This window comes from Teleopsis dalmanni, chromosome X (genome assembly GCF_002237135.1).
Source record: "Teleopsis dalmanni isolate 2A chromosome X, ASM223713v2, whole genome shotgun sequence".
NCBI classification, from domain to species: Eukaryota; Metazoa; Arthropoda; class Insecta; order Diptera; family Diopsidae; genus Teleopsis; species Teleopsis dalmanni.
The window spans coordinates 66,032,288-66,176,466 of record NC_051848.1 but is presented as its reverse complement, the minus strand read 5'-3'; the positions used below and the strand labels follow the sequence as shown (position 1 = coordinate 66,176,466).

The 144,179-nt window shown below is 31.5% G+C and overlaps 6 protein-coding genes across 9 annotated transcripts in view; 2 read left to right on the top strand and 4 right to left on the bottom strand.

Moving 5' to 3' along the window:
* LOC119688517 (myb-like protein A) overlaps nucleotides 1-752 on the top strand; it is a 7,548-nt gene extending 6,796 nt beyond the window's left edge. Inside the window, exon 3 of the mRNA XM_038103192.1 lies at nucleotides 1-752. This exon is cut by the window's left edge and continues 666 nt beyond it. Coding sequence (XP_037959120.1) covers nucleotides 1-752 — 752 coding nt within the window.
* Nucleotides 753-20,732: 19,980 nt separating this feature from the next.
* LOC119687870 (vacuolar protein sorting-associated protein 52 homolog) lies at nucleotides 20,733-24,164 on the top strand. Its single transcript, XM_038102397.1, has 7 exons — nucleotides 20,733-20,820; nucleotides 20,891-21,639; nucleotides 21,703-21,918; nucleotides 21,977-22,132; nucleotides 22,200-22,318; nucleotides 23,352-23,472; nucleotides 23,530-24,164. The coding sequence occupies exons 1-7, from the start codon at nucleotides 20,814-20,816 to the stop codon at nucleotides 24,157-24,159; spliced, it is 1,998 nt and encodes a 665-aa protein (XP_037958325.1). The 5' UTR covers nucleotides 20,733-20,813; the 3' UTR covers nucleotides 24,160-24,164.
* On the bottom strand, nucleotides 24,165-30,521 carry LOC119687871 (thioredoxin domain-containing protein 17). Its single transcript, XM_038102398.1, has 3 exons — nucleotides 30,283-30,521; nucleotides 30,139-30,220; nucleotides 24,165-24,395 (listed from the first exon to the last, which is right to left on the bottom strand). Exons 1-3 carry the CDS (start codon nucleotides 30,425-30,427, stop codon nucleotides 24,242-24,244), a joined length of 381 nt encoding a protein of 126 aa, XP_037958326.1. The 5' UTR covers nucleotides 30,428-30,521; the 3' UTR covers nucleotides 24,165-24,241.
* An 8,089-nt stretch (nucleotides 30,522-38,610) lies between these two features.
* Nucleotides 38,611-41,885, bottom strand: LOC119688076 (elongation factor G, mitochondrial). The gene is made up of 4 exons (XM_038102713.1): nucleotides 41,686-41,885; nucleotides 40,148-41,546; nucleotides 39,472-40,093; nucleotides 38,611-39,410 (listed from the first exon to the last, which is right to left on the bottom strand). The coding sequence occupies exons 1-4, from the start codon at nucleotides 41,749-41,751 to the stop codon at nucleotides 39,269-39,271; spliced, it is 2,229 nt and encodes a 742-aa protein (XP_037958641.1). The 5' UTR covers nucleotides 41,752-41,885; the 3' UTR covers nucleotides 38,611-39,268.
* A 10,324-nt stretch (nucleotides 41,886-52,209) lies between these two features.
* LOC119688075 (sodium-driven chloride bicarbonate exchanger) lies at nucleotides 52,210-137,555 on the bottom strand. 3 transcript variants are annotated; one of them, XM_038102710.1, is made up of 14 exons: nucleotides 137,288-137,555; nucleotides 127,749-127,852; nucleotides 126,804-126,929; nucleotides 124,892-125,365; nucleotides 115,311-115,439; nucleotides 112,028-112,215; nucleotides 111,924-111,967; nucleotides 100,990-101,800; nucleotides 100,787-100,921; nucleotides 100,229-100,731; nucleotides 99,850-100,162; nucleotides 86,517-86,759; nucleotides 58,155-58,357; nucleotides 52,210-52,588 (listed from the first exon to the last, which is right to left on the bottom strand). In XM_038102710.1, the coding sequence occupies exons 1-14, from the start codon at nucleotides 137,329-137,331 to the stop codon at nucleotides 52,486-52,488; spliced, it is 3,420 nt and encodes a 1,139-aa protein (XP_037958638.1). In that variant the 5' UTR covers nucleotides 137,332-137,555; the 3' UTR covers nucleotides 52,210-52,485. The 3 variants fall into 3 exon arrangements, with proteins under 3 accessions (XP_037958638.1, XP_037958639.1, XP_037958640.1); XM_038102711.1 differs by lacking the exon at nucleotides 115,311-115,439; XM_038102712.1 differs by lacking the exons at nucleotides 52,210-52,588; nucleotides 58,155-58,357; nucleotides 115,311-115,439 and having other exon boundaries at nucleotides 86,364-86,759.
* A 5,238-nt stretch (nucleotides 137,556-142,793) lies between these two features.
* Nucleotides 142,794-143,977, bottom strand: LOC119688074 (ribosomal RNA-processing protein 8-like). 2 transcript variants are annotated; one of them, XM_038102708.1, is made up of 2 exons: nucleotides 143,875-143,977; nucleotides 142,794-143,815 (listed from the first exon to the last, which is right to left on the bottom strand). In XM_038102708.1, the coding sequence occupies exon 2, from the start codon at nucleotides 143,796-143,798 to the stop codon at nucleotides 143,046-143,048; it is 753 nt and encodes a 250-aa protein (XP_037958636.1). In that variant the 5' UTR covers nucleotides 143,799-143,815; nucleotides 143,875-143,977; the 3' UTR covers nucleotides 142,794-143,045. The 2 variants fall into 2 exon arrangements, with proteins under 2 accessions (XP_037958636.1, XP_037958637.1); XM_038102709.1 differs by having other exon boundaries at nucleotides 142,794-143,798; nucleotides 143,875-143,972.
* Between the last annotated feature and the right edge of the window lie 202 nt (nucleotides 143,978-144,179).

Below are 144,179 nucleotides of genomic sequence, written 5' to 3'. Positions count from 1 at the left end.
ATAATGAAAATAATCAGCTCGTGAATATTGGTGGAAATTTTATGAGTTATAAACTTTTTCGTAATTCCATATTACCACTATTTGGTAATATACCTCCTGAGAACGATCTTGACAATATCGAAGTTATAACATGTGCTGCTGGTGTTCGCCAACCTAACGCAACTGACTGCACACGGTACTATGTTTGCAGCAAAAAAGATGGTAAGATTCTTTCATACTCCTGTCCCCCATATACTGCATTCAATTCACAGACCCGCATATGTGATGCCTACACATATTCTGTATGTAATCCAACTGCATTGGTTAGTGCATACACAGTAAATGAAAATAAGCGAATACAATTGGAAGCGATGAAAGCACTTCAAGAAGCAAAAAAAAAGCGAGATCAAACACTAAAAGCCCAAAATATGGGAAATCTTCTATTACAATATGACAATCAACTGGACCATATTAAAAACCCAGAAAATGGTTATATTAAAAGTAATGTGCCTAATGCATATAGTCATCAATTAGTGCCGGTAGCACCCACTGTCACAACCACTGCTAAACCGATAGTATTGACGGGCGTGAAAAAACGTAAATACTATTGCAAAGAGGGCGATAAAATTGCTGATCAGACTTCCGTCTACAGCTATTTTGTGTGCTACAAAAACTCGTCAGGTGTAATGAAGGGACATAAAATGACTTGTTCGAAAGGATTACTATTTTGCTCACAAACGACACTGTGTACATTACCTTCGAAGTGCGTGTAAAACATGGCACTATTACGAACATTAGAAAATAATATGATATGTGTATTTTAATGATAAAGAAGTATGTTTAGTGTTTCAGTACAAATAAACAACATTACACTGCCATACTAAAAAAATATGATAGTAGTATTCACGATCTGGAGTAACGAGCTCGGTAACCGAGTAACATAATAACAGTGTAAAGCGGTAACAATAATTCGAGTTAATGCATTTTGTTGTTGTTGCTTTACACTGTTACTCCAGATCGTGTATATCACTAATGTGAATATGCTAGGTTCCGACGTACTGAGGCAATAATAAAAAAGTGAACTGATACATTTTTGAAGATTAAAATAAATTATGTTTTACAAAAACTACCGAATGTTAAAAAAATTATATTATTTATTATTTTTATATTTTTTTTATTGATTTAATTACTTGTTTTTACACACACACTAAACTATAAGTATTTCTTAAAATTTTCAAACTTGTATATTAAAAACTGTTTAGAAAATTTAATTTTTTTTTTTGAAAAAAGCAAAAAGTAAAAAGTAATAAATTAATATTATTTTAATATAGTGAAGTATATATGTATGTAATTTGCCAATATTTTAAGTGAAATTTTTAGGTTTTAAGATGCATATATCACTTATAGAAACTATTTTACGCTACAACTTAAGTATAAAAACTAATAAATTTTTTTTAAAAACAAAAATGTGTTCATTCATATCTTATTCGAGCATTGTTATTTAAGCATTAAAAGTTACCTGGTTCGTGGGTTATAGCGTTTTTAATGCTTTAACCCCGTATGTAGTTTAGTAGTTCATTTGCACTTGCGTCCGACAATAAAATGGCACAGAAGAGAGAGATGACACTTTTGCTTGCCTGGTCGTCCGTTCATCCGCTGTAGCTTTCATTAATTTCAAGTTTAATAAGTTGTTTAATGTCGTTCAAGTGTCAACAGCGTTATAGCTTCTTTAGTACGTTTTTAATATTTGGTTACTTTCCAAACCTTAACACTTTTATAAACTACTTCTAGGTAGTAGTATCGTGCATCTGGTTTCTTAAACAAATTACTGTACTATTAAACGAAACTATTTTGCGCTGTTTAACGGGTTTGTACGCATTCGGATGTTTCATTAGCATTTTACCAGTGTACATCATTAATTTCACTTTCTTGTTACCTTAACAACAATTAAACTGGATTTACATTTAAAAAATTTTTCCTTTCTTTATTGTTTTGAAAAATTAAATTAAATAAAAGTATTTGTGGCAATTTTGCCAAAAGATTCATACATACTACATACATACATATAATATACTATCGATTTATAATAACTAATATATGATATTAATAGACCATAAAGTTATCAGGTCTTTATATTTACATTAACTAAACACGCCCTCATTCTCTTTATAAACGAAAACAAAAGTTATTAACTAGAAACCTATTGAAAATTCATATAAAGATCTATGGTCTGCTATGCATTGACCACGAGTATCGAATTAGATGGAACGACATTGACATAGTTAAGCGCATAAAAATTAAGCGACTTCGCTGGTTTGGTCATGTCGTGCGAATGAAAGAAAGCGCTCCGGCTAAAAAGGTGTTCGATACGTTACCCGCAGGTGTAAAACGCGTTAGAGTACGTATGCATCTTCGGTGGAAGCACCAGGTGACCAACGATTTGGGGGCACTCCGTACTAGTAAGCAACTAATCGGACTCACTGGCGTCCGACGCGGTCAAGGACGACTCACGTCTGTATTGGCCAACTACCATAAGTAAATGTTATAAATGACCACATGTCTATTGGACGACATGTTAACCACCTATTGGAGTAAGTAGAACATACTGAATCTTAAATCGAACAGGTTCAGAACTGTTTTCTAACTTTACTTCGTTTAACGCTTTGCATATAGCTCACATTAGGTCTAGTTTTGTTTATGTATAAATTACAGGTAGGAAGATAGTGTGTTTAAAAATATTTTTAATGTACAATGTTTATCAGATTTTAAATTCAAGCAAATTCCAAAATCTACAAATTCAAAAATTAAATATATTATTAAAGAATAGAGATGAAAGAAAAAAAATTATCAAAAGATGTCGGATCTTTAATTATATAAATTAAAAATTAATTTCCAAAAAAAGACCTCTTTCTTTATAAACGAAAACAAAAGTTATTAACCAGAATCCTTATGAAAATTCAGAGAAATCATTTCTATACACAAACGAGTATTATCGATAAATAACAACTCCACTTAAATTATATAAATGGACCACATGTCTATAAGACCACATGTTGTAGGTAGACAACGATTTGGGATGCACTTGAAGACAATGGAGTACAAAGGAGAGTAAAGCAGGGGTGCTTTTTATCACCATTCTTGTTTGCAGTAATAGACGCAGTGCTGCAAATCACGAAATCTCATGGCGAATTAACCAACACCTAAAAGATTTAGACTATGCCGACAACATAGTGCTCTTAACATTCAAAAAACCAATTGCAAACCAAAATGGATACCATAACAAATGTAGCAGCAAATATCGGACCACGCATTAACATATACAAAACAGAAACTTTGGACAATAAAAATCAAAAGTTTGCCAAGTTTTTACATTGATGTCAACCAAATTCAGAACGTAAGTGAATTCTGCTATCTTGGGCACATAATCTCAGAGTAAGGTGGTACACTCAAAGATGTATCACAGCGTGCCCACCAAGCCAGAGTTGTGTTTTCTTCACTATGTAACGTATAGCGATCGACTTCTGTGTTTCCCAAAACAAAAATACACGTTTTTAATGTATGTCTAAAATCGATTCTTTTATATGGATGCGAGACACGGCTTTTAAACTCTAACATCAAGCAAAAGCTAATAGGTCTTTACTATCAGGTGTCTGCGAATTATCCTGATAATCTGGTGGCCAAAGGGAATAAGAAATGAAGATTTATTGCAAATTACTGAACAAGAAAATAAAAATAATGAAATATAAAGACGAAAGCATAGCTGGCTTGGACACACGATGAAATATGAAATCCACGCAATACTTGAATGGAATCCGCAGGGAAGTAGAAGATGAGGGAAACTGAAGATAAAACATGGTGGCGTAATACTTTCAATGAAACTGTAAAAACAATTATTCATCCTCAGACAACAAAGTTATAGTTGCGACAATGTCTTCTGAGTGGAACATTCTAATCTTACCAAGTTTTTTTTACCAATTAAATTGATTTGCTGCGACATTTCAGTCGGCATCGATTTGAATGGCTTATAAGGTAGTTCTTGGCAACTAGATATATATGGATCAGATGTAATTAGGAAACTAAAATTATATCATACATTGTTTCGATTCGCGAACTTTTAGGCGAATAATCTTCGCAAAATTGTTTAAAGTCTTATTGCATAATTCTTGACCGTCTTCAAGACCTATCGGTAATAGTAATTAAAATATTATTTATGGTCCATGAATTAATAGTTTATGAATGGTAGTAGGCATATAATACCAGCTGTACAGTTCTCCAAATTTTCCAGCTGTTTCTAGAATATAATGATGAAATATTTTAGTATTTATATTATAAACAGATGATATAGCTTCTAATGTAGTATGTAATCGGTGAATTAGACATTCGTTCAGTCCAGGTATAGTAGCAGAAATGCTTTCATTTTCAAAAAATCGTTGGGTAGTATTACCACCATTTGTATTTCCATATCTTTGCTTAGACCTATCAATAACCAATCCTAATACTTTTCTGAAACTTTCAGTTCCTTACCAACTCGTTTTTGAGCCATACCGAAATACAGAGATATAACAATTGTTTTTACCTTCTGATTTAAAAACTACTTTATTTATACCAATATGTTGTATTTGAGAGATAGCATTCTGCATACATTTAACAGTAAGCTACCAATTTTTTTTAATTTAAAAGAAAATTTCAAATAAGGATCAAGAATCTATAACCAACATAAATTTTTTTAGAACTAGGTATACAAATATTGTATACAACTTTTTAAAGGAGAAAATGAGAGTGGGTTTTTTAGAATGAGTTATTTAGCGTAATCAATAAAGTTAAAATAAAGGTACATATATTATATTGGTTACACTGAAGCACTACAAATAATATCCATATATGTATGAACATATATTGCATGCCTGATTTCAATAAAATCAATGCACCTTTTCAAATGTGAAAGAAAAATAGCTTTGGTTGTTAAATTTATATGCCTATAATCATATGGAATATATACATCTGACTTCAGTCATTCCATATATGTTTAAGTCAGTATACTAAATACATCAACGTACACCATTTTTTTTATCAATTTTAAATCCTGGGTGATTACTGCACAAACCAGCTTTAAAATAGAGGGACAGACAGACGGGCATCACTAAAATTTTTGGCAACGTCAAGCTTAATAAAAGTATACAGTCAAACCTCTCCATAGCGAATCTCCCTATACCCTATTTCTCTCTATAACGAAATTTTGTTAAAGACACAGAGATTTTTATATTTTTTCATATATATGAACCTTTCTATAGCGAATTCTCTCTATTAAGAAGTTTTTTTGCAGGCACTAATGATTTCATTATGGAGAGGTTTGAATGTATTTATATTACAGAAGTGTCGCTGTCAGTTAAATAATTAAAAAAAATTCGTTCCAATTTATTATTGAGTGAAAAGATTAAATAGATTTTGGAATTCAAATTCAATTTATTTAAAAATTAAGAACAGCATAACGATCCACCATATTATTAATAGTAACCTCACAACAGAAAATAGGAGAACACTTAGCAGGAGAAGTTATGAACAACCAAATCTGGACGCCTCACTCATATTTTTTTTTTTTAATAATTTTTGTTTTAAAAACTTTTTTTTAATGGCTACCAACCTTTTTTTGGCTCAGTCCACACTTGCGGCAAAAAAACACGCATAAACGCTAAACCGTTATAAAATATTGTGCATTAGATAATGTTTTGCGCAGTGCATACTTGGGCATCGGGTCTAAGAGTATCTATAGCATTCGACGTAAAAGTTAATGCATATGAAGGAAGCTCTAATCCGCTCTTAAAAGCGTGTTAAAATATGTTGTAACCTCTGTCAAATAACAGGTATATACAGTGACTCCATCGCATAATCGGACAAGCATTTGTTCGATATAAATGTGCTCTAAACTTTAAAAAAAATCCTAAAAATATGATTTTTTTTTGCTTTAATTAATACTTAACATACATACTTATCTATCTGAATTATAAAAAAAATTAAAACATTTCTCATAATAACTATTAATTTAAAATAAAAAACAGAACCAACACAATTTTTTGGGCTCAACGTATAATCGGACAAAATTAAGCAACCATGTTAAAAATGCAGAAATGTGGCATTTAATATTTTGTTGAATATCCTTTGTTATCCAGAATGGCCTGAAGACGATTTGGAACTGATTTTACCAATTTTTGGCACACTTCTGGCTCAATTGAGTACCATGGTTCGAGTAAAGCCTGCTTTAGCTGTACTATTGTGTTAATTTTTTTTTGGTACACTCTCTTAGCTAATTCCTCCCAAAGATGCTCAATTATATTAAGGTCTGGGCTCTGTACAGGTGTGTCTATGAGTTTGGGGCAGTTATGGATCAACCAATGCTTTGCTACGCCTGACGTATGCGTGGGATCGTTGTCCTGATAAAAATTAAAATTTTTTGCGATACTCAACTTCTCTGTACTTTGCTTTACATTCTGTTTCAGAATGTCGAGGTATCCAGATTTGTCCATTTTACTATCTATAAAATGCAAATTACCTACTCCCGCACTCAACATACAACCCCAAACCATAACAGAGCCTCCTCCATGTTTTATAGTTATTTTTGTATTGTGATGATTGAATTCTGCATTTGGTTTACGCCATACAAACATCTTACCATCAGATCTATTCAGATGAAATTTACTTTCATCAGTGAACAAAACCTTAAAAATATGAAAATTATCAATGAAAATGTATTCAAGATGATTTACCATCAATTTACTTGATTCCAAAAGCTTTCTCTTTTTAGTAAATATTCCTTAACAAATTTTATTCTTTTGTTTTTATTTTTAATACTTATAAACGGCTTCTTTTTGGCAATTCTTCCGTGATAATCGAATTTATTAATGTATTGCGAATAGTATTTAAGCATATATCTTTCCCAGGGCGGGGTTTTAATGATAATTTAAGGTCTTTTGCGGTTTTGAAAGGATTTTTCTTTATTTCTTTTAATATCGAACGCTCGTCTCGATCATTTAATATAGTGTCTTAAGCTGCTCTGATCTTATTGGCCAGCCTAAACTCATCATGGGACCTCTTAATAATGTCTTGAATAGTAGATTGACTTATTCCAACTAAATTGACAATTTCTCTAACGGTTTTACCTTCGAAATTCAATTTAATTATTAATTGCCTAATTTCGACAGTAGATTGCTTTCCATTTGGTACTATTTTAATACTAATTTATGTTACAATTATATAATTTATAATTTATATTTATCTTAATGTAAAAAACATTGTTCTGACAATTATTATTGTAGTTTTGAAGTGCATATTTGTAAAATAACAGTATTTTTAGCATGAATGCTTAATTTTGTCCGATTATACGTTGAGCCCAAAAAATTGTGTTGGTTCTGTTTTTTATTTTAAATTAATAGTTATTATGAGAAATGTTTTAATTTTTTTTATAATTCAGATAGATAAGTATGTTAAGTATTAATTAAAGCAAAAAAAAATCATATTTTTAGGAATTTTTTTAAAGTTTAGAGCACATTTATATCGAACAAATGCTTGTCCGATTATGCGATGGAGTCACTGTATGTATATGAAGCAGCGATCAGGTCAACACTAATTTCCTGTGCAGGTTTTGAGAATAAATAAATGCGAGTATGTAGAACAACTGTTGTGGTAGTTTTCGTATATTGCTGAATGCTGAAAATGCATTTTAATTATATTAACCGCACTATAAAAAGGACCAAAGAAATGATTACGTTATGACCTTGTGAAGCACTTAATACATGATGGTCTAATATGATATGAAATATGTCACAAATATGGCAGATGAGAATATTGCAAGAAATCAATGAAGATGGATAAGCTATTATAAAACAAACCTTTCGAGAAATACGGGTTAACAAAGATTTATACGAAAAGTATAATTTTTGGGATCCCGCGTGCCCCTAGGAGCGAGTACACAAGGCAACGTGTCTGATTGCATTTAACATGGAAAATGCCAGCGCAATCCTTGTTGTCCTCAATCCAAGTTGTCGGATTGACGTCATACAGCGACAATACGCTTTTTACAACCTACAAGTTAAAGATAATATCATGTACTTAGTGAGTGAATATCCTATACTCCTAACACTGAAATTTATCTATTTGAAGTGGACGGAATTGCATCAGTAAAATTTATTAAAGAAGTCATAATGTATAAAAAAATGCGGTAGTATATAATTATAGTAAAAATAAACAGTTTTCTATGAAGTTTTATTATTAAGAAAAAAAATCGATAAAAAGAATATAAAAAAGAATATATATATTCATATTCATAATTTCATAAATACTGATATTAACTATTAATTACAGAGAATTATTTAATTAAATCGAATTTCCGGCAGATAACTAAATTATCGCTATTGCTGTAAGTTCTAAAAATATATGTATGTTTGGAAGGTGCATTCGAAATTGTGCGTATATACAGTGAGGTCATATATTGGTTGGTATATTCATCCGTTAAGCGGGTATTATACATCAGGTTTTGTCGTACAACTTGTCCGACGTCGCTTGGCATTACACATCAGACACAGTCGACATTATCTTGAACACGCCCCAGCAATAAAAAAACAACAAATATACTACAAAATAAAATCATTCATACATTTAAACAATGTTTTGGCTATCATCCCTTAAAATATAATTAATTAATCCGATTGTATACGATAAAACATGAGCAATATTTTGATTTACATCCAACCGGCTTTATGACCTCCCCCCAAACGTCTTCATTTCCATAACCCTTCAGTACCTATTCCATTACTTTGATGATTGGGACTGCAATCACGCCCGATTTTAGTCGTAACTTCACTCCCTTTAATATCACCCATTCCCTAATTCCCTAATTCATGCCCATGCTTTTTGGCTTAGATGAACCGAGTCCACTATGTATTAAGCCTATCTGCTTTCAGCTCACTCCGCTGATTGCTGGAATGAAGTTTCCACATTGCTATAGAAATCTTCTCCATTCATTTTTAAGAAGTGGTTTTAGTGGGTTCAAATCTCATACTGTGGCTTTCATGCTTTCCACCTACTGCAAAAAAAAAAGATTTCCATCCAACTTGTTGTCAAACTTATAAATATTGTATTTACGCATCAGATTTAACACAAATTTCGAATTTCAACGCTCAAGTTGTACGATCAAATCTGATGTGTAATACGCGATAAATAGATAAATTTTCCACAAGACCTTTAGGTGATATTTGGTTAGATTAATGCATTTGTCTAAAAAGATAAAAGTCATACGGTGCTAAATCTGGGAAGTACTGGAAATAATTGATATTCAAACAATATTTTTAAGTTAATAATCTGTCACAAGTGTTGATCTATAAAAGCTACGTTTTAATTCATTTATTTGAGAACCCATAAAAATGAAATAATGTAACAATAACAAAATATAACAAAAGAAAAAAATTTGCCTAATTGTGGTAGATTACAAACATGTTGCGGGCTGTACAAATATTAACCGTGGGCCGTGCTTTGGACAACCCTCATTTAAATCATGAAATTATAACTATGTATATGTTAGCGAAGGATCTTATTTTGCATACGCATATCGTCAGAGTATAAGTATGAAATTCCTTTGGGCGTGTTGAACGGCACTTGGTCGTCAAAATTTATGAGTGGTTCCAGAACGTAGATCTTGGAACCTCGAAGCATTATTAGATTGCCTTACTGCAAAAACCTACATTTAAAAAGTTCTGCTTACTCCAAACTTTAGTTTATATATTTCAATAATAACATAAGCTATTTCCATTAGAACTACTATTACTACAATTTCATAATTTAATAATTAGACAGGCACGAGTTCTAAGCCTGGCACTTGCAGTCCAAACAAATTATATACGGACTATAAACTAATTAAATAAAATTCGATTATTTCCAAAGACCACTGATGAAGAGTACTTGGCAATACTCGAAACAGCGTTGTATGGTCAGCCAAACTTCAATAAAATTAAAATAAATTTTTGTGTTTGTCCCTTATTTCTTTCTTTGCTATTCAAAACCCCTCTAAATTTTAATAAAGCTTCTTTGTCACCATACAAAGAAAGTCTAGCTTTACAGCAACACAAATACTTTATTCAATAATTAAAAATTTAATTAATAAATCGATTCTGCGATTGATTTCCTTAAGAAAACACTATAGAAAAATGATCGACATCTTAACAACTAGAACGAAAAACTGAGAGACTTTCCAATAGGAATAGGAACATGCGTTTGGTATTCTTACGAAAAGGCTATCGTAAAAAATAATACAATAAAATTCCCTTAACTTGAATCGTCAAGGGGACGGCGAAAAAGTGTGAGTTAGGGAAAATTGGAGGCATAGAGAAAATAATTTTTTTTTTTGGTTTTTCTACCAAATATTTTTTTTTAGTTTTTACCACTCTCCTTTAAATTTCCACAGTATTTAATGATTTGAATATACATATATTATTTTTTTTAAATATTCGATTATATGTTTTGGTTTTCTGTTTACTTATTGTACTTTTCTATATAATTTTCTAAATTGTGGTAATTGTGTCTGTAAACTGCTTTACCTTTTCTCTAATAATACTACCCGACTGATGTAGATTTTTTGCTTTTGCAGTACTTATTCACTGTAACATAGCTTCGTCCACGTCATTATATTTACATATTACAAACCGTTTCCGTTTATTAATAGAGAACTCTCTATTAATAGAGAACAGATGAGGTGCTAGAAGGAATTTCATATTTTTCTGCTATATCTTTTTTCTCTCTATCACCTTTACCTACTTCAATAATTAATCCATTTTTTCCGTGATTGTCAAAAGGTGATTTATGTTTGTGATTGAAAGGCAATTGCCTTATAGACATCGTATTGAGAAAATTTACAATAATAATAGCAGTTGCTAGCCATCAAAGTGTCGCCGAAAGTTAAAAAAGTAACTGACAAGAGTATTTGAAAATATAAGGGCAAAACCAAAATTTTGAGTTGTGGAGATAAATTTAAAAGGAATTGATTAAAGGCTATGTAAATTTTTACTTTGAGTTCCGGAATTACCAGAGTTAGGGAAATTCGATATACGGAGAAAAAACTATAAGGAAAAGCTATTGAAAACTCAAAGTTCGTACATAAGAGTTCGAGTTATGGAATAATTCGAGGTAGGAGACTTCGAGTTAGGGGAATTTTACTCCAGTTATACTTGAATATTTAAAAGCATCACAAATGCGATGTGAATTGGAGAGCTATCGTTGTGTTATCATTTTTGCAAGAGTTTCTCTCACTGATAAATATTATCAACTTCGTTACAAAAACTATGGCAAAGAAGATTGTTGGCGGGCTGTGCTAATTTGGTTTGTACGTCATTTTATTTAATTTTATTTAAATTTTTTCATTATTAATTTTGTTGTGTACTTGAAGAAGTAAATAATAAATTATATTGCATATTAAATTACGCACAGAAGAGAAAATAAATTAAATAAACATTACGCTCGAACCAACGTGCTTCAACCCAATGCAGACGTGATGCAAAACATGAACGCAATCACTTATTATCGGATCCGCCGGCACTTAGTGACATAATTTGTTCAAAAATGTGTCTGAAGGGTGTCTTACGTTTGGATGCATCACTTTTTGAACATAGTATTGGATCTTTAAATTGTCTTCGATAAAAGATTGATTTGTTGTGCAGTGCGAGTAGATTTTATTTTTCTGTGCAACGCGAATAGATGCAATTGCCTATAATTTTTCCTATAATCCAGTATAGCAGCAGCATATGAATCCTGCTATATGAATATTACCATACATATTAAGCGTCATAAGTGTGTTTTATTTTGAACACAAAGTTTTGGATTGGTTAAGCGGCATGGGCTCTTCAAAAATAGTAGTTCTTGGAATAACCTTTAACAGATAGAGCATAGAGTATAAAGCATTTGGCCATTCTCGATTACTGTGCATGATGAGTTATCAAGTAAGTGAATTTCAGATACAAACATTCATATATTAAGAATTTATTATATATGTGTAGTTTTCTTTTTTAATTGCAAATTCATTTTTTTTCTGTTATTAATGAAAAAAAGGTTTTTTCTACCAGCATGGAGAAAAATGCAAACAATTTAACTGGCCATTATGAGTGAGAGTTATTGACGTGAGTTGCAAATTAGTGATGAAATGGGAACAGCAGCATTTCTTTCAACATTTACAGAATTGTGTGAAGACAATTTCTTGAATTGGAGTTTGTTTATTTTCATGGCTCGGAAGCTGTTTAGATGCTAATCATAGCAATTGATTTGTATCGAAATCGTGTATACATAGAACTGAATTAATACTCCTAATTGAGTTGTCACTAGCCGAGATATAATACGAATATAAACAACAAAATCTAAGAAAGTAATACGTTTTTCTTAAAAACGAAAGGGAAAGTTTTCTGTAGATGCTAAAAGCCTTGCTATTTTCTTGTCATGTTCGTTTCTGTAAACTTAAGCATTTTTTCCATATTTAACAGGCATAAGATATGCCTATCCAAGAGACCTGCATATGACAACAAAGATCTGATATTGCTATGTTAAAATCCAACACAAGCATAAATGGATTTTGTATTATTTTTTAACTTCAATTTTATTTTGTTAATTTGACTTTTATTTGATATTTTCAGTACAGAAGTTTGGTATTGCGTTTGTATTTGATTTATTATTATATATGTGTATGGATTGTAGAACAGAGAAATAAAGTTAAGCATATTTTTTGCATAAAAATTCAAATGTTTGCTTCCAATAATATATCAAACAGCCACAAATAAAGGTTTAACACATAATACATGAAACTAATGTATGAAGTACCAATGTACAATGCATTATATATCATAAAATTTTTATATCCAAAGCTTGATTTTAATAAAAACATATATATAAACTTATCTTTGATTTTATCGTAGCTCAAAAAATCTTCGCATATATAATACTTAGTTATAATGTTATTAATCTAAATCTTTCTGTGGTGTAAGCAAAGGAACTCTATCCCTTTTAATGAACAACGCACACGAATAAGAAACAGAACTAACTATATTGGGAAGAACTACCAAGACTATTGCAAACTAAAATACTTTAAGTGACTTACAACTTAAAACGCTTCAAGGTTTGCATAGAACTAACAAAAAAGAACTTAAGAATTATTAGATTCAATAATTACCTAACAAAGTTAGAAATCCAATCCAACTCAGACTGCGGATACGTGGATCCTTCAGAGAACAGAAAGAAACCGCATACTATGGTATGCTAGGGTAATGTCTGACACTAATGCACAAGCGGAAGAAACAACTAGGAGGATTTTTATGGAATATAGAGATTGAAGGCTAAGAAATATAAGCTTCTTACTGTCTCACATTAAGGAAATGGGACTTGGAGAAACACTCTAATCCGGTTAAGGGGCACAACAGATCTTTTAGTGTTACATCCCATTTACTAATAATAATCTAAAGTTACTAATACGACCAGAGTAGGGCTAAAAGTTAATTTAAAATAAACAAAACTTATCCGTGTCTGCATCGTGAATACTGACTCTTTGACCCTTAGTGCAGGAGTCTAGTGTCGAAAAACGGCGGGGCAAAATCCGACAACACATTAAGAACAAATAAAGAGCGCAAAGCATGTCACAGACTTTGTCTGGTTCGGCAGTCTCGGTGTTAAATTCGTACTGTTATATCGAACTGACTCTTGGAGAGTAACTAAAGTTGCCAACAACAAGCTAAAAAGTGTCAACGACAAATCTTTAGATGCTTCTGGCCAAATGTGATTTCTAACAAAATTTATGGAACAAGAAACAAAACAAATAAACTGGACCTGGAGAGGATATAACCAAGCTCCTGATAAACACTTTGATAAAACCTAGCAACAACATAGTGAAAATGGCAATAGAATGGAACCCACAAGTTTTATGAAAAAATTCCAATTATAACCTGAATACGATAGGTAAGTGTAGAATACCGTAACAGAAGTTCTTGGCAGAAAATAACAGAATAGCCCAGAATCAGTAAAGATGAGGGGAGTTTGTTGCTGCCCTATGTTTCGCAAGGAATATATATAATATTGTATATACTTGTGTTTGGCCATATAATATATCTGTTTATGTCATATATCTACATACTTATGAATGTAAATTAAATATCAAGAAAAATAAAAAAAAAAGTCCTTAACTATTTTTTACAGGTTTTTATTGGTTGATTCAACTCCTCCAGGCTTTTTAGATTATATGAAATATAATTATAAATATACAAATAAACTTTTAATTATGTGCTATTTTATGAGACTTATATGTCCTTGTTGACCAGAGAGTGTAGAGGCAGTGTTAAATCAATCTGTTGTATTTGGAAAAACAAGTTGGAAACGTTAATAATCATAAGTATGAATAAACATAAGTATAAATATGAATTAAGACTTGCCTTACCGAGCGATCACCCTGATTACATGGTACGTGGATACTAAACTACAGCAAACAGAATCTGGGTTTAAATTTCACTGAGATCTAATCTGTCATTTTAGAACATGCTTGTTGACTCTGTCTCAGAAATAGTAAGTCAAGCGTTACAAAATTCAGATAGAGTTTCAACTCTAATCGGTATCGTTAGGGACTAATAAATATTTACGTGGTTTATGGCCAGCTAGATTAACATGACCGAGTCTTATTCTACATTGCTTCTCAACGTTAAGCAAGCTTTAAATGGAGTATGGTATTACGGGTTTATAAATCGGGTTTATGACGGAAAAATGAAAATTTTATTAAAATAGTAGTGTGTAAAATAGTAGTACAGTACAGTTTAAAGACAAAATTTGATAACAATTTATTTTTCCAAAATTTTTAAAATTTTTTAAATTTTATAATTCTAGTTTTTTATTTTAATAATAGCTTAGATGCAGTACGTTTAATAAAAATTCGACGCTAAATAAAAATTAGATGCTAACTAGATTTTGAAATTAAATTTCCCAAATTTATCATTAATGCAATTTCAACTGTTTTGCATCCACAAGTTAGCGCATAATTAAATTAATTTTATTTCATTTGTTAATCGAACAATATATATAATATTATACATTAATCGTCTTAGAAAAAATTCTGTTTTTTAATTTTAATAATATCTTAGATGCAGTAATCTTAATAAAAATTCGACGCTCACTATATTTTGTTATTTAATATCCCACATTTATCATCAATGAAATTTCAATTGTTGTGCATGCACAAGTTAGTGCATATTTAATTTAATTATGTATAATTTGTTAATCAAACAAGATACATAATATTGTACATCAATTGTTTTAGAAAAAATTCTAGTTTCTTATTTTGATATCTTTGATACAGCAAGCTTAATACAAAGTCGACGTTAGCTTTTCTTTTGCTATTCTATGGACTTACCAATAACTGTTCAACTGTACGTTGTGTTTTTTCAGTGCCATTTTAAATTTTCAACAAATTTAATTCAAGATGGTATGCCATCTATTAACCAATTTTGTACAAAATTTTTGAATAATTAATATAACTAAACTAACTTTTTTTAAATAATTGTGATTATTAGAGTATTGTATTCAAAGTTCTTTGTATATTAACTGTTTTCTGATTTCTGGTATATGTTTTTTATAAGAAAAACGTCTTTTTTAAAAGAAAATCAATTTCTGAACTTTGACACTCAATAACTTTTAAATTAATCGACCAAATAATGAATATGAACACATCATATGAAAGCTTGAAGCAAAGAAGATAAAGAAAAGAAACTGAGAGGAAATTTTGAATAATGGTGCCTCTTTGTGTAATATCGCAAAGAAAATCTCTTTTACTTATTTACCATACCAGAATTGTCAAATATTAAAAACGGTGTGGCTTATAACTTAAATATTTACTACATTTGTGGTTGCATATTAGCATGTAGCCATTTCTTCTAATTAGAAGAAATAGTATAAATTATTGTTCTTGGAAAATCCATTGTATATATTAATACGATTATAATGAGTAAATATAGGCATGATTTTTTATATCAGTTTTACTTCAATTTACATAAAAGTTTTAAATGCGCTATATAAATCAAATATAAATGAAGAATTGGTAAACTAAAATCAATAGTAAATATAAAGTAGCTATTATTGATATATGTAAATATGTATATATAATTAGTCATGAAATTGTTTTAATAAAGTTAAAAAAATTGTATCGCATTTATTAAAATAAAAGTTCTTTTAATCATGTTGCACATATACGTACTATATTTATATATATGCTGAGCATCTAATAGAAAAGTTAGTATGTGTTCATACATTTCGAATATTAGGTTGCATTGTTTTAATAGTTTGTTTTAAAAAGATTAATATTAATATAATTTTTTAAAATTCAAATAAGTTTGGTGTATTGTAATACAATTTTTGCTTGTGCATCAAATTTTTTCAATATAGAAAATCGTAAAAATGTATATACTGTTTACTACTACATATTTTTTGTAGTTTTAAGCAATCCTTTCAGTAAGGTGAAATGTTTTTGTATATGAAATTCAAGAAATTCTTAACTAGTTAATAACAACATTGTAAACAATAAGGATCAATTTCATCGCATAGTGTTAGAAGAAATATTAAATATATAAGCATTTTCCGCACCACCTAAGAGGTATGCTTGCTGGCGTGTTACCGAGTTTTAGGTGTTCGGTTCCCCAATAGGCCTATCCACCAAAATATTTTATTTAACAAATATACAATTTTATGTAAATACAATTTAGAATAACTTAATATATACAAAATAATATTACTATTTTAAAAATATTTAATATGAAACCAAAAATAATAAGGAACTATTAAATTAAAGATAAATTATAAATAAATTTAATAAATTATAAAATTAAAACTAAAATATTTTTTGTTTAAGCAAAAAATCACTTAAAGAGTATGAACACTTTTGTGCTGTTTATAAGTGTTGAAAGCATAATTGTTTATATTTAAAATTCGACACTTTATTATCTCGATTGAAATATTTTAAAATGAAGTAAATTCTTACTTTAATGAAAAAAGATAGAAGAGTTTCAATTTTGCAATTAGAGCAACATATATGGGGATGAACGTTTTCTAATTTATTAAATAAATGTTGCGCTAAACCTAATTTATAGCAATTGCTATCAAACTGATCCGAAAATTGTGATTCTAATTTTTCAATATATGTATATATAATAACAACACTCAATCAAAGTATAATTAATAATATTAATTTCTCTTCAGAATTTTTCCTTTTTTATAATTATTAGTATATCATGGAAAAAATAAAAAATAAAAGCACAACTTAATTCGTAGTTTATTATATACACTAATTAGGCACACATCTAAGTTTCTAATGTGTTAATACATTTATATATTTACTTTATTCTACAACAATAAATTGCGTTATTTTTAATTAATAATATACCTTCGATAATCGTTTGGAAAAATATAGAGATGTTTGAAATTTAAACATCCAAGTACGCACTTCCGTTTCAATTGTAAATAAATTTTAATTAACTAATAATTCATATATTTTTCTGGAATAATTACCTTTTTTTAATGCTTTTATAATTGAAAACAAATTCCGCCTTATTTTTCTTTTAGTAATGTGGTATTTGTGCACTTAATTGCAACTTTGGCGCATTTTCTCGTAACGGATTTTTAATGTCAAAAAAACCAAAACAAACAACGAAATTTCTCAGAAACCTCTCTTACTTTAGCAAATATCGTGGTGAGTAGGGACCGGGTGGGCAAAGTATCAGGGTCCGGGTGGGGAAAATATTCACGCGCCATTATGTAGCATTAGGCTTTTTGTTATTGTACTGCGTAATATTTTCACCTCATTACACAAAATTTTTGAATATTTTTTGAATAATCCAGAAAAATTTATACACAATTTTTCGAGTAACTCTCAGTTTCTTTTCTTTATCTTCTTTGGCTTGAAGTGTCCTCTTTTAATTAAACTAATTTGCAAAAAAATTTTTTCTATATTAAGTACAAACCGATTATATTTAGAAAAACAAACATATTTTTTATTATTTTATTATATGCTTTTTATTTCATAATTTTTTGTTAAGTAATAAAGTTTTATTTAAATAATATTTGAAAATGACATTTCTACCTTCATCGCAACACTGCTTCTAAGTTAATCAAACAACTTATATGAAATTTTGCATTATATGAAAGGTGATTTTATCCTTTCAAATGAGCTATGAAAGAAAAAAATGGTATCTCTAGTTAAAAAGTTATTAATAAATTAGTGACATTATCTTTTGGGGATGATTTTTATTTTTCATTGTTCATACAAATAACATCATTTATATATAAAAGTTCGATGGAAATAGTAAATTAATTTAATTGTCTACTTAATAATGCTTTTTGCCGCAATAATTAAATTTAAATAATATAATAAATTTTTCCTTAATTAAAGTATACTGCATTTTTCATGCGGCGAAAACTGTTCCAGTTCCATTTTGGACTTATCGTCGACGCTATCTTCGCGCACATGATTATACTTGTATCTGATCCCTTCTGTACACAATTTTTTTTAAATAAGATATTTTGAAATATAGGTTATTTCGTCTAATGCTTTTATGTTGTTTTCCAGATATTTTTTCATACATATCTGTAATATATTAGAATTAAGTACATATATTAAATAATTATATAGTTGACACCCTGTCATCTTGTTCGGAAGTTTCGTACAATAAAAACGTAAAAACGTCCTTTTTGGCACAAAAAAGAAGACAAAGAAAATAAACTTAAACGAAATTTTGAATCATTATGCCTCTTTGTGTAATAACCGCGCACCATTGTGTACCATTAGTCTTTTTGTTTTTGTACTGCATGATATTTATACCTCATTACTCAAAATTTTGAATATTATTTGAATTATCCAGAAGATTGTGTATAAAACCATTTTTCGAGCAACTTTCAGTTTCTTTTCTTTATCTTCTTTGATAAAAAGTTTCTTGCTCGAAGTATTTTTCGATTAATACAACGAACAACATCGGCGTCGTTTTTCAGATCGAACATTGTAAACTTTGATATTTGTGAGTGTTATTTTGTTTTTGGTGAGCTATTATATTATTACATATAAATTATAATATTAAAATATATGATAATAATACAATATATTATAATTTTAATCTATTCATAAAGTTATTTTCATATAAAATTATGTTCATATTTACATAAAATGTAAAAATGAACATAAAATGGCTCCAAACAAATGGCGTAGAGAGCAACCTGAAATATTTTTTAACAACTTTTAAATACTCCTATAATACATTAATGAAAAATTCCTATGTATCAATAAAGATTTATCTTGTTTTTCAGATAATAAAAACAAGCTAGGAAAGATGGAAAATATTATGCAAATGTCTTTTGTACGTAAATTATGGTATTTAGCTAATAAGGAAGATGTTTTATTTGTTAAATGGATCGAAAATGAGGATGCCATAAGTATTGAGCTGTATCTTTTGGAGAGCTACTTATATTCGAGTAATACAATATTTCCGAATCAAAATGCAAATACTTTTGTTGAATCTCTTATAAAGATTGGTTTCGATTGCATGTTAATTAAAACTGAAGTTGGTCAGAAAGCTAAATTCTATAATAAGGATTTTACACGAGATGGAGAAAAACTTGATTTAATAGTAAACTCACGTAGTAAGGAACTTGTTGCAGCTTTAGAGCAACAAAGTATGATGGACACATTTCCTGATAACAAAGCTTCAAAATGCCAGTTATCAGAACAACAATTAAAGGAGTTCTTTAAAGACGATTACTCAAAAGTACAAAACAACGAAATTAAAATAAGATCAGAACAAATGTAATTAATTTGTATAGTTTTTATAGTAATAAAATTGAAAATAAAATTGTGTCTTTGATGAATAGATTGTACGCTGTAAAAACTGAAGTTGAAAAAGTTGAAATAGAAGAACATAAGAATTTGTTCTTTATATATATAGTAACAAGATATAAGTAAAGTTTCTTTGGAGCATACTTGAAATAAAAGATTAAGGGTATATTTTATATTCTCTAATCTATATTTTGAAAAAAAATTTGTAATAACAAATAACGTAGATAGCGGTAGATAACTTATTAAAAACCAAAAGATAACTCATATTGATATAGAAAATTTGCAAAAACAGTTGCAAAAAAAATTATTAAAATAAAAATATGAATAAAATAATAAATAATAAGGTGCTCACCTTAAATAATATTGCTGTGTGCCTATTTATTAGTAAATATTCATTTATCTTAGATAAGAGATATAAAATGTCCTTAACAATTTGCAAAAATGATAAACTAAACCGATTAAAATAAAAATAAGAATAATATATTGAATAATAAGTATTAAAAAACAATCTATTTATTAGTTAATTTCAACTTTAGGGATATAGCATGTCAACAATGTCTACTCTAAGGAGGAAAACATGCCCTGAGGTTAAAATCAAGACTCGCGTGGACAAGTTATATTGAAGTCAAACCGTCTTTATATAAAATTAATGATATAATATGAATACCCTAGCTCAATAGCATACATGTTAGTTTTTTAAGATTCGCAGAATTATTGTTCATTTTTATTTACAAAGGTTCAATAAATAAACCCATCAAAGCAGAAACAAAAAAAAAATAAACAATGTCTTTGATTACCTCTGACCGTCCGTAGGGCACTATGGGTATGTTTATATTTGCTTTAAAATTCGTTTCTTTTTCAGTTTATACCTAACATACAATAACAACATAGTTATGCTGTGTTATGATTTATTTTTCAAAAGTTTGTTGATTGATAAATATTGAATTATAATATATATGAAATGAATGGTAATTAAGCATAATAATTGTTAAGTAAAATTTATAGTCATAAATAATTTAAAATTGAAATTTTTTACAGCGATGAGTGATGGTTCACAGCACAGCGTTTCGGAACAATTAGACTGTAACGAAGTACGCGAAATATTAAGAAACACAACCGACTTGCGTCAGTATTCTAGACAAATTGAAAAAGAATTTAAAGATGTAGAAAATAAGTCAATCGAGGACTACATAGCTGAATCCAAAAATGTAGCAAGTTTGCACAATCAAATAGGAGATTGTGACGATGTCTTAGAACGTATGGAAAATATGCTTATGGACTTCCAAAGTATTCTAAGCAGTATTAGCACGGAAATAACGCAGCTGCAGCGTAAATCAGTGGCAATGTCTGTTCAGCTAACAAATAGGCAATCTGTTAAAGCACAACTTTCACAATTTATTGAAGACATGGTGGTCTCTGAAGAAATGATCAAAATTATAATGGAAAAACCAGTAACTGAAAAGGACTTCATTATGAATTTGAACGTACTTAATCATAAGTTATCATTGATTAAGGAATTGAGTTTTAATGAATCCAAATCGACAGGAGATGTGAGCGATATACTGCAGAAGCTGAAATTGAAGGCTATGTCGAAAATACGCGTATATTTGCTTGAACAAATATACAAGTTTCGTAAGCCAATGACCAATTATCAAATACCTCAAAATGCTATGTTGAAGCATAAATTTTTTTTTGAATTCATACTATCGAATGAGCGCCAAGTGGCGCAAGAAATATGTAGTGAGTACATTGACACTATGAGCAAAATTTACTACAGTTACTTTAAGGTAAAATAAAAATTGTTAAATTTTATTTTTAAAATAGAAATAAATGTATTGGCTTAATTATAGAGTTACTCTTCCCGCTTGACGTCTTTAAAATTTGAAGAATCTTGTTCGAAGGACGATTTAATGGGTATAGAGGATAACGTTTCCAAAGGTTTATTTGCAAAAACGACTAGCCTTAAAAATAAAAGTACAATTTTTACTATTGGCAAACGCGGAGATGTACTTCATCAACAGCTCGAAGCACCAATAATAATCCCTCATGCACAATTAAAAAATAGGGTAGACTATTTGAAAATTAATTAATGATATAATATCAAAGCAAGATTCTTATTTATAGTACACGTTTGAGGCACTTTTTCGATCGGAGGAATATGCATTGGTTGATAATGCTTGTCGAGAATATTTGTTTTTAACTGAATTCTTTATGATACGTAGCTCACAGGCGCAGGATTTGTTTAACCAGATTATGGGCAAAACTTTAACCCTTATGATTGTAAGCTATATTTTTAAACTACAATATAAATGTGCTATGCTAAAATAAGCGAATTTTTGGAATTTAGAAAAACCTTGAAGCAAGTATACAGGATTGCTATGACACTATAGCAATGTTTCTGTGTATTCAACTGATTTTTCGTTATCAACTTATGTGTCATAAACGTTGTGTTCCTGCATTAGATAAGTAAGTTTTTTATGTATTATTCTAATAGCACTATTAAGTATATATCTGTTGTAGTTTTTGTTAGACAAAAGTATGTACTTGTGAAAATAATTACTCATACATACTACCAACATTTCTTAACTTGTAATTGATTAAGCACCACTTTCTGAATCACAAAAGTTAGAACCTTGCTTTATTTATTATAAAGCCTACACAGAATCTGATTGAGAACTTAGTTTTTCATTTAATAAAATATTTGTCAGAAAGTATTAAGATTCGACTTTATAAAGTTTAGTTTTTTTTCGCAGACCGTTGGAGCATTAATTGATACTAAATTTTTCGTATATGCAAACTAATAAATAAATGCGTTTGCTTAAAGAAAATTCAATCAAATTACGGCTTTAAATATTACTTAAGATGATCGAGATGAAGTCGAATTGTATTCCATCTTATTCTGTTGTATATATTTGAATTAAACTAAATTAAAGTTTAAGCTAATGAGCTATTTGATTGAGTAGCTCAAGCATTTGAAGTATATGGTCTAGAGTGTTTTTGCATATTTGAGTATATTGATCAAACACAAATATTACTTAGAATGTTTAAAAAAAAATAGTAATTCCTTTAAATGCTATCCGTTATCACATTCAAACTATGCTTCCAAGAACGGCCGCGTCTACGCCCCGGAGCCACTCGTTGCTATCGACGATCAAATGCTGTTCGACACCTTCCAAAGGGACTTCACAAGCAGTTCCCAGCCGGCTACAACAACATTCATGAGCCAAAGAATACCCTTCATTGATATTAGGGTATTTTATAGATATAAGGTATTCTTTGATATGAACCATTTGGAAATGTAGTAGAATGCTACATGCACCAATAGAAGTACATTTCAATCATTCTAAAATATGTTAAATGGAAAAATTGTATCATTTTATTTATATTAAAAGATGTAAGCATTGTGGTTTTTAATTTAATATAATAAAATTATAAGTAACACATTTAGTCTTTTCATTAGATAAGAAAATTTTAAACTTTTTTCATTTTACAATTACAGATACTGGGATTCGCTCCAAGCTGTCATTTGGCCACGTTTCGATTATGTTTTCCAATTAAATATACAAAGCATTCGAGAATGCGATCCCACGAAATTTAATAAGGAGATGGGACCACACTATGTAAGTTTTTAAATATTTATTTTTGAATATACTCAAATAAATTGCTTTAATTCGTAGATTACCAGGAGATATGCAGAGTTTTCGGCAGCTATTGTGGGTATATCTGAACGTTTTCCAAACGAAGTAGTCAGTCGTTTACTGATTGAATTACAAAATGAAGTAGAATGCTTTATTTTACGCATGGCTGCCATATTTCCAACGCGTAAAGAACAGTTAATATATTTAATTAATAACTATGATCTTGTATTAGGTGTGTTAATGGAGCACACTCGTGATAATTCAAAGGAAGCAGAAGCATTTCGAGAACAACTTAACGCACGAAGTGCTGAATATGTTGAAGAAATATTAGCCCCACATTTCGGTGGAATAATACAATTCATTAGAGAATGTGAGCAGTTCTTTGAAAAAGAACAATTAGAAGAATTGCGCAAACAGGAGCGTCGAAGTCTTACATTAGTTTCTAGCTTTTCAGCAAATTGGAAAAAGTCGCTAGAGGAACTAAATCGCGAAGTTTTATTATCTTTTCCATCACTTCTTATTGGTTCACAATTGTTACAATTGGCGCTGGCGAGTTTGGTGCAATATTATAATCGCTTTCATAAATTGTTAACGCCTAACGCGCGTGCACAACTAATTAACATTCATGTAGTTATGGTTGAAATAAAAAAATATAAAAGTAATTATTAAATAAATAATTTTGTTTTCAAAATAACTTGCTTTTATTTACATTGAAAAGTTAATACAAAATAATTTTCTGTTAGTTATTTGCTTAGTCCTCATCAATGACCAGCATTTCAACCAAGTCCTTGTTAGAACAGCGCTCACCATCCAAACGTTGAGGCGATTTCCAACGGAGGAATGTTGGTAGGAAAACCAAGTTAGTGTAAGGATCCTTACGGAACGGACAGTTCAAATCCTTCCAACTAGAAATATAAATTACAAATTAGATGTCATTAAAATAAAAAATATTTATAATACAATCTTATTATATTATTCAAAAAACATTAGTAAAACATAGCTTTTACTATATATCTTAAGCACAAACGACAAAAAAGGCAAACATTCGATCTCTGACGCGAATGAAATAACTTTTGTAAAGCTTTTAAGAACAGCTGGATATATATCCCGGAGCTACTTACTTCAACCATGACGACCAAGTGCCGTTTAACAACTCTCAAGGGGATTTTATAAATACATTTTAGATATATACATATATTTTTAATCAATCTGGTTAGGTGATCCGAGGGAGTTTTGTTTCTTATGCTTAAGTAGTCTTTCAGTTTTTGAATGGCAGCGACAATTTTATACATTGTTTTTGTATTTTATAAATATTTTATTATATATAAAATATACTAGTAGTAAGGAAAAGTATATTCTTTAAAGTTCATTAGCAAAGGAAAAACTTCATAGAACTGTGCTAAAAGAGATTGTCAAAATCAATATAATATTAGAATTTTGTAAAGATGCTGACGTTATGATGAGAAATTAATCGTTTTTAATGGTCACATTTTAAAATTGGACTCTTTTCTATTCAATTTTTGTCAATGAAAACAAAGAAGTACTTTACCTATTGAAAATTTTATAATCTTAATACTTGTCATATACACTTTTATTTAAGTCAAGAATATACATATTATTAATATTATAATATATATAACATAATACTTCATTTTTCAGTATTGAGAATGTTCAAAAAAAGGTTTCTTTCAAATTTTTTTAAATATAATGGGACTATGGTCAGATATGTTAGGTTTGCAAATATGTTAGGTTTGTCATATTTTGCTTAAAGTATGCAATTGAGGAAAAAAGCATAAGCAATTATTTCATGCATTTGCTGATATCTTATACATGAAGAAATAAGAAAAAAAGCGATGTTTTCTTATATATTATATAAGTTTAAATATTTTTTTTAAATTTATATATATAAGCTTAACACTGGCTGTTCAATCATGAACATGAATTTATATATTTAATTATTATAGTTTATTATTATAAATCCACTATCACCTAAATTCTTAGAAATAGTAACATTTTTTAGCATCCGTATCTAAATTATTAAAATAAAATATATTTATAAAAATAGGAGGAAAATCCCTAGTGTTGGGACTTCTTTCTTTTTTTAACCTTTTTTTACAAACAATAACAAAATGTAATACAGTCCATTAAAATCATATTATTTTAACCTTGATGTAGAAATTAGTCTTAAGATAATTTTGTATAAAAACACAACATTGTTTTAAATAAAATCAGTAACTACAAAATACTCAATCAGTGTGCATCAATAATATAATAGTACACTGGCTACATGCATGACAAAAGTGATAGGGTTCACTACTTTGTAGTTGACATGAATTCAAGCAAGTAAAGCAATTCATACACTGTATACACTAAATTTGGAATGAAGCATTAATTTATACCCAAAATTCGATTAGACTCCACTCATTGGTAACTGTATTATATATAACTAAATTCTACACACTACAGATCTATCAGATATTATAGTTGAACCGTTGGTGATTATTCTTGTATTACGAAAAAATGATCTGTTATTGTTTTGGTAATATTTGGTTTAATTGTGGATAAAATCCAAAATTCGAAAAGAAATAAAATTATATTAATTTATTTGTATCAAATAAAAAAAATATCACTTTATGTTCAAAAAATTTTTATAATTAAAGTTCCATTTTTTTAATTTTAATGAGTAATAATCGAACAATTTTGTCTAGATTTCGTATTTTTTTTTTTTAATAAATAATGTTTGAAATATTTTTTTAATATCTCTTCAACAAAAAATTATTTTAAACAAATTTCATTTTCAATTAGTATGAAAACCATATACAGTCAAACTTCCATAACTCGAAGTCCAATTTTGCAAAGAAAAGGTTCGACTTATGGGGACTTCGGGTTAGAAAATTTTATTTTATTTTTATTTATGAAAGAAACTAGAATTATATTTTAAGATATTTACTTATTTATTTTAAATCATATATACCACAGTTTTGGGATTTTATTTTTGTTATTTTCAGTAAAAAAACATTCCATTTTATTTAAAGCCTTATAGTGATCAACAGTTGTAGTATCAATCGTTTGCAAATATAAATTCAGAATATTGAATGAGTATTCTACTTCATTCTTGGAGGGCTGATAAACAATTACATCAACGGAACCCTCACCATCACTTTCCGTTGCGCTTAGAATTGAATCCAGTAATTTAGATCTCCATAAAGTGCTCAATAATATCGTCATCTGTAGGAAAGCTTGATATACAAATTTCATTGTCAAGCTCAATATAACCGTTAAGAGTGTAGCATTGGAGATTATTTCATTTACTTTAAACCACACTGCCAGCGACTGGCACTTGTACAAAGAACAAAGAAGCAACATAAGAAAGAAAAAAATTAAACATTTGGTTTGAAAAAATGGACTTCCCCTAACAGCAAAATGCTAAATGTTTATACTAAAACAAAAATTCGACTTATAGAATGCACTTTCCCCATATTCCTATCGGTACGGGAAAAATGTTTGTTTGAGTTTAAGAGAAATTCGAGTTATGGATGCAGAATTGTATGTAATTTGCTCTCTAAAACCTTGGTGCACTGTTTTTGGTTCGAGTTATAGAAAATTTGAGTTGTAGAAGATCGAGTTATGGAAGTTTGACTGTATATCAAATCAAGGAATATTTAACTATTTTTGAATTTTAATTTGAAAATGGACCCCAAGAGGTTATGATATTTTTATTTCTTAAACTAAGAAATGAAGATTAGATACAATATTGATATTAATCTTCTTCTTCGCGTAGTGGAGCATAGGGCCGCAACGATTCTCTTAAACCGCACTCTGTTAGGTGCTTCTCTGTATAAATCGTTCCATGTATAGATAATAATAATAATAGAATAATATTCTGCCAATCTTAAGGTAGTTTTTGGTTATTCCTAACATTTACCAATATAGAAGATAATAATTAGTATGTAGATAAAAAAATAAAATTTGGAATAAGCGTTATAAGTTTGCGATAATTTGGCATTATAAAATATACGAAAATTACGATTGATCTGTTAGTAAGCAATTTTGGCCTTATACTTGACAAACAAAATTTGTTTAAAGTACTCACCCACTTCATTACAAAGAAAATAAAATCTTTATACTGATGCATTAAATGTAACATATAAGAAATCGTATAAAACACAGTGGTAACATTATAGGCGCAATTGAAGGATGAAATTACCAAATTGCTATAAAAAATTTCTGAAAATTTCAACAGGATTTTAAGCGAGCACATAATAAAATAATTCATAAAAGAGTATAAGTATACATAATTTTGCAGTCAACTAATTTGTTTTGTTTTTATATATATAATACTTAAATATTAGTTGCATTATAAAGCGAAAAAGAATATAACAATCTGAAATAATATACATTCTTTTAAAACGATATTGGGGTGTTGTTAATATGTTGTTGAGGTAACCCAATGAGACCTGAAATCAGATAACGTGAAAGGTTTTACAAGATGAACACATGTGTTAGGATATGATTGGGTGATGGTTGAAGAAAGAGGGAGTAGGCGGAAATTGAGAGAAAAGGGGTGTATTGGGGATGGGTGGGATTTAAATTGACGATATTGGAGTAATTCTGTTTTATTTTTAGACTAGTTCAGTTACAAATATGTCGCAGCCAAGTAATTTGTTTCCTTCTAATGCCGCGCGTTCATTCATTTTTGCTTTGCACTATTAGACGAATTCGAATTAACAACCTTTTAACATTGGTCATGTTGAGAGGTTGGATAAAGATGCTACAGCGAAAAAGATATTTGTATCACATCAAATCGTTGATAGAAGGTATAGAGGTAGACTGTGTCTATGATGAAGTGATCAAGTTACGGGTGGAGTACACTAACAAATAGTCAACACATTGAATACCTTTTACAATAACATAAAACGGTAAGAGGAGGAAGAGAACACTAACACATAGTTAACACATGGAATACATTTTATAATAATATAAAACACGAAGAGGAAGAATATATATTAACGTATCTTGGTCTTATACAATCTCCTTGGAAAGATTAAACAATTTCCACAGAACCTTTTAATAAAAAATCCCCCACAGTCAAATATATGATTAGTAACATCTTTAGATTAGTGTGATTAATTTACAAAAAGAAAATGATGAAAAATATTTAAACAAACAAGAAAAAAAATATAACCCAAATAGAATTATAAAATATAAAAATAACAGAATAAAATAAAAGAACAGAAGCCAACTATCAATCTTAAAATGTTTTTAATTCCAATAAATAGAAATTAATAATAGATATTTACTGAAAGTTTACAAATGAAATCAAACTTTGTCCTTACTATTCTCCATTATAGCACGCACTAAATATTTTCAAGACACCAATCGACAAGCCTCGACAAAACAATGTAGTGCATAAAATAAACTGCAATGGCAGCAATTTAGAAAACAGCTGTTCGAAGAACTACTTTAGATCTATTGCATAAAAGAGTAACGTACATTTAGTACGTATCTCTGAGCATCGTGCTGATCTAAACAAAAACAGCCCCAACTCTTCACTGCTTGCAAAATAAACACATAAAATTTCCAATATATGATGATTTTAGACAGAGAAAAATGCCCCGTCGGAAAAGACCAGACAATTGTCCGTTAAAATTAGTTCATGCGGTTTATTAGTATAGTATAGCCCAATCAGTTGATGTTAAGAGAAATGGTATTGCATTGGTATTTCTTAATCATATTTTGCCCTTTCTTTTGTTTGTTTGTTTATGTTATGTTATCTTATCAGATAAAATACTATAATTAAGTGACTATGTAAAATAATATATGAATAATTTTTACGTATATTACACGTTTACATATTTTTGCAAAAATACGTGTAATATGCTTTCTAATTCAACTATATTTAAATTGCAATTTAATTTAATTATATATGCTTTTTAGGTAAGAGTACATACATTAAATGGTTCCCATAGGCTAGTTTAAAAACTCATCAAAGTCAGATAGAGTGAGAGAATTACACCAGTTTGCAGAACTACGTATCTGAAATGGATCACTTAAAAAGGACCACTACAGGCCTAGTAATTGTAATGACCCGTTACGCACTGGTTTTATTTTAAAGAAACTTCCTACAGGGTAATATCAAAGAGTTTTGCTTTAGAACACAAGAGAATATTGAATGTGCAATGCACATCAAAGAGGACACCGGCGTTTTAAGCTCAAATGCTTATGGAATAAGTGAATAAGAACCAGTTGTTAATAAGTCGTGTTTAGTGAAAGTCGTTTTCCGTTTGTTATAGAAATGTAATTAATATAATTATTACAACCGTATATGTTGTAATTTTCGCTAATTTTCGTATACATTCAATAATTTTTTTAACTAAAAGTTTTCTACCAAAAAATGTCAATGAAAAAAATATAATAAAATTATTTATTATAAAGATATCGCGTATTGGACATATTGGAAAGCCCCAAACGAACATTAGATGTAAAATGAACCTCCCAGCTAAGAAGGAGTAAAAGTGCCCAGTTGCACTAAATCGGATTAACCTCAACATAAGAAAATAAAACAACAAAATAACGTTTCATTGTTATTAAAACTAACATCGGACACGCATTAAATATTAATATAAATAAATAAAACATATTACTTACTAAGAACGTTCTCCAACATCAACATAAATAAAATGGGACTTATCAGGTGCTTTTCCAATGTTATCCTCAATAACCGGTAAAGCTTTATCAAAGAAAAAAATTTGTTTGTTTTGCTTATCTCCATATAATGTATGGAAAACATACCTTTTACGCAATATGGGCACCAGCTCTGGCCATTTTCATCCTTTCCACCGCTGAATAGCACATATATGACATCGCCGCATCCCTCAAGTTCAGTCACGAGTTTTGTGAACTCCTCGTAGCCCTTAACACTGTGCTTGATAACCATTTTGATGCAATAAGCGTTGTATCACAGACCAGATCAAAGCAATATTTACGATGTATTTACCTTCCTACTTTTTTATTTAAACAAAATTCATATGACCTTCACAATTTCAATCTGTCAACCCATTAACTTGGTCATGTTAACATGCCTGCTTGGTTAATTTATTTTAATATGTTCAAAAAGTAAGTGTCTACATTGTCATACTTCATTTATACTTACTTTTATATACTTTTATATGTCAATATATTTTACAAAGAGATTTCATTTATTTATTGCGACAAGCCACATATGAATTATTTTTAATAATTAATTTTGCTGCATTAATTTTTGATGTTTGCTGCACTTCATGTATTCTGCAGATTGAAAATTCGTTTAAGGCTTGTGTGAGTTCGAGTAAATTGAGGTAAAGTAAATTGAAATTTTCTAGAGATTTTTTGCTTATGTAAATATTTATTTATTTATTGATTGCATTTATTTATTATTTTTGGTTAAATGTTTTCAAATTTATTTATTTAACATCTTAAAAAATTTTCTCAATGTTAGCACGTAATTTACTTAATTTTTATCTAATTTACCCTACTCTAAATTCTGGTAAATACTAACATTCGCTGCTATACCGATATAATTTACTATTTTTCTTAATTTACGAACAATTTACTCGAACTCGCACATGGCCTAAAAAGTAATTTAACATTTCCTTTGCGATTTACAGTTTAGGCTGCGGTTACATTGCATGCGAATTTCTTCTTGCGTATTCGTACGAACAAAACAAATGTATGTAATCATATGTGAGTAGTAACAGTTGCTCAGAACTATTCGCGCGACGTCTTGTCTTTCTCATGCGAGTAATTTACTTAATTTTTATCTAATTTACCCTACTCTAAATTCTGGTAAATACTAACATTCGCTGCTATACCGATATAATTTACTATTTTTCTTAATTTACGAACAATTTACTCGAACTCGCACATGGCCTAAAAAGTAATTCAACATTTCCTTTGCGATTTACAGTTTAGGCTGCGGTTACATTGCATGCGAATTTCTTCTTGCGTATTCGTACGAACAAAACAAATGTATGTAATCATATGTGAGTAGTAACAGTTGTTCAGAACTATTCGCGCGACGTCTTGTCTTTCTCATGCGAATATTTCATTAAACAAAATATTTTGTTTGAAATGCATTCGTTCGTGCAAAATCGAAGATGTAAATATTGAAATTGAAAGGTAAGTGTTGTTTTCACGTATTTTAAGTTTATAAATGAGAATAAATTTGAATGCAAATACTACTTTTAGGAAATGGTTTGCGATGTGCAAATTTTACTGTTTAAGCAACACAGACAAACTACACATTTTTATACCTTGAAAAATAAAAATTATGCATCTTATGTTATTTGAAATTAATAAATAACACTGCAATATGCCATGTGTTCGCATGAGTAAACATATAGCTAAACACGCAAGACAAAATTCGTATGCAATGTAACAGCCTTACTAACACATTTTTTTAATTTCGCTGTTCATTTTTCCGTTCTGACATTAAGATTAAAATGCCCGTGTAAATGTAAAATATGACAGCAGAAAAATATGGTTCGCGTTTGATTTTACCATCTCTTCAACAGCATAAAAACATGAGTAAAATTTTAATACACTGAATACAGTAAACAGTGCGAAAACTGTTATAAAAACTAAAATTAATTCTCAATTTTACTTAAATATGGCTTCAGCAAACAAACTAATGTTGTTTTCGGTTGCCACATCTGAATTTGCTCTTGACCTGTTATTTTTTATTTGAATGTTTTGGTACAATGAAATATGTTTAAGGTGATAATTATTTCATTTACTTTTAGTTTCTTTGGTTATATTAATTAATTTAATTCTTGACACGTTTATATTCAGTGTTCAAATCCAGTTATTAGTAACCCAAGATTCTTCGACTAGGAGGATCTCCTCCCCTTTTTCAGTAAGGCGAAAAATTGTGGGTATTGAGGTAGTTTTATGGTGTTAGAGGTTTGGAGTATTTTCAATCAACACTATGCGTCAAGAGTAGTTTCAAGTGTATAATAGTTCACCAACGCTGCAAATCGCCTCAATGTCATTATAATCCGTTACTCATATTAGGTGTGTTTCCTAGAAACTCGGTGCCACCGTGTTCATTGGTGTTTACCTGGCAGGTGAATTTAAATTTATTATGAAATTTAATATCTTGTAAAAAACTACTATAGTTAGGAAAAAAGTTTACCGACAAAATCTAGAGTAAGGGAAAGAGTACTCCTAGTTAGAAAGCATACAAGCTGCTGCATGTAAATTTATAGCACCTAACCGCATAATTTACGAGATGATGTTGCAATGTAAATTACGGAAATTCAACGATTCATTGTCAGATATGCCCATCTTTAAAGATGAACTGTTTGTTAAAGTTTCAAACAAAAGTTGAACGAATGTAAATTTCAAATTACGGATTTTTTGAGAAATGTTGACTTGATTCTATCGATCGGAACATATACAAATTTGCCCTTTGATTTGATTATCCATCATCTTTGATTATCCCATCTGTAATAAATTCCGTTGTATAACTAAGACCATATAATTGACACAGAACTTTTTTGTCTGTACTGTGATAAATAGGTAACGACCTTAAGCAGATGACGAAAATGTGTGATATAAATAAATTGGGTTGTCACATTTGGCGTAAAAGTCACATATTTTGCATAAAAACATATGTAGTAGCGTCTACAGCATAACATTTACATACGCTAAAAAAACTGGATGTTCTTTTAAATAAAATTATGCTAAAGGGAGAGTTATCAACTGCTGTGATCAGAAACAAACACATACGAGATTGTTTTATTCATTCATTTTATTCATGGAACCTAAACAAGTGAAAGAGGCAAGAAGGTGACGTTCAATCATCACTTTTAGAGCTTAATGCATGATCTGAAATCTGAAGTGTTTATTAAGCACGTAGAAGTGCTTAATAACAGCACGTAACGATCGTAAACTTTTACATAAATAGTGATCATCGTTCTCTAGTCACAGGAGTGAAGTCTACGTCACTATAACGAATAATAACGAAACAAAAGCTTTTTTTCCAAATATGGTAAGAAGGTGACATAACTTCTGATTTGGTGTTAAACATGGCGGAAATGATCACGCTATATATAAGTGTTGAAGACCTACTTCTGAAGGAGTGAAGAAATTGCTAAAGGAATAAGGCACTGCCACCAAGCAAAAAGAATGTTATAGCGAGCACGAAACATTACACAATAAGAAATGCAATCTGAAAAGTTTACAGAGCGCTCGAAAAATCAAAACAGTTAAAAAACCCGATTACACCCAGCAAGCATTTCTGTTTCTAGAGTCTTCGAGATAGTCTAGATATTAAGCCTTTAAAGGAGCACCGCAGCTGTTGTTGCTTCAACACCTTTGAAGAATAAGTCAAAGACTTTTTATTTAAAATCAAGCAAACAGTCAAAACAACCATGCTATGGTGATTTCGCGATAATATATCTGTTCTATCGAAAGGAAATTTTTAAAGTGTTGAACTTACTGACTTACACTTTCAATGCGTTTCCTCCTTGTATAAAAAATATTTAAAGGAACGCTGAACTTGGGAGTCCAGTTCTTAGCTTTTATATCTGACACAATTTATACATTTGTTTCAAAACATTTCATAATTGAATAAGAATATTTACAAGGAAAGAAACTTCATTTCAAATGTGGCTTTTCAACTTTATTACTACAATATGTGATGTAAAATTTTTGTTTTTATTGTTTTATATTAAAATTAAAAACGATTTTTATGAAATTAAACACTTTGCGTCTGTAACTGATTACGGCTGGTTCTAAAAATTGAACGACCCAATAAAGTATGCAACAATGATTAGGGAGAAAGAAAATTTATCTCTAATAAAAACAATTTACAAACAAAGCATCTCATAGTGGAGACGTAGCAAGCTCCTTGACGTAGTGTGGGGCCGTATAAACATAAGGTTCTGTGCGAGAACATCAAGCCCTTCCTATGAAGACCAAAACTGTACTCAGAATTTTAAAAAGCTAAAAGCCTTAAGAACCTTATATAAGCCTTAAACCTTACTTTTAAAGCGGCATTAACAAAATACCAACTGCAACTTGTAAAACGCATTAAGAGGCTGCCTTTTTCAAAAGCCAAGGCTGTAGTGAAGGTAGGACTATACGGAACTGCAGCTTCATCAGCTTCCTGATGACGGTCTCAAAGTTTGCTTTTATGGTTGTTCCTTTCAACTAGGGTGGATTATTATAACTGTCCACGGCATTAAAACAACTGCGATAGAGCTAACTAGGATCATCAACAACAAAGGTCCTTGTATAGTCGTTGTGCAAGCACCATGGACCAGCACAACGAAATTTTGGGGCTTATTAAATCAGGTATATAAATTGTTTTACTATAACACTTTAAGCAGACCCAAAACATGAATAGTCTAAAATAACATTTCTATTTTTTTGTTAACAGATTATGTTGCAGCCGATTTGTGCGGCTGTAAGATATAGCTATTGCAAACAATAGGGATATCAATATCAAGGAAGATACCAAATGTCCTTTAGACCTAGCAGAGCAATTACATAGTAGTACATAGTAGTCAAATTTTCGTTACAACAGTTACGGTTTGAGTGCTTGACGCATCCCTAGCTATGTTACTAATAAGACTTGAGAATATGCCCTTCAGTGACGTTACAATCAAACGCACGACACAAACTGACTAGAACTGGGACTGTTACTAGCAAACTGTGAAATGAAATCGCCACCAATCTATAAACCAGAGTAGGTACTATAGAATGATCAGAACATGTGTCACAAATACTCCGAAAGTCTATATTAACTGAGTATGAAATAAATTGCGCACTGAAAAAAAATTTTTAGGAAATATACTTTTTGGTAGTACAACCACCTAAGTGGTTGTAAGACCACAGAAATGGTCTTCTTATAAATAAGCATTAACAAATTACAATAAAGAAATTAAAAGAACAAAGTAGAAAATATTTAGGTACTTCCGTGAGGAAATCTCAGAAACAGCTTTAAGTTGTCGTCTATATATAAACCACTTGGCTGATAGAGGGACCGCAATTCGTAGCTTTCTAGTTGCCATTGGAGCTCCTTTTGTCCCTTTTCATAACTACTAAGCTCAGATATTATTATTCTGATAACTCAGAATAATATGCAGAATGATGTATTAGTAAAGAGGACTGGAGGTTAGGAAATTGAAACAAGGTGTTCCCCAGGGCAGCGTTCTTTCACCGATCCTCTTCAATTTATACATGTCCAAACTCCCGGACCCCCCCGAGGGAGTCAGAGTCATTACCTATGCAGATGACTGCACTATTCTTGCTACGGGCCAGGACCCTTCAATACTGTGCAACAGGTTAAATGCATATCTACCATCCTTGGCAACATGTTTGGCTGATAGAAATCTTCAACTATCACCAAATAAATCTTCTGCCACCCTCTTTACTTCCTGGACTAAAGAGGTTTCCTTAACTCTGCCCATAAATATCGGTGAAATCAGGATCCCTACCACCACCAAACCGAAAATCCTGGGTGTCGTTCTCGACAGTATGCTGACTTTTTCTGCACATGCGTCTGCTGTATGTGACCGGTTGAAATCGCGTAATAATGTGTTAAAAGCTCTCGCAGGTTGTTCATGGGGCAAGGATAAAGAAACCCTACTGACTACATACAAAGCAATAGGACGTCCTATTGCGGCCTATGCGGCTCCAGTATGGACCCCACAACTCTGCGAGACGCAATGGACTAAGATCCAATCATGTCAAAACACGGCATTGCGGGTTGCAACTGGCTGCCATAGCATGTCGCATGTCGACCACCTTCATGCAGAATCAAAAATGCTTCTTGTAAAAGAGCATAATCAACTACTGTCCAAACAATATCTTCTCGCGTGCCACACAGATGGTCATCCAAATGGCGTCATGGCTAGTAGTGCCCTTCCTCCTAGATGCATTCGTCGATCTCTCCTCTCTTTTAATAATTCTATCGACGCTTTTTGCAACGGAGCTAACATCAGTGAGGTCGAATACAAACGTGGACTTATAGCCCTCCACACCGATGCAGTATCTTCTTCGAGACCTAGGTTGTCTAACAACAAGGTTCTTAATAGGCCTCCGCCTAATATCTCCTCGGATGAACGTTCGCTACCGCGTGCAGCAAGAACTGTCCTTGCTCAATTGAGATCAGGATATAGCCGAGTGCTAAACAGTTACTTGTCTCGCATAAATACGTCCATCCAAAACGTGTGCCCAAACTGCAGCGCTTCTCCCCATGACGTCGCCCATCTGTTTTCATGTCCTTGAAAGTTAGACCGATGCAAATAGGTTTTTGAAAAGATAGGCAAATTCAAACTATGATATCACCACATAACATAATATGCACACTCATGTTATGAATGTTTACTTCAGTAGTTAAAGTTCTAAAGTGACTTTATTCTTGTACATCGTTTATAAGACTTTTAATAGTTGGAATTATTTTACAACCCACACTAAGATTTAGCTTAAACTTTTACTTACAATAAAGTTTATACTTATACCAAGTTTAAAGTTTATATTAGAAGTATGAATATTTCACATTCCCATACTCTTGTTGTACGGATAATTTTTATACAGTACGTACCTTATTGCGCGATACTCGTGTACTTGATTTGTCAGGAAATAGTTTACTTACTGTAAATAAAACAAACAAGTTTTGTTTTAGTTCTTACGATAAATGGTTTTTACTTTTTAAAAACATTTCGGTTTGTCGGTTTTGCTTTACTTTAAGTAAACACCCAATTCACGCGAGTAAAAAATACCCGTGCAAACCTCTAACATATAATTATTTTTTCAACCTTAATATAATTATTATTAACAAATAAGTTTAATTAAGTTTTTGCAGAGTTACTAATATACGATCTATACATTTTTTGTCCCTTACAAAAGCTATTGATAATTATTAATAATGATGAAAACTTTAAAATACGATTTAAGCTTTTTCAGGTTTTGCTTTTTAATTGTTTTTCATGGTTATTATTATTATTTAATTTATATCCACAAAAAATTAACAAAATAGTAAATTATAAAATTATTTTTATTTGAACGTTTTTAATATGAACTTTTATTATATTAAATTTACCTTTTATTTTATTGCAAAGTATTAAGTACAAATTAAGTAACCATTCTACTATATGTAAATTAATTACAAATGGTTGGTTACATCAAAAGAGAAAAAACTTTTTAAAAATTAAAAAGATGTTTATTGTATATTACTTATTTCTCAAAGATATATAAAAATATTTATTGAGAATTAATGTTCTAAGATTAAAAATTTTTAAATGTATTATAATCATCAAAGGAATATTAACTCATATTAATAATCCTGCAATTTAGTAACAATTTTTATTGAAAATAATTTTTACGATAAGATTGAAAAAATGTTTATTATTTAGTAATTATTTAAATGAAGAAACATATTTGGTTCAATTAATAATTATTACAGACAATAGTTAACAATAGCTATTAGAATTGCTAGAAGTTCATAAAAAAAAATAATTACAACTATTTTTGGTCTCTGATATAAATTAAAATAATATATAATGAACTCAAAATATTTAGATTAAATTTATATGGTATACTCTCGACAATTTTGACATTTACGAACTAAATGTTGTCTGGATTACCTAAATATTCGAATTGGCGAAAGATTTTTATTTTAATACTTCTCTGATCTCTTAAATGGGATACAAATAAAATTTGTTTTATTTCATTTGGAAACCCAATGGTTCGTTTGTTTCTTTTCAACATTTTCAGGGGTATTATATTGTCAAATTTTAGCAAAATTTTTACTGTTTATTTAATTTACATAACTATTGTGTGGTTTAAATTGTTATTATAAATAATATAATGATGTGTCCAAATTGCTGCCACTTTCGATTTGTCATCGAGAGATTTTTATTTTTTAACAATAATGTATAAAAACTTTGTGTGTTTTTCGACATACATCAAAATTAACATGTGTTGTCATATATAGAATTTAATATGATCTCCGGAATCATGTACATTTATTTATTGTTTTTTTAAATCAATTTCCATAAAATGTATACTAACCGCTAAAACAGGAAAGATTTTGATAAAATTGTATAAATAGGAAATTTAAGAAGTAAAATAAAAAAATTTTATGTCTGGATTGGAGTTGCAGTAATATATTTCTTTTCGTTTTCCCCGCATTATATAGATTATAATGAAGATAAATGAGTCTGGATTAAAACGATGTTAAAATTATTGAGTGTCAATATTATCGAGAATTAATATATAATAAACAATAGCGTAAATACTTTTAACACTATTAATGGGATAATATTTCTGTTCAAATTGAATATGGATTCTATAGATTTAATCAAACCATAATAAAACATGATTTGATAAAAATATACGTGCACTGTCGACGTACAAGTAAATTAAAAATTGTTAAAATATATTCCGATCAATTTGAAACATTTGTCAATACATTATTCAATCTGCTGTTGTAAAGCCTAATATTTTTATACTGAATTTTTATACTGAAATTTTTATCCCATATTGTTAAATGAAAAAGACTTTTTAAATACAAAATTAACAATATGTAAGTTTACAAATTCGATAACTACTGTATTGTTTTTTTAAACTTTTTAATAGTATAAAAAAGCAAAGTATTGCCTAATTATCGATATCACAGTCATGAACAAGAAATGTAAAAAGCAAATGACATATTGTGACAAAAAATATTACTTTTTGCATGTAACACAAGTTGACTATTCGCGTTGTTAAATTTTAACTTATGTAAGAATTAGTTTTTTTTCTTTTTCTTTTCTAATTCAATGCCTTGGGATTCCTGATACTCTCTTACAACTTGATCTTGTACATCAGGTAAGCATGGCGAGTATCTTGAATATTCCATTGTAAACTCGCCTTTTCCCTGGGTGCTAGATCTAGATAAAAATTTTTGATTAAAATAAAAAAAAAAATTTATATATATATGAGAAAACTTACCTTAGTTCACCAGCGTAGCCAAACATGTCGTTTAATGGTACCTCTGCATACACTGTAAACCATCCTTCAGCACCATCAGTGCCTGTGATTATACCATGACGTTTACTTAGATGGCCAATTACTGAACCTTGAAATTCTTCGGGAGCAGTAACTTCTACTGACATAATAGGTTCTAAAATTTGCCACGATCCTTCCTGGAAAACTTCTTTAACTGCACCATGTGCGGCCATTTGGAAAGCCAATTCACTTGAATCCACAATGTGATGGCCACCATCTTGTAAGCGAAATCGAACGCCAGAGAGTTTGTGTCCTGATAGCATACCACGTTGAGCCATTTCACGAAAACCTTTCTCAACACCAGGTATAAATTGTTTAGGCACATTAGTACCAACAGTTTCATCAAGAAATTCAACTAATGTATTTTGCTGGGGTGGAAGTGGTTCTATTACACCAATAATACGTGCATATTGACCAGATCCACCGGACTGTTTTTTGTGTAAATAATCGAAGGAGCAGGGTCCAGTAAGAGTTTCGCGGAACGCAACTTTAGGTTTACCTAAAGTAACCGGACAACCGTATTCACGTTCCATGCGCTGAGCGTAAATTTCCAAATGGAGTTCACCTGGTTAAAACGAATCATTTCAAACTTGTTTAGAAAAATTTCATTTGTAATTACCCATGCCAGAAACTAGAGTCTCTTTTACATCATTATCATAATAAAAGTGAAATGTTGGGTCCTCTTTTGTAAATCGCGCAATTGCTTTAGAGAAATTATCTCTATCTTTTGGATTATTTGGTTTAATTGCCATGGATACAACAGGATCAGGTATATATATAGATTCCATTGCCAAATTATCTTTAGGATTGCTAGTGAATGTGTCTCCTGAAGCACAGTCGACACCGAATAGAGCAAATATATCGCCAGCATACACTTCATTGACATCCTCCATGTTATTTGAATGTAAACGTACTAATCGCGCAACACGTATTCTTTTATTTGTACGCGCATTATATATACTGTCACCTTTGCGCAGCACTCCTTGGTAACACCTTAGATAAGTAAGTTGACCAAAGCGTCCAGCCTCTAATTTAAAAGCAAGACCAACAAATGATTGCTTGCCATCACGTGATGGATCTAAGATAATTTTTTCAGCTTCGTCACCAGGCTTTTCAATTAGCGCAATGTTCTCTACTTCACCCGGATTAGGCAAATAATCAATTGCCGCATCAAGTAATGGTTGTATACCTTTATTTTTTAAAGCAGTTCCAACAAGCACAGGAGTGAATGTACGTTTAATACAAGAACGACGTAATGCATCTCTAACATCTTTTTCTGTCGGCGTCCTCTCCTCTAAAAATATTTCGCCTAAAGTTTCGTCTACGTTTGATAAATGCTCAATAAGTTCTTGCTTTCGTTCTTGAGATTCGGTGCGCATATTTTGTGGGATTTCATCATAACGAATAACCGTACCATAGTCGCCTTCAAAGTATACAGATTTTTCAGATATTAAATCTACAATACCTTTGCAGTCACCCTCCAAGCCAATAGGCAGTTGAATAAATGCTGCGTTATGATTCATTTTGCTTCGCATTTGTGAGAGTACTCGATATGGATTCGCGCCTAATCTATCCAATTTATTTATGAATGCTAAACATGGCACATTATAACGCTTCATTTGTCTGTTTACTGTTAATGTTTGACTTTGCACTCCACCTACCGCACAAAGCACAAGAATTGCTCCATCTAATACTCGCAACGAACGTTCTACTTCAACAGTGAAATCCACGTGCCCAGGCGTGTCAATAATATTTATGTTAGTATCTTTCCACAGCGTGTATGTTGCTGCAGACTGTATCGTTATACCACGTTGACGTTCAAGCTCCATTGAATCCATTGTAGCACCAACATTGTCTTTTCCTTTCACTTCATGCATTTTTGCAATACGTCCGGTGTAGAATAATATTCGCTCGGTTAAAGTTGTTTTCCCGCTATCAATATGTGCTGATATACCAATATTCCGTATTTTTTCGATAGGTTTATGTTCCGTAAACTTTAAAGCGGTGCAATAACCGCACTGTGTTTGTATATAAATGAAAAAAAAAAAATATTACATTAATATCGGTCTTTTCAAATTTTAATATAAGTTTAATTATATAATAAAAATAACACACCTTCAGAAATAATTTATAATTCTTTAAAATAATTATACTCACTTGAGGCAGCGCTTTTAAGGCTACATTTAAAGCCAAATTGCTTGTTAACATCCTAGCTTTTATCATCTTAAAATTTGTTATGAATATTATATTTCTACACCGCTTAACAATATTTTGCCTCCAACTGAACTCGTGCAAGAAAACATATGGCAAGGGCGCAACAACTCTGTTTTTTAAAATTATTTACCAAAGAGTACCTTATAAGAACGGCAACTCCGTTTAGAACAACAACAATTAGCCGTGGAGTAATTTTGCATGTTCGTAAAAAATACATTACTAACAACTGAATTTATAATTTTTATTTTATTATTTTATATTTTTCCGATGCTTTGAGTTAAATTGTTTTAAACTTACAGCGTAAATACTTTAAAATGGGTAAATGATGTTGAAACTGGCACCATATTGAGCTGTTATAATATATAATATAATAAAACTATATAAACTTAGTTATTAAAAAAATGAAAATGTGTTGAAGGATGTGCAAATTTTATATATATGTGTGTAAATAATTCAAATATATATAAAATCATTTAAATTCTGGAAAACAAAAAATATTTATACATTCTATATACAAATATTACAAAAATTTACATACATATTCTTCAATTTATATATATCTCATGTAAATAATAGAACCGTTCACGAACACAAGTAAAGTACAAAATGAGAGTGTAACACAAATAAAGTGTCAAATTATACTCTTTACACAGATTTTCATAGAATAGCTTTGTGTAACACTAATGTCGCGCAAATAAACGACATAAAACTTTAAATTCGAACCAAAACAGCTGATTCACACATCAATAAAAATTTTACTTAAAATAAAATGTACAAGTAAAGTTTGTGTAGCATTTTTAAATTTTGACATGGATGTTATGCTCTCTCAGATGCTCTCATTTATTTAAAAATTTGCTGGTGGAACGCACTTATGTATACACAGTGTTATTCAAAGTTACTACGAATAGCTCGTGGAACAGCCCTATTAATAGCATTCTACAAACAGGTTAACTAAAAATGCATGGAACATAATTTTTTAAAATCTTGTATAAATTCTTTTATAAAAATAATATAAAAAAAGTTTTTGTTTAAAACTTTGCATTTAAACTAATTAAGTTAATATTGTTATGTCCTTTAATATAATATTTAGTAATTTATTCATAATTATATTCTTAAATTAAAATAATATTTTTTTCAATGAATTATATGAAAATTTTGTTCCATACATTTTTATATATGTAAACACATACTTATTGCTAAAAATGATGAAAATATATAGTTAAACTATCAAAACGCTTGTTCACCACAAAAATTGTCAGCAATTGCATATTTTAATATATAGATTTTAGATTTTTAGCACTTTTGCTAAAAAAAAATATGTGCGCAAATCAATTCTATAATTCATTAATTGGGGACTGTCGCATAAGAAAATTGACAAGTCAGTGGTAACAAATCATTGTACTGTACTTACAAAATAAAAATTTGATGTCATGTGATACATTCACATGTATTCAATACGTGTACCAATATATTATGAAAATTTTTTTTTATTTAATTCAACTGCAATATGTATTCTGTCACATAATACTGTGACATTTTGCAATTTTTGATGAATACTATTTAGGTCTTGATAATTTACAATTTAGGTAGTTCTCCGTGTGAAGAGCTGCACTTTTCTTTTCAAATAAAGATTTTATTATAAAATTTGAAGCATTATGAAAAATAAATTTTCTTTGACATTTTCTCTTCATTTTGCTTAAGTTTGGCTGGGTTTTGTCCTTTGACTGATGTTCTTTGTTATTCACCATATAACACTTAAATAGAACGAAATTTTACTTCTTAAAGATGTCCCATCTAATATAAACAAAGTTTATATTGTGTATACTTTGTTTTAAAGTAAACTTTTTGCAGAATAAAAACCTTTATTAGAATAGTGAAAATAATTGGGGGGATTTAATCACGATATGTATAATACATGTAATATAACACTGTATATATTAGGTATATTCTTTTGATATGAATGCGCCAATAGAACATGTAAGCGACATATCTTCTAAAATGCAAAGCAAAAGGAAAATTCGCAAAAACAAACCCACTTTCCTAAAAGTGCTTAACGAATAAACCTCTCACACTATAATGGTGCAAAATCTTAAAACTAATCTATTGTGAATGATTTTTGGAAGGAAATGAAAAACTCCAGCCAGCTGTGTATTATATACAACTGTTGCGTATGTTAGAGTGATTTTAATTTGATAACAGGGTAATTTTGTTGATAAAATTTGTGAAAATGATTGACAGCTTAGTAATTGTGAAGAAATTAATTATTTATTATGGAATTTTTAATTTCTGTGTTCATTAAAATATGTAATACATAAATAAATACAAATCAAAATCATATACAAATATTTTCTTATTTTTTGTAAAACTTTCCTGTTTATATGAATATAATAGTCTTTCAGCAAAATTATGTAAATTATTTGAAGATAATGGTTTTTTATTCATTAAGTTACTGTTCACATAATTCTAGATTAAATGAAGAATACACTGTTGATAGTCAACGTGCTGTGACTTATATAAACCAATCGCGTAACAATTTGTCTTTAATAATGTAATAGAAACGTTTCGCTTTCTAGTATTAATGCATGTTTCTTCTTATCTGGAGTTATTTTTAAAAAATCGTATATGGTTGAATCTTGCCCATATTCAGGAATCAATAAGTGTATATAAAAAATAATTTTTATCATGCACCAAAACTTATTTAGCTGCAATTTTTTTTAACTACTTTTATTTTATAAAATTCAAACGCAAATTTGTTCATACTTTTCTTACTTGTCATATATTTAGGCAGTGATGTCAAGTTATTCTTAAGCACCAAAAATGTTCTATTGGAGCATTCATGTCAAAAGTTGTCTGTCACGCCAATGAGTAAGGATGCTGTTTACTTAAACAGCATGTTTTCTGGTAATGTTTGAGCATCTGTAGGGTACGTAGACAAGCAATGCATTGTTTGCAACTAAATCGTGTTTGATGAGTTGTTAACAATACAGCACAGTGTGGTTTCATTATTCGTAGTGAATACATTACAAAAAAATTTGTCCGCAAAATGATTGTTGCTATATATGAAAATTAAATTTAATTCTTATTTCCAGGTTTGTAAGTCTTTTTATTTATTATTTATTTTATTATTTTATTTATATTTATTTATATTATTATATTTATATTTTATTTTATTTATTATTATTTTTTTATTTAACTTCATATAAAATTCAAATAATAACCTAACGTATAACAAGTGATATGGTGTGTGTATTATAAACATTGCTAGTATTCGGCAAGTGATTGAAATTCGACCATTGGTTCATTTTCATTTTCCAGTAGAAATTAAAATTTATGAAGAACTTATTAATTTTTAATAATTGCAAGGATGGAAATTTACACTAAATTTCCACCTACATAAACATGCACTAAAGACAATAACAACACAAACTAAAACATGCCAGCACAACACAGATTTTTTATAAAAACAACACATTTTTTTATATTTATATTTAAATTTGAAAAAGAACATTGACTGGTAATAAATGTTTGCACTTTTAATATTTTTATTTTACTATAACAAATAAAATAAATAAAACCACCGACCGAAAGCAGTTTAAAAAAAACTCGTTTTGTAAAAATCAAAATAAAACAGCAGAATAGCGAAATAAGAAAACAAGAACTGCCAAAAATGTTCGCCGTGGAAGCTATTCGAAGATGACAAGAAGAGAGTGCAAAAGAAAGTAGAAATGCATAATGAGTACCAGATGACCAGCAGTAAACAAAACCGAAACGCTACACAAAAAGTTCGGCTGATGTGTATTTAAGAGGCGCAGTTTTCTTATGAAGGTGACTTGCAATATAACTTCAAAGGCACATACATCTCAGAATATCAAGTTCAGCTAAGCATTTGGTGCACAAAGGAATAATAATATAGAATTATCAAGGCACGACAGGTGGTGTCACGTCGACTGTGCCCAAAGTAATTCCTAATAATAATATATACCAGGATACTTTTGATAACAGAAATATCCAAACGAAAGAATAATTACACTGAAATATCAAGACACGCCAAGTGGTATCACGTCGACTGTGTCGAAGATAATTCTTTGTAATATACAAAAGGACACTTGCTATAAGTAAAGTGTCCAAACGAAGGAATAATTGAGTGGAAATACTAAGACATGACAGGTGGTTTCACGTCGACGGTGTATGAAGTAATTCCATGCAATATATAAAATAAAATCTCTAACAAATCAAATTTCTTGTCAAATTCTCTTAGATAAATAAGAAAAAATAATAAAAAAAATAAAAAATAATAAAAAATAATAAAAAATAATAAAAAATAATAAATAATAATAAATAATAATAAAAAATAATAAGAAAAAAAGTATATAACGCAGGGGCCTGAAGGAAGAAAACCTCCCGAAGACACTCAAACACGCTTATGCTAAAGATTCTTAGAAAGTCATCTCTATTCTTTTAAAAATACATTTTTTTTTTAAATTATGATTTTGAAATAATTATACTTAATAAAAGTAGAAATAAAGAAATTTAAATAAAATATTACGTCTTTGAATATTTTGGTCGCAATTTATCAATTCATTGTGGCGACTTTGGCGAGACTGAGCATACCTCAGCAAATAAGCAACGACCCCAAGGAAGTGTCGTTACATAATTCAATTTATTGTCCTTTTTCGAAGGACCGTAACAGTTATGATTAAAGAAATGAAAATCACCTTATAACTGTTATAATTCGCTTTTAAAATAAAACTAAAAAATAATAAATAAGTTTTCTTTATGTTATATTTATCAAAAATAATTATTATCATATGCCTTTTATTTTTTCAAACAGAAATAACTCTTACAGTCTGCTTATTATTTTAAAACACACAAATTACAGTTATTTTTACCTTATAAATATAAAAATCAAGAGTAACTTTTATTTTTGAAAACATATAAGGTGCACGTAAAGAGTTATGTTTTCTTTGGTTTTTGTATTGTTTTGTGTACAAAAACCAACTCTTTATGAAACTATTGCATGCTGTCCGCAAGAGGCTTTGTGGTATTTTAGCCCATTCTCAGGTGAACACGCTGGTTACTGTGTTGATTGAACAAAGCACGAGACGTTGTTTTACAGCTATTCTTGGTTGAGGCGTGCTTGATGCGATAGTGCTAGGTCAACTGTCTAGAGCTTTGGTGCTTCTTCTAAAATAATTTGCCGAAACATTTAAGCTTTTATTTTTTCCCACGGTCGATGAACACGTGTGGAGAGCGACCATCGGCTGTTACGGCGGTTCATACTATAACCATCGGTGGTACTTGCTTTCCGGTTTTATGTACTACTCAATTACGAATGGTGAATGATCAGAAAAAACCAAATTCGGCAACCCATCCATCCATCACGTAAAGCCGTTAAATGGAGTAAACGCGATCCTCAAAACGCTTGGAGCTATCACTACTGAAATGATTTTTAAGGAGAGTAATTTTGCAATAAAATAGGCAAATGAAAGTATTTCTACTTCAAATAATGCAGCTGTGTGAAATGCGAAATATTTAATACTGTTGTCCAAGATGTGGAGATCTCCCTTGCTATATGATTTTGTTGTAATTGGCATATATTTGAAATTTGAAGCTTTAGTGTGCCTCGTAGCAACAAATAGTGAAAATTTAGCAACCTCAATGTATGATCGATATCAAAATTTTAGTCCGGAAATGGAAGATACCCACTGGGAAGATGCCCACCCAGTGAAAAGCTAAGCTTTCCACACAGACCACCTATTTGTCCACTTTAAAGTCGCTTTAAACACTATATTTAAAAGCAGTCTCTATGCCTCTAGGCCTTAATTTAGTATTCAAGCAAAACTTATATGGCTATGCAAAATGATGTTGAGCAACACCACCAGCTCCGTTAGAATCGGGAAGAACGTTTTCAAGTCGTTTGATACCAAAAGAGATTTGAGCCAGGATGACTTCTTGTCGTGTGACTACATCAACCTAATGTTGAAAAAGATTATTCGAGCAATAGATTTAAATCGTACTTGTACAATATTCTACAAAAGTGTAATGCCGATGATATTGATATCATTGACTTGAACCCTGTTTATTTGGAAACCAGCGTTAACACTAAAAATGACGTAAGCTTAAAGATTCAACGAAGAATCACTTTTGCCAACATACGTTACTTCAGGGTAAGTAGGCAACTGAGAAATGAAGCCCTCTCTTGACAAACATATATCACATTCTACAAGTCTTTTATCATGCCAATCCTCCTGTTTGGTGCAAAAGAATTACCACCAGTGATAAAAAGCGTTAGGAGCATTCGACAAAAAAATTCTTCGGAAGATTTATGGCCATTTATGCATTGGCGACGAGTATCGAAATAGATGGAATGATAAGCTGTATGAGCTATACTGCGGCTTCGTTGGCTTGGTTATGTGATGCGAATGAAATAAAGTGCTCTGGTTAGAAAATTGTTTGATTTGATTTGTTCGGAGAGACCAGGTGACAAGTAAATGTTCGGGCCTTCTGGCGGAGGCTACTCAACACGGCCAGGGACGACTAACGTCTGTAATGGTCAATTTAGTAAATAAGTAAGGTATGTGGACATACGCCCAATATTTCTAGCACCTTTCGCTGCTTTTTGACATCTCTTGTTATTTCTGTTCCTAATAAATACATACGTTCTACTTCTTGTGCCAATATATCTGTTGGTCACATTCCCGCTATTACTACTAATGTTTCGTTTGAGACTTTGTGGAAGGCACTGACGATCCATAATGCACAGAGGCGATACGTTGATATTATGACAGACAGGTAAGGTTTTTACGTATGGCATCGTCCCACGCTGTATAGAGTATAATGGGGCTTACTACATTTGCCAGTAAATAAAAGATATATAAAATAAAATAAATAAAATAAAAGATATACGAGTGTGTATTAGTACATCAAGGGCAGGATGTTATTCCACAGCTTGCTGCCCTAAAGGTTATTATTTTTTTTACATTTTTGGTGCTTATAAGAACTGTTTCTGTTTTTTTTCTGTTGTGAGCTGGATGCTTGCTTTATTCAGACACTCAATAATCACATTGATTGATTCAGTGCATGTCGCATGTAGTTTTTCTTTCATCTAGACAGTTATTGTCACCTCAAGATCGTGTGAGAAGCCAACAATTATTTCACTTTCTGGTTATCTTATTCGCAAGACACTATCGTAGATTGTATTTCACAGTATCGGTCCCAACACTGATCCTTGTGATACACCTTTGGAAATGGTATACTACTTTACGCCTTCATCTGTGTCATAAAAAGGAACTTATTATTATTTATTATTATTGTTATGGGATGTGACACTGCGATCGTCGGGTCTATTGTGCCCTCTTCTGGGTTAGAGTAGGTGTTTAAGCCCTGTTGCGTCTTCCGTAGGGCATTCTAACAGCACATGTATGCCGACTCCTCTTTCTCTTCACAGAATCTACAGTTTGCATCCGTAAGTGTACCCAGTTTTGTAAGGTGGTGTTTTAGTCTACAGTGCCCTGTTAGGATTCCTGTGATGATTCTATGTTTTTCTTTTGATAGGTTTATACAATCATAGTATCTTTTATTATTTTAGGCACCAATAAGTGATTTAGATTGTTTTAATTCTGGTATATTGTATATTTATTTTTATGAGAGACAGAAGCGTACTATTTTTTAGTTCCCAAAAAGGTTCCGGCCCCATTATCGGCGTGGCTGCTTCTTTCTGGTTAGTGTGTCCGCGTATTCGTTTTCGCGTACGGCAGTATGTTCCGGTACCCAACTAATTGATACCTGATTTGTTTCGCCAAGCAGATTTATCTTATTAAGGCAGTCTAACACCAGTCTTGAGGTCACCTTATGCGAGTTTAGTGCCTTGATCGCCGTTTGGCTGTCTGTCAGTATTGCAATACTTTTACTCTAGTAATTCTGTTTAATACTGGTAAGTACGCATTTTAAAATTGCGTAAACTTCCGCTTGCAAAATGCTAGTATTTTTCCCCAGCGCTTCCCAGTGTTTCTTGCCTGGTCCGACTATGCCCGCTCCGACACCTTCCTACGTAAGCGAGCCGTCAGTGAAGCATGCGATTGTGCTATTCGTTAGCTGGTGAGTTTGATTGACACCCTCTCAGCTTCTTTTGTTGCTTAGTTTAGTTTTAAAAAGCTTAGTAAAGCTGAACTTAGGATTCATCGTGTCCCATATCATTGAAAGTTCCGTACGCTGCTGCGCAAGATTTTCCAACTTCTTTCTATTGAGCCAACTACCCGTTATATTTCCTTTCTTCATTCGTAGAACTGTCCTTTCCGCTTGGGACCTGATGTATATCGGCAAGGGTGTGAGTTCTACATGAAATTACTAAGCTTCCATGTAATATCACAAACTAATGATCAGCAATCTTCTATTACCTGCTTCAAAGGTATGTTGTTTATTCCTCTTTGATTTGTTCTTTTGCTACCCTATGCAAGGTTCCATGTGTTTGTCACAATTTCTGACATCATGGCTTCGAATTTTTTAAGCTTCAAACTTAGGGGTATAAAGCAAGAAAAGCAGTACATTCCATCTTTTTTAATTCAGGTTAAACCGTATTTTGCGGTCATGACTCTCCATGTAGACTGCTAACATTTATGTTCCAGGTAACAATTTTGACAGGTTAAACCATATTTTGCCGTTATGACTCTCCGCTGTAGACTGCTAACATTTATGTTCCAGATAGCAGTTTTGCCAGCTGTGTCAGAAATCTATTCACTTCTTTTTAGATTGCGAAATTGCTTACTTATTATAGTATGTAGTTTACGTATGCAGTTTGTGTGCATTGGTAACCTTTGGTCATATGCACTGCTGTTTCTTCATGATGTAGAATGCCGCATTGTACTCATCTGGCTTCGCAAACTATCGCCGTGTTTTTTAGTACACCTTCAATTGTGGATTGAAACTGGGCACCACTATGCTCGGGTTTATGTTTAGGTTTCAGTATCAACTAATTTTTTGTCGTTTTTACATTTTCACCAAGTGGTTTTTATACTTCGTCACCTTTTAATTTCTTAAATATATCAGCATATGAAATATATGTTGCTGCAGATATGATCAGCGCATCTTGTTTAGGTCGAATTTTGTGCCTCTGCTTCGATTTTTTTTTCTTCGGTTTTACTTTGTCCACGTTATCTGTTGTTCTTTTGCATCGATATTAGTTTCTTCTTTTCGTTTCGCTGCAGTAGTGACAACTGGTTTTGTTGTTTCTATTGTCAAGTTTACTTATCCACCGTCAATGTTTAGTTAGAGTTCTAGTTCTTCTTTTAAGCTTGCTTTTTTACTTTGACTACCATCGTATTGCTGATTTCCTCTTTGTAGTTTTTTCCAATATTAATACTTTATACCATTTCCATGCTAAATATTATATGTCCCACCTTGCAACCGCTGTCTTTGCAGGTACATGCGGTTTCTGTTGTCTCATGGTCATGGATGTAAACAAGGAGGTCATTAGAGGGTTGACTTTGGTCCTTATGGGGTCCAGGTTTTAGATGGAACTAATAGGGGGCTCTCTCAAACCAAACCTACAAGGTCGCTAACAAGACGACTATGTGCATTAAACACTCTGTGAGACTGGCTAATTCTTCATGAATGAGTCCGCGTATTCACCTGAGAGCTGTTTTTGCAAGATTTCAATCCGCATACTCAGGTAAAAGAGATCCGAAGTGGAATACTCTCATTTTGAGAAGAAAAATAAATAAATAGTAATATATTTAGCTGAAGAGCACACTGCGATACTTTTTATGTCACAAATCTATGATGCTTAAGGGTCGTGGCTACAGAAAAGCTGATCATGCAACAAAACCACACAAAAATGTTGATGGTCTCGCTATATTACAAATAAAAACTGACGAACAGGTTAACAGACTTCGAAAATTTTTACTCGTAATTGTTACCACATATATACTTGTCTGATTAAATAAGATTTCTGCAAAAGTTTGCGTAAGTAAATATAGATCGTCATATAATAAAGTGTGGTAATATATATGGCAGTATTAGTTATAATATATGTTGGAGTATGTAACAGAATTACACTATGTATTTCTTAACATAAAACGTAAATAAAACACCATAATTCTCAAAGTAAGGCCATCATGCCCACTCTTCTTCTAAAAAGCCGCCAAAGAGTTGTAGTGTCATGTTGCATTTGTATTAAAATTTATAACGTTTTCGAAAAAAATTAATAGATGAGAAATTTTTTTGAACAACTGCAAACTCAAAAGACTTAGGTTTAAAATTACTTTACTACAACGTAGAGGGAAGAACCACATATAAGATTCTAAATTAGTTTTTCTAAAAATTTTGATCATAGACTCTATTGTGGAACCCCGTTATTGTGACTTTAATAATAAAAATATTTGAAACAAAAGTGATCAGTAGTAACAGGATTAATATATATTTATTATTTATATATATATATATATATATTTTAAAAACAACAATTTTATATACACCAAACATACATTTTAACTTAGAAATAAAAATACTTCATAATAAATTGCACTGAATTTGGTATTTTGTACATTTAATTGGCACTTTAAAACAAGTAATTATCTAAATGTAGGCTAAGTTTGTACCAACAATTTTTATTATAAACCTTATGCTTCTAGACATATAGATTAACAAATAAGTTAAGATTTAAGTTCTACATGCAAATGTGTAAAGGAAAGATACAAACTTCTAATAAAAATTAAAAATGCAATATTTGTATTGTAAAAAAAAAATTTATATCATTGATTCGAATAGCTGTTTTTGTTGTTGTGATACCACTGTATGAATGACTTGCACCTCACCGTCATATTCGCTTCGACATATTAAATGCTTTGTTCTAAAAAAAGAAATTCGAAAAAAAATTAAAGGAATAATTTCATTAAATTTTTTGACGTATTTAAAATATTTTACTATTTTTTCAAATAACTGTTTTAATTATAAAACACAAAAATATGTGCTTTTAACAGTTTGGAGACATATTTCATAATTTTTTTGCTTCTTTAGCATACAGCTACTGGTTGGTATATATAGATTGCATGAGCGGTGTAGCATATCAAAAAACTACATGGCACAATTTAAATTATAATGAAATATAAATTGAAATTTTTCTAGTTTCGCTATGACGTAAAATATGCTAGTAATTAGCATCAGAATGTTCAATCGTGACACCTCTAGAACCATATGACACTCTCTTGATCATTGAACACAACGTCAGATTTAGCTCTTCTTAATTGATGCAGATTATAGCTTAAGTAGTCCAAAACTGACTGAGGATAAAACGTTTTTGCGGGTAAGATATGCATGCTGCTTAATTACTTAAATTGTCATACTAAACCGTTATAGAGTTTTGGCTTGACACAGCGTGTCTCTCCAGGTACATCTGCTGCGTGCATGCCTTTTTCAGTCTCTTAGATCAAAGGTAATATCTCTCTTAACTTGATTACTCCACCCGAGATATGGTCTACCTCTATGTTGTCTTCCTCCAATTATCGCTTTAAATAGCTTCTTCACTAAAGCGTCTTCATACATTTTTACGACATGGTGAAACCACCGAAGCTAATGTATGTTACTTCGTTGAATAATATCAATGGCTATTACAATATTATAAAATATTATAATAATAATATTTATACTAATGTCCAAACTCGTACAGCTTGTGATTTACATCCCAATTGTCTATTGAGCTCAAAATATCGTCTATAGACAGTGGTGACTCTTTGATATCGATTCTCTTGACTGACATCGATGTTTTGACAAATTCCTTGACAAATTCGCAAGTATAGAAGCCAGACGATAGCTTGGCGTTTGACCGACGCTTTTTTCTACCAGTACCCGACATATACTTCGTTTTATCGTCATTCATCCCTAGTTGTAACGTGTAGTTGTAGTAGTTGTAACATGACGCTTGGTGGCCTAATAATGTCAGTATCATCAGCGAAAACAAGAATCTGGACACAATTATAGAATATGGTGCCGTTACAATGAGCACATATTTTGCACATGATTACTTGATGAAATTGAAGCCTAGTATGATATCAAAAGCTTTAGTGAAACTCCATCCAAACTTGACAGAGCTACGAGTACTGCCCAACATCATTTTTAACATTATTGTATTAACATTGAAGAGACACCAAGCTCAGATATTGCGGGGTAAACAAGATCCCTTTCGAAAGCTGCTTTAAAATCGAAGAATAGATATGGCGTGTATCCATGTTGTTTTCGAGGGGTTTTTCCAGGAGGCCAGGTAGAGAGTCGCGCTAATAATAAGGCCCAATCAGTTAGTTAATATGTATAATCTAATAATCTATAACACAGTACAGTTGATAGGACCTGTTACGCCACAGGAATCAGGCTGATCCCGCTGTAGTTGGCGCAAATCGTCAGGTAGTCTTTTTTTAAAGTAGGACAGAGAAAACTAAGGTTTAATCATTCGGCACACTTTAATCCAATCATATTCTACAGATAAGCTGATGCATGCTCTCTATCAGTATGTCGGCACTGACGTTGAACAATTTCGTTCTTTCTCTTGTGTCCTAAACTCACGATATTGTTTGCGTACGATTCGCATAGTTACTGTTTGTAGAGTTCTCGTATAGTCTAGTACCAATATCATATACACCTACATAAGAGAAAACATACAGCACTGAGTAGTAAATAAGCGAATCAGCCAATTATTTGGGGCTTAGTCGATTCTAATCGAGTCTCGTCTCGTAGTTGCTCATAGTTACTAATTAAAAATGAATCAGTTGAAATTCGACAACCTAACCTTAACATTACGGTTCTAGCCCCCTGCGGAATAAGAGCTAGAATATTCTTGCGGTAATATTAGGATTTCTGTCGTAAGAGGCGACTAAAATCCCGTCAGGCATCGGAAGGTGTGGTTTAAAAGGTCACAGAAACTTTGAGAAGCTCCTGAGCTGAGCCGAGTAGGTGCCTGCTCTAAGTAGGCGTCCACCATCTCGGAATGGTAACGAGGGATATTTAAGTGCACAGAGAGAGGTTAAAAAGCCCTGCACTATCAAAGTATACAAGCGTGTACGTCGTCGTAAGAGCATGCAATAATGATTATGAGTTCAGGGTTCAAACATCCATCAGAATCGAGCCTAGTACGATCCTGTTGTTACCTGAGTATATAAGGGTGACATCTCATAGAATTGGCTTTTAGGTGAATATCACATTTTCCTCCGTTTTTAAAACTTGGAAAGTTTCAAAGTACGTTGATGAGACATCATCGCCGTTAAGATGGTGGTATGGATTCAGTTGAGAGTAGTCCTGCTCTGCGTGAAATCCTTGCCCTGAATATAATCTCCCATAAGGAATTGTTTCAACCCTGTATGGCCTCCCTGCTTTGCATAAATAATCATGGGGACCGTTATGAGTGATCAGACAATCGAATATCCATAGCGGTGAGGAGTTTGAAATCTGCAACTTGGATAGGCTTATAACGAAAAAAGAAGTGAAAGTTCAGCAATAACCGTAACTTTATATGTTTATGTATAAATAATATATATTTCTATATGCATTTATCTAGTCTGTACATTAGCCCATTAAACCTCCAAATCTGAAGTAGACCGTTACGCCGAGGATGTTTGGCTGGTGTGTATCCAGTCGTAAGGAATTCAGTAAGGAATTCAGGATACCGGGCGCTGTCCTGATTTAACTAATGCCTTCCTAAAGCATGGGGCTCTGCATTGGGTGACAGTTTTTTCCATTTTCTTAAACATTTGCATATGGAACAAAATTTTAAAATAACTAACAATTTAATTACAGAGTCCACGATGGTGATACGTCTAATGCTAACACCCAGAGCATGGTGAACACAGGTGACGGTAACAAAGCGACCAGAAAGAAGGCGGAATACTTCACAGGGAGATAGAAAGAGAGAGAGCTCTCCACAAAGCTTCCCTGCCAGCAGAAGGAGAAAGTGACTGACCCAGTACCAGCAAAAGGTGCACATCTAACAACACATCTCCAGAAGAAGTACAACGCCTTCAGCCCAAGAAGCCAAGCAACTAGCTCCATTAAAAACCAACCGAAGACGACTCCATCTTACAGGGACATTGTCAATGCTTGCAATATGGCTATTGCCTATAAGAAATATTCGGAGCTTAATCTCACTGGTGATCAAATGAAGTTGATAAAATCGAAGCTCCAGGAAGAAATTGATACACTTCCTAAACACGATATTGTTTACGGATTCATTACAAGTCTTAACAGAGAGGATGGCTATCATTAGTATGCTGCAATGGTGAAACGAGGAATTGGCCGACCAATTGTGTCTCAAAGCTTAAACTACTCCCGGATGTTACTCTCAAAATTTTTCAGGGCGGAGAGATGCCCAAAACATATGTATGTATCACTTTCATTTCCCCCTCCCCTGTGCTATCACCGGACATTTTGCTGACTCACCTGGAAAAACAAAATAGTGGCATATGCACGTCATCGTGTAGGATTCTCAGAACTCAAAACGACAAGAATGGTGGGGAAACCATCACGATCTAGGTTGATGAGAAATCCAATAATTGGATAGTCGGTCAGGCAGGGCAGCTCTACCTGAACTTCACTCAAATTCACGTATGGGTAAAGGGAGAGTCCAGGGTATCTAAAAAACTGGAGATAAAAAGACCACTAACGACCTTTTCCATGCAAAAGACCGCATCCAAATGATAAGCCCAGTACCTCAAAAGCACAAGCAGATAGGCCAAGTGATATAGTAAAGCTTACAAGGGACAACACTTGAACCGATGTCGGTTCCAGCACTTCCAAGCAGCATGATGGTACACCGGTCACTAGAGTAAAAGATCAGAAGCAAGGGTCAATGAAAACAGCTTCGAAATCTCCTCGACAGGAAACACCTACTCATGGGATAAAATTGCTTAAGTGGATGCGGAACGGAAAGGGACGAAATAAATAAAAATGATGAGGTGCCTGCAGGTTAATCTTCAACACGCCAAAGCTGCTACGTTGTTGTTGATACAGCGACTCATATCTGAAAAGATTGACCTGACCTTTATCCAGGAGCCATTTGTATATGAGAACTAGATAAAGGGACTGAAAGGTAAGTTACTGTACGGCTATGCCAGCCATGGTCTACCTGGAGCTTGTATTTTGGTAAGGGATTAATGTTTTCATTATTCTACAGCAAACCAATAAGGATCAGGTAGCAGCATTTATTTCTGTGGACACCACAGTAAGTAAGACAGAGCTCATTGTTTGCTCATCTTACCTATCTGGAGACTCTGAACATCATAGCTATATGGTGTAGAGAAGTAGGGTTAAATGTAATTTTAAAAAAAACAAGTCTGGTTGTCTTCTTCAAGAAAAGAAAAACAATGCTTTCTAATAACCCATCCCTGAATGAAGAAGAGCTATCAGCTGTTAGCCAGGTAAAGTACCTGGAAATGATTCTGGATGAGAAATTGACGTGGAATTCTCATGTAGACAACGTAACCAAAGAGCCGGAGAAGAATTATAGACCAGTAGAAACCTCATTAGTAAACACTAGGGGCTAAATCCTAAACTGAGCCTCTGGATGTACACATCTACTGCTAAGCCAATTGGTATCTACGGATCATCCATCTGGTACAAGAAAGCTCAGCAGAAGACTGTGATAGACAAGCTACGTAAGCTGCAGAGATTAGCCTGTCAGGTGTATTAGGCTGAAGTACACGCAATTGCACTATGTCTAAGGAAATATAAAGGGAAACCTGTCACAGGAAAAAACATATATATTTTCTCTGACAGTAAATCAGCACTCCTTGCACTACGCTCACCTCGAGTAACCTCAAAACTAGTGTGAGAATGCCTTCAATTTCTCAAAGACTTTACTAAAAGGAACAGGTATTACTAGAAACGATAGCTGCAGACTTTGTTATGAAAAAAAGAAAATACCAGAATATATTCTGTGTCACTGTGATAGTCTCGCCAGACTCAGACTTCGGTACTTATCCACTGCCTATCCACTTATAACGGAATTAGGCAACATTTCTCCAAAGGACATAATGGCGTTCTTCACTGCTTCTCGTCTATGGAACTAAAGTGGGTATGTCACAATAATCCTTAAAGGATACAGTAACTTGATGACAAGTAACTTGATGAACCATCTTAAAACTTAACCTAATCTACAGTAAGAATTACGCTCCAGAATTTCATGAAGAAAGTGGACCAAAAAATATCTGGTACCAATATCAGTAAAAAAATAAAGGCATAAAACATAGAGAAAGCGCAACTGAAGCTAAATATGGAAATGAAACGAACGCATGCATGGGTAGATGCTGGCCTGCAAATAAAATAAACAGATCAAATACATTTAATTGAACTCATTGAAATATTTACAAACTGAAATTGAAGATATTTCATAAGATATATTTATTTAAAATAAAATAACAGACAATATAACTTACGGATTACTCCCACTGATTTCTCGTACTTTTGCTGTGACTGGTATAATAAGCTGCTCCATAATTGCTCCATCTTTATTGACATGTTGAAACATTTTGGATCGGTTAGGTGCTTGTTCTGATGACTTGGTTTCTTGCCTTAGTGGAATATGAATTATTGTTGGTATTGGTTCTTTTCCATCATTATATCCAGAACTTGAACGTGGCTGGTAAAAGTAATTTTATAATAATGTCATTCTTTTATAAATATTAACTTTATTGGAATTTTTTAAATTCAATTTTGAACATAAGTCAACTTAATTCCATAACATCATTTGATTATAAATTCCAATACTAATAAATTTTAGTATATATGAGTAAAATAGGTAATGTTATTTGCATGGGTTTGAAAAGATTTGAAACTCATATGATTAAATAATTGTGAGTTCCATATGATTATGAATATATAGTTAGCTTTTTGATCAGAACCGGATGCTTTTAAAGAAAATAGTTTTTTTTAATAATTATGAAAGACATTTCACCAAATACCTAAAACAAGGAAATTGAATTTGTCAAGATGATCTTATGATAAAAGTAAAAGTTTTGAAATAATGATATAGATGTTCATGGATTCAAATATATTAACACATCTATATTCTAAATGAATATTATTTTTTAACCACCTGGACTATTTTTAATACAATATTAGATAGATGGTTCCGTGGTAGACAGATGGCTTCAAAACGGTGGAAGGGGTGGGCCGGGAGTATATGGGATTAAATAAAAAGAGGAAATATTTGCGGGTATGAGTTAAGAAAACTCAATTTTTCAGGCCGAAGTACACGCTATTGAACTATGTCCAAGGTAATATAAAGAAAAAACATTTTCTATGATAGTAATTCAGTATTTTTAGTACTAGGCTCACCTCGAATAATCTTAAAACTAGTGTGGGAATGCTTTTAACTTGTCAAAGACCTTACTGAAAGGAACAGGATTCACTTAATATGGATCCCAAGACACAGCGGATTTAAGGGAAACAAGAAAGCAGATGAACTAGCCAGAAAAGGGGCGGCCTTATATCTTATTGGGACACAACCATTTTGTGGTCCTTCATGAGGCTTTTTTAAACTTAAAATTAATGAATGACTGGAAAGAGCAGCTCAGACTGATTGGGATAATATAACTGCTTGCAGACAAGCTAAAGAATCCATGCCACTGAACATTGTGGAGTTAAAAAGCGTCTATTGAACTTCGGTATTACTGGAGACGATAGCTGCAGACGTTGTTTTTTTAAAAAAAGAACACATTCTGAGCCACTGTGATAGTTTCGCAAGTCTCAGATTTCGGTACTTATCCATTTTTAACGGAAAACGATAACATTATCTCTCCAAAGGACATAACATTTTTAACTGCTACGAGCCTATGTCACTAAAGACGGTTTGTCAGAATAATCTTCAACGGATGCAATGACGTGGTGAAAAGTTCTCAAGCCGTTTTACAATCTAATTTAATGGTGAATTTAAAATGTTGTTTTTTCCGAGTTTTAAAATGCTCCAAAGTTGTGCAACAAATATTGTTCTTTTGTTAATATATGCAGTTTAATTCATTAGAGCTGTTAATAACAGCACTTCCTTCGTTTTCTTAAGATAATTTTGTCGTTATCTACTGGCATCTTGTGAAATATATTCACAAGCATACGCATACTTAATTTTCATTAAACAATTCGTTTCGTTTTGCACCAATCTTTAATTTTGAGCGACGATACAGCTGTTTCTGAAACAAAAAAAAAGATAAAATTTTAAAACGTTTTCGGTAGAAATGGAAAATTCATCTACGTACATTCAATTGTACCAGATAGTCTGCAGCATATCTCTTAATCATCACCTTTAGATTTGTGGTCTTGTAATTGTTTCTCTTCTAAACAGACGCTTATTTATTTATTTGTTTCTGTTGTGTTTTATTGTCAGTTGCGAAACACAGTAAAAATTTTTCATTATTAAAAAATAAATTATATATTATATATATATTTTTTTTTACTCTAGTATCTCTTCACTGTTAATGATATTTAATTTATTTATTTAAAAAATAAAGTGTCAAATGTTGTACAAATATGCATATTACATACATACATATATATTATAGTTGCTAATGGCAATCAAATCAAAATGTGATTTACACAATTTTTTTTATGTGAAAAGTTTTTCACAATTTCTTTCAAACAGATGACTAGTCTGATATATAATATATAATATACTTGTTGCTGAATCTTTTTTTTTTATCAAAAAAATCCACAAAAAACATCCGCATATCAAAATAAAGAAGCTACTATTATTATGATTGCAATTTCCATTTTGATTCGCCATGAATAAACTTTATTGACTTCTGTCTGCTAACCTATCTGCTCTTTTAATTGATACATTTCGATTCCATCTACTGGTGTATACTGAGGCAAAAATCTTCTTTACTATAATGAGACAAGTTAATACCGCGGTCGGAATTATTCATATATTTTTGTTTTTGACACATTGCCACCAAGCGGAGCGCCGAAAACAGGGATTCAGAGCGTTAGCAATAAACAATGTGTACACGGCCACGTTTAAATTCAATGAACTCACGACTATTAGTTGGTCTTAATGAAGTAAAGTCATTATAATAATTACTTTGTTAGAGTAAACGATATTTTTTCTCATTAAAAAAAAAATATCTTTATTGCACATCAAACTGATGTGAAATAATAATTTTAACACGTGTAATTTAAAGGTCACATCTTTTAAAAGTCATGTGAATTTTATATAGCTAGGCTTCTGTATTTGTTTTAAAGCAAAAATGCCAGTAAACTATTTAAAAAACTAGAATTTCATGTATTCTTTCATAAAATATAGATAGTGTTAAAAAACCAAGGAGTATATGGTGTTTTAGTTCAATTATAAAATTATCTGATCTATGACCAACTGCCAACCCATTGTACACTGAGGAAAATCGACAAAGCTAATTTTTTAGCGAATCTAAAACAAGCTGCAATCAAAAATGTGTGTATATAGATAAGCATCATTATTTTCTCAAAGTCTTGAGGTTATTTCGTAAGAAAAAACAAACAAAATTTCCCAACACCAATTATTTAAGTAGTTAAGTCAAATACCAACAATGACTATTTGTTTATATTTTTTTAAAATATTATTTTTGATTGTACTGAAACAATAATAGGTGAAAACTTACTTATAAAGATAATTATAAAAATATTATGAAAACCACAATAATACCTGTCGACTAAACGCTAGTACCATGTTTCTACTGTCTCGTTTAGGTGGTTTTGCTTATAAAGACCGCTAATGAGGATAATTTATATAAATCAGGTCATTCTCAAAAAATCAGCTCATTTAAAGCGAAAAATTTCGAATACAACCCTTAAAAATAAAATTTTCACAAGCGAAATTACCAAAATTTAAAATACAATATGTGTCGCCTTCATAAACATTTGGTAAAGGATTTCTGCTTAGTGCGTCCACGTGTTCCATTCGTTTCGCACTTTTATGTTCTATTTTTATATCAAATCTTGTATACGTAACCACCACCTGGCTATTCTTGGAATTAGCTAGCGTTTTTGCATCGTTGTTTTTAAAGCACTGCAGTCTGTCACCACCGTGATAGGTTTACCGTATACGTAATAACGCTATCTCTCCAGTGTTTCGATGACAGCTAATGTTTCCAGCTCGTAGCTGTGGAGCTTTTGTTCATCTCTCGTTATAGATCTGCTATAGTATACGACCGGTTTCCATTCGTCCTTCTCATTTTGTAACAGCAAGCCTGCTAACCCAATGGAGCTTGCATCAGTATGTACTTGATGCTCGGTATCCGATCGATAAGCAGTCATATCTGACTTCTTTGTTAATATTGATTTCAGTTTATTGAATGATTTTTCTTGCTCGTTACACCACTCAAAGTTTACGCCTTTATGTAAAACTTGTCGTAATGGTTTACTCACGATCGCATAGCCTGGAACAAATTTCCTAAAGTAATCGTTTGGGTTTGGGGCCTTGCAAAGTTTTCGACTGTTAAAATTTTTGCTGTACCAGGGCTAATGTTGTCTGAAGTCAATTTATGACCCAGGAATTCGATATCTCGATTCAGAAATATGCATTTTTTTATATTTAGTGCGAATTTCGCCTCACGTAGTGCGTTAAATACTCTTTGTAATTTGCTAAACATTTCGTCTGCCGTATTTTCGCCTACGCCAATGTCGTCCATAAAATCCACCATATCGCCAGGATGAGTCATTTCTTTGACATTGGCTACCCAGGAAACCCGCCGGAGCATTCTTGAGTCGTTATAAATGCAGTATACTTTCTGCTTTCTTCTGCTATTGGTATTTGATAATACCCTGAGTTAAGATCAAGGGTTGTGAAGTAAGTATATTGTAGTCATTCTTCGCTTCTTGTAGTCGTTCTTCGATACTTGGGGTGGGAAATATTTCTTTGATTGTGTTTTTGTTGATACGTCAATAATCAATGCATAATCGATCTTCGCCATTCTTTTTCTTGACCAAAACAATAGGACTGGCAAACGTAGATTCTGGATGATACCGTTTTCCATAAGGTCATTCACCATTGCTGTCACCACCGACCGTTTTGGTGCTGGTACCCGGTACGGCTTTTGTACAATTGGTTGATAGGCTGTTAATGTAATTTACATTTTCGTTTCTATTTCACTCAAGCTGGTGGCGAATACGTCTCTATTACTATTAATGAGATTGCTCAAGTCTCGTCGTATTACATCGCTATCGCAGTTGATTTCGTTCATTAATATAGGATCCCGGGTAGTTATTCTTACCATTATGTGTCTTGGCGTTTTCTCTAAAGTAAACGTATCGCCCTGAATTTGTACCACTACATCGTCTGACACACTACATCGATTGTAAGCATTTTATCGTCTACTACATAAAAATATATTTGTTGGCTGATGCTATTGACAGCAAGTTAAGCCTAACCCTTTCAGTTAGTCGCACCTCTCCACCGCCGAAACCTGAAATGTTTATAGAACTCAACTAAACTTGTCCATTAATAGGTCTCAATACTGTTTTCCGCACAAGACTGCACTGGCTACCTGTGTCAAGTAGTGCTGTACATTGTCTACCATTGATGTCTAATTCTCTTATAAATTCGTTGGTGCGTTCAACTCGACACACACTCAAGTCCCCACAGTGAATACCCTGACCTTTCGGGTGAACTCTTCCGCAATCGATACACCGTTGTCTACGTTGTGGCTTTGAACAGTCGCGCGAAAAATGCCGCGCTTCACCGCAATTGAAGCAACCTCTTTTCTTTTTGGGCATTACGCTAGAATTTATTATCGGATTTGACGATGAATTTACCAAAACTCTTTTGTTCGTTCCGCGTTGCATATTGTGTAAAAAGTCCTCAATACATTCGCGAAAATCTTTTAAATTGCTAAACCGTAACGGTGCGATCGCCGCTTGCAATTTAGTGTCGTTTAGTCCATTGCGAGTATATTGTATAATGATACTGTCACTTATCTTGTATCGTCGACCAAGTGCCGCAATTCGAAAACAATGGTCTATATTGTCTTTATTAACATTACGTACCGCTTGACTCAATTCAAAATTAATGTCAGTTTTGTCACATTTTATATAAAATTCTGCACGCAACTTATTCGAAAAACTGTTCCACTCGCTATTGAATTCTGGTAGAGAATTCAGCCTCCTTTTAACTTTTCATAAACGGCTAGCAATTGTTGTTTTTCATTCCATTGGTATGCATTAAGAGATCTTTCGACACGGTTGATAAATTACCTGATCGTAAGACCGTTTCTATCTGTTGGATCGAACACGGGTATCGTTTCGCTGGTATTTTTTACAGACCCATGTTGTGGTAGATCGTTAGCCACTGTAGTTAGATGAAATTGCCGTCTTCTGATTTTCGCTTTTTTCACTCACGTTTTCCATAGGTTTACTTCATGTCACGTTTTCTATGCAAGTTGTTGAATCATTCGTTCTATATTATCTATACGTGAATTTATAGAACTTACACCTACCGGCTCGCGGATTTCGTCTGTTTTGAGGTGCTCCGTCAAACGCAATACCAACTGCGCTTGGTGTGTTGTAATGGTGTAATTTTCTCTTAAATCTTTTACATGTAGAAATTTTAAGTTCAATGTTTACAATGTGTTCTTTTTACTTAATAAATAAAAAACGCTATGCATCCTGCCATTTCGCAAAGTCAACCCCACATGGTTGCATTTACGTGTATTTATTTTTGTGTTCTTTACAAATGTAAACGAACAATAGTTGAGCTGTACTGAAAAAGGCACTGAAAAAGAAAATCTATATTTTTATTAATTGAATATGCAATTGATATATAAAATGTATATAAATTATTTATTATATCAATTATGTATTTAATTTTTTTGAGTGATATATTTAGTAAGTGAAGTTTTTAAAATTTTATCAGATGCATAAATGAGCTCATTATAATGTGAATGTTCACTCATTAATATAAATGAGCAAGAATATTGAAAAAATATCAACATGAGGGTGAGGCCTGACCTGAATGATGCAGCTGAAGCTAGAGATGAGGCTGTCAAATCTTATAGCCAAAGATGAAAACACTGCAAATAAATGTTATGAACAGAATGTGTGGCTGTAGCTGTCACTGCTAATAAAGTTGTAGTTGGGACTCCTCCCTTTTTCATTCTGATTCCCTTTTTGGGACACTCAACTCCACTTGACTCATGAAAAATGAATTCTGAGAAAGAAAGTCGGAAGCTTACACATGAGTCGGTAGTTTTTTGGATGCTTCTGATTGTGCTGTGTTTGGTAGTGGTGCGTTGGACAAGCACAGTCTAATAATAGTGGTTGTGACAACGAAGCTGAATGGTTTGAATGTGTTTCATTGTTTGCGGAGAACGCAAGATTAATAGAGCAGATTGAGGCGTTCTCCAATGATTGGTGTTCACGCCGAGATCCCCATGGCAGAAATCTGGAGTAGTACCAGATGAAGTTTAAGGAGAAGATGACCTCGGAGACCATAAATACCCGTCTGGATGTTGGACGCTGCTACATCAAGTGGCTCAGCTTCCGTACTTCAGTTCCGTATTGGGATGATGCAGAGTTTCGAATGTCTGTCTTCATTGTGATTAGCTTGGGCACTAGACTCAAACACTAATGGGTCTGCCGTTTTTGCAGTAAAACTGTCAAGGTGCTTTTTCTGTTATGTATGAACTTGGTGTGATAATACATGAGACAGGCAGCAGCATTGATTTGTGTGGGAATCGAATGTGGTTGATGGTGGCAGAAGGGGACTGTCTGCTACAATGTAGGTCTTCTTGGACATCAGCTGTAAAGTTGCTGTAAATTTTGTAAATGTGAACCATTATTCGTTCGTGTTATTGAATGAGAGTGTATGTGTCCTTGGAAGGAGCTGCAGTGTTTACTGCAGATGGAGTGAAGCATTAGAGCCTTACTGGGACTTTCTGGATACGGTACTGCTACTGGCTACTAGTACTCCTATTATGCTTGGTTTGGATGGGAATGCATCCTCTTCCATTTGGTTCAGTAAGATCGCGAGATCTTTGTTTTGACTTTGGCACCACTGTCGGGGTGAGGTGGTGAGGCGAACCCTTGTGGAGTGCGGTTGTGGTCGAACGAGCTCAGGTCAAAGAGGAGGGTGCTAAGACGCTTGAAGAGGACACCTAACTAAGTTAAAATCAGCTTTCAGATGTTGTTCGAAAAAGTTTAAGACTCTGATTGTTTAGACTAAGGAGGATAAATGGAGGAACTTTGTGAATGAAAATAGACTCAACATCTGGGGTAAACTCTATAAGATTGCTAGAAGAATGGATGACGACAGGATGTAGGCGCTATTCAAGTGGGTTACAGTATGTTAACTACGTGGAGGGAGTGCATTGATGACTGAGTTTTTTCATTAGAGCGGAATCGTTATCGCCTCATGCTTATGATGCGATAGGCATCATAAGGCTTTAGGCAGGCATAAGTTGGAGATAATATTTTTGTGTCTGAGATCTAAGCGGTCACCTGGGTTGGATGGAATAACTGGAGAGATATATAAAAAGCTATTCTTGACAACCTAAAGGCACTGTTTGGGAAATGCTTGAGAGTGGGATATTTTACCACTGAGTAAAAAATGTTGAAGTGATTGTGCTTTTGAAGTCCCCTAATAGGATAACGAGCAATCCTAGGTCTTATAGGGGTATCAACCTTCTTGTTGTACTTGGTAAAATGATGAAAAGGGTAATAATAAATAGGCCTTAGGAGAGTTTGAATGTAGGAATATCGACCAAGCTGTTTAGTTTTAGGAAAGGTGTGAGTATTTGTGATACGTGGAGGTATACTTAAAAAAGTTATGTGAGAAGTTCTTGGAAGTATGTGCTATGTTTATAGGTTTTAAAGGTGCATTAGGCTATTTGTTTTGGTTTGGTGTGCTAGAAAAATTGCGTGAATCGGGTTGCCGAGGGATGCCTTTATGAAGAAGCTACTTTGCTGGAAGGCGAGCTTGTGTTGTAGGTAAGAATGTGAAAGTAGTGATGGGTGTTGTGTATGGATCTCCGTAGGATTCTGTTGCTGGTCCATATATATGGAACCTAGTGATAGATACAGTTTTGTGTAGATTGGAAGCATATGAGTATTGTTGTGCATATGTTTATCCTGGTTGAAGGTCAGTCGCAGATGAAGATCGAAATTATAAGTGTGGAGTGTATGAGTTGTTAAGAATTAAGAAAATGTACATTGTATTGTAGGTTTTATAGTGATTGTGTTAGTTTTTCTATATTAAGATGCATTGTATTGTGGCCTTTATGTGTATAGGCTCTGAAGTGTGTTTTTTTGGTTATGAGAAATAAAAAGCGTAAATAAAGTTGAGTCTATTGTCTTAGTCTTTATGTTCAATTTCAAGTGATAAAAAGGAATTGCAACTAAAACTTTAAGAGAAAAGGTTCGTAAGATAACGTGACTATACACTCGTATTATGAATGGGTGAAGTGCTGAGGTTGGAGTGGACGTAGCCTTCTATAAGACGGTTACTATGCTCTTTAAGGGAAAATTGTTCTCGAATAGGCACCCATGTAGGAATGTTGCCCTGTGCATTGCGACGCAAAGAAAATACTTGGGTATAACCATAGTTGAAAGAATGTGTTTTATTCCTCACTTGGTTCGGGTGAAGGAGCAACTGACAGATTTGGAAGGACAGGTACGCAGAGTAATTAGGCAGGAACAGAGTCTGAGTAGACGGGTTGTGCGTATCATACATAACGGTGCGTTTGCGCAACATATGGGGCGTCTTTATGGTGCGAAGAAGTCAAATCTCATGGCCTTAGGAAGGTGCTTTCTTATCAGCATTATTTCATTAGGTTGTTTGCCGATTTGCCATACAGTCTTCACAGATGCTTTCCAGGTATTACTGGGGGTTCCCCCTCTTGACTTGGAACGTTGCGATTGCTTTGAAGCTAAAGGTGGGATTGAAATTTTCGGAGGCTGATTAGCTGAGTGATATCAATGTAGAGATGTCAAACAAGTCCCAGATTGCGATGTTACTGAATGAATGTGACATCTAGTTGGCAAGCTATAGGAAATAAATGCGAACACGTACTTATTAATATATCTGAGGTGTTAATTTCGTTAGGAATAGACCAAACTTTAGTTTCGGCTTGAGTCATGGCTATCTCCTAACGGACCATAAGTCCGTTAATGCATTTTTATATAAAGGAACATTAGTTGACTCCTCGGACTGATGTATGTTCTTTGTGAGCGTCTTTTGTATGAGAATGTAAGAGACTTGGATGTGATGGGTGTTAGGAGAACAGCAGATGGGTATATTGTTAGTACGGTACTTGTAGCATGTGCAGTATTTAACCGTCGTCGTGCCTTGGTAGGCCAACTGAGGCAGCAGGTGTGAGTAGGTTCATGTTTGCACTTATGAGTGCATTGTGTATTTAGATGGTAGATTTCAGCTCTGTAGCTCCCCTATCTTCTGCTTGTAATCCGTCCGTGTTTATTTGCTGTCCGTCCGTTGTGGGTACTTTCCCGATGCTGTTTAGAGTATTACTGGTAGAAAATGAATTTTGCTTACGATACCCGATCAGAGGGGAAAATGTGGTAGCACGAGGGACAGGGCCCGCAGCTTTGACTGTCTTGACAATTGAGCTTGAGTTCTTAAAGGGAGTGTCGTGGTAATTGTGCTTAAAACTCAAACTAATGCGAGTGGAATGATTGTATTCATTTACAATCATTTAATGTGGAGCTGCATTTTCCAACCGGGTGCTATAACCCAAAGATCAGCAGAGACGTTGAATATGCCTCGCTTCTCATCAAGGAGGAAGTTATGCCCAAACACATAACTTCAACTGGTACCAGCTGAATTCCTCGGAGTTTCAATGAGATGTTTATCGGCGCAATATACCGATACGTGGGTGAAAAACACTGTACTGTTGAACCTGCTCGGCCGGTTCTGGACATTAATGACTCATGCATGCATCTGAGAGCAATTATAATGATTTATACTCTTCTCATATGATATTCATAAACACCGACACTCGACACAAAAATTATGCAGATGATTTATAATTTCCAAGTAAAACAATCATAACTTAATGCACGCATAATATTTGGGAATACCAACAGAATACTTGTATTTATATTGCTAATAGCTACAACACACACTAAACAGCAACACACATAAAGAATAAAAATATAGATAAATAATTTGCTTAGCAAACAATAGCGCTTACACAAAATATTTACGAATACCAAAACGGTTTGAATCGAAAATCATTCATTTTCGATGAGTACATTCACTCGAGTACATGCTATGATTCATGTGTCATTTAACATATATTAGGTTCACATATAAATCATTTATAATTTATTATATTGTAATTAAATATAATATTTAATCATAACAAACATTAATATTTTATCTGTTATATATGTGTATCAATTTTGGAAAAAAAATTCACAAAAATTGCATATACAGCATGTTGAATTAACGAAGAAAGTAAGAAAAATTTGATAAAATAGTTTGTTTACATATGGAATAAATAGAAATACGAAAATAAAATAGAGAAAAAAAGTTAAAAATTTTGCGTACGGACGATTTAGGTAATGTTTCTTTTGGATTGTTTAGATTAAAGAGATTACTGCACGGTCATCATATGTAGTGTCCAGATTAATAAGTGGCGACATCCATTAAATAACAATTAAACTTTATGTACAGCAGTGATCCTGCCGGTAAATTGTTTGCAGGATACTGAACATTGAAATATCGTAATATTGTAACACAGTATTTAAATATGTAATGGAAAAATAGGACATGAGAGAAATTTACTGGTACGATAGGACGAGCCTATAATGACTGTAGCGACACTAAATTCTTAAAACTTCCGCGTTAAAGCATATAATGAAATGCATGGAAGCTTGACGAGTATTTCGTCACAATCTCTTAATGTTTGGTACACATAAGAAATATAATTAAACATATATATTTCAACATGATAACGATCCGTAATATAGTGTTTGTGTAAAAATGGATCATCTGCCAGTGTAAACAGCTGAAACACCAGTTCAATGTTTTATCAAAATTAAAATTTTGTAGTGAGGTTACCAAATCAATTCTTTTTACGCTTTTATATTTGTTTAATGAATTGTTTTTCATTGGAACACAAAAGTATCTACAATGAAGTTCACTTTCTATAAGAATAATTTCAACGTCTGACTTAATAACTTTAATAAATGATGTTGAGAGGCTTTCAAATATGAAAATTAAGATTGTATAGATTATTTTCATATTCGACTTTTATTTCAAATATGCAGAACAATTTTTTTTTAATGTGATCATTATATTCTCTATAATTTATATAACGAAAAATCTCATTAAGATAATCCATAATTTTTTCTTTCAGAGTTGTAAAAAAATAGCATTAAGTCTGGTTAAAACAATTTAACATCACTTTTAAAATACGTTAAATACTTTTTTTGACATATGTTCTTTGTTGTGTTGTGCATAATATGAATATAATATGAATTCAAATAAAAAAAAACAAAATGAATATTTGAAGAGTAATGCTAAACATTTTCAATTTATATAATTAAATTAATTCATTTATTTATGAATTTGATTTTATTATTAAATGAGATGCTCATAAGATTTTAACGGCTGACTGGAATTTTATACATTATTTCCAGTGAACATTCACAATAGACTGATTTTTGAATGTGGCTGCACTTCAACTTAAGACTTAAACATTTGTTGGGAGTAAAACCTAACTCTGAAGATTTTAAGAGCATTGTTGTAGCATATAATTTTTTCATTCGTGAGTTGCAAGTATTTTTTACCAACTCTGAGAGAAAAAATTACGATTAATATTATATATTATATATATGGTGTGCCATATAATTATGTTGCCCATAACATTCTGGTATTATGTGAATGTAATTCATAAGTTTTTTAAAATTGCAATTTTCAACAATCATTATTAATTCGATTGAAATATATTCGAGATTTCAACAAAATATCAAATATAAATATTTAACAAAGTTACAATGTGTAAAATTTTTTTTCAATCTGTCGTATACAAATATTACAAAAACGGCAACACTAACCCATCACGCATACATCCTTTACTAGGCGTTTACACTTGCTTGACTTTGGCAAGATTTTTATGTAAAAATACGCATTATTTTCGAATTTTATCTCAGAACAAAAGTTTGTATAGGTTATATCATGTTTTCACTGCAGTTTTGACAATTTATGTTAATTAAATTAAGATTTAGTCGTTTCCATTGGCAAAAGTTGATTTATGCATGTGAAAGAGTTTTTCTGCAGGGTTTGAATTGCTGTGACTATTTTCAAGTAATTATTTTTGACTACGAAAATAAAATAAGTAAAATGCAAATACAACAACAAAAACGCAAAATATTTTCATTAACTATGCTTACGACTCTACACGATTGTACGCAGCTGCGTGCATACACATTCAAATTGTGTGCAATTTTGTTGTTGCATTTGCATTTTGTTTATTTTATTTTCGTAGTCAAAAATAATTGCTTGAAAATAGTCACAGCAATTCAAACCCTGCAGAAAAACTCTTTCACATGCATAAATCAACTTTTGCCAATGGAAACGACTCAATCTTAATTTAATTAACATAAGTTGTTATATCTCCAGTGAAAACAAACCTGCAATTCAAACCCTGCTTTAGTGTGTCAGAAGGTTCGGTGAAAGTTATAGGAGAGGTTATATTTGCTTAATTTCAGTTCATGTCCACCTCAAATGAATAATTTATTGTTAAATAACACATGATATCGTATAATGATATGAAATGTGCATTTGTTATGTAAAGTCATTTATATACATATATATATCAACTATATATTATATTTATAAAAACAAACACTTTAAAAAATTCTTACCACTTATTTGAGTTGTTTGTTTTTTATTTATATACATTTTGTTTCATGTGTCAAATATGTCAAATGTCCATAATTTTCATTTTGGAAATCATATTTTGCAATGTTGTTTCGACATTTTTGGTGCAGTTTCTCTTGACTTATTTTTAACTAAGGTTAAAAGCACGAAAGCTCTTTGTATGGTTAATCAAATGTCAATAATGACCTTAGTAAAGAGATTTTTCGAAAAAGTAATAAACTGCAACAACAAAAATTCTTTTATATTATTTTAATTAATTGAATAACGACCTTAATTAATTCGTTAAATTGCCTTAACGAAGGCAGTCGGAACACACTATTAGTGAAAAAATAAAAGAGTGTATGCAAAAATCTTGCTGAAGTCAAGCCAGTGTAAATGCTAGGCTAGATAAACACATTCAAATTTTGGAGATTTATCTAGGGTTTTAATTGTTTAGTAAATATGTATTTCTTGATAATGATACGTTACGAATCTTAATTATCTATTTCGCATAAGTGCAGTGTGTGTAAAAAGTATCCAGAATTTAAAATTTGAAAAAAATGATGCCACCATAATTTGTTCGCGATCTGTTATCCAGTTTCTTTACATCAGCTGTTTTTGTGTAATTTGCATTTAAGTATTCCAAGATAAAACAAAACTACCTATGCATAGTACTCACCTGACACGGTTCCACATAATTTTTATTAGTTCTCGAAGCTGGAATTGCCTCTGCGTAGAATACAGTTTATAAGGAATGATTGAATGAGTGTGGCAAGCGCTGGTATAGTTAAGTTGCACTCTATAGGATGTATTTTGTAAGCGACAAATAAACTCTGATTGATTGAAAATTTAGTTATTGTTTTATTTAACGAATTCGGATACTTTTTACACAAAATATATGTAACGAATTTTAGCTCCAGTTGTACTAATGCATATTGAACATTTACAATAATATATACGAAATTAATTCTAAAAATTATAGCATGCTATAGCAAGTATAATAGCAATAAGATTAAATAGCAAACATGGTTTTTTAAAAAGTTATATCAAACATTTTATTATATTGTATATTAATTATAACATTTTTCAACTTCCTCATAATGAATATACTTTAAAGTTGTCGTATATAAATGTCGTTTCAGTTCTTTGTAAAGGAGAAACGAATTTATTAATTTGGCTTTTTGTATTAATGCATCTACTGCGACTGCAACTTAATACCTACAATTTAAGTGGCTGTCCAAACATTCTTAACTTCTTACAATTCTATAACACTAGCTCAGTTATTGCAATTAATCGCAATAACATATTATTCGTGGTTACTGGTAATCGGAATCAAAACAGCACAATTATTTTCTAACTATTTCAATAAAGAGAATGTCGCTTCGAAACATTCTAATGTGGCAACCATGTATAAATGTATTGTAAAAACAAACAAAAAAGAAAAAAAAACTATGAATGCTAAACATATTCGAAAGCAAAAAATAAATACAACCACAAAACGTATTTCAAAAATGTTATATATAAAATAAAATAATTTTTAATAGATAATTTTAATAGAAATAATTCTTGTGATGGTTTTTGTATCTTTTCGTTTTTTCGCGGTTCGCTAATTGAGTTGTAGTGTAGTGTAGTTGAGTGGTGAAGTGAACTCTAGATTTTAAGTGTTTAATTATTGCTAATTGAGCTACGGTAATTGTAAAGTGTAAACATAGTATCACACACAAAGTTGTTTCGAATTTAACATTGCTTCTGGTTAAAGTGATCACACAATTTAAAGTAAAATACAATCAATATAAAAATTTTAAAATTTTCTAATAAATTTATTTTATTTATTCAGTTTTTTTTGTTTTAAATGCTGTTTTGATGGTTTTAAATATGTCACAAATGCTTATAAAATAATTGTATATATATAATACTGACACAAACTTTATCTACATATTTTAGCAATATGTTCAAAAATAATTGCTTTAATTACATAAACGTATACAAATTTAACAAGTGAGAACGTTGAGTTACTTTAATATTTTATTTATTATATATAATTATATAAATCTATTAAATGCTTGCTTAATATACTTTTTAATAGTAAGATAACAGTTTCAATAGATTAAAATATAAACAACAAATTCCAATATTCTACTATTAAATATTTTGCTAAAATACAATTATTATTGATAAAATAACTATATGAAAAATTTTTGATAATTATAGGTAAAGTAAGATTGTTATAATGTAATCATATGATCCAATATTTTTTCGCATTTTATAAACAAATGCGTGATTGAAACATTCACAAATGTTATTTATTTTATAAATTAAATATTAATGACAAGGTACAATTTACTAAAAGGACTACTTTGATTTCAAATAAAAGCATTAGCCTACGCAGTTTATTAAAATAAGTCCATTATATAAGAATTTTTTCGACATGGCGATAATAAAAAGCTTGCTAATTTTTTTCATTGCTATATACTAAATTTATAATTATATATCTAGATAATAGACGATTATGTTTAAATGAAAGTTTTTGACAATTGCACTAAAATTTTCTTTTTGTTCCAATTGGTAGATATCAATGATAGTCAGTGCTAATAAAACTCGCTTTATAAAACAGAACACGTTTAATCATTAGAGATTTCATGAAATCTTCTTTTGAATAATCTCACTATCAAACAAAAACTGATTATTGTATTAAAATAGTCAACATTTAGTTCTTATCTTATTACTACTAATGATCATCAAATTGGGTATCTTGATTCAATTGCTGTACTCAGCTGCCTGTAATCACAAAACCCCTAAGTTTTGCAATTGATATATGATATTTAAGAAGAGAGGGTGTAAGAGGTAAAACTGCATGGGTCGTGTTTTCATTATGTAATTTTATTGAATACTGCTATGGTTATACTTTTAGGAAAGGGTTATCGCTCCATATGCTCTCCATCGATTACGCCCCTGATTGTAATACCATAAGATTTATTATTTTTAAACATAAAGAGATGTGCACTAATAGGATATGAGTTTGTATTTTAATCGAAATTTTCATATGTTTGAGTGTAAAATTGGATTTATTGGAAAGAAAGAAAAAAGTTGGCTTCAGGCGAATATCCAGAATCCATAAATAGTTTTTTTTTTCTTTTTTCTACTGAATTTGCTTTTGAACTCAAATTTTAATGACTTTCAATTTGTTACCATGAGATTACACTTCAATCTTACTCTATAAAACGAAAAACGGCATGGAAACGGATAAAGGTGGTTTTCAAATGTGAACAAGAAAGATCTTCTTAATCTATAAATATTTCTGATCAATTTCCTATACGTCATTTGAATTTAAAATACGTAAATAAGCACCTAGAAAAATTGCAAATAACTTTCCAAAAAGACAATTCGGAAGAGAAAGAAATGACAATTGGTATTATTCCTGATACAGACGGTGAATTTGAAAATATTTCGCGTATAGCTATAAATAAAGGTCTCAACTAAACAAGATTTAACAATATTTAAGCTCCATTAATAAACAACTAATTTGATAAAAATATTACCACAGTCTTTATGACATCCGATTATATACAAATTGCAAAGATGTAGGTAGGTAAGTTGGAGTGGCAGTCTTGTATCCACAAGCCTACTTGACCTCAAATAATGACCCATTGTGGTACCACAGGATAATAGAGTTGGTATGAACATAAACTAAAATATTAGTATACGATCAATCACGAAAAAGGTAATGACTCCCCCATAAGGTATAATAAAAGCAATCTGACAGTTCTATAAATTTAACTAAGCCCGTAATATTACAGGGTGACAGCTTGGCCAGGTCGATAAGAATAGGATTGGTTCGATAACGGCTGTGTAGAGCCTGTGTAAAGGATGTTTCGATGTTTGAGACCCCAACTGGGACCTATAGTTATTGTACAGCAATAAGCAGCACATGTAGCTTCACTGACTCTTTCAGCAAATATTGGATAAAACCTATGGATATGTCCCCGATGAAACGACAGTAATGTCATCAGCATAAGCTATAATGCTGCATCCAGATTGCAGCATTCTGTGGATATATTCCACAGCAGTGGTGAGGGATCCCCATCTTCTGGTGTTCTCCAACAACCTGATCTGTAGGATTGAACATTTTCGATATCGGAGGTGATATTCATAGTTTTAAGAAGTACTTCTACAAATTTCAACAACCTGTCATCAAGATTTCGATTTGAAAAGGATTTTATGACACCATTAGGGCAGAAATTATTGAAGGCGAATTCGATATCAAGGAAAATGACAAGTGTATATTCTCTAAAGTGGATGGATTGATCAACCTGCGAATTGAGAGCATAGAGCGCTCTGTCGACAGAATTGCCTGTAGTGTATGCATGCTGCGATGCAGTGAAAATTGCTAAATTTATGGTGTACCTCATGTGGAGGTCAAAAACTTTCAGTACATTTAGAATGAAGGATCGCTTCAGTAGAATATTACTGAAGCGATTCTCCAGTAGCTAGGGATGTACAGCAGTGTGAGATAACTATTGTATATGTTAAGAAGTCAGGGAAGGATGTATGCATCATGTTGAATATCAGAGGAAATAGTGCCGTCCGGACCTAGAGATTTACAATGCTAAAAATTGTATATTAGGCCCCATTTATAATAGGAAAAAATTAAGAATATAAGTCGAAATTATGATTGTAGAATTATATGGAAGTTATAGTTTGGGAGAATTTTACATAGCTATAACATGCTTATTAACGTATTTAATTCTTCTGTCATCCTTGTCTCCCAATGGAGCATAGGACCACCGTATTTAATAGTATACAAATACAAGCTTTTATTAAGTCCTTTTAAAACTCAAACTCCGAATCCCTTCCTTATCACCTATGGGTTTGAGGATGTAAGAACAGGTGCATGGTAAGGTATATCGATTTAAATCTGAAAAAATCGATACTCATATAAACATAGGCGCATAATTATATGTACGTAAAAAGCGAGTAATGCTTGTCATATTAACAACTAGACCTACAAGCAAAGTCCATTTCTTGTGCGAACGTGAGAGTCTGGCGCGATGAAACTAGACATATGGTTCGGGCTAGGCTAAATACCTAACCCATTAAAAAACAATTCAGTTATGAATGTGGAACGAAAACCTCGGATTGAAAACGTGAATAGTTTATGGACTCGGAACATAACAAAGTCTAATAATTTGAAAATACGCATAAAACAAGACCTGACAGATATCAATAACACCAAGTGGAAGATAAAAGCCAAAAATAGAGTAGAATGGAGGAATGTTGTAAAACAAGCTTAGGTTCTACATGGACTGTATAGCAATGGATGATGATGATGAATATCCAGTCGCGAACAAAGAGGGTCAATCAAGCAAAAACGTAAGATAAATTTATGAAATTCTTATTGATATTCCACATTGATGTTGCGAATTAGTACCCAGTGACTTAATTAGAGTGAGGATGGATAAAGTAGACTTAATAAAAGACCTTGTTTTCTCTGAAGTGATCAAAAAACGTATTCATAGTACCTACGATTTATGTAAGGTACTGGAGAAGGGACACGGGTATCAAAAAAAGAAAACATAATAAATGTGATAATTACTGTTTAAATCAATTGATAATGAATTGAACATATGTATATATGTATATGTTAATCTATTATGGTTTTTCTAATTAAATAAAATAATAGTCAGTTTCATGTATTTATTTATTCAAAATTCTTTATTAAAAATAATATCTTTTTATACAAAATTAATATTAATAATTAATAACTTAAAAAACTGAAAACAAATTAAAAAAGAAATAATAAGTGTATTATTTTTGAAAATAAATTATTTTTGAAAAAATAAAATTTAGTAAATGAATAGTGTGGTATACTTAAATTACAGGCAAAAATATTTTGTATATATACATATCAGGGAACTGCAACGAGTCATAATTTTAACAGTCAGAGTACACTCATAAGTAATCATATATAAAAGCGTATAAATGTTTTTCTTATACACTATTTACCTATGTTCATTTACATTTGCTATAGAAATGATTCATAAGTATATTCGTTACCGAATGTCGGTGCTAAGTGCTAAGAGTAGCATAAATGGCAAATGATTCAATAATCATAGGATATACTCGGGTGAGTATGAATGTACTCATTGAAAATGAATAATTCGCGCATTTGTAGCATTCGTAAAAATTGTGTGTGAGCGTAGTTATTTGCTAAGCAAAAAATTTGTGTGTTTATAAAGTAAGGGGTTGCTTTAGTAGCAAATTATATGTAAAGTTAACAACACAAGCAAATTTTTCCCGACTGTAAAGTTATCCTCATGAATGATTTGTAACATAAATTATTTGCATCGAATATTTGTGTCAAATATCGGTGTTTATGAGTATCATATTAGCAGAGTATATGAATCAATATAAATGCTGTCAGCTGTGTGTATGAATCAGATGGAGTCGAATATACGAAAAAGAGAGTCAAATGAAACATAATCAATGATTCGAGTGTTGCGTACTCATTGCAGTTCTCTAATACGCAGGGCACATGCTCGTATAAGTAATGCAAATAAAAGCGATTTTCGATAGTAATTTAATAATTTCAAGAATAAAAACTGGACATCTGAAAATACAGATACTACTTATTATTAGGTATTATAAGCGAATACAGTAAAGTTTTGAACAAAAAAATGAATGCAAAACACAAGAAACTAAATAATGTTATACAATGATAGATATAATATATTTTTAAACGAAAAGCAAACAAAAAATATATTTACTCAACGAAATAAACCTTCTTGAAATAAACTTCTTGAAATAAACTTCTTGAAATAGGCAGAAAAAGCTGAAAATACTGCAAAGAACATAACTTACGAGAAATCGGTGTGTCAGTAATACCAACTGAAGTAAATTAAAGAAATTAAACCAAACTAAATTTGGTTACTGGAATGGCTAAAAAAGACGTTCGCTCCATGTATGGTACTCGAGGTTTGATGCCAGTTGTTATCAAACCTCGCATTACTCGATCATCTCGGTGTAAGAGAATCATCTCAATGATCATAAAATAAGAGTCACCTTGAATGCACAAAGAACGGGGGCCATCACAAAACACGAAACAAATTATATTAATCAATAAGTTTCAAATAGAAGCTATTGGCGTGGTATTAGGCATTATTATTATTAAACCATGGTATTAGGCAACTCTTTTGAATGACATGTATTATATTAATAAATATATAAATTTTATTTACAATCGGTGTATAATACATTACAAGTTCACCTCATATATTGAACTTGGAATAAGTATTTTATTGGAATAAGTATTCCATGGATATATTCGAGTAATATTTACTCGACTGTGGACACAAAATCATTAAAAAGTTAACGTTATTTATCATTATATCGATATTGTCAATCTATAGTCCCAAAAACATATCTATGTTTGTCAGTGAAATAAATTTAATTTATATAATGAAGTGTCTGAGAACTAACAATTGTCAAAATGAGCACGGTCGATGGGAGCAAATGGTAGTAAACGAAGAGTATCGTTATTGCAATATAAATACTATGAATCTATATATATCACAACTGTTTTGTTATATATTTAAATGGATGTGTTAATTATAGAAAGGAAATCTTTATTTGTTTTATTTACTGTTTTTATACACTTTGCACTGTAACCTATTAAAGTTATATTAATGCTGTTAATAAGATTTTAATATAGTGAAGAAGACATCGGTTACCCAAAAGCCATTTATATTCTTGACTAACATGTTGAGACGAGTAGGTTAAGTAAAGTCCGTCTTAACAATTTCTTTACCTACCAATAAAGTTAATTAAATGAAACCCACTTTTTGTGAGTCCAGGCAGATAGAAATTGTACATTAATGAAATTGGTTAACTATTAGAATGAATGTCCTAATTAATTTTAGACATATTTGTGAACATAATTGCATAGAATTTTACATTATATATATCTGAAAAAAATGTAAAAATGTGTCGCCTGTATTTGAAGAATGTAAGTAAATAATTTATTCAAAGTATGATCTTCCCAGTCCGTTTGAAAAGTATTGAAGCTTCACTAAAGACAGATCTGATTTTTTTTTTGTTTCTTCTTTAGTCATTCGATATATTTATAGTACTAAAGCATTATTTTGAGAAGAGTCAAGTGGAAACTCTGAAGAATTGATTTTGCATCAACTAGTTTATTTTTTTCGATAAATTTCGACCGCAAAAATGAATTAGATATTTAAACTTTTTAAAACGAAGTTTAAAATTTCAATATAAAACTCATTTTCGTGAATATTTATAATTTTGGATATAGATATAATAGGTCTGTTCCACGAGCTACTCGTAGCAAAACAAAAGTAAAACACAAACTGAGAGCGTAACACAAATAAAGTGCCAAATTACGCTCTTTACACAGATTTTCATGGACCAGCTTTGTGTAAAATCTGGTGAGGAGACAAGTGCCGCGCAAATAAACAACACAAAAATTTAAATTCAAACCAAAACAGCTGATTCACACATCACACAAATAAAGTCTGTGTAGCATTTTCAAATTTCGGCAGGGATGTTACGCTCTCTCAGATCCTCTCATTTACTCAAAAATTTGCTGGTGGAACCACGGTTGCCACTTATGGTACTTTTGTACCAAAATTGGTACTTTTTTTTTCGTTTGGTACTCATGTTCAAAAAATGGTACATTTTTGACGACCCTACTTTATTGTGGATATTTCCAATTAATTTTTTTTATAAATGCAACTTTGCACTATTTTATATTTTGTTCATTTATAACACTATGAAAAACACAGAACGAAAAAATAAAATGGTACCTTTTTAAACCAATTTTGGTACAGGAAAAATTTTCAAGTGGCAACCGTGGGTGGAACGCACTTGTGCATACACAGTGTTACTCAAAGTTGTTACGAGTAGCTCGTGGAACAAACCGAATAATAGTAAAAACTTTCACAAATTTGTACAATGTTTTGCGTACGGGAACGCACGTAGTATATTCCAGCTAGGTTTGTATTGTATCACGTTAAATGTTACCTATTGTAATAGATGTGAATTCTGATAAACAATTGTAAATGTGTTGCAGCTAAAACACTATTAAAAAATTCATATTGAACTTATTCAATGAGATAATTCTGCTATCCTAATTGATTTGTGTCAAACGTAATGAAATTGTGTAGTGTAAATAATAGAGATATAATTGAATGTTACGTTTATTATAATAAGTCGAAACGACCAGCTTAAATATCTATTTGGAATAATACTGGTATTTCAATTTATTATAATAAATCGACCTACAAAATCGCACCAGTTAGTCGTAAATATATGCCCTACCTGTAACTAGACAATAATTGCAATTTATTTTAATTTTCTCAGTACAATAAATGTTATTTTCATAATAATAAAAATTCTCAACATCGTTTACTAAAGAAATTAAGTCAGACGTTTAAAAATACACCAATTACATTTTTCAATTTAAATTTTTTAGTTTCAAAATAAAATTAAAAAGCAATAAATTTATTTTTGAGCTTATTTTGATGTATATACAATCATTCTAATAATAATAATAAATCAAACGCTTGTAATGGCAATAATGAGTTGATATGGTTGTTGCTGAAAATAGAAAGCACGTATGTCGATATTAGATATATATGAATTAAGATATGAAATTCGAACTACCGACTTGGATAAATATTAAGTGCTTTACGTATTAAAGCCACAGTTTTCCAAATCATATTAAAACACAAGTATTAATTATTAATTGTCAAAATTACTATAATAGACAAAATTAAAAATAGAAGAAAAAAAAACAAGTTTCATAGTAAGCTTTGCAAAAAGTATTTGTAATTTTAAAATAAGGCCTTTTCGGTGGCTCGCTAGTATGCAAAAAACAGCAAGTAAAAAACAAAGTGTTACCAACGCAATATACGAACTATTGTGAACCTTCATTGGAAACTCCAACGAATATTGCAATCATATGTCAAAAATTATATGTAAATAAAAATTCAAATAGAATTCAAAAATTTCGTAAATTTGAAAATTGGAAAAAAAGAAAGATTTCAGTGTTTTATTTTGAAATTTTCAACATTTTTCCCTTTCCTATTAATTTTGTATTCATTTTATTTTTTAATCTATGTTAATTATTTATTTGTATACAAAGTGTAATTTGTTGGCATTATGCTATTTTTGCTATCTGTCAAAACATAACACTTGATAGATTGCAACAGTGATGCCAATGGTTCGCGTAGTCACTATAGGCCAGCATGCATTTTTTGTCATACCTGCGAACCACCGAAAAGGCCTATACTTCAAAGACAAAAATAACAGACGGATGAACGAACGCTCTTATATTATAGAAGTACCATTTAACATTTCGCAAATACGATCTTTTTCTACCATAAATAATAAAAAATTACGGTGTTTTTAAAATTTTAAACATTGAAGTATCTAGGAAATATTGAAATTTTTCATCGCTGGGTAGTTAACCAAATATATTTTTCCATTTGTAGCACCTCTGTTCACGAACCCATCTTGTGATTTGTTTATTTCAACCAATGTTACATGGATTGCGTTTTTGCGTGAAATCCGTTTTTGCGTTTATGTGTAAAATACATTCTTCAACTTTGTGTAATGACGAAATTAATTAAAAAAATTAATAAACATTCAATTTTAAATATTTTCTTTTTATTGAAATATCAGTTGGAGATGATTTTGCATGCTTTCTCCATTGCTTGCGTTATTATGCATACATCGCCGCAAAAACGCAATTGTGATATTAAGTTTGCACCAATTATTTGCACGGGTCGTGAACCAGTAGGGAGCACTGGTTCAACTTTTAAATTTGAGATTTTTTTAATTTTTTTTAACCTTCATATCATACATCATTTTGGGCGATAACGCGTATGCATATCACTAGGAGTCGAATTAATTGTATAATTATTGGTATGCAGCTTTGAAAAATAGGGTTCAAAAAAGAAAAGAAACCACCAACGTTAACCATAAACTTGGTGAACTAACTAATTTTGTAGTTAGTCACAGCTATCAATATCGAAATTTAGTAAATTATATCTGATCAACTAACATGGGGAGCGGTTAATTGATCTGGGTGATATATTGCATTTGAATTTAATAAAGAATGTGGAAAAAAAAGTTGGATGTAATTGAAAAAAAATATAGTTGGCAATGCGATTTTTTTATATGATTTGAAGCGCTAACAATATAAAGCGAACGACAAATAAAAAAATAGACTCGCAACTAAAAAGGCAAAGTAGCACCCATAGAACTGACAAATATGATGTGCTGCCAATAACTTTAAATTTTAAATTAGATCGTTTTAGCAAAGAATTTCTAGATCAATGTTTGCTAAAAGACAGCTAATCATAAATAGTGTTTTTAAGACATTTCATTTAAAAAATTTTCATTACTTTGAAATAATACATTATATATATACTTTTAAATATAGTAAGAAATAAAATATTTTTGGCCTATAATTGCTTTTGTGCCCTTCACACAAACAGTGTTGTTACAGGCAACTAATTAGTTGCTTAGTTGATTCAAAAACTTCATACAAAAAAAATTTAGCATTTTGATGTTAATCAGTTGCTTGAACGACCCAAAATGCGTAATCTGATTAGTTTGTTGTGTGTAAATGCCTTGGCAGCACTAGCATCAACAGCAAAAGTGAAACATACTTGTGTTTGCAAAATTGTTTACACACAATTCAAACAGCTGAGAGAGACAGCTAACAAATTTCTATACTAAAGTTTATTTTAAGTTATTATTACGGCACTTGGTACTGGCAGCACTATTAATCAAATTTGTACTAATCTGAGAATCATCGAAATAGTTGATTCTCTGCTTAGTTTCATTTTTGTGTGCAAATTTTTGTTGTAATCAACTACTAAGCAACTAATCAGTTGCCTGAATACCCCTATTGTTTTTTTAATTTTTAAAAATTTTAATGCAAATATTTGTTTAAAAATGTCACCTCGCATATGTTAGTTATTTTGTTTGCACTTTATGTATTTAACCAATTTCATCCAGTGTTCCATTTTAATTTGCCTGTACTCAGAAAGGTCTCTGTTTACGGACAAACAGTCAATCAATCATACATGAGTTTCGAAACCGTTTTATATAGTTGGGTTTATCAAGAATATATACAACTTTAATGTGATCACCGATGTCCGCCTCTCTGCACTACAAAAGTTATTGAAAACTTCATATACCCTCGATTATATCACTAAAATTATCATTAAGACTATGACTACACTGACATATTAAACTCTTTTAATGTGTTTTAACGAAAATTGATGTTCTCTTTGACTAAATCAACTTAAAAATCAGCTGCTTCTTTTATGTTTTGCAAAAAAAAAAAAAAAAAAAATATAAAGGTATCCATGCTTTGGTGCAGTTGGGTCAAATGAATATGGAATGTGTAGACACATTTTTCACAGTTTCAAAAACAATTGAATTGAAACTGTGTTAACACTTCGTGTTTTACACAGACAGACAGTGTATGTTAGCGCTAAGCCGAACAAATCTTTACAAAGTTCTTCGGGTTGTACACTTATAAGAATAATGGCAAATTTTTTCTATGATATCAATTAAATTATTGTAAACAATAAATTTCTGCAAATAAAAATAATTTTGTGTACATTATAGATTTCATTATAACCTTATAAATTTCGCTACAATTAAAAACTTCTTATTGTTTATTTTATGTAATTAAAAATCAATCAGAGTTTACATATATTACTATTAGAGTTTACATAAATTTATAATTCAATAAAAGCAATAAAATATGTTGAAAATATTAAAAACTTTATAGTTGATAAGCAAAAAGCATAAGAATTATACGAAACAAGCACAATTACCTTATACCTTGCCGACGAAACGGGGCCTAAATGGTTTGAAATAAATTTTTGCTTTGGTTACAATGTTTTTTTTATATTTATGGGTTTTTTCCTTAAACACACACGAAAAATTTTGTAACTTTTGCAACTCTAGATTATAATAGGTCTACTCCGCGAGCTACTCGTAGTAACTTTAAGTAACACTGTGTATACACAAGTGCGTTCCACCAGCAAATTTTTGAGTAAATGAGAGCATCTGAGAGAGCGTAACATCTCTGTCACTTTACACGTACATTTAATTTCGAGTAAAATTTGCGTGATGTATGAATCAGCTGTTTTGTTTTGAATTTTAATTTTTATTTTATTTATTTCTGCGGGACTGCTGTTCTCACCAGATTTTACACAAAGCTGGTCAATGAAAATCTGTGTAAAGAGCGAACTTTGGCACTTTATTTCTGTTACGCTCTCAGTTTGTATTTTACTTGTGTTTTACTTGAGTTTTACTACAAGTAGCTCATGGAGCAGACCTATTAATTAAAAGAACTGTCAATTGTTGTGTGAATATTTTTGACAGCTAAAATTACAAAACTCTCGTGTGAATCCAGTATGAAGTTGAGTTCCATTTTCTAACCAGCAATTTTATTTCAACATTCGTTAGAAGACATTTGTGTAATGAAAGAACATATTTTTGTAAACAAATTATATATCTGGCTATATTAAAAGTATATATTAATGTATAGGCTTGCACATTAAACACAAGAACGCCAGTATATGGATACCCCTAACATTTCTATAAATTTTTAAGCAAAGTAAAAAAATTAAACATATCAAACGAGTTTGAGACGTACATGTAGATAGGTCTGAATTGATTTTTGACATGAACAGAATTATTCGATTTTTTAATGAAACAGCTTATTTTTATGCATTCTTAATAATTAAACTCATCTGATATAGTTAAAATAATAAGGCTGTAAGTAACATATTTAGATATATCTATAGCAATATTGAAAGCATCCGTAAAAATTTTGTTATTTGGTATCAAAGTTTTGCAAGCCTAATCATATTAATTTTAATCTTTCATTTTCATTTAGCAATTTCCTATGAATTCTTATTTTAGTCTTTATAACAACACAACATAAGTAAAAAAATTGCATTTACACAGTAACATATATCCCATACTTCATTATAATAATTTCGATAGGTGTTATGCTTTAATTGTACTTAATTCCAAAATATTATGAACTTCATTATTAAAAACTAAACTAAAATTAACTAATTTATATTATATTAATATCGACAAAAAGTTACTATTGTGCTCATTAGTATATAACATGGACAACCGATATTACATGGTAAATGTAACTGTATATAATAAAGAAATAAATTATTCCTAGTTCTGTGGCGACCTAATTAATGGATCTAAGTAAACTCTTTTATTCTGTGCAACTTTTCCCACTACGCTACAAGCCGATACAGCTTAGTTCTGTACAAGACTATATAAGTGGATATATCGAGGTTTAAAGTTGGAACATGTTTCAGGGAAACCACCAACTGTAAGTATGGATGGTCATCTTCTTATTGTTATCAGTTGTTCGCGTTATTAATGTATAAGTTGCATATACGCATTAGCGTTAGATGGATTGCGTTGGTGTTTTGTTAAGACTATATCAACTTACAACACAGTAAAAAAAGTTGCTTAGAATAGGTGAGTTTACTTAAAGCCGTTGTCAAATCGGAGCGCGTCAGAACGGATTGCGAGGAACTTATTGCATCTAATTCAAAATGATATATAATACTGAATATGCTTATGTAGTTGAGCTTTGGTTACTTGAATAACACCAAACTACACACTAATTGTGTGCATTGAATATAACAAATTAATTTTTTTGTGTTAAAATGCAAAAATTTATCAAAATTATTTTTTTTTACTTTTTTATGATTACGGACTGTTTTTAATTACATTTATTTTTTAAAAGGCTGCTTTCTGCCTCTAACTGCTTTGTGCTACTATTATGGCTGTCTTCACTATTACTCACACCTTTAATATTTTTTTGTTTCGCATCCACACCTGGAAAACAATATAAAAACTTCTGACATAATCCCACCTCAGTGTCCAAGTGATGTAAATCATCTGCTGCAGAACGTTTTGTTACTTCAGGCATAATGTCATCTAGTATCTTTAATTCTCGTCTCGTAAATACAAAGTCCAAGGATTTACGTATTCCAATCATAACGACCAACATTAGAGGAAAAAGTATAGATGTTTGCGAAAACGATTTTATCAGCCACAAGATTATTAGACAAGCTAATTGAATTGTTGTAAATAGATGGACTCGTTTGATTGGCACCTAAAATGATATTATTATTGATATTATCATTATTATATCCATTATCTCACATTTAAAAAATTAAAAATTTAACAATACATTATGAATAATTTATGTTTTTTTTTTCTTAAAATAAAAATGCCCAACATTACGCATATACAATCTTCTGCTTATGATATTACGGGGTAAAATATACCATCAACAGTTAGCGTGTTGTTAGGGATAGGTTAATGCTGGCAATTTTAATTACTGTCCGGAAGAACTACCCTTCTGGAGATTCCGAAGAATTTTACGACCAAATTATGCTTCACAAGTAAGTTTTCTTTTTGATTTTGTAGTCACAGTTTCAAAATGCAACTACAAAATGTAAAATGGAATTTCAAACGCTAAAAATAAGGACAATGATTACTCAACAGTCAAGTCAGATTCTCTCTATTTCACTTATATCTACTGTGGCTTTCTTTTTCGTGTATTCAACTCCACCTAACTCATACATATGATACTCACAAGTACTTTTATTCAACACAAGTATGAAATAAGTGAGTTATGAGTTATTCATAAGTATCACGTCACAGTCGGTAAGAATTTGCCTGATATTGTTTATTTTGTTTTTCTTACTATTACAATTTAAAAATTAAAAATATAGTTTTCATTTAAAACAACCGCTAATCTATTACAAATGAATGCATGTGTAAGAATCAAAAACACAATAAAAATACAGTAAGACCCGCTTAATGCGTAGGATACGTTCCATCAAAATAGAGCGTAATGCGAAACAGCGCTAAACGAGGCTATTTTAACATGTAAATAATTGGGTTAGGGGAAGATTGAGAGATTGAGAAATTGTTTATGCATTAAATTTAATAATTTTATTTTTTTTTAATAATAATAAAACCAATATACAGAAATAAATCCTAAGTCAGTCAGATCATTCAGTCTATTTTGTATTTCCAATTTTCTGCTTTTTTGTCGAGAAAGCATCTAATGTAGTTTGCGTTTTCCTTTTGCGTTCTGTAAGAAGTTGTTGATAAGTGGATGAAGTATCTATAACACCCCGTCTTGATTTTGAACTTCTGTCAAAATTTTGGATCATTTTGAACAAATTGGTTCATAATTTCAGTTGTAGTGGTCAAACTCCTTTTTACAAGCGCCTTTTTTTTGTTCTTCTTCGAAATCACTACTATCAATATTTTCCACACATATTTCATTTAAACCGGTTTGTTTCGCTAATTCTACTATTTTTTCCACTATTTGATCCATATCAATAGAGCGTCCTATGTCTTCGCTCTTACTTTAATCTTACCAAATGTTCTTCCACACTCGTTTAAAAGATCTTTCTGTTACCTCATTGATTCCATTCCAGCATTCATGATATTGTAGATTTTCTCTTATTGATTGATTCTCTTCTCCATCTGTTTTTTCAAAAATCTGCTTAAATGTTTGGGTTGAAATAAAAGAGTGCTAAACCGAAACAGCGTTAAGCGTGGTCTTACTCTACATGCGTTTATAATGCTAACAACAACAACGCAAAATAAAAGCATAACCAAAACACAAAGAGTATAACACAACAGCGCTTTTACAAAATTTTTGTTCAGTATTCTCATTGATTCAGAGTATACGATAAGCTACTTAGACAATTGTACACTATCATCATCTCATCATCTCTTCGCATCTATAAGTAACCGGTTTTCAAGTTCATTTTCATGTTGCGTTCATGATAGTGTAAATCGGCCCACTTACGGCTACTCACATGAATGATGAGTGTGGTGAGTATGAGTGAATGTAAGTAACGTATGACAAAAATATTCATACACATTTATACCATAGTTGCGTTTTATAAGTGTACTGTAAGTATTAAAATGAAATGGTCAATATTTTAATGCAAATTTTAATGGTTGTGGTGTTGTTGCAGACACATCGTTTTATAGAAAATCCCTTTTTCGTTTATTAACTTTTTTTATAAAATTTAGAAAAATTAATTTTATGATATTTAAACTCATAGCAAATAAATACTCGCAACGTACGAAAGAAAACGTTTGAAGGTACAACAATGCTCTTAAAATCTTTAGAGTTGGGTTGTACTCACAAGAAATTCTACGTCTTAAGTTTCAGTGAGGTCATTTCAAAACTCAGTCTATTGTAAATGTTTACTGGAAATATGTCCCAAAATTTCAGTCATTCAATTCATTTACTAAATTCATTTCAATCATTTACTAATGAATTGAAATGCATAAATAAATTAAAGATAAATTAACTTAAATATACGATATATTAAAAGGGCTTACCATTGCCTTTCTAATATTTATTTTGTTGTTTTTTATTTAAATTAATTATTGTTTAGTGTTTACAATTTTTATATTTCATATCGTATAAAAACCCAACAAAAACCACCTGTCAAAGAAAAGCATTTAACATATTTTAAAAGTAATGCCAATTTGTTTTAATCAGACTTATTGCTGTTTTTTTACAACTCTGAAAGAAAAAAAAATGCAACAGCTCTAATAAAACCCAAAATTATAGTATTTGTTCATTATAATAATTATATTGATAAATGTGTAGTAGTAAGTGTTACAATCCTTACAGGATTTATTATTGAGATTGGATATTATTAGGTGTAAGGGTTTTAATATTTTGGATTATAGTATATGTTAGAACACCTATGATGTGTTTTAAAGAGTAACATTCGAAACTATCTTGAGAACCAGCACCTTTTTTATTTTTTTCCTATACTGGTACTTAAAAAGAAGGTTGATCAGCTCAGAAATTAATATACATACAAGTAGATCAGTCAATTTTTTTGACTAATAACTGTTTAATTTTTCAATCGATGCACTCTTGTAGAGGCACAGTAGATTTAGCGGATCTATATCCATTATTTTGCACTATTGAATAAAAAACAAACACATATATCTCACAAGTTAGAAGAACCCTTTTTAATACCCGCTTTTACTTTAGATAAGTGAATGAGATGCATAACACCAATATAAATTGATGTCTTCTATAAAGCTTGCGCCCTATACTGGTACCCTTTTTGTCCTGTAAATGGGTGGCCCTGCCTATACACGTTTGCAATCAAATCAATCAATATTATTATTATATCACTAAATTGACTTCTGAGTATTAAAATCAAAGCGAATGTCACTGACAAAATTTTATCAGTCAGATTTATCTTAAAGCAAACATATGAACTTACTTTTAGGCTGTGCGAAAGGTATTTAAGCTTCGGCAAAGTCAAAGCTAAATTGTTGACTTGCTTTCTTTTGAATTTAAACACATCTTCAATGGATGTATAATATACTTATATATGTATGAATGTGTATGTAGTAATTAACAAATGAGGTTTAGGAATTTTATTTTTTCATTTGATTACTTTATTTAATTCTCTCTAGTAATGTGTATTGACGGTGTCTCGGGTTAATAAAGGTGTAAATCAGAAGGTGCTGATGGAAAAGTGCACGAACATTTGCGTTTGCGTGCATGTCTTAGGATGTTCAGCTAAAAGGTGCCAAGGTGCCATAGGTGCTAAGGTGCCAACGAAATTGTGTGAGGAGTTGCGTTTGTTTGTTTTATTTTTTAGTCTTTCCTGATGAATGTGTGACGTCAGTACAAAATGTAAACACATTAAAAAATTTTAAAAATCAAACCAGCTGTACCTGTGAGGTCGTGATTGTGCCGGTTTTTGCTAGCAGCCTTTACCTACAGCCTACCCCACTCGCTGTGGCTTTTTACCTGTGGCAAGAGCCATGTCTTGAAAAACTACTAAGAATGTGTGCTACCGTCGTCACCAGCAAGAAATATCGTGCTCTTCTTTCGTCGTTCTTATGGTAGTTATGGTTTTATGATTTTGGATGCGGAACGAATTAATTCAATACGTTAAATGTTTGCGAAGAAGATTATTGTTTACTTTTTTACTGCAACATTGATCCCATAGTGTTTACTGGAACATATTCAATGTTTAATTCATGAGCACAAAAGTATTTATTAGGCATTATAAAGTTTTATTGGTTTTTGATGTTAAGTTGATATTAAAGCAAAAGAATTTTTAATAAATGTGTAATAAACACTTTCGACTTTGTCACATCCACAATAAAGAAGGTTTGTATTGTATTTAAATATAACTTTAGAAATACATATATGACAACTATAATTAATTATCTTTAATTGTAGTAATTAATTCATATATAAAAATGTTCAGTATACATATGTGTCCGAGTTATTTTTAAAGACACACTACAACCGATTTAATCTCAGAAATTAGACAAAAAAAAATTGTGTAAAAAATTATTTATTATTTGTAAAATGGTTAAGTTTTGTCCAACTGTTCACATGGTCCTTTTTATAAATTAGTATATATAATACAAAAAATCTTGCGTTATAAAATTATAGATAGTAACAAAAACATTTTTGTGCTATTACAATATAAACATTAAGCCCGTGTGCGAGTTCAAGTAAAATGAGGTAAAGTAAGTTAAAATTTCCTAGGGATTTTTTGCACTGCACTTAAGTATTTATTTATTTATTTTTTGCACTTATTTATTACTTTTGATTAAAAGTTTTCAAATTTATTTATTTATTTATTAAACATCTTAAAAAATTTCACAATGGTAACATGTAATATACCTAACTTTTATCTAATTGACCCTACTCGAAATTCTAATAAATACGAACATCCTCTCCCATACCCACATAATTTACTATTTTCCTCAATTTACCGTCAATTTACTCGAACTCGCACATGGCCTAATTATTTAATATTATTAAATCAACCACAATTAATGTATTTAAAAAATAAATAAATGAAATAAAACTATTGTGTTTATATATAAAAAAGCAATAAGAATAAGAGAGAGCGCATTATCTTCAACAACGTAATTTAAACGAAATACAAACTTCACCTAAATGAGAACGTAAGCTATGTTGGAAGTAATAAACTTTCAGCATATTAGTAGGTGCATTTGCCCCTACGAAATGTGAAAAAAACAATAAACCGCTTGCTTAAAGTCGCTAATTTGTACACAAAACCACAACAACACTCTTTGTGTAACAGACTAGTTATAAAGTGTCTGAACATATTAGAGACTGTAGAAAAAAATGTTACAAAACAAACAATTTTAATCAACAATTATAAAGAATTTAATCAGAAATCACGCAAGTTCATTTATCACGCATTTCGGACAGGTTGCGACCAAAGATCACAAGGTTTTAGACGCTTAAGGCGACGTGTTGGCTCTATTGACGCCAATTCGTTAGCTTCATCATTCGGATGAGAGTACAGTCGCTGTAGGTGCATTCTTGCATTTCGCTGTATTTCTTCCATCACCGTATTTATCCCTAGAGCTATTTGCAAAAAAAAATATTCGAACAAAATCAAAAAGTTTCACAGATTTAAAAATAGTAAAAAATAAATATTAGATCTATTCGACCGCTACGAAGTATGCCAAAATACAATAAGTCGCTTGATTAAATTCGCTAATTTGTATGCAAAACCACAGCAACACTCTTTACAACAGATAAGTTATGACTAATGATTAAAATATTTGTTGCAATTTCCAATGAAGGTTCAAAATAGATCGCTTATCGCTTTGGTACCAATTTTTTCTACAGTCTCTAATATGTTTGAACATTTCCCTACTAGTTCAATGAAGGTTCAAAATAGATTGCCTATCGCTTTGGTATCAATTTTTTCTACAGTTTCTAATATGTTCAAACATTTCATAACTAGTCGGTTAAATAGAGAGACTCCACACTTCGGAGCAACCGAATACACCTAGTGATATGCTTTATACAGCCACCTTTGTTAAACACTAATTAGCTACTCCATTTCCTTCACCTTTATGCTTGCAGCTTTTTGATCAAAAATGCAATTCAACTATATATGGTATATAATAAAGCTAGTCAATAACATTCATTTTTGGACATCAACTATCTGGGCTTACACAAAGTTCATATAGAATATGCCATTCAATTGTTGAAAGTATTGTATATTATGAATAAATACAAGGACCAACCTATAGATGTTAATGTCGTCGCTATTGGCAAACTCATAAGATATTCGAAAGTGGTCACCTTCAAATGATAACTTTCAAAATATCACATAAAACTGATTTATAGTTGACAAGTTTTAGTGGAACTACTTTTGATTTTTTTTAAACAATTCAAGAAAGTTTAATTTTCTTATAAGAAAATAACTATAAGTTTAAAAATTAGTGAGTTTGCTGTACTGTAAATAAATAATATATCATTAATATATATCTCATATATTAATATAATATATAATATAATATATAATATATTGTATAATTATAATAATAAATAATATTTCAGCAAGTAGTGAACTTCATGAGACTTCTACGATGTACTAAACAAAATGTGTTTGAGGTTATTACATATATTGGTGATCCCGATATATGTGGAGTCTACAAGCCAATTTAATGTTTTGTGGATTTATTTCAGACATAAAAAATTGGATGATAAGATTGTGACAGCTAACGAATAATAAGTCAATTCATAAAATCCAGAAACTATAAAGCATTAAGAGCTTTTTCAAGCAGTTGAATTCACTCTAATAAAAGTGGTTTGAAATAAATGATCAGTTAATTACTTAGAAAAATGATCATGTCTTATTTAATGACCAACTGCGGTAACATACAGTTCCAATTTGAAATCTATGGATTTTGTTAATAACGGTTTTCGTTGGCAGAAAAAGCCATGAATATATGGATATGACTCAAGTGGAAAGTAAAAAAAAAATAAAACTTGTCAACATAATAGATTACATTTTTATCTAAATTTTATTTGCTCTGAATCAATAGCTAAGATATTATTAATTGTTTCACATATGAAGGCAATGTTTTATATTAAAAAACTATTCTTCAAGATGTGTAGAAAAATTCAAATTTTGTATATTACACTACTTCACATACCGATTGACCGATTAACCGTTCAGTAGCGTTTCATTTATTTACATTTTATCCATATTCTTCTAATGTAGAAAGAAAATACTAATTATCTGAATATTTTTATAAAATTATTGTCAAAAGGAAAACAAAGTTTATAAAAAGCGTCTAAATTTATAAAAGTATGAAAAAATGTGTTAGTATACAGCACAAATGTGCTATTTCTTGGCACATTTTAATATTCTAGGTATAAAACCACATAGCAATGTTGTAAATACACTCGAATATTATTTTAATATAATGTAATATGTCTACCTGCATATCTTTGTACAATATTACAAAACGTCGTTATGACTATAACTAAATATATCAGTTTGTTTCATATTAAAAAACTATTCTTCAAGATGTGTAGAAAATTCAAATTTTGTATATTACACTACTTCACATACCGATTGACCGATTAACCGATCAGTAGCGATTCATTTATTTACATTTTATCCATATTCTTCTAATGTAGAAAGAAAATATTAATTATCTGAATATTTTTATAAAATTATTGTCAAAAGGAAAACAAAGTTTATAAAAAGCGTTTAAATTTATAAATGTATGAAAAAATGTGTTAGTATACAGCACAAATGTGCTATTTCTTGGCACATTTTAATATTCTAGGTATAAAACCACATAGCAATGTTGTAAATACACTCGAATATTATTTTAATATAATGTAATATGTCTACCTGCATATCTTTATACAATATTAAAAAACGTCGTTATGACTATAACTAAATATATCAGTTTGTTTCATATTAAAAAACTATTCTTCAAGATGTGTAGAAAATTCAAATTTTGTATATTACACTACTTCACATACCGATTGACCGATTAACCGATCAGTAGCGATTCATTTATTTACATTTTATCCATATTCTTCTAATGTAGAAAGAAAATATTAATTATCTGAATATTTTTATAAAATTATTGTCAAAAGGAAAACAAAGTTTATAAAAAGCGTCTAAATTTATAAAAGTATGAAAAAATGTGTTAGTATACAGCACAAATGTGCTATTTCTTGGCACATTTTAATATTCTAGGTATAAAACCACATAGCAATGTTGTAAATACACTCGAATATTATTTTAATATAATGTAATATGTCTACCTGCATATCTTTATACAATATTAAAAAACGTCGTTATGACTATAACTAAATATATCAGTTTGTTTCATATTAAAAAACTATTCTTCAAGATGTGTAGAAAATTCAAATTTTGTATATTACACTACTTCACATACCGATTGACCGATTAACCGATCAGTAGCGATTCATTTATTTACATTTTATCCATATTCTTCTAATGTAGAAAGAAAATATTAATTATCTGAATATTTTTATAAAATTATTGTCAAAAGGAAAACAAAGTTTATAAAAAGCGTCTAAATTTATAAAAGTATGAAAAAATGTGTTAGTATACAGCACAAATGTGCTATTTCTTGGCACATTTTAATATTCTAGGTATAAAACCACATAGCAATGTTGTAAATACACTCGAATATTATTTTAATATAATGTAATATGTCTACCTGCATATCTTTGTACAATATTACAAAACGTCGTTATGACTATAACTAAATATATCAGTTTGTTTCATATTAAAAAACTATTCTTCAAGATGTGTAGAAAATTCAAATTTTGTATATTACACTACTTCACATACCGATTGACCGATTAACCGATCAGTAGCGATTCATTTATTTACATTTTATCCATATTCTTCTAATGTAGAAAGAAAATATTAATTATCTGAATATTTTTATAAAATTATTGTCAAAAGGAAAACAAAGTTTATAAAAAGCGTCTAAATTTATAAAAGTATGAAAAAATGTGTTAGTATACAGCACAAATGTGCTATTTCTTGGCACATTTTAATATTCTAGGTATAAAACCACATAGCAATGTTGTAAATACACTCGAATATTATTTTAATATAATGTAATATGTCTACCTGCATATCTTTATACAATATTAAAAAACGTCGTTATGACTATAACTAAATATATCAGTTTGTTTCATATTAAAAAACTATTCTTCAAGATATGTAGAAAATTTAAATTTTGTATATTACACTACTTCACATACCGATTGACCGATTAACCGTTCAGTAGCGTTTCATTTATTTACATTTTATCCATATTCTTCTAATGTAGAAAGAAAATACTAATTATCTGAATATTTTTATAAAATTATTGTCAAAAGGAAAACAAAGTTTATAAAAAGCGTCTAAATTTATAAAAGTATGAAAAAATGTGTTAGTATACAGCACAAATGTGCTATTTCTTGGCACATTTTAATATTCTAGGTATAAAACCACATAGCAATGTTGTAAATACACTCGAATATTATTTTAATATAATGTAATATGTCTACCTGCATATCTTTGTACAATATTAAAAAACGTCGTAATGACTATAATTAAATATATCAGTTCATTAAAAAAAATAAATAATCGTAAATAGATTAAAATAAACTTAAGTATGGAATCGACGCATTTTAAATTTGGTCGTTGTCTGTCAATGTGAAGGCAGACATATTGAAGAAACTATTCCGCCAACGGAAATGCAATGAAGTATTAAGACACAGGACTAATTCCTTTGGGTATCAAGAAATGCAGTTTAGAAAAAGAAGTTCAAGGGCACAAATTCCAAGGCTAAAAAAAGTTTAATAAAATTTGTCGGTATAAATTTTTGATATTTGTGAAAAGTGTAGTAAGTTTATTAAATCATTAATTTGAAAATTTAAAAAAAAACCCAGGGTTTATTCGCTGCGAAATAAAAAAAAAGTGCAATAAAAAAAACAGTTTTCACTCTTGATTCTTCTTCTTCTTGAGTTAGTGCTATTACACACTTTTACTCTATAATGGCTGGGGGCTTATCTCTACCCCACACTAGGCTTTAACTAGGCTAAAAAAAAAAAACATAATTTATTTGTCTTTTAGTTAATGACGAACCTTAAATCAGCATATCTTCCTGAGAGTCCAGAAGTGGACTTGAGGATTGTTAGGGCGGGGTTAATTAGCGTATCAACTTTAGTGAATAATTTTAGAGCTCTGTCTCTGATATATTTTTTCACTGAGTCAATCCTAAGATTTCTATTTATGTCTGTTGATCTAATATTCCATGGAATCTTAAACAGTTTTCTTAAAGCCAGGTTTTGAGCTATCTGTAATTGCTTTAAGGTAGTATTTGAGGCTTTGCTATATGTAACACATCCGTACAGTGCACGTCTAATTACTTGCGTATAAAGTAACTTTCTGTTTTTAAAGTTGAAGTGATAATTATTAAATAGCGGCTTTAATAAATGCAGAATCTTAGAGCAGCTATTCCGTTTGTATTTCAAATGTTTAAGCCAATTGAACCGTTTGTCAAAAGTGACCCCCAGATATTTTATGTTATCCTCCCACTGTATCTCCGTGTCGCAAACACTCACTCTTGGAGGATGCTGTCTTCTTTTTCGAGTTATAAATATAGCCTTGGTTTTGTCATTATTAATTTTATTCTTCCATTTTTGGAAGTATTCCACCATAAGGTCTATATTTCCCTGTAAAGTGTTGCTTACATTTATGGCATCCATTAGTATACATCAAAAAAGGTACGGTCAAATACCTGCCACGTTTCTAATTCTTGACATTTTCTAATTCGAATATTTTGCCGATGATAAATTATAGCAAAACTCAAAAGTATAAAACTATATGTTTTGTTGCATTCTCCAACTCTATGCAATCGACATCAAATTTCGTAATAGATTGCATAGCATGTAAACCCATTACATGGCAGAGCTGAGTTTAACGATAAAAACAGTTTCATATGACATAATTAAAAACAACTGCCATTGTCTTAACAGCTTAAAGTGTATTGGTATAGGTCAGAAGCGTAACGATTTTACTAACTCCAGTTTAGTGTCATAACGACAACACAAAGATCTGCACTATGACTGCAGCAGACAGACCAGAAATATGATGACAGCAGAGCAGACACTCACACTATCCTTGTAAGTACTGAAAAGTAGTTATTATCGCTTAATATAGCCTTGAACAGCTGTATTACGCCACCTGATCTATAAATTCACCATCATGAATCGAATATTTATATCCAGTTAGGTAATCTGCATCGACACATAAACGTGCAGCTGGCCGTTCTAACTGTCTTGAAGTATTTTCAGGCTGACTAATAATCTTCATAGCATCTTGTGGCGTGTATTTAACAACAGTTGACTTTAAACTCATTTGAAATTAAACGAAATATTTTCAATAGAATCGACATTTAGTTTAATGTTTCGATGTTTTGCCTGTGTTTTTTTAATTTTTAGCGTTGTAAAAAACTCTTCCTCTATTTTATGTAGCGACTAAAGAATAATATGGTGGCAGGCGCAGATGGTCTTCCTGCAAGTTTGTTTAACATCGGCGGGCAATTTGCTGATAGGGAGTATGTAATAGCTTATATATGTAGTTGCACTACCATTGTCCAAATATTCACACTATGACAAATTCTAGAGAAAAGTCATTAACATAATATCGACATCCACCATCTTTTTGTCCATTAGAAAGTAGCTTTCGACAGCCTTTAAGGAATCATGTCTAAGCCGTAATGTCTGAGCTCGCTATCCCTACAAAATTGATGCAATCTCATCAATTTTGTTATGGAAATGCGCAGGGTAGATGCTGAACGTAACGGCATAGTATTTTATAAATGTGTCAAGTTCCTTGCAAGGACATCGATGTCATTGGGCGTAGCGAGCGTACTATTACAATTACATTTGCTGCTATCAAAAAGTGGTTAATTAAAGAGAAACGAGGTATTCATTGGCTACTGGTAGAAATGTGCATATTGTCGAAGCCGAACTGGTGACTGGCGATTATACTTCCTAGTCCGTCAAGGATTTTGACTTTCTAGGCACGGTTGCAACGATATAAGAACCAGAACCAACCATATAAGAATCAAATAAGAACCATTCTATATACCTACTGGTACGCGAGTATTTGATGCACAGCAGTTATGCTAGTTTGTGTAATATCACTGGTTCAAACTGTTTACATGTTATATAATAACGATCCAGCTTAGTCTTGCACATCACAAATACAGCTATACACAAAATTTGATCATAAGTAGAAAATCGCGTAGACTCTTCACCGCCACTTTAAGTGAATAGTAGATTAGAGCAACTACTATTCGATTTTTCTGCGCCTGAAGTCAGCCTGCTTTTGTCGATCTTCTCTGTGTATTCTGCTTCATTTTTTGATACTAGTGAAATATCATCACTGTACGTACAAAGTACATGGAAACGAAACCATTTAATGTAACATTAATCTACCGCTGAGTAAAATACCTGAGCTAATTTTTGCAGACTAAGCGTTTTATAACATAATACGAAGAGTAATATTGTGCAGGTATTGCTACCATCAAATGTCGAAATTAAATTGTTAATTGGTGTACCGTTTGCTACTAGCTGGTTCGTAAGTTGGGGAGCGGAGGGTTATCTGCGTAAGTATTAAACTTTCCGCAAATTTGAAAATTTAACACATTTGTTATTTCATTTGAGAAATGAAAAAACACAAATTCCAGACTGGTTTAAATAGGTCAAATTTTGACCTATTTAAACTAATCTGTGACATAATATGGTCATCTCGCTTTCACCCCTACTCGAGAATGCTGACGTTATACCTATTTATCAGCTCGTTCACTGTTAGTTATCTGTCTTTCAGTTAAACTTCAGATATCAAGTATTTTGCGATGCGTGCTTTTCTTTCATCGGTCGTAAAGTTATCACATTATCTTAAAGCAGAGAGATTAGGATGCATGTACTAATATCAACAACAACACAGTTTAGTTGTCCGAAAGCTAAGCAGCAATGAGCTATATCTCAATCTCTACTTTTTACTTATTTGCAATTATCACACCTGCCTTCGGTTTACACCAGTACCCAAGTATAGACGTGACTCAACAAGCAAGACGCAGCGCGGGCAATTCAAAAATGTGTTTTACATTTTGACAACAATAATTTCATCATATACTAAAATTCTCCCAATTACTTATTGCCATTTACTGTAAGGCAAATGTGATTATAAACAAATATAAAAAAAAAATCCTTTAAACGAATATAAAATCATATTTCTAATGTTGCAGTACCAATTATTTTATATATATTAATAACTTATACTTACTTGTCTCAGGAACATGTAATCTGGCTGATATTTAGCAGGCATAAACATTATCAGTAAGCGATCGAAAAATTGTAAGCCCTTTAAAGAAGCAACACCCATGTAAAGAAATACTCCGAAAAGAACAGGCATTGGAATGTGGCATAATAATGGTGTTAATAAAACTGATAGACCAATAGTTAAGAATATCATAATGTGTGTGACACGTTGCTCACGTACACCTAAAAACTGTGGCTTTTCTCCTGGTGCTGAACATTCAGATTCTTTTTTGAGGGAATTTACGTGATTAATACTTAATACCGTTGCAGCTACAAACCTAAGTTAATAATAAAGAATGAGTAGTTGCAAAAAAAAAATGTTTTGCTTTAAATGTAAATATTACCATGGCAATCCTATAATACTACAAATTTGTATTAATATCGATAAAATAAATAAATCCAAATGATACCCACAGCCTTTGTTTAGTTTATATTCTTTACGATTTATAATAACTGCTGTAATCTGCTGATCCATAAATATAAGAATTGTTCCCAGCATTGCTGGAAACACTGCTACAATTGGTGACCAGAGAGGATTGTTTTTAGTAAATGGTGGTATTAGCCAGCCTCGAGATGCTAATGTTGGTTTAAGTTCGTGTGGAACCTCTAATTTTGGCGTATTTACATTCATTTTAAAGTCCAAGAATGACATTGCAAATATAGCAATGATGACAGCAAAATCACTTATAAATTGACGAACAGTTGATGGGAAAAATAAAGCATTTTTAAAATCTTTCAAAAGAACAGATATGGTAAATGTGCCCAAAAATAATATCACTGACATCAGGAAAATATTTGCACTTTCAGGTTGATCACAATCTGTTCCTATTAACGTACCATTATTCGCCTATAAATATCTCTTTCAGTTTCAGATAATAATAATCGTTAAACTCCAAACTTACAGCACATTGTCCCCTACTATACTTCACATAATCTAATATAGATGAATTACTATTTAAGGGTGGTGAGCAAATGCAATCATAAGCGTCATGGTTTACTGGATATTTACTGCCAATTAACAGAACATTTTCAACAGCCTAAAAACAAGCACAAGATTTTTATAAAAATCCTTTATTTCAAAATTAATTATTTATGATGTACTTACCTTGTAAATAAATATAAATGCTATCAAAGTTGCAAAATTTTCTTCAGTAAAACGCGTTATGTAACAAACTAATGCACTTGCATCAATTGCGGTCAATATTAATAATATTACCGTTATCCATGTTCCGATCCAAAATCGGAATGTCATGTAATCCCAGCCTTGCTTCCCACAAAACTCATATACAATCGTTTCAAATACCAAAACTGGCCCGGTTGAACCTAATATTGTTAATGGCTGTCCAGAGAAGAAACCGTAGCCTATACCACATATGAAGCCAGAAATTAAAGATTCCATGGCAGCCATATTTTTTCCTGTTGCCTCACTTAATAAGCCTCCAAATGTTATAATCGGTGATAAACAAGCAAAATATAAAAATATCCATGAAGCCACGCATTGAATTGACATTGAATCTTTAAAATCACTCCAGTACCAAGGGGCCTTACGTTTTACATCATCGATGAGACCTCCAAATAAACGTCCGGTTCGAGAAAGCCCTGATTCTTCACGCAAACGTTGTTCTTCCTCTTCTTCATCAATTTCGTCCTTGGCTATCTCTTGTGGGCGTTTTCGAACTTCTTGAGAAGGAATTGCAGCAGGTGGTTCAATACGTATGGTAGGATCCCATTCCCCTGGCGGTAATACTGTGACGGCATCCAAAAATTCATCTATACCAGCAAGTAAATGATCACGTTTACGGGCTCGATAGGCAACCTCATGGAATATTTCGTCTGACATCAGTGTAGCCATTGCACGTCCAATTTCATGTAAATTGCTTTGACTGCCAGGTGGTCCAAGTAATACAAAAATAAATCTATGCGAGTATATAAGTAAAAAAGAAATAGATTTTAATAATATTAAAACAAAGATAAGGATATTAATTTAATTGCAGCTTAGATATTTGATACACCTACAAATAATTTTGCTAACAATAATTCAATATTATTATGAAGATTCTGATTTTTCAAGTGGAATTTCATATTAAACTTACAATTAATAAGTTTATATAAATATATTAACGGACCTATTCTGTGCACTTTATATGGTAAACTTGTCAAACATTGACACTTGTCAAAATTTACTGCTGTAAAGGTTTTGGTATTCTGTGACAAAAATAAAAAGCTCTTTTCCTTGTTAGTTGTCAATACCTCAAATGCTGTTGACAACAATAAAAATATGCTTTTTTTAAGCATTTTTTATTATTTGCATGCATGACAAATATTCTTAACTAAAATAAACGCTCCTTATGTTACAAGCATTTTTTTTTTTGTGATTGGAATGCATGAAAAATGCTTTCGACAATTTAAAATATATGCTCTTTTTTACGAACAGTTACGAACAATTACAAACAGTTACGAACAATTTTATATGCCCCCTGCGGGATAGGGGTTAGAATATTCCCGCGGTAAAGCATCCCTGTCGTAAGAGGCGACTAAAATCCAGCTAGGCGTCGGAGGGTGTGGCTTAAAAGGTCACAGAAACCCTAAGAGGCCCCTAAGCTGAGCCGAGTAGACGCCGGCTCTAACTAAGTGTCCACCATCCCGGGATGGCATCGAGGGACGCGTAAGCGCACAATGTCTGCCTCCAATGTGTGAGCAATTGATGCGCCAACGAAGGAGTTGGAAATGCGCAACGTCTGTATACCATGTTAGGGACGGCTGTCGCATCACAATTCACATACGAGAGATGATAATGGAGGAAGCCTATAAGAAAAGGCATCAGGATCGATACCAGTAAGATTCTGATTATGGCATACTGGACAACAGCTAACGATTGGACATGATGACATGATAATGGAGGAAGCCTATAAGAAAAGGCATCAGGATCGATACCAGTAAGATTCTGATTATGGTATACTGGAGCAAACGATTGGATATGATAACATGGGCTGGTGGATGAAATATTCTGTTACCAATATGGGCTAGAGTGAAATCTGGTCCAGACGGCTTTCAGGCTAATGCTTTATCTGTCTCCGTCCCGTTAAAACCTGGCAAGTCTTAAAGAACGATCATGGATTCGTCCTGTTAAGTTGGAGTGTAGAGGCAGTTAAGAATATCTTCTGCTTAGCTCCCGGTTTGGCTCTGAACACATGCACTCATAAGGCTATGTGCCAACCCTCGCATGACCTCCCTGCATTGCAAAGATAATCATGGAACTACAATAAGGGTAACTACGTTACGAAAGTAAGATAACGGCTTTAAGTTGGGACCAAATTGCAAAGAATATGTCAACCAAAATACCCACACACACTGGCACTACTACTCCAACCGGCACCGAAAGTGCAAAGGAGTCACTGATAGTGATTGATAGTCCTAGGCAAAACCCCTTCATGAGGGCACCAAGACTGACCCGCTCACCTATGCTATCACATGAGATACAGAGCAACGAGAGATCCCGCTCGTCTCCACCAGAGCTTAATACTGACACTGCTCCACAAGAGAGAAAAGAAAAATTTAGCAAACTCGGAGATAAAACCACCAAGCTATGCGTGATCTCGTAGCTACAATAACGTCACTCTATAAACAAGTAGCGAGAGAAAATTCAGATGTACTCAAGCTATCCAGATGCAGCAAACAGCAGGTTCATCCAAGAGACTGAGAGATGATATCGAAAGGAGTAGAAAGACTCCACCTAAGAAGACGAAGACAATTCGATCAAATAATGCACCATCTAAGGAACCAAGGAAAGCATTGGCAATCTACCTGTATTCGCAGCTCGGAATGAATGGCAACACCGAAGTGTCTCAGGCACAAGCTGAAGGTAACCAAGAGCACAATGCCTGGGTCCTAAAAACAAAAAAGCGTGTAAAGCCGTCTCGACCGGACGTAGTGATTATTAAACCGTCCGAGAAAATGTCTTTTGCGGATATACTCCGGAAAGTAAAAGAAGTCCCAGAACTTAAAACAGTTGGTGATGATGTTCACTCCATTAGGAAAACACAGAAAGGTGAACTTCTACTTGAATTTAAAGATCAACGGAAGCAACAATGGTACATCAAGCTAACATCAAGAGTATACTGCCCGAAGAAATTGAGGTCAAAACACTGACAGAAGAAATCATATTGGAACTCAGATACCTAAACGAGATAACTACAAAGGAGGAAATAATTACAGCATTGAAAGAACAAATAGGAGCATTACAACCATCGGCAATAAAAACAATAAGAAGCACCCCTGGAGGTACCAGGACAGCTACGAGTCCTACGAGTTGGATGGACCGTGTGCCGATTTCTCAAAAAAGTTACCTCCAGAAGATGTTACAAATGCTTCGATTTTGGACATGTTGCAAGGAACTGCCAAAGCACCAAAGACTGGTCTAAACACTGCTACAAATATGGTAGGCAGGACCACCTCGCTAAAGCGTGTCAAGAGGGCCCTCTCTGTAGAAATTACCAAAATATTGACGCAAACCATACTACGGGAGGACCGAAATGCCCCCACTACCTGTCTGCCCGAAGGAGGATACTAAGTAAAAAAAGATGAAAGTCCTACAGCTGAATTTAAACCACTGTGAAGCTGCACAGGATCTTCTAAGGCAGACTGTGCGCGAATTAAAAATAGATCTTGCTATAATGAGCGAACATTATAGTACTCTAGACAAACATAGTTGGACTACTAGCAAATGCAACAAGGCATCGGTATGGACGTGTGGTAAATTTCCACTAGAACAGATTTACGATAGAGGGGAAGCATACGTAAAAAGTACAGTGAACGGAATAACGTTTTTTTAGCTGTTATCTACTCCCCAGCCTATCAATCGAAGAATACAAACAGAGACTGGACGATATTGTTAACGACGCTAAAAGTATAAAGCCGATAGTGATTGCCGGCGATTTCAATGCTTGGGCCGTTGAGTGGGGTTCAACATTGACAAATCCCAGAGGTGAGTGCCTACTTGAGGCATTGGCCACCCTGGATGTAGTGTTACTGAACTGTGGTCAAAAGAACACGTTCTCAAGGAACGGTAGGAGCTCTAAGATTGACCTGATTTTTATCAGTGATCCAGTAGCTAACTTAACGGATTGGCAAGTGTCAGATATCTACACGCATAGTTACCACCAAGCTATTGTTTTCGAAATACATGAACGCTCAACAAGAGCCATTCCTGCGGCAGCTACCCCAAATCCCCTATGGAAAGAGTTAACTTTGGACAAAGAAGTCTTTAAGCTCTTAATGGACGACATCCATCTAACCGGCAGTGCGAATGACAAAGCAATAAAACTCATGCGCTGCATAACAAATGCATGTAACGCATCTATGGCAAAGAGAGGCCGGCGGAATGGCAGACAGCATGTATACTGGTGGACCAACCAAATTTCCGAGCTGAGAAGGAAATGCGAACATGCGCGGCGCCTATGTCAAAGAGCAAGGGGTCGTAAAAGCTTCATAGCGCTCCAGGAAGCCTATAAAATATCGATAAATAAATTAAAAAAGGCGATAGTAAGACAAGATGCTACAAGGTGATGTGTGATAAGGTCGAGAATAATCCCTGAGGACTGGGCTACAAGGTGGTTATGAAAAAACTATATAGCTACCGCCCACCAGTTACAATAGACGCAGTTAAGCTACAAGGAATAGTTAAAAGTTTCTTTCCGCAGAGAGCTGAAATAACGTATACAGTGCAAGATAGTGAGCCACAGAATGAAATACCTGAGGTAAGCAGACAAGAACTGGAAGCAGTATGCAAAGGGTTAAAATTAAACAAAGCACCCGGAGTAGATGGAATACCAAACCTGGCACTAAAGACAGCCACAGAAGTCAATGCTGATTCATTCAGGAAAGTGTTTGACGCATGTATAAAAGAGAGAATATTTCCTCAGATATGGAAAACACAAAGGTTGGTGCTTATACCGAAAGGAAATAACACGCAAGATGCATCGGGCTAGCGCCCTCTATGTATGATTGACACGGCCGGTAAACTTTTAGAAAAGATAATCAGCCGAAGACTAGAGGAAGCCTTGAATGGCAGCAGTCTTTCAGATAGACAATTTGGCTTTCGGAAAGCATACTCTACAATAGACGCCGTGGAAGCAGTCATAGCCATAGCAAAGGATGCCATTAAAGGAGACCGTTGGCTCGAAGGAGACAAAGAATACTGTGCCATTATTATATTAGACGTTAAAAATGCATTTAACTCGGCGGTTGGGATACTCCACTAGCAGCACTCCATGGGAAAAATGTCCCAAAGTACCTAGTAGAAATAATCGTAATCCCTCGGGGGTCGGTACTGGGTCCAATACTATGGAATATTATGTATGATGAAGTGTTGAGACTTGAGCTCCCAAAAGGCGCAGAAATTATTGGGAAATATATAGAAAATATAGAAACAACATGCAATGATGCGGTAGCTAAGGTAAGGAGCTGGATCGCAAGTGTAGGCCTCAAACTTGCTGATCATAAAACTGATGTCCTTCTTGTAAGCAACAGGAAAAAGATTGAGTTCATTACAATAACTGTTGGCAATGAGCGAGTCACATCAAAACAAGCAATCAAGTATCTTGAAGTAATATTTGACAATAGACTCACCTTCAAAGAGCACCTACGATATGTTGCTACGAAATGTGCTAAAACAACATGTGCGCTATCGCGAATAATGCCCAATATAGGTGGACCTAGGCAACAGAAGAAGCAGTTATTGACAAATGTAGTTAAGTCTATTGCTATATATGCAGCTCCCATATGGGCAGATGCAATAAATAAAAAGAGGTACCTATTAGGAGTAGACGCAGCCCACAGAAGATGCGCGCTCAGAGTTGTTTCTGCATTCCGTACAGTATCTACTGACGCGGCCATGGTTATTGCCGGAATGATGCCACTACAGCAGGAAGCAGAAGTTGAAAAGGAAAAACATGCGGCAAAAAGAACTGGGCTTACAAATTACAATCAGCTCAATGAAGAAGCATTGAATAAGTGGCAACGGAGTTGGGATATATCCACGAAAGGAAGATGGACACATAAGCTCATTCCAACGATAAGTGATTGGACCAACAGAAAGCATGGACAGGTGAACTACTATCTTACCCAGATGTTAACTGGACACGCCTGCTTCAGAGCATACCTTTTTAAGTTCAAACATGACGAAGACGACACGTGCCCAGCATGTGCAAATACAAAAGAAACGGTGGAACATGTGTTCTTTGATTGTCCGAGATATGAGAACCATCGCAGCTCCTTGGCAAGAGCAATCAGAGAACAGGTCACACCTGATAACATAATCCAACTGATGTTGAGATCAACAGAAATCTGGAACCTAGTGTGTGTATTTGCGAAAGAAATTATAGAAGAACAGAGAGATCTAAAAATGCAGTAAGAGATGAAAGCAATCGCTGAATCACCACCCTCCGAAATAATGCTTAAATGTGGTTCCGGAGGGATTTATGGTTAGAAGAGGCACGGTGTTAGGATGAGGTTTAGTACGTAGGCGCAAATACCAAGCAAAAGAGTAAGTCTTGGTTGCGAATCGTGCATGCTGGTAGTACGAGCTACCAGTATCTTTTGAAGGTTCCAAATCCCTTAGCTCGTATAGCTTAAAAAAAAAAAAAAAACGAACAGTTTTGTATACAAAACACTTTACACCATAAAGTGGTGAGAAGTATTAGGTACTTGAGCTTTGAAATTTCTCAAGATGTGTCCAGAATACCAAAAAGCTTTCTGCTTTATAAAAATCAAAAATTTTATTAAAGAAATTGACAAATCTGTCAAGTGCACAGAATAGGTCCGTAAGTATGCACAAGTATATTAATATAAGAATGTATTTATGATATTACATATAATAAATAAACACAATAAGGGAATAAACACTACACAATTCAAATTTTTATATGGGAAGCATTTCTTTACTGAAGACTGTTCAAAGATTGGTCGATTTATATGACCACTGCCACGTTTTATGACACAAAAATGGCGTTTGACAGCTTTTAGGCCAAAATGGAGTTTTCGGTTTAATTAGCTTTAGGGTGCTTTAAGTGGAACAGCATAACGTTGCGAGACTGATTTATTTCAATACGTTGGAAATATGCCATTCATAAAGTAACCGACTAAATGAACAAAAACCTGAATTAATTAAGTAGTGATCGATAATAGGGAATTTAATGAGAAATCGGTTGCGTTTATAGACCCCTTACTTTTGGTTTATCGTATTTGGATTCCTTAAGCCTTTTGACTAAAGCCCTTTTAAAACACTAATGTCTTATTAGCTGAAGTCTCGATTAGACTGTAACGGGCGGCTGTAGTAATCAGTTAAACAACCTCCTGACATACATCAGACCTGGCGCTTAATAGCTGACCCCATGAATGCAGATTTCGAGTTTCGCATTTTCTCCTTGGCAATGTATAACCATATGATCCTATAGTGACAATACATCTGAACTTTATTAAGCGTCACTGATTTGGAATTACCATAAATCTCTAATGAATAATCAAAAGAAGACAAAAAATAAAACTGACCAGTATCCTCTAAAACAGTTTCTGACTTCACAAACTTGCCACAGTCATCAACGGCGGCATCATGGTATTGTCTTATAAATGGAGCATATAAGTAGCTTTTCCTTGGGTTGGTACTTAGGCGTCAGACTGTAGTACTGACTCTCTTCACAATACGCCCAAATACAATACGACCAGATATGTAAAATTTTGTACTTTAAAACACCAGTTATATTTTAGAATCCCGCAGTCTAAGAGATACAGAATAAAGAGATCTACTTATAGGATTCCTATAAAAGTAGCAGTAGCAGTAGAAAACAATCGAATTAAAAATAACAACAAAACTTTAACCTTTGATAATTAAGAAAGGTGAAAATCGCTGTTATTAAAATCTTTATAAATGTTCGTAGGTAAAATTTTGCACGTTCTTTTCGTGATATTAGTTGGCGTCTGGACCATGTTAAGCTAGTTGCCATGCTTCGATCTACGCTTGGTCATGTTCAAAGTTAGTAAAGTTAAGTGGTCCTTCTGAAGCAGGTGTCCACTTAATTTCTACACCACTAACTGTTTTCTGATGACCGCTTCAATCCCAGGAATGTTGGAATCTATCCCGATATATAACAATCACCTATTATTAAGAGATTGGGAGCTGGTAAAGGTTAGTGATGCTAACAATCGTTTCAGATCGACTTTCATTATTTAAAATGAGAAATTTTTTTCTACCAAACATATAAGGCTATAGCCCCACTATCACCACATAAGGACGCCCGAAATAATGGCTTTAGTTTTGTTAAACGCAAATACACAACAGTACTCATTAATCAATTAGTAATCAATAAAATGGTGATCAAGTAAGTTCAGTTTTGTCTATATACGCTGAATTGGCTGCAATAATGCACAGTTGCCTTAGTTATTGCTATTTAATTTCATGACATTGATAAAGAATTAACAACCATTTGTAGCATTGTTAAGGTAACATAGAACTATGCGTTTGCATTTAGTATTTTGTGAAACTCTATGACAAAAGTATTGAAAATGACTTTGCTATATCTCGTATTAATATAATTTTTTATTTATTAAATTAATGTTAATTATATTTTCTATTTCAGTTAAGTTTCTTTGGTTTTGATTTAAAATAATTTAAGCTATATGAAAATAGTTTTGAATTCTATAGCAATAAAATAATATAAAATATTTCCAGAAATTATTAATGTTATATATGTATATAAAATTTTTCAAAAAAGATTTTGTTTGATTTCAGAAAAATAATAAAACATAAGGATTCATACTATATCGGAAATAATGCAGTAACGTTTTCGAGACGGAAAAAATTTATTAATTGGTTGTATGCAACTTGAATATATAAGCAGAACAAAAATTGTATGTGCATTGTTAGTATTAATTAATTATTCAAAATTTAATCAAATGGAAAAATTTGAGAAAACTTTTTATTTTTATACAACAGCGTGCAAAATATAAGCAAAAATTTTCTTATCTCTAAGCAAATTAATATATGTTTTCTTTATGTGGAGATGAGTATACACATTACAGCAGACAATCAGGCATGAAGAAACAGCATGTTGGTAATGAATAACTGCATCTACGCTTTCTAGGTAAGAACAACATTCAAAGTATCATATTATTTATATTTTCTTCGGATTTTACGATGTGAACAAGTAAACATTAGGACAGCGTGTTGTACACACAAACATAGGCTCAACATATTCTAACCATATATAGTTTGTATAAAAACCACAAGCACCCAGCAGTTTTTTAAATAGAATTCAATAAAAACATTTTAAAGTGTTTCTTTACAGTTTACATTTCATTTATATAATGAAAACAATAATAAATTGTATTATGGGATAGAAATGATGAAAATATCAAACTTTAATTATTTTAACATTAAGGGAATTTTTTTAAATCTTACCACTTAAAATTTTGCTGGGTTATTGCTGGTTCTTCAGAGTCTAGAGCAGAGCAAAGATTATGTGTGATTATAAACCAAAGAAGATAAACCAAAGATATTCTTGTTATAAACACTTTAGAGTTTAGCGATTGTCAAATATGTTTTGTGTTGGTTTTTTTAACACATTTTGTTATTGCATTTTTCCAATTAAATTAAATAAATAGGAAAGTAAAGAACAACACGTTTATTTATTAATTTATGGCACATATTTATTATTTCTGATTAGAAGTTTTCAAATTTATTTATTAAATATATTAAAAAATTTTCACAATGGTAACACCTAATTTACCCTACTCGATATTCTGGTAAATACCAACATTCGCTGCCACACCGACATAATTTACTATTTTCCTTAATTTATCATCAATTTACTCGAATTCGTACACGACGTAAAAATGTGGATGTTTATTTGCCTATGATGTGGTCATATTATTAATCATATTGCAATTCTGCGCTTTTAATAATAAATTACAAGAATTAATAATGTTAATGTTAATGTAATCTGTAACAAGTAATGAATGTTGAAAACGAATGCATAGGATAATATTGTGTATCACCTACAGAATTATGACCAATATACATTCATTTATGCAAATCAAAGTTATACGTCATTTACACTGGCCGAAAATAGCTCATTTTAGTCAAAAATCGCAAAAGGGGACGCGAATGGCTCATTCTTGCATATAAAATTTCAAGCGCGAATGAGCCATTCCATCACATTCTGTATGAATGCATCCCAACGACGTTCGCATGCGTTCCAAATATGTTGTAAATGCAAAGGAATACATTGAACATACCCTAAATAAAAGTTCTTCATGGCATTTTGACAGTTTAAGAATGCTGTTTTTGACATATTTATAAAAAAAGGTAAACAAATGTTTGGTGGTTGCATTTTCTTGAAAACGATGCACCTCATTCTAGAACTTTTAATTCCCAAAATGTAATTAATCGAAGTTAAAAATATGTTTTAAGTTTATATTGTAAGGTTTAAATGCCTATTTAATCTTCACGCAACATTTTTTTAAATCAACAGGCAAGTTGAAAAATCAGCTGTTTGAAATGAGAACAAACGAATTACAACAAATCTAAAGACTTTTAAATGGCTCATTCAAAATGAGCCATTTTCGGCCAATGTAAACGCCATATTAGATCCCTCCTATGCTTAGGGGAAAATGGGCAATTTACTAGGATGCAAACCACTTTCATTGCCATTATGCATGTTAGGTATTTATTAATATTAAAAATTTCGTGTATGCAATAACAAATATACATACATATGTGGGTTAAAATTATGGTTCTTCTTCATAAGATAATGCAGCATGTTTAATTGCCCACATGGTGAATTTCTTATAACTGCTCTGAATAAAATACTTGAAATTTTATGTGCGGAAAGCTGTTTTCAACAGATATCTGTACTATTTTATACAATACATTTATTTTTATAATATTCTCTGTTATCTTCTAAAAAAATTTGTCCTTAAAAATATATAAATTTTATTGGTAGGTTATATGTTTAATTCAAAATAAACAGAATATAAGCTTTTTACCTTGTTGGCACTGGTACTTCCGTGAGATCACCTATTATTGTAGCCTGAAAAATACAAACATTTGAATTAATTCAAAAATGTTTTACATAAAATCATCTACATACTTCCTTTAAACGTATAAATCCAGATAAAGGTTTTTCAAGAAAATCTACTTCACCAACCAAAATATTGCTTGCTTCTGCTCCAGGCGGTATTTTACGCATGAAGTGTGTATTGCCACGATGATCGCCTAACTCATGACTGCTAGAATTCCGTTGCATTGATTGATTGCTGGGACTTTTGATCATATCTTCTGTTAGTTATATACGTTAGTTACAATTTTGCGGCAGTTGTGTAGAATGACATTTTTCAATGTTAGAAAATTGAGCACAAAATTTTAGTCATTTTAATTGATATTTTTATGCAAAAATGGATATTATTTTTCGGAAAATGGAGGTGAAAAATGAGTTATATAAACAAGTCTTTTATACATAGTATTGTCCAAGCATTAAACACTAGCAAGTTTAATAAAAACATGCAAAACTAGCATTAATAATTTTCTAATAAACATCAAACAAATTAAGCTTGCAATATACCATATAAACATTATCTACAAGTGTTAATTATATATACATATACTATAACTAAAAAACAAGTACGTTTGCAAAATTTGAACAATCCAAGTATTTGATTCTTGGATATGTAGTTTTTTCTGAATTGGAATATATCAACTGAAATATGGTATTAAAATATTGTGATTTACATATATAAAGCAAACATATAACTCATCCAGTATACATGCTGGGTTTGGAGTTTTACAACCAAGAAGTATTAGTTTGATTTATGTGCAACTATTTTTGGGTGTATTTCTCCCATAATAACGTCGTCAGAACAACTGTATATAAGTCGTAAGTACTCATACAGTTGGAGAGTGCAATAGCCGTAAAAACCTATAAAATCTTACTTTTTGGAACTTGTACGTTTGTATTTCTCAACCCAGTAAAATAAATTTCACTACATTAACATGTGAAATTTACTTTAAAGGTGTTCATTACTTTTATGCTGTAGTCTATATAGTTATATTAACGCATGGAGATGTCGAAAACTAAATAAATTACTTTTATTTATAATCAGTTGAGTCAAATCTATGTATATAATGATTTATCTGTTTGTCATCTGTTATTTTGTGAATCTGTTTGCCTGTATATTGCGTTTTTTACTTGCTTAATGATAGAGTTCACTGTTCACTATCTTGCAGTTCAGGCACATCAATTATAACTTAAAACTGCCGTGCTTCTCTCAATGACCTAGCTAGGCTTGTTAAGGCTTAACTTATTTGGGTTTCTGATCATAGGGATATCTTGGACAATTGTAGGGCGGATGAACTTGTCAAGGCAGGGGCAATTCTCCCTGACATTCATTTCTCAGATATTGGCGTTCCACTTGGTACAGTTAAAGTGGCAAAGAAACAAAAATACTCGAGTATAGCCAAGCAATACTGTGCTGATGTACTCCATTGTCAGATATCTAGGTTGACTTGGTCTGATTTAGATAAGAAACGCACTAGTCAGATACTTCAACTAAGACGGAACCTGCTCAGCACCACGGTACCTGCGCTGACGGGCCACTGCAAAATAGGAAGGCATGTTGTAAGAGTAGGTCTATCCTTCAATGACTTTTATCGAGGCTGTGGTTCTGAAAAAGAGGAGGAGACCGTACTCAAACTCATGTGTTAGTGCCTTGATCAAACATCTTCGAAACCCTTTTTCTCACCGATCTGACCGAGCTATCATCCTGTAATATTAGGGACCTGACCAAATTAATAAAAATGTCAGGTTGATTTTCCTTTACTTAATGGGGGAGTTGTTACTTTTGTCGGCATTGGCTGTATACTGATTTTAATCTATGCTATTACTCTGGCGCCATAAAGGACCATTAATTTAACTCAAGTAGGCTTTTTGGAAACAAGGCCGCTACTCCAATCAACCTGTTTATCTATACTATTCCCTTATAAAAAAGTTTAATGCAATATTTGAATATTTGTATTTGGGTTGAATATATCACATTACATCCAAACAAAGGTTTAACAAGGATTAGTTTAATTAAGCCAGTCACAAATCAGTAAAAATTCTTGTCATAACCGAGATGAGTCGACAACTTCGTAATCAATGAGGTTAGACAATTTTCGATATTTTTTTTCTGAATATGTTGGAATGACTTAGAAATTGAATTAATATTAATGCCGATATCATAATATTTATAATCTGATGCTGATTTAATTTCCAATCTTTAATTGTTGGTATGTAATTTCTTGGATGTAATTCGAAACAGCTGGTTGGAATTATTGTTGACTTTATCAAGCGATTTAGGTGAATAAATTTGACTTATTTTTGCCAACATAGCAGGGTTGCATTTTATACCGTGCATCTTCAATATGCTTTTAGACAATGTATCAATTAATTTTTTTTGAAGTTTTTGAATTTAAAACTTTTTTGAATTGTTTGAAAAAGTTTTTAAGCGGAACTCTGTTGCAAACTTAATTAAAATTTAAGTTTAGTTATATATTCCGGCCAGTTCATAACAGTTAAATGTATTAATTGTGTTGCAATATATAATGTGATCTATTACATTTCACTATTTTTCTTGATAAATGAATAAATAGAAGTCAGAATTATAGTTTTGTCCGTTGAATAAATTTAAAATAGAATAATAAATAAACCAAGCATTGTTCATGCAGTAAATAAATATATGACCCGTTGGTCAATAAAACAGGAACATAACGCATGTTTATAGAATCAAATTAAAGCGGAATAAAAAAAACTTACAAGACTAATTGGAAAGTTTTACAATTTTGCTTTCATGCAGTTAAGAAATACATATGTATATGAACCGTTGCTCAGTGGAATAAGTACATTTTACACAATATATGTATGTACAATGTACATATGAGGTAATAAGAGTTTTAAAAGAACGCAAGAGCTCATCACCTTTTATATATAATTTTGAATTGGATTACGTTAGGCTTAACATTTTATTTTGTTGAAAGTAAAGTGAAGCTATAACATAGGGAAAGCTCTACAGACAGTTGTGGTACGGTTTACTAAGTTAAGTAAAAACTGACGTTTATTTGTTATTTCGCTCAAAGTTTTTTTAGTATTCTCTGTTATGTACATAAACGGAGTTTATCGTGCGGATAATCGGATCTGCTGCCATACTCAAGCATAACCGCAACAAACCACAGTACCTTACCACACAGATATGTGCCCGTCTTTATTCCACTTTCCCTTGCAACGACTCATATTGCATATTGGTTTTTTTGTGATAAATTTAAACTGTTTAAAATTATTTAAACACAAAAGATTCTTCTTTATTTTAATTTAAATTGCAAGAAAGTTAATATGTTTTTACCATTTGGCAAGAAAACTGTTTTTCCTGGTACAGTTAGAAAAGGTCCACTGTTGTCATCATTGCGATTCGCGTTATGAGATGTTATGTTAAGTTGATGCATTTGCGCTGGTAATGAGCTGTGTTCTTCCACTAAAAAGTATTTGAATCGGTAAATGATTGGAATTATTATTTAACTTAAGCTCCGTCAATAAAAACAATTGTTTTTGTTTCATTTAAGTAAAGAAAACTTGGCTTTAATATAGTCAGTGTTACTAAATTAAAATAATTTACTAAAAATATTATCGGGGGTTTTTTAGTTGCATGACAACTATCAATATCAATAACTGTGGTTTAATAGCTGAGAATGTCAAACTGTGTTGACATTTCTGTACAGTAAAGTTTGGCAATTCATCATGAGTTGTTTAACGCTAGAACAACGCTTCGAAATTACGGAAATTTACTTTGAAAAAATCTGTTCGCTTAGTTCATAGAGCACTCCGTCCATTTTACGGTTAACATAATTGGCCTGGATTGCTACGTCAATAAGCGAAATCGCCGTATGTGGAGCGAAGATAGTCCTCAAGCTGTTACACTACCTAATGATGAATCTATTAAAATTGATTGTTTGGTGCGGTTTACATGCTGGCGACATCATCGGTTCTTACTTTTTTTGAAATGAGAAAGGAGCTGCCGTTACGGTGAATACAGAGCGCTATCAAGCCATGCTAACTGTTTCCGAATTTTTGTCAACAATTTCGAAAAATTAATCAGTTAAACCTCGACGACATGTAGCATTTGGTTTCAACAAGACGGCGCAAGATGCAACTTGCCATACAGCGCGCTTAACAAACTCTATTTCCAAATGTGGCCCTGTTAACTGTCCTCCTCGTTCGTGTGATTTAACACATGTTGATTGCTTTTTATAGGACTATGTTAAGTTATTGGTTTATTCCGACCAGCAATAACCACAATAACCATTAATGCCATGGCGGACATATGTCGGAAATCATATTCAAAAAATAAATGCCATGAAATTATTAACTAAAATAAAATAAAAAAAATTTATTCCAACAATATTTCTGTCTTGTATTCTCATTTTAAGTTCTCATGCAGCTAATAAAATAGTTGATATATGCCATGCAATATATTATTTTTTTAAGATTCAATTTTGTTTATGATGTAATATACCAAGTAAGTTCAAAGATGTGCGCAATGATGTTTCTGCTTGCGAGATGTGATTTGCGCTAAACACTTACTTAACTGCCTCTTATAATCCCTTTCTGAGTCTCGTCGTAATCTAGAATTCCACTGCAGTCTTCTTTTCTTTAAAAGTTGAATATCTTCTACACGATCTTCACCTTATGTCTTTTTCATCCCATTGCCAATACACATTTTTTTGTTATTGAAGCAATGTCTTCTGTTCTTACGATATAAACAATCCATTAAAGCTATTGAATGGTTATTTGAGAAACTTCGTCAATGTCGTGATAAAGATCGTGTTTATTTCGGATAGACGAACTATCCTTAATTCTTACAGGAGCAAAGATCTTAAAAAAAATTTTCTTTTCAAGTATGCCTAGTGCTGCTACATGTTTTCATAATACAAATTTTTGTTCTGTGTCATACAGAAGTACACATTAGTGGCGCGATCTACAGCGCTTAAACTTTGTCAGCAATAGGTTTGTGTAACAGGGCACTGTTCAGTTATAGTTCTAGTACGTTTTCGAACTACAGATTTGTTTAATCTAAAAGATCTTTCTTAGCGACCATGAAGTCCCAGAGGCTACGCAATTGGTTTATAATGTATACGTTCCTACAGTGATGAATTTATATTCTTAAACCGTTCATACATCGGAGTTCAATTTTTTGGTGACAGCGGTAAAACATTCTCGGTATTCCATCGCATTAGCTGCATATTTTTAGATTATACATCTACTTCTGCACGTCTGTACCATTTTTTCTTATAGTCAAAATGTTAGATTTGAAGTTCAGAATCAGCCTTGATTAGATCATCACTCTTTCTCCTATTTTTTGATTTCAATCCCATAATCAAAAATCAGATTTGGTGGTATAGTCCTGAACGAAGACCCGTAGCGTTAAGAAATGAATTAACGTATTTAGGTCTTTTGAGGTGCATTTACTGCAGTACTAAGTACCTTTCGTTTCCTTCTATGCCCTTATGGCTAGGTACTGATTAATTATTAAAGTCAAAAACAGTGAAAAAAATTTGCATAAATAGGCAAGTGACTAAAGATCCCATCAACCAACACCCTCCCAACCATGCTGTTTGAGACCATGAGGCATAAGCCCTTCCAATTCCTTGTCAACTATCTTGAAGAAGAGCTTACTCTTTCGGAACTCTACAACCGAAGCTTTCAAAATCCCGATCGTAGAGTTACTCTTAGTTAGACTCTCATGCAAGTTTGCGTAAATTTCGCCCCCTTCAGTTATAATCTCATCGCCCCTAACTGAATACGTCTATCTATCTCCGGCTTTGATAAATTTATTTATATTAATTTATTTATATTAATATTAATTTATATTAAGTATGTTAATATATTTATTTTTAAATTAGAAATTTTAGAGAAAAACGATGAACATCTAAAAGCTCAGATTTATTGACGTTAACTTCATTCTGAAAATAATGCATTAGTAGCACTTCTTGTACTGTTTTACTTTAATTTAAAATACTTTTCAATATTTACTTTCTGACATCATTTTGATTTTTTAAAGCTATCTAACCTACGTTGTGTTTTTTAACTTAAAACTATCAAACTAAGAACTTTATCACAGTGAGGCCTAGCAATGAAACCAAAAACTTAAGATACATTTGTACATTCCTAAAGTTGCACAAGATCTTAATCGACTACACAGCAACAAAAGAACTAAGTAACTATTCTGAAAGATATATAGAGCAAAACACAAAAAAAAACAGACGTATTATAATTCTGGACGATCTGACCAGACCACGTTCCGATAAAAGGAAATCCAAAATTATCATTGAGATACCTCGTAGAGATATCAGACTTCTGGTAGGTTTACTTACAGATCACTGTTAACTAGGGAACTATTCTAGAAGATTAGGTCTCCCTTTTAATCAAATCTGTCGCAGCTGTGGAGAAGACGACGAGAGTGCCTCGTATCTATTATGTTTTTTATGTACGGCGGCGTCGTAATACCTTAGAAGCCCCTTTTCTTGAAGATCTTGATCAATTACAGGACCTGACACTAAATAGCATTTTAGGTTTTGCCAAAAGTTCTAGATGGTTATGAATCCTGAGTTTTTTCTATATATAGGTATACGGTAACACAATGCGTCAATAGGCCTTAGTGAAACCCCTACGGATCGCCGATATAACCTAACCTAATCTAGCATTCTGCATTAGTTGCATCCATGGATAATATGTTTTTTTTACAAAATAAATTTTTTTAAGTGGACACAAAGAATATTTTAACACAAAAAATTTTTTGAGGTGGTGTAATTAATAAATAATCAGGGGCGTAAAGTACACATGCTTCAGTTTGAAAGTACTGCCGGAAAAGTTTCCATTGGAGAGTGCAATGTAAATGCATTGTTTTTAGTGCAGAACTAAAAAGTGCAATAATTTACGATATTAAAAAGATGAGGTAGTGCGAACAATCAACAAAAGAAATGTGATAGGTGGTGGTGTCAAAACGAAATTGTTATTTTGAATATGTGAAAATATTTGATATCGCTGCATAAAGTATATGAAGACATCATTAGATTGTGCATCATTATTTCTAGATAAAATATATATACATATATCTTGACATGAAAATGTTTAATTAATAAATGAAATTAAAAATTAAAAAATAATTTAAAAAATTTCGAGACCGTGAAGTCAAAAATCCTATAACTTTAACTTGTAATAATAGTAGTTGAAGCTTGAAAACCACATAAGTGGTTACCTGGTGCAAACCAGTTAACTGGAGTCATAATTTTAACACTCGGAGTACACTCATAAATGCATAAAATATAAATAAATGTATATAAGTATAAATGTGTATAAATATAATTTTCTCCTACGCTACTTAAACACATTTACATTAATCACAGAAACGATTAACTAGTGCCGATGCTAACAAATCAGGGTCACAGGAGTGCGTGCAACTTTCTAAGTAGAGTAGCAGACATAAAAAAGACGCATAAGTTAAATATGTACTCGAGTAGTATGAATCAATGAGTGCACTCATCAAAAATGAATGGAAGTAATGACTGCCGATCTGGTCAGTTTTGGAGCGCCTGTAGAGTTTGTAGCAGCGCTCTTATGTATGTTTTTTTTTATGTTTGGTGTCATGTGTTTGTCTTCTTAAATATTATGTGTGCATTAAATTAGGGGTCGTTTTTGTTCGAAATCATATATACAGTAAACAATAGCTAACAAATTTTTGCTGAACGTATCTTAATACTCATGAATGACTCATAAACCACTTGCATTTTATTTGTGTTGACTGTAAGTGTTAATGAGTACCATATGAGAGGAGTATACATTAGTATAAGTATTTTCAATTTTATGTATGATTTCGGTGGAATTAAGTACACAGAAAAGAGAGTCAGAGTGAATATAAGTAGAACACAGTCAATGTCTTAAGTATAACTTGAGCGTTGAGTAGGTCATTGTAGTTCTCTGGTAACACTCTTATGGGCAAAAAAGTAATATTGCAAATGTATGTGGAAATTTGAAGAGATATGATCATACGTTCCTACCCCTCAGTTTTATCAGAAACTAGTTACATGCGTCAAATTGCCACTAGTGTAAATAACACGAAATAGTCGCACCGTAACAATTTTCATTGAATATGTTCTCCGTTCAAGTTCGACATTAAATTGAATCATGAAGTCTTGGGTTTCAAAAGTAACTCGCTGAATATTTTTTAATTTACCTGTGTTATAAATTAAATTTATATATAATATATATATATATATTATTATTATATATTATATTATTATATATTATATATAATAATTAACTTCTCTGCTAATTTCAGTGTTTATTTACAATTATTTATGCACATACATACAAACATTTAGATATATTTATTAGAGTACAAGGTCAAGGTTCGAGTATTCACTCAGTTAAAGTTTCATAATCGTCAAAATTACGTTCAAAAAACATAGTACCTATATTGCAAGAAGTATTAAGAGAAAAAAATAAAAAAATAGATGAGGTAGTAATTTTGATATTAAAACTTAATGTCAAACGATGTCTGAGAAAGAATTGACTATATATATGTTGAAACATCAAACTCCGACTGTATAGGCTCAGTTTTTGGTACGTACCGTAAGAACTTAAGTAAACTTAAGCCAAAGCAAAATGCAAAACCAACTACTTCTGTGTATTTGATAGAAACGAAATAAACCAAGTTCCTTGCTTTTGTTTATTTCATTCCTTTCAAATACACAGGTGTGGTTGGTTGCGTATTTCGCTTTGACTTGAGATCTTACGGTACGTACAGACTAACTGAGCCTTTAAGATTGTATAACAAAATAAATCAATAAAAATATATAATAAATAAAAATAAATATTTAAATAAATAAAAAAATAAATATTGTTGATGTGCACTCAACCAACAATAGCTTTTACATATCAACAAAGAGACAACGATCGGTGCATATAAAGATATAATTTGCTAAAAACATCACTTCACAGCAAAATGGGGAACCACACGCTACATAAAAATGGTACTTAGATATCTTTTAATTTAAATTTTTATCGCTTTAACCAGCTTTTATCAATATTCTATTATAAAATATTATTAAATAATCACCAGAGTTACCATTTACAGAAACTTATATAAAGATGTTTAATCAATTTTGGAGCGGATTGAAATTAATATAATTATTAAATTTTTATAAGTCAGTCGATTTCGTAAATTTTTTTTTAGCTGTCGTACACTGTTTAACCTTAAATAGTTTAAGGGACATTCATTAGTAACCTTAATAATCTAATGAAAATAAGAGTGAATTGAACTCAGACAAAAATTTCGAAAACAGTTTAATGTTAAGGGATCTTCTGTGTGCACACCTAGCGAACAACGGGGAACCCACTTTCCAATATATAAGAGTAATGCAGGGAAATCAAATCCACTGTTTCAGTATGTAAATCATAACAAGTATGTAATTCGCCTGATTTTAGCTATTATGTTGGAAAAAGCAAGAGGCTAAATATGTATAGTTATATACCATTTCGTTAGTGCAAAATAAGATTCGTTATTGTAGCCAGCGAAACTCTAAATTTTGGTCTAACTTCTACTAAGGAAATCTTTAATAATACTAGCAAACTTACTTGTCTAACCCGATGAAGAGGAAAAACTTAGAAAAGGAGTGGTCGCAATACCACAATTATTCAGTCAAAGGTAGTGCAACGCTAATCAAAGATGTTAGTAAATAGACGTTACAAGAAAGGCGGATTTTATTACTATTGTAGCTGAATATGAGAAAATAGTTGCGAAAATGGAATGGAAAATTAATTATATAACGTTTCTAGGAATTACTCCTACCACAATAGGTGATATTATGCAAAGAACTTTAGCTTGCTGAAAGGCTTAGATTATAAGTAATTTTCTTCCACGAGAAGTACATCAGTTAATATCATCTAAAAGAAATTGAATTAAGAAGATTGAAGCTTAGAATGTCATCTCTAACTGCTGCTTGTGCGATGTAAAGATACGGAATATTTGGGAGAACTTCTGTATGTGAAGTAAATACACTTATTAACTTCGAATTTATGTTTTGAAAGCAATATTAAGAAACTATTTCTATCAAGAAATCAGAGTATGTTAAACCTTTTAAGCAAATTGTGATGTTTCAATATTACAGAACGCCTATGAAAATTTTAGTTTTTCAAAGAAAGTTCTCAGAAAATAGTAAAGCATATTGGTTTATTGACAGTCAATTGGAAATTAAAATATATCAATCTTTTAAATCACAGATAATTAAAAATTGTAGAACGAGTGTCTGCAGGCTGATCTAGTTGCTAGTCATAGAAACATTAAAGGGATAGGAAAAGCATTCAGCTTAATTTACCTTTATTTGTCTATTGAAGTCGTTATTTCTTCATCTACCTAAATATTGGTAAAATCACTCACAACACGTAAAATCCTTTTTTAATAGTTAGACGGACTGCACATCGGGAAGTGCAAAAAAATGTCTAAAACTATGTAAACTTAACAAGATGTCCACGATGTCCACGTGCTATTGGGCAACCCTATCTGTTGCAATTTATCGCAAAAGCACACTGTCTTTCCAACGAAACTAATTTCATGAAAATTCTTACCTAACTACATGTTTCAGTGAATTTGGGCGAATTTTTTTCCCATTTCGGCTTTATTTTAAATTTTTTGTTGAGATATTTGTGTTCACCAGTCGAAAAAACAATACATGAACAAAGAGCGAATAAGAAATTCTGTGTTAAATTGGGTAAAAGTGAGGCATAACCGTAGAAAATATAGAATGAAAAAAAATGTGTATGGGAACGAATGCATGTCCTGTACAACAGGTTTCCGCAGAATATTATCGGGGATGGTGAAACATAGTTCGACGATTCTACCGGAATGCTGGACAGTTGAGTTTTGTTGCACTATATTGCAATATCACAGAAATTTTTAGTAGCATCGTTAATTGTTAAACAAAAAAATAATCTTTCTTAAACTGAAATTGACGATGAGAAGAAATCATTTCGATACTATCATATATATATATATATATATGCGTATATATGTATTATATAGACTATTATATTATATTATTATTGATATAATGCGCGGAACATATTAAATGCTTTCCAAAGAAGCGCTTAAGGTGCTCACAACATAAGGTGAACTGGAAGTGCTTGCATAAAGAATTTGGTATGTAATTTCAAATTATTAATGGTATGCATTACTAATTATATTGTTTTATTAAACTTAGCTTAAATAAAAAACTACTTTAATGAATACAGAAAAAGCAAATTGCGATGATTTCCGAAATACTAAAATAGTTTTGTCACATGTTCTATTATCAACATACGAGCATCTAAAACATTGCTTTAGCGGATCTATTCTCGTTTTTCTATAACAGCAGCAACTTTGGTGTTCCCAAATGCTATTAAAAAATTCTCTGCTATGCTATTTTACCTCTCATGGTGAAAATGAATTTAAATTCACCACGAGCAAGTGTTTCTCTTTATTTATTATTGCAAACGTAAAACCATTTATGAAAATATTCCATTTATGAAAATTTATATAATTCAACATTTTTTATTTCTTCTTAACATTTTAACATTCTTATTTTTGGAAAACATGAGATATGGTTTCATTTTTTGCAATTAGATCAATTTTTCTATAAAAACATAGCACATGGCCACCTTAGAGATAAAATAAATTCAAAACGAATTCATTTTGAAAGTGAAAAGTTGTAAATAATTTGAAATATTATTAAAACTATTTTGCAAATATTTACAAATATAAATTATTTCACTTACTTAATAATTTCGAATCAACCAATTAACAACATTGAATTCTTTAACAATTTCGATAGAATAACCTTTTTATTGGTTCTTACTTTTTCATTTACAGCATTTACAGACAACAACATAAGTTAACAGTGTTATATTATGTTACCACTGCAGCTAAAACTACTCATGTTAATGAAATCAAGATTTGGTCATTTACATTGGGATAAGCTGATTTATGCATGCGAAATAGCTTTTTTGTTTACATTTTATATGTATAACAGATGACATTTTTTACCCTAAATGAGTTGATTTAATTATAATGACCTCATTTATATAATATGAAAGTTTTTTATATGGTGAATTATCCTAATTGGCGGCCCAAATGAGCAAAACTGTCTAAATGAGACAGTGGAAACATAGTATTAGCGTAATAGTTTTTGCTACTGTTCGAGACACCAAATTATAAGCATGTTACAACGTTACTGTGCGAGAATAGCCCCGTAAGTGCTTTTAATAAATGTGCTTTATAAAAATGTCTTTTGGTTGTGAGGTTTAATAATTTCATGTTAGTTGAGTGTTTATAATTGTGCAATTTTGTTTTAGATAGTATCATAATACCTGTTGGAATGGCGAGGTAATTGCCTCGCTGATCTTTATTCGGGATGTGCAAGTTAGCTGAATCTAATCCAATTGACGATGATGCATTTGCATGCAGTGAAAACGTTGACTTATGGGTTTGTTGTTGTAGGTCTATTATATCGCAATTTGATTTCGTATGCATAATAAAAGAATTAAAGATATTTATTTTAATTTTAGTAAAAATACTTAGATCTTCTTATGTCTTAGAAATCAGTTGAACGACATAAGCTGGATTTGTTAAAATTGAATTTTCTTTTTTTTTCTATCCACCTTTCTCAAATAATTCAATAAGAGATAAAATATTTATTTTTGAAATATTTTTTTTTTGAAATGTTCAAACGAACGCCATTAATTATAATGCAAATTTTATGTGAACACAATAATAATGCACTAATAAGGTTTCAAATGTGATGATAACTCAAATAATATAATAAAAACATATTATGCATATTTTGTAACACAAAAAAGGAAAAAAAATTTTCCTAAATAACGAATTTAAAAACTTACTCTTCGCCGATGAGCTATTTCTTCCAACCTCGGTTAAAGAACGTATAATTGGCAGACGAGTTTTTTTATTATATTCATGCTGATGTCGATGGCGACATAACAAGGCTTCTCTTACTTTATGACATGATTCAATTGGTAGTTTACCAGTATTGACCATGTTTTCACAAATCAAGTCTGCGATAACTTCCAAATTATTTGCTTCCATATCCAACAAAACCGATCCCTTTATTAGGAGATTTCGTAGCTCAAATAAGGAATGCAATGAAAGTGTTGCTACGTGGGGTTTTGACCAACGGTTGCCTCCCTCTTCAACATCTTCTTCAAATTTTATCCAACGTGCAGCTTCTTTCCATTCAAAATCATCCCCATCCTTTACTAATATTCCCATTTCGGAGAAAAGTGGATGTGAGATATGTGCTTCATCATCGACATCTTCACCAAGCATAAACTGGACTCTTTGCGCAGGCGGGGTAGCTAAAATTATAAAAAAATATGTCCAATTTATTAGAATTAATCATTTGAAATAGCAAAACTAGGTAGAATTTTGATTTGTTTACGTGCAGAATTACAATTTTATCGATTTTCTGATTATGAGATACATTAGACATCACTGAAAGTTACAGAATAAAAAATTCAATCAATGATGTAATGAAAAATAGAGAGGACTGAATAGCTTGGGTTCCTTGGGAGAATATTTTATTGTGACACTTTATCTATTACTGCGGTTGTTTGTTTAGACACGATATCCCAAATCATACAGGTTAACGTTCTGGATATTGGGTCTGTATGGACACAGCACAATTAAAGATAAATAAATATAGGCTGATTTAAGATTATTTACAGTCTACACAGAATGAATTCTGAACTTCAGAACTAAAATTCTTGCTCTTTATGCACCCAGGGAAGCTGCACGTCAGAACTCGTGACATGTTATTTCCAAACTTCTGTGTACAGATATACATGCCGCAAAGATAGAGAAAAGTATAGGAGTGGGAACAGGCTATCGAAGAACTTGCAGGTAAGGCATTTACATTGTTTTGATTCTAATAGTGTTTTTCAAACTGAGTTATATGCAAGCAAAAACACTGTGGCTAATACAGATTAGTACCATTCGACAACTGAATATTACTATTCATGTAGATGGTCAGGCAGAAATGTAAGCAATTAACATTCTGTTCTGTTTTAACATTGTCACGCTAAAAATTTTTATATTTTATATTCATTTGTTGTGAAGTGGTTACCAGGTCTATGCGATTTTTTATAGCGTAACGGAAAAATTCGTGCCTATGCGGACAGCCCTGAAATTCGCGACTTTTCAAACACAAGCATCAGTGAAGTTATAAACAGCTATATGCTTGTAAGTTATCCAGAATTACTTTTAAAGAAGATATGACTTGTGGACGGTATTTAAATTATATCGTTTTTCAAGAACACGGTGCAAATAATATACTGAAATGAAAACTTAATCAAAAACTTAATTATAAGCAATGAATTATCATGTTGTATCGTGATATCGAGGATCGTATCTATTGCAAAATTCTAGCTTTTGCAAAATGTAGGATAAGTTAGTCTGAAATTAATCGGATATTTTTTTCGGGTTATATTAACTGAGAATTTAAAATCTGAGGATGAAACTTGAGGACGAGGATGACCGAAAAAATCGATGGTGTATCTATCTGACAAGTCCAAATAATTTTATTGTATAATTAAACACATTTTTCGTTCTCTTTTGAGTTTTAGTACTAACATATATCAAAAATTTGTACCTTTGTGCTGGTTTGCATTTTTTTCATGTAATTTCAGTATAAATTCCGCATTTTACTTATGATATTATTTTAAAGTATTATATATAATATATATATATTAAAAAAGTCAAACTCTTTTTAATAATAATAATTAAAAATAATTATACCTGTTCGTTCCACATCTGAAGTTATATCTCCATTGTCCTTACTGTGATGATGTTTTCGCCGACGTTGCGAATGACGTCTTACACTAGGAACATGAACTCCTACGTATACGTTATGTGCTCGGTGTCCTGAAAAATAATTGGGCAAAATAAATTATTAAATTAAGACCATAACTATTATAAATTTCGATTTTAGATGTTTTCTCAAATTAAAGTATTTTTAAAGAAATGTCTTAGTGTGTTTAAATCTTGAGAGCTTTAGTAATCTGGTATCAAATGACAGTCACTGCACAGACCATTATGACGTAGTACGAAATCTATTTCTATAGTATCGCATAACCTTAGCTTTAACCCACTGCAAATTCAAGCAAACTCAGATTTAAGCTATAACACTAAAAGACAAAAAAATAAAAACAAAATCAAATTTTTTGGTCAGAAAAAAATTTTTTGGTCAAAATTTTCGAATGCCAAAACGGACATAATTGGCAGTCATTACTTTCATTCATTTTTGATGACTGGACTACTGGACTACTGGATGACTGGACTACTCAAGTGATTCATATCACTTGAGTAGGTATATGCTATGGCTTATGCGTCTTCTGCTATGTATGTTACGCTACTATACCATTATTCACTAGTACTGGCACTCGTTAACGAAAATACTTATGAATCATTTCTGTGGTGAAGATAAGTACTTATAAGTTGCGTATGAAAAAAACCTTTATACGCATTTATACTTGATTTTGACGTGTACACTGAGTCTTAAAATTATGATTCGCTGTAGTTCTCTGAAGTTATAACTTTATTGTGATCCTTGACAAACATATGGTACATATCGTTTGTATAAAAACATCAGAGAGATAGGCATTTATAGTATTAAAATCAAAAGAAAAGTTTTCATGATGTTATTTACTATTATATTATTATTGCTACAAATGTTAACATTACCTTCAAAATCATTTTCAGTGAACTGCTGCGTAAAATCTTCGTCACATATTCTAGGATCCTTTGAGGCTTCATCTATTCCCAGCGAGGAATGCATACTCCACGGTCTGTAAAACAAATTTGCATTATTGAATAAATAAAATTTAAATCTAGAAACAGTCTAGAAACAACTTATTAAATAATTTTCTTTATTAGATTATTTTATTTTATGTTCAAATTAAGAACACTTAATTAAAATAAGTAATTATATAATTACATATTACGTATAAAATTACATATAAAAATAATTGTAACAAATACACACATGCAAATTGTTACTAAGTTCTTTCTGTTTTGAAACTTTTAATAAAAGATGAGAAAACTTAATGATGTGCAGGCTTCTGTAAGAAATCTGGTCACTTTCTGCTAAAAGGAAATACAAAATTCTCAGCGATATCAGTCGTTTGGTAGGTTTTCTTACAGATCACTGCAAACTAAGGAACCATGCTAGAATATTAAATGGCCCTTTCAATCATACATGCGGAGAAGACGATGAGAGTGCCTCTCATCTATTATGTCTTTGCCCAGTTTATGCACGGTGGGTATTAAACACTTCAGGAACCAATTTGTTTGAGGATCTTCATCAATTACAAGATCTGATACTAAACAGCATTTTGAGCTTCGCTAAAGGTTCTAGGTGGTTTTAAACCTTGAGTTATTCCTATAAAAACTGTAACACAATGGGCCAATAGGCTTAAGTGGATCACCTAGGGATCACCGGTATCTCGCTATTATAAAATTTCAGTTTCGTTATTTCGAATGCATATTCTTTGCAACCAGTAGCGAGGCGTCAGCTTTTTGGCAAGGTGTTCACAATTTGATCAAAACAGAATTCCAACTATAACGTATTCTCCCTACTTCTGAGTTTTGTCCTTTCCACAAGCAAATAGAATACAAGACCACAGATTTCGACATTTTTACATCAGGTACCAAATTCTTCATATCTGGAGTTGGTCTATTCATTTTATGAATTAAAACCTTTTTTCAGAAGATCGTTTAAAAAAAGATATTTGAATCAAATCTTAAATCACACATTAATTCATTTCTAAATATTATTTTTCACTTCAAATTTCTTTAATTTTTTTCTTTACTTTTACCATTTGCTAGTATAAAATTGCAATAATGAGAGTAAGAAACTCTCATGCATTCATATACTCTTTTACTTTGTATTTACTATGCGCGGTTCAGTTTTTTTACTGAACCATTTGCCCACATAAAACAGCAACCGTAACTTTGATTGTATTTGCACGCTTTGTATGAACTTCGGGTTCAGTTTAGTTGACTGAACCTCTAGTCAAATGTAAAGCGATTTTCGCTTAGTCATTTCTTTTCTCTTTTGTATTTATTTTGCATAACATTAGAGGTTGCACGCATTAATTTAAGAGTTATGATTATTTTACGTACATATTTTGCGGGACTTGTTTTCTCTTTTATTTTTATATTTGTTTGTCTGTTTTGTGTTTATTCAATATTGAACATAGTCCCAATGTGAATGTTATTTCATTTGCATGCTTTGTAAGCAGCGCGGTGGAGTTTTTATTCTGAACCTTAGTATATTTTAAGAGGAATGTGCTTTCTCTTTTATTAATTATCAGTAATGTTGGATGTAACTAACATATATATGTGTGATTTTGTTTGTATTGTACGTTTTGCGTTTATGTTAATCTGTTTAGAAAAGCTATTATAAAAAATGTTAAGTAGCAACATAGCGAAATTATTTACCTAATAAAAAAAAAAGATCTAAAAAGGAAGCTTTGTTAAGGTGTTCAGTGAACACTCTGAACCATTCGACGCCTCGCCTCTGTTTGCAACATTTATTATTTAGAGGTAACATTTTAGGTATGTTTGTTATCTATAAACATTTGATCGTTCGTTATTGAGAGGGTGCGTAATATCGGGAATTAGTTAAACAGAGAGTGTATAAACAAGTTCATTATAAATGGGCAAGTAGTAAGTGTCGACTAGTCGCACACAATATAGTGCCAGATGGTGACACTCCCTTTCAGGATTACTTAGATAGTATAAAATAAATAAAAAAAAACTGTAAAGATCTCCAATCAGTTTTCCTATTCAGTTGGTTTCCTTATATGACTTGAAGACGTGTTAAATATATGTCAGTTATTCAAAACATTCAGAATACCAAACAAATTTTTCTCATATTACTCTCAAGTACTTGAGGTGTTCATGCATGTAGAATTTTTACGCATCAGTCCATAAACGTTATTACAAAAACTATATCAGCTGTTATAATTCTGTAGACTAGAATTTTATTGTGAAATGAATACACGCCAGTATTGTTCGTCTATAGAATTTTCTCGTCAGTATGAGATGAGGTTGTTCGGCTGATTATTTGGCCTGCACTATCATCCACACAATAGTGATGTTTTTAGGGAGACAAAATATTGACTATGTCTGATTATGCAGATGAGACCTCTATGTTAGTCACATTGTTGATCAGAGTCAGAGGGAGATTTATGAGTCAAGCGTTCCTACTCTTCTCTGATATTAAGATATCCTCAATATTAATGTTTTATAGTGGCTCATACTGTCTTCTGTGAGGTTACGCTCGATTAGCACAACATAAGATCTGTAATGGTGGTAGTGCTCTGCTTTGTTGTGAACCAGTGTGCCGTTTATACCTATCTAATCTATTATATAGAGTTCTGCAGATTTTGTTTTGCATTTTCTTGGCTTTCTGCAATATTTGACTACTCCTTACAATGAATTATGCCTTCCTTATATATAATAGCACATGTGCAGCATTTTGTGGTTCGTTAATTTGGATATTCATAATATTGCATGACTATTGTGTTTATATGATATTCACTTAAAAATTGGACTGAAGACATTTGATCTTAAATATGTTCTAATTATGTATAATAATCTTCCCAACATGTTTAATTTAAATATGTAGTAAGTTTTAAAGAATGACAAAAGTGTTATGACAGTTTAATCCAGCAATTATAATATGTGTTTTTCGAAATATATACTTTCTGTTTCAAAATCTCTTATACGAGTGCTATCTTTAACAAAAATTTAAGTATTTCAATGACAAAACTACATTTTATGTATTATCGCCGAATATTGAGAAATGGGATCTTAATTGCAAGTAGCCAACAATAAAATTACAGATAAGAAATTTAAAAATGAGTTTAATCAAAAATTTATGACATGTAATAAAACTATGTTAAGGCGAACGAAAATTGTATTTAAGTTAATCACTTAATTTTTAAGCAGTTATTTGTGGTTTAATTTGGTTTAATTAGTTCATCTCATTCTTAATTACACTCATATGTGTACGCCAAACATACTTATGTATATATAAATTGCTTCAGAGTTATATTGCAAAATTATTAGAAAATATATTATTTCGTTATATAGTATAATTGACGTAGTTATTTACGATAGAACTTTACGCTGAAGAACTTTGTGCTTATTCTACTACATCATGGGTATATCGTTAGAATAGTAATGTACATTCAGTGTAAAAGCTTTTCGTTATGACTAAATTAAACATAAAAAATGTCAATCAATCAAAATTTGTTTTGTCGCCTTCAAAGTAGTCTATTGCGAATGCAGTAAAAGTATATTAGCACTTAATCGAATTCTTTATAAATTTTTCATAGACTTAATCATGACCTTCAATACCAGCGATTTTTTGTCACCTCATAACGTCGTTTTAGAGGTAGAAATTTTAAATTTTGAACCAGAAAAAAGTTACTTCGTGGTAATACTTACTTGATATTCCATATTATTGAGTTTTTTTTTACAAAAAACTTGTTCAACGCGATATTTTGAATTATTTCGTATAATTATTTACATAGAATATATACTCTACTTTTAATATTTTATACAGTTCTTAAGAAACTTATATTTACACAAAAGAGAAACACAATTCTTGTGTCTCAAGAGCGGTGTATTTCATACAATCATACATTTTTATTACATTATATATTTCGGATACTTTGTACACAGAATCCATATCCTACAATCGTTGAGGTATCTTCCATCGCATTTTAATTAATACGAGTTTTGTATATTTTTAATTTTTTCCATTTCATCACTTATTTGGTTATATATATCAGAGCTGTCTTGACCATATGCGATCGGTGGCCAATACAAATCACTATACAGATTGGAGAGCCGCAGAAACAAATACATACGTTTATAGTTATTTACGACAAAAATAAAAATTCGGTTAAATGTTAAATTTAGTTTTATTAATTTATTAATATAACTTCACTTAGTTGGTATACTTTAAAAATAAAATAATGTAGTTTTAGCAGAACACCAAAAAAGAATTTGCGTAATTGTAGTAGATTAAAAACATGTCGCGGGCCGCACAAACATTAGCCGGGGGCTGTGCTTTGGACAGCCCTGATATACATTATCAATTTAAGCTTGAATAATGATTAGTTAATTGAAATTTTATAATTTCGCAGTCCTTCAGAATAAATGTCAATTTCTTTCGATTCATATTTAATTACGATATATGATTTCATTGATTAGGAAAAATCATTTCCTCATACTTTTGACGGTAAAATCTAGTAATAGGGATAAGATGAATCATATTAACATATATGAATATTATCAATTATTGGTCAATTTATAGAAACGAAACCTCAGTAATACCTAGTAGAAACAGAGAAGAGAAGCTGCGAATTGGAATTGTTATGTCAAAAAAAAAAAAATTATTAATAGCTTGCTCATAATAAATATGTTTACATCGCTTTCCGCTGATTACTGGAATGAAGTTACCTCAATGCTGGGGAAATCTTCTCCATTTATTCCTAAGAGGTGGTTTTAGTGGGTTCATGTCTCACTCTTAATAAATTTAAAATTGCTGTTCTAATTTAATACAGTTATCAGACATTTTAACTAAATTACTTATTTAACAGTTCCTTTCCAAATGATAAGAAATTTTAAATTTAATATTATATTTACGAAAATCAGCTGTATTTATTTGTTTGTTTGTTTTATTTGTTTCAGTTTCAGTAAAAACCAACAATATCCAGCAATTTATGTTTTCCACTAAACTTGTTTTATGTTCTCTTTTGCTGGTTATAACTGTTCGAAAACGGAAAATGAGTAAAAACCAGTAAAAACAAGCACAATTTAGTACTCACACTAGTTTTTGCAATGTGAACACACCTATTATCTATCAATATGGAAAGTACAAGGTTATAAACATGTTGTGAATATTATGAGGAGCATATTAATCTTCTTGCTGAATTATTTTTTGCGTGAGGCCACACCGTATGAATTTTGAGAGTTGAAAACTCGTATAAAGGAATTAATTCAGATGAACTTATAAATTCCATATTTCAAAAAAAAATATTAAATATATTAAATATATTCCATTTACTTGCTCTTAAAACACCAAACTTTGGGATTCATCACTTGATCAACGTGACACGGCACAGAAAGCATCGAAATTTTATATATTTCCCATATCTGTAATCTGATATATACAAATGGGTTAAAACCAAAATTTTTCATGATTTTCAGAGACACAAATTATGAATTGGTTATGAATCCAGTATTTCCTGGATATAAATTTTGAGACATCTTCGGGTACAGAGGACCGACTGGTGTTTACTTTAAAGTGCTTCAAAGAGAAGTTTACCGGTTGGTGCTACAAAAGCAACAACAATATGACAATATCGTATTAGTTTGTTATGCATTTTAAATATTAAGCAATTCTAATTAAGAAAGTATTAAAATATTATTAAAATATCTCATCAAAGTGAAGTGCAAGAATAATGTCATGAATGTATTTATGAGGTTTATTCTTAACATATATAGTATATGGGTATAGAGATAACTATTTTAAACAACTTTTTCAATTACGTCCGTGTAGAGTAGTTTTCGCGATATCGGTAGTTAAAATTGAATATTTTTACTTGTGAAGTAGCGTTCACATCAAAAAACTTTATTTGTACATACACTGTATTTTGCCTTAATGAAAAAAATTTATTTGGAAGCACAGTAAAAATTGTTAAATTTTAAAATTTAGCAAATGGCACTTATTGCACAAATCTTTTTCAGCGACCATCGTTTCCATATCTGCATATTCCGAGTAGTATTATATAGGTACATTATGTTATATATGATATATAACGTTAATAGCCGGCAGACGTCTAAAATACCATAGTTGTAAGCTTTATATACACAATAATTATTATAAATTTCTTGTAATACAACAAATTTAAAATGAGGAAGAAGAAGTATATCGTTAATATATTTGTTTCGTATTTATATGAAGGCAGTGCGAACACTATTTTTCATCAATTAATATGTTCCATACTTTGGTTTAAGCAACATTTAAGTTAAATGCAACGACATGAATTTACTGAGGATGATATCGAAATGGCTATACTCAATGGCAATAGACTGCTGTCATTAGACCAATACTTCTGTATAGCATTGCCATATGGTGGACAGCTCTTGATAAATCTTCGTACTGTACTATATTTAACAGGTTTCAGCGCAGGGCTGACCTCTGTATTAGTGGTGTTCTGTGTACAACACCATCTATGGCATTAGATCTAATGCTCCACTTAATGCCACTTGACATTATCAGTAAGCAGTTGGCAGTATCATCTGCCCTAAGACTTGAGGCTACTTCACAATGGAAGGCTAGTGACTATGGGCACGGCTCGATTCTAAATATTTTCAGTTCTACTCCAAATAACATTGACTACACCTCTCCGATTCTTGACTTTGATAGATTTGATTTGAATTTATTGTTAGATTGCCATCCAGGGAAGCTTGGTTATCAGGAGGTCCCTCCCTGGGTGAAGGTCTGCAAATTTTTACTGATGATTTAAAGACTGGGAGCGGCGTTGGTAGTGGAGTTTTCTTAGAGGAGCTGAATAAATCCTCCTGCTATAGGCTTCCGGATCACTGTAGTGTTTTTCAGGCAAAAGTAATTGCCATTAAGGAAGCTTTAGCTTGTCTTGAAGTAGGTAATATACTTGAAAGGAATATACATATACTATCGGATAGTTTAAAGTCCTTGAGCTCTGTCCAATTCACATTTATGACGATCCTTGACTGCTACACATCTCTAAATGAGATGCCGACGCAGTTCAATATTTCCCTAATCTGGGTTCCCGGTTATAGGGATATTTACGGCAATTGTAAAGCAGACGAGCTGGCCAGACGTGGTGCTTCAGGGAACCACTCGGAACACCTAAACAATCTGGGCATATCGTTGACATCATGCAAATTGATTTTGAGTTCTTCCTGTGCCGAACTTTTTAACAAAAGATGAGAAGACTCTGCGATATGCAGGCATCTGTATGCAATGTGGCCACAGACCAACAATAGAAAATCGAAATCTCTCTTAGAGATGTCCCGTAGAGATATCAGTCTAGTAGTAGGTTTACTAACAGGTCATGGTATTCTAGGTAATCATGCTAGGAGACTGAATTTACCGTTCAACCATTTTTGCCGCAGTTGTGGTGAGGATGACGAAAGTGCCTTTCACCTGCTTTCTTTCTGTCCAGCACATGCACGACGTCGCCTTAAATTTTTGGGGGCTTTCTTTTTTTCAGGATCTTGACGAACTTCGAGACCTCCCTCTATATAGCATTATAAGCTTTATTAAAGGTTCTGGATGGTTTTAGCCCATGGGTTCTAAATAATACGGTATCACAATGGACCTATAGGCCTAAGTGAATCCCCTTGGGATCGCCGGTATAACCTAACCTAACCTATATCGAAACATCGATTTAAATAAGTTTAGAATTTAAACTTATATAAATGAATAATTTTAAAAGAAGTTAGTAAATTAGAAATTTATTAATTTATTTTAAATTACTGTACTTATACTAAATTAAAAATATGTAATTTGATTTGTAACATTTTTATTAAGTCTTAAAGTATTCAAAAATAATGAATAAATAATTTCTTTCTCTTTAATGAATAATCAATAATTGCAATAGTAAAAGTAGAGTAATTTAAAATTGCTTGGTTATTTATCTATTTATTTCGGCGGCTTTGTTTTGATAAAAATATTATTGTTGATATGAAATTTTTAAAAATGTATGAATTGAATAATATTAACAGCATTATTTATTTTTGTGATATACACTGTTAAAAAATTTTTGTGATATAGCATATGTAGGTATTAGAGAAAATTACTATTAATTTAATTCATTACATATTACTACAATCATCACAATGCGGACAAACTATGCGACATCGATTAATTGCATTCATTACAGTCTACACTATTGGTAATGATATGTCGTGTGTCTTCGGTACTATGTTATATCATGGCTATGTAATAATAATGCATTCAGTAATATTAAGTGTAATGCAAGCAAATCACACTGAGACATTACCATTTTGATTAGATGTGATAAATAATTTTGATGAAAATATGTGACTTGTATCGTTGTTGGAAATGATAGTTCTGGTATCTCAATTGACGGCACGTTTTAGATACAATTTTCTTTACAAGAAAAAAAAATTCAAATAATCTTAACAAAGGAAACAGAAAGTTGAAAAATGATTCATTTTGCTTAATCAGAAAATTATGAATAATTAAGTATAAGAAATAATTCCAAGACCATTGTTGATTCCAAGACCAAAATTAAATTAATTTAAATAATTAAAAAAGAATTTTTATTGTTGCAGTTCACTATTTTTCGAAAGGTCTCTATTATTTGGAAAGTCATAATATGAGTGCTGAAAAAGTATATCACATGCTTTAGCGCAACCTCGATTCTGTAAGAGGCTTAACAAGGAGATTATATAGTACTCATGACAGGCAAATTAAATTAATCTTGAATCAAAAAAGTTATTTTAATAGACTAATAATTTGTACCACAATCTTGTGGACAAGTCAGGATTTTGATTAATCAATAGTCACACGACAGTTTTGCTTCGGCGATCAGCTGTTTGAAAGGAACAATCAACGAATGAAACTTTTCATATCGTGGTGGAAAAATGGTGTTGAAGCATAGGGCGCAATTCATATATTAAAAGTGCCGACAAAACAGATGGGAGTAAATGGGCTTCAAAACTGTTAGACATGCACAACAGTAAAGTCTGAATTAGTTGTTGTAGACGTAGCGTGCGTAAAAAGAGTAAACGGCAGAACGCGAAGCAAGTGATTAGTTATGACAGATTACACGTAACAAAAAGTATATAAAAACAAACACAAATTATATCACACATAAATAAATGCAATACAATTGCTTAATATTTGTAACAGCTGATATATGATTTTAATTGGTACTATGTTTTCCCACATTTTCTCTTCAATACAAATAATCGAATGTATTGTGGAAACAGTCAGCTGATTTTCTACAGCCTTCATTCGCCTTCACTCAATTCACATCAGCTGTTAATGAACTCGTGCCGTGTGTATAGTTTGAAAAATATAGTAGACATATTATTGAATTAACTGAATAAATATAACGTTTTAAAGTCATACGAAATTTATGTTTGTTGGCGTTCTGTTTTTAAAACACTTTTAAAATTCGACTTACGGGTATAGCTCAAAATATTCCGGCCATAGTCCTTCCCTATCCATATTTATTTCTTGTTCACTCACTTAAACAGATTTTTATAGCTATATTGGCAGAATTTTTAAATTGGGATTGAAATATTTTGACTTCACTTTATAATTTTCAATGTTTATATTATAAGGAAACCACAACCGACGTTTCAAATGCGAGTAACAGTTGAGATTAATGACATATGTACGTAGTTGCTCTGTTAGCCAACTTTTAACGCGGTAATCAGTTTGAATGCCGACGCCGAGGGCCACTGTGTGCAACTGACGAAATGATTTGTAAAGAATTGTTATTTGCTTATTCGAATTGAGTTCATTTCTTATAACTTTCTTATCAATAATGTAAAATCTTTTAATTAAAAATAAAAAAAGAAACGAAAAAGTTTTAATTTAATAAGTAAAACCAAGTACGAGAAGCAATACTTCCATTATCTTAATGAGCATAATGACGAATCGAAATTTATCCATATGCACTCATTAAGAAGTACATTAAAAAACAATATTTCATTGTGTTTGATTAATAATAGATAACGCAGAAAAAAAATTTATGATCAGAATTACTTTAAATAGTTTTTAATTATAACATAAATTTCATGTGTTAACATTTTCAATTTTCAAACAAAAACCAAGCAACACAGAATGATATGCACATTATCATATAATCTTGCGATATTATATGATAATGTGATTTAAACAGTTTAAGGGCCAATTCTAGAATGCACACTTAAGTGTTGACATTACTCGGAATATGTTTAGTGATATTTCTTTGAATTTGAAGTGATACAGTAGTGTGCAATATGAAACACTTAACGGTTACATTATAAAACTCATCGCAACTATGGTAATTTCAAATACCATAAGTTCATTTGAACTTACATTATTATAATGCAGTCAAACTTCCATAACTTGAAGTACCAGTTGGCAAAGGAAAGGTTTGACTTATGGAGACTTCGAGAATTTTTTGTAATTATATGTAATTTGCTCTCTAAACCCTGTTGCGCTCTTTTTAGTTCCAGTTATAGAAAGTTTGACTGTATATAATAATTATGTTTTAATCAGTTATTTTCAGGACCCAAAAAACCAAATATCTAAACTTTATATCACTTTGTTAATAAGCATAAAATACTGAATGCAGTCAAACTTTCATAATTCGAACTTCTATAACTCTAACTTTCTATAGCTGGAACTAACCTTTTTTTTTTGCAAAATGGTACTTTGGGTTATGAAAGTTTCAGGACCCATATATCTATATATCTATTCTATATATCTATATATCTATCTATATATCTATATATCTATTCATAAAAATGTATATGTTGCAAATTATGTAAAAGGATTATAACCCACTCACAACGCAATTTCGAGGTCTAGATTAAATCGGCTTTCATACTTTCATTGATTATTAGATTTGGTAATCTGGAATTAAAATGAAACATGATCATAAAGAAATACATTATTTTATTAGAACAAAGTGATTTGGAAGAAAAGGGCTTGTCATGTATCCATAATTTGAGTGGGCATAACAGAGACAAACAGAAATCAGCTTCTATAGCCAAGCGCATGACGTCAACAACCTGCACAGAATTCCAACTATAAAACCAAAATGAATGAATAGATTATAAAAACTTAGTTATTTAGACGTAAGAGTATTTTCCAAAAAAATTGTAGCAACCGATTTTAATAGTTTTTTTTAATCAATTAATATTTGAATTATAGTACTTAAAAGTAGTTACGGCACTCTGGGTCTGACTCGCTTAGCAGACAAGACCAGCAAAATCTTTATTCACTCATGAAGAACTCTCTTGGGCACGTCAAAATTCTGGAATTACTCGCATTTGGTGTTGATCTTGACTTGCAATATGCCGAGAAGTTTTTATCTGGTGGTGTCGAATATTAATTTTCTGGACAGACAAATTTTGAACATATGTCTATTCTGGGAACATTCCTAGCCACTTTGAAAACTATCTAATTATTGAATTAGACACATAATTTATACCTTATAACCACTTAAAAATCTTAAGAACAATTGAGATATTTAATTATCTGAAATGAAATTCAGATTATTAACCGAAAAACTGTTCTAAAATTTAAGTAGCGATAAATGTTTTTTACGTAATCATGTATGTGATTAAGTACTTGTAATAAAGTGCAATTTTAGTAAATAAATTATTGTATGTTCATATATAAAAACCAATATTTGTTTAATGAGACCTTAATGTTCTATTATCATTACACTTCACACGTCAAGTGGATTCACATATTTATCTTAACAGTGATCGTAGAAGGAATGTCGACAAATTGTTAAATACTCGTTAACGCCAATACAATGTTTACCCAAATCGCCAATTTAAAATCACTAAACAATTAATATTGGGTTGACATACTTTGGGTAGGTTTAAAAATGGGTGAAATCTTCAAGATTTTTAAGTATGTGGTATGAAGCGTGTACAGACTTCTTATTTACTCAAATTTTTAATCGAAATTGGATACACTGTACTTTTCGGTATTTTAATTTTCTCTGCGATGAGTCTCGTGTAGATACAGTGGCGGCGGTACGTGGTCATCGTTTTCAAGGTTTCTATTATTGCCTTGCAAACGGCTATATGTATTTTCATATAGAATTAAATAAAATTAATAATATAATTCATATAAACTTTTGACGTTTTGGCAAGCACGTTATGTCATTTGTAACGTCATCTAACAGAGCTAGTTAGGCTCTGTCGATTTATATTGGGTCACGATATTATATATTGATTTATATTGGGTCGGATTGCATCTGGTCTGGACAGCCCTATTCTAATTCATTTAAATGTTCCTACATTGGTAAAAATTTTTTATTTTTAAACAGTTCAGTTAAGAAAAACTAGCAACAGTTAATTTTACAATTTTAACTAATACAATTTAATTGAGTTTTTTTAAGAATGGTATTAAAAACGCCGTTGATTTTATGAACGCCTTGAAAGGTTTTCAAGTTTAAGCCACGATATTTCGAGAACAGAGTATAACATTACATACCAGAAATATACCATTTGGAGAATGCTACAAACAAAGGCGGTTTTCATAGAAATCAGTTGCCAAATTATGGCATTTGGTATATAATAATCAATCTTTTCTATCATTCTTGTTGGCAAGCATATGATTTGTTTTTACAAATAATCCTCTGATTCACAAACGCCAACAGAAAAAAAGACTAGCCCGGCAAGAATTTCAAAAGCTAAAAGGCAAAAAAAAAACGATGGGGCAATCATATGATTTGTTTTTTTACAATTAAAGAAAGAAAAAAGAAGGAAAGCGTAATAAAACGATTGGGCAAGCTTAAGATTTGTTTTTATGCAAACAGTTTTCTGCATCGGAAAGGCCGGTAGAATAGCCCAGTAAGAATTTCAAATAGTAAGAAGCAGCAAGAAATGATTTAGCAAGTGTGCGATTTGTTATACAAAATATGCCATTAACAGAAATAGCCCAGCAGGAATTTTAAATGGTAAAAAGTAATGGTAATAAATGTTTAACAATACATTTCAACATACATTGATTCAAGTATTTGTATTTAATAACTAAAATCTTGATAAAATTTTAAGATTTTATGTAGAAATTTTTTTTTGTTTGGTTCATTAAGGTAATGAAATAATCAATGTTTACTTTAAATTACTTTTAATAAAAAACAAAAAATCATTCAAAAACAGAACAGTTATAGTTGTATTTATTAAGAAAGGTCGCTGAGCAACCAAAAATTACCTAACAAAAAATATTTGAAATTGGTTCTACCAATTCAAATTAAACCAATTCATTGTCCTTCATAGAAAGTAGGACATTAAATTAATATAGTAAGAGAAGATAAAAATTAATAAAACAATAAAATAAGCGGCATTGACGTTTTAACATATGTACAGTCGGAGTCATAAGTCTACGAGCAGACAGTACAAAAACTTTGTTTGGAAATATTTTCTAAAAAAATCAATTTATTGAAAACATACTTTATTGTTTTTTTATAGCATTCAATTCACAATGTTTTTAGGAAGTTTAGTTGCACGTGTTCAAAAAAAAGCCGAGATAATTGTACTTTTATCGTAAAGAGTAGCAAAATAAGCGATTAAAAGTCTACATCCACTTGATTCAGATCGAATGTTTTAAGACACATTTATCTTTTTTAACTCAAGTGATTTCAATTAATATTGATTATATATCATATTTGCAAATTCGTTTAAACTTTAGGGAAATAATGTATACACCAGCGTTAAATAGTGCTGCATTAACGCACTTTTTCAACGTTTTGTGTTGCCCCACCTCTATATATGTAATACAGTGATATGTAGAAAGCAGTTTGAAATAATCGATTTTAATGAATAAATAGTGTGATTAGTAGATTTTGTAAAGGCATAACGACTTCTTAGGATTTTCGTACTCGTATGTAAAGAAAACTTTATTGTTGCTTAAAAAGTTCTAGGAAGATATCAGTATGGTTTATCATACAAGTGATATATGTAAATTTATATATTGAAATACATGTATAGGTAGAATTGCTGTATTTGGAAATGAAAAGAACATAGTATAAACATACAAAAAAATTCACCGGTTTCCGAATTCACTGCTATTTAACTAATATGTAGTTCGAATTTTCGGTAGTGATTTATAAATGACGGTGTAAATGACAATAAAGAATAATAATATATAAAGAAAACGTTTCAATAAATATAAATATTATTTATATAAAACGTTTCCACTATAAAGTATTTCTATTTCTTTAATTATATAAAGCAAAATATTACATTATATTGTGTTAGGGGAGATTATTATGGCTGGCACCAAAACAAGCGTTGATAGACTAACATTCATATTTTAATATATTTGCCTCTTTCAGTTTGATCAAGATCGAATGCTTTTAAGGTAAAAAATGGTGTATGAACGGGACTTGGAGACAAGTATGGCCTGAGTGTATCCAGGTAAATATGCCAGAAATTAATGAAGTGGCGAACATTTGTGCATATCTCGCTGAACATGCTAAAATATCAGAAGTTGGAATCAGTTATCAGTTGATGGAATGGAAGAAGATGACATTAAAGAGCTATTGGTGACAAACGAAAATGACCTTAAAAACAAGACGAAATACCTACCTCAGATAATGAAGCGCAAAAAGAAATCAAAAAAAAAAAATGTAAAGACTGCACAAATATCAAAATTCAACAAAAAATAGGTGATTTTTTTAAAAAGATTGACAGCCATTAAATCAGACACATACAAAAGGTAATTTGCTTGCATTATGTGCACATATGCAAGATTGGCTATTTGCTAAAACAAAATATTTAACAGATTGCAACAGTGATGCCAATGTCTCGCTTAGCGCCTATAGGCCAGCAACTTGCTGTTTTTCGCCACACTTTCGAGCTGCCGAAAGCACCTTATGTTAGTGTATAAATCTTAATTTTATACCAGATGACAAAATTAATTTTATGTGAAAAATTAAACACATACTCGTGTATATATACATTATGCACAGTTTTTAAATAGTTTATTGCATGTTGTGGTTTACAGAAAGTTTTAAAAATATATTCAAACCTAATGGTTTTAAGATTAGTGTTTTTCAAATATAATGCAATTATTTATATTTCCGTAGATTGACAAATTTTTCCATCGTTATCGTTATTTTGTAGTTAAAAAATGTTTGCATCAATTTTTATATTTTCATGGCATTCTCATAAATAGATAGATATTGTCTTCAAAAATAAAATTTGAATTTAGAATTTTCTCAAAGCACCCGATTTAAGAAAGAACGAAGGTACGCGACTAATTTTACTTTTATGTTGAGTCTTTATGAATTGTAAGACGTACGTATTTTTGTCGCAATTAGTCTTGCGAACAAACTTAAAACCGCATTGTGAAGTGCCTTTTATAAAAGATTTGATTCTTTCGTGAGGGAATTTTTCTTCTAAAATTAGCATAAATCCACCTACTTTTAGAAGCCTGTTCGCTTCTAGAATATGATACTTGTGATCATCTCCCGAAAGTGAACAATGGTATATTAGAACATCTTTGCTGAGGGGTTCATACGGTGTGTACCAATTCGCCAAATCTATTTTTCTGCATCGGAGTAGATTGCTTACTTCAAACCTTCTGAAACCTTCATTTTTCCTCAAGATTCTGCTTCCAAATGTAATTACGTTATACTCCTTTCCTAAGCCCAACAAAAATCTTGCCAGTTTGTCTTTTTCATCTGGGATATTACTTTCGGATGTACTTTCATTTAAAGCTGGGTTTTGCTTGGATTGGGTTTCACCAAAACAATTCTCTAACCATTTAACGCAGTTTAAAAAACTATTAACAAGAGAATCTTGAAGCTTGCCGAGAATTGGTTGTTGAGTAGAAACAACAGTTGCTGTGGAAGAAGTGTTTTCATCCACACTGAGACGCTCTTTTGTAGAAATACATCTACGGTTGGATCGAGCTGCTTTGCGATTTCCACGCTTTGGTTTAGCTTTGTTAGGAGCCATCTTCAACAATAATTAAGCTAATTTAATTATTAAATTAAAAAAATTGAATATTGAATTGAATTGAATTGTTACTCACGTTTAAAATTTTCTACTTCAAGATTTAATATACGCCGGAACAAAAATCTGAACCGTACGTTAGCAGAAAAATTTTTATATGACGTACATATCTAAACTATATATTTAACTAATTTAAAATAAAACTGAAAAAGAAATTTGACACTTCTAACTAATGTAGCTACGTTAATTTGATGCTCATCAGTAGAAAATAAAAACATTTTTAAAAAGCAGTATTGCCAATGTCATTAAAAAAGAAATTAATTTACATTAAGTTTTTGCATTTCGATTGAAATTGTCAATTACCAATAATAAGTTTATGTAAAA

Bases quoted from the DNA above. Each gene is read 5' to 3' on its own strand.
- LOC119688075 (XM_038102710.1), bottom strand. From the start codon at position 137,331: ATGGATAGGGAAGGACTATGGCCGGAATATTTTGAGCTATACCC. The intron at 126,930-127,748 runs GTAATGTTAACA...ATTATTTTTCAG, and splicing joins CACTGAAAATGATTTTGAAG to GACACCGAGCACATAACGTA. The intron at 100,732-100,786 runs GTAAGTTTGGAG...AGATATTTATAG, and splicing joins ATAGTAGGGGACAATGTGCT to GCGAATAATGGTACGTTAAT.
- LOC119687871 (XM_038102398.1), bottom strand. From the start codon at position 30,427: ATGGTTATCAAGCACAGTGTTAAGGGCTACGAGGAGTTCACAAAACTC. The intron at 30,221-30,282 runs GTATGTTTTCCA...TCTTTGATAAAG, and splicing joins GTGCCCATATTGCGTAAAAG to CTTTACCGGTTATTGAGGAT. The intron at 24,396-30,138 runs GTAAGTAATATG...TTATATTTCTAG, and splicing joins GATGTTGGAGAACGTTCTTA to TTGGAAGGATTTGAACTGTC.
- LOC119688076 (XM_038102713.1), bottom strand. From the start codon at position 41,751: ATGATAAAAGCTAGGATGTTAACAAGCAATTTGGCTTTAAATGTAGCC. The intron at 41,547-41,685 runs GTGAGTATAATT...ATACAAACACAG, and splicing joins CCTTAAAAGCGCTGCCTCAA to TGCGGTTATTGCACCGCTTT. The intron at 40,094-40,147 runs GTAATTACAAAT...CGTTTTAACCAG, and splicing joins GACTCTAGTTTCTGGCATGG to GTGAACTCCATTTGGAAATT.
- LOC119688074 (XM_038102708.1), bottom strand. From the start codon at position 143,798: ATGGCTCCTAACAAAGCTAAACCAAAGCGTGGAAATCGCAAAGCAGCT.
- LOC119687870 (XM_038102397.1), top strand. The intron at 21,919-21,976 runs GTAGACTATTTG...TCTTATTTATAG, and splicing joins ATGCACAATTAAAAAATAGG to TACACGTTTGAGGCACTTTT. The intron at 23,473-23,529 runs GTAAGTTTTTAA...TTTAATTCGTAG, and splicing joins AGGAGATGGGACCACACTAT to ATTACCAGGAGATATGCAGA.